Source organism: Crocuta crocuta, unplaced genomic scaffold (assembly GCF_008692635.1).
Source record: "Crocuta crocuta isolate KB4526 unplaced genomic scaffold, BGI_CrCroc_1.0 scaffold338, whole genome shotgun sequence".
NCBI classification, from domain to species: Eukaryota; Metazoa; Chordata; class Mammalia; order Carnivora; family Hyaenidae; genus Crocuta; species Crocuta crocuta.
The window spans coordinates 1,084,132-1,228,310 of record NW_027529183.1 but is presented as its reverse complement, the minus strand read 5'-3'; the positions used below and the strand labels follow the sequence as shown (position 1 = coordinate 1,228,310).

General features: G+C 39.8%; 1 non-coding gene across 1 annotated transcript; it reads right to left on the bottom strand.

Moving 5' to 3' along the window:
* Nucleotides 1-56,065: 56,065 nt before the first annotated feature.
* LOC144226749 (small nucleolar RNA SNORD115) lies at nt 56,066-56,146 on the bottom strand. The gene has a single exon (XR_013333727.1). It is a non-coding gene; the product is annotated as a small nucleolar RNA SNORD115 (small nucleolar RNA).
* Between the last annotated feature and the right edge of the window lie 88,033 nt (nt 56,147-144,179).

Genomic DNA, 144,179 nt, shown 5'->3' with positions numbered 1-144,179 from the left:
AGGGATGCATGTATCTTTTTGAATTAGTGTTTTTGTTTTCTTTGAACAGATATCTAGTAGTGGAATTGCTGGACCACATGGTAGCTCTATTTTTAATTTTTTGAGGAAACTCCATACTATCTTCCATAGTGGCTGCACCAATGTACATTCGTACCATCAATGCACTGGGGTTCCCCTATTGGTGCATCCTCATCAACACTCATTAATTGTCTTTTTGATACTAGCCATTTTGATAGGTGTGAGATGATATCACATTCCAGTTTCATTTGCATTTCCTTGATAGCTAGTGACGTTGGGCATATTTTCCTGTGTTGTTGGCCATCTATATGTCTTCTTCAGAAAAATGTCGGTTCAGATCCTTGCCTATTTTTTATCAGATTGGTTGCTTTTTAAAAAAGAATTTAGTTCTAGGATGGGGCTCCTGGGTGGCTCAGTTGGTTGAGCATCCGACTTCAGCTCAGGTCATGATCTCATCGTTCGTGGGTTCGAGCCCCGCATTGGGCTCTGTGCTGACAGCTAGCTCAGAGCCTAGTGACTGTCTTTGGATTCTGTATCTCCCTCTCTCTCTGACCCTCCCCTGCTCATGCTGTCTCTCTCTCTCTCTCTAAAAAAAAAAAATAATAAAACATTTTTTAAAAAATTTTAAAAAGAATTTAGTTCTAGGTGTTATTTTTATATTTTGGTTATTAATCTCTTATTGGATATATGATTTACAATCATATCTTCTCTTATTCAATAGGTTGCTTTTTTTATTTTGTTGATCTTTTCTTTTTCTTTCTTTTTTTTCTTGATCTATTTTTTTTTTCTGTATAGAAGATGAGATCTCCTTTGTTTATTTTGCACTTATTTCCCTTGTCTTTGGACTCAGATCCAAAACACACCATTGCTAAGATCAATGTCAAGAAGCTTTTTGCCTGTGTATTCTTCTAGAAATTGTATGGTTTCAAGTCTTACCATCTCAACATCAATTATTGAAGAGACTGTCCTTTCCCCAGTGTATATTTTTGCCTCCTTTGTCAAAAACCAATTGACCATGTACACATGAGTGTATTTCTGAGGTCTCTCATCTATTCTATTGACCAGTGTGTCCGTTTGTATGGCAATACCATACTGTCTTGATTGTTAGAACTTTGTGGGGTAGTTTGAAATCAGGATGCATGATACCTCCATCTTTGTTCTTCTTAAGATTGTTTTGGCTATTTGGGGTCTTTTGTGATTCCATACACCTTTTAGAATTATTTGTTCTTGTTCTTTGAAAAATGCCATTAGAGTTTTGATAAGGAATGTATTGAATCTATATATTGCCTTGAGGAGTATGAACATCTTTATGATATTAATTTTATGTAATCCATAGCTATAGAATATCTTCCCATTTATTTGTTTCTACTTCAGATTCTTTCATCAATGTCTAATTGTTTTCAGTGTACAGGTCTCTCACCTCTTTGATTAAATCTCTTAAGTACTTTATTCTTTTTGTTGTGATTGTAAATGAGACTGTTTTCTTGATTTCTCTTTCTTTTATTTTTTAATGTTTATTTATTTTTAAGAGAGAGACAGACAGAGTGTGAGCAGGGGACGAGCAGAGAGAGAGGGAGACAGAGAATCCAAAAGCAGGTTCCAGGCTCTGAGCTGTCAGCACAGAGCCTGATGCAGGGCTTGAAACCACAAATTGCAACATCATGACCTGAGCCGAAGTCAGACACTTAACTGACTGAGCCACCCAGAAGCCCCAATTTCTCTTTCTTATAGTTCATTATTAGCTATAGAAATAAAACACATTTTTTTCTATAAATTTTGTATCCTGCAACTTTAGTGAATTCATTTATTAGTTCTTAGGTTTTTTCGGTGGAGTCTAGAGTTTTTTATATACAATTTCATTATCATCTGCAAATAATGACAGTTTTCCTTCCTTCTTTAGAATTTGTATAATTTTATTTCTTTTTCTTACCTAATTTCTGTAGCTAACCCTTCCAGTACTATGCTGAATAAAAATAGGGACTGTGGCATCCTTATTTTGTTCCTAATCATTCCTTAGAAAAGCCAATTTCTGCTTTTCACTCTTGAGTATATTAGCTGTAGGTTTATCATCTACGGACTTTATTATGTTGAGTTATATTTTCTCTCTACCCAATTTAGTGAGTTTCTATCATAAATGGATATTGAATTTTGTCAAATGCTTTTTCTACATCTGTTGAGATGATCACCTGATTTTTATCCTTCCCTTCATTCATGTATATCACATGGATTGTTTTGTGGACGTTATGTCATCCTTACATCCCTGGAATAAATCCCACTTGATCATGGTGTGTGATCCTTTTAATGTATTGTTGGGTTCAGTTTGCTCATATTTTGCTGAGGATTTTTGCATCTATGTTTATCCACAGATATTGGGCTATAATTTTCTTTCTTTCTTTTCTTTCTTCTCCAGCTTTTGCCTCCCAAGCTGTACTTGGACATGGCAATAGTTCAGGAGTCTTTAGACCATTGAGTGGGTATTCTCACTTTGAAATTGGATGGACACTCGGGAACTTTTGAGCTGGTTTCTGAACTGAAGGCTAGACATTCATTATTATGAAATTGGTAAGAACGTGAGAAGACCACGTAGAACTAGGATTGGTTGTTGGTACATCTTTTGGTAGAGGCTCCTGTTTAAGCCTGATCTTACCTCTGTGCCTTTACATAAATTGTCCAATTGAAACTTAACAGGAGGAAAACCACATTTTCTAGTATAAATAGGTACTGTTATCATTGCATAAATAAGAAACTGAAGTTTGAGTTTGACGGCAGACTGTGGCAGAAGCTGGAATGTTACCACACTCACCGCCGGCTAAAGAGGCACAGGGGACCCGGAAGTCCTGGTGCAGCCAGTGGGAGCTTGGGAAGACATGTACTCCAGGACTAGAGGATTGCATGGCTTACTGTGGAACAAATGTCATAATGGAGCCTGAAGAGCGTGGCTAATAAGTTCTCTCCTAGCTGATACAAAGACGTCTCCAGAAATTCAATGTGATCATTAAACCTCAACAAGAATTAGTGATTAACATAGTGAATAAATAAATAATTTCATAGTGAGACAGGCTGTCTGTTCCGTAATCTAAAGTCTGTCAGGATGAACTACCTGACACGTTGTGCCCCCTTTTGATTATTTACAATACGCTTTTATGATAAAGACTTCCAAGGTACTATGCCAAATACAATCTTAACCTCTTTGAAACCAAGATTTATGAAGCTAGTTTGCCTGGAGGACTTTCTTTAACCTTAGAATTCTTATTAGCTTCTCAAAGGATGAATTCAGGCATAATGGTGTAGGGAGAAGAGCATGAGCATCAGCACTCAGACTTTAAGCTCCTTCCTTCCTTCCTCCCTCCTTTCCTCCCTTCCTTCCTTCCTTTGTTCATTTATTCATTCATTCATTCAGAACAACAGCTTACTGAGTGTCTATAGTGGCTCAGTCATAGCACTTGACCAGCATGAAGAATGACTATGACATAGTCCTTGCCCTCAGGAGACTTACAGTAAGTGGGCAGGATTGTGAAATGGACAGTATGTGTCGATATATTGATGAAAGGAGGTGCTAAATGAGCAGTCGACTCATTTATTTTTTTCAATAAATGATTACCATATGCCTATTCTGTTTTCGTCTGTAGTCTAGCATATGGAAATACACTGAATAAGAGAGGTAATTTTTTCTCATAGCAAAAATTCAAGTAAAGGTGGGAGACACAAATAATTAGCAAGTTAACACATAAAATGCTTTTTTTGATACTATGAAGAAGACTTAAACAAGATGATAGGAGAAAGAATAACCACAATCGATGACTATTTTAGATAAACTCTGTGAAGCTTATCTTGAAACTAGGAGGAGACTTCTAATGTAACTTTTTTTTTCATTGCAAAAACGATATATTGTCATTTAAGAAAATTCACAAAGTGCAACAAATGCTTTTTAAAATTTGTCATCTAAAACCATAAAAATCTTAGAAGAGAGCACAGGCAGTAAGTAATGCCTTTAACATTGCCCATCACAATGCTTTTCTAGATAAGTCTCCTGAAGTAAGGGAAATAAAAGCAAAAATAAACTATTGGGACTACATCAAAAATAAAATGCTTCTGCACAGTAAAGGAAATAATCAACAAACTAAAAGGCAGTCTACTGAATGGGAGAAAAATAACTTTCCCGTAATGGGTTAGTATGTAAGTATGTAAAGTATCACAAAGTATGTAAAGAACTTATACAACTCAACCAAAAACCAAATAACCCAATTAAAAATTAGCCAGAAGGGGCACTTGAGTATCACTGTCAGTTACACATCTGACTCTTGGTTTCAGCTCAGGTCATAATCTCATGGTTTGTGAGACTGAGCCCTAAGATTGAGTCCCACGTCAGGCCCTGTGCTAACAGCATGGAGCCTGCTTGGGATTCTGTCTCACCCCTATGCCCCACCCCTGCTCAGTGCTCTCTCTCTTTCAAAGTAGATACATAGACTTAAAGAAATAGTCAGAAGATATGAATGTTCATTTCTCCAAAGAAGATAGTCACATGGCCAACAGGCACATGAAAAGACTCTCACCATCCATCACTCATCTTCAGGGAAATGTAAATCAAAACTACAATGGGATCGCTTCACATCTGTAAGAAAGACTAAAATCGAAAACACAAGAAACGAGTGTTGGGAAGGCTGTGGATAAAAGGAACAGTCATGCACTGTTGGTGGGAATGCAAACTGGTGAAGCCACTGTGGAAAACAGTGTAGATGTTTCCCAATATTTAAAAATAGCACTACCCTACAATCCAGTAATCAAACTACTGGGCATTTACCCAAAGAGTACAAAAACACTAATTCAAAGGGATACACGCACCCCTATGTTTATCGCAGCATTAATGTACAATAACCAAATTATGGAAGCAGCCCAAGTGTCCATAGATTAATGAATAGAAAAAAAGATGTCACACACACACACACACACACACACACACACACACACACAGTGGAATATTATTCAGCCATAAAAAGAATGAAATCTTGCTATTTGTAACAACATACATAGAGCTAGAGAGTATAATGCGAAGCAAAATAAGCCAGTCAGAGAAAGACAAATACCGTATGATTTGATCATATGTGGAATTTAAGAAACAAAACAAACAAGCCAAGGGGGAAAAAAAGAGAAAGAGAGAGAGAGATAAACCAAGAAACAGACTTAACTATAGAGAACGAACCGATGGTTACCAGAGGGCAGGTGGGTGGGCAGGGGGTGAAATACGTGATGGGGATTAAGATGTGCACTTGTCATGAGCACTGGCTGATGTATGGAAGGGCTGAATCACTATATTGTACTCCTGAAACTAATATTAAGCTGTATGTTAACTATACTGGAATGAAAATTTTTTAAAAAGGTAAAAAAATAATACTTGGCTTCAATGGCTATGTATTTACCTAATCATCCTTTAATGGATCCAAATAGGTTTATGTTTATGAAAGGTTCATTTTTTTTTACATGTATTAACTTTATTTTTTAGGCTCACAGCCAAACTAAGCAGAAAGAACGGAGAGTTCTCTTTACTCCCTCTTTCCTATATGTACAATATTCCCCAATATCGACTTCCCACACCACTGTAGGCATTGGCTACAATTAAGCAAACCTACAATGGCATCACAATGTCCAAAGTCCATAGTTTACGTCAGGGGTCACTCGTGGGGCCATACATTCTATAGGCTTGGACACACATAATGGCATGTATCCACCACTGTAGTATCCCGTAGAATAGTTTCACTGTCCTAAAAATACTCTGTGCTCTGCCTGTTCATTCCTCCCCCCACCTCCTCTTGGCCCACTTCCTGGCAGTTGGGGCTCTTTTTTAACCATCTCTGTCATTTTTCCTTCACCAGAAAGTTATACACTTGGAATCATATGGTATATAGCTGTTTCAGATTGGCTTTTCATTTAGTAATATGCATTTACGTTTCCTCCATGTCGTTTCATGGCTTGATAGCTCATTTCTTTTATGCACTGAATAATATTCCATTGTCTAGACATACCACAGTGAATTACCCATTCACTTAACGAAGGACATCTCGGTGGCTGCCAAGTTTTGGCAATTGCAAATAAAGCTGCTATAAACATCTACGAGCAGGTTTTTGCAGAGACAGAAGTTTTCAAGTCATTTGGGTAAAAACCAAGAGTGCAAACGCCAGAACATATGGTAAGAGTAGGTTTAGTTTTGTCAGAAACTTCCCAACTGTCTTCCAAAGTGACGGTCCCATTTTGCACGCCCTCCAGCAGTGAATGAGCGCTTGCTCGACACCCTCACCAGCATGCACAGTTATCAGTGTTTGGGATTCTAGCCATGGCGATAGGTGCATAGTGGTATCTCATTGTTATTTCCCTGATGACATATGATGCAGAACATATTTTCGTATGCTTATTGCCATCTGTATATATTATTTTGTGCAGTGCCTGTTAAAAGTCTCTGGCCCATTTTTCATCGAGTTATTTTCTTATTGCTGAGTTTTAAGGGTTCTTTGTACATTTGGGTAACAGTCCTTTAAACAGACTTTTAAACAGTCCTTTTAAACAGACTTTAAAAATCTGTGGCTTTTCTTCTCTTTCTCTTGACATTGTCTCTTACAGAGCAGTAATTGCTTAAACTTTAATAAAGTCCAATTTATCAATTTTTTCTTTCAGGGATATTACTGTTCTTACTGTGTCTAAAAAGTCATTGCCATCCCCAAGGTCATCTACATTTTCTTCTATGTTATCTTCTAGGAGTTTTATAGTTTTGCAATTTACATTTAGGTTTGTGGCTTATTTTAAGTTCATTTTTGTGAAGAGGGTGAGGTGTGTGTCTAGATTTTATTATTACTTTTTGCATGTAGGTTCACTTGTTTCAGCATTATTATTGAAGAGACTATCTTTGCTCACTTTGTCTTTGCCTTCGTTCCTTTGTCCAAAATCAGTTGACTAGATATTGGTCTATTTCTGGGCTTTCTAACCTGTTCCATTGATCTATTTCTCTATTGTCTATTCTCACCTTCAATATTTTGTTGACTCTTCTTCTCCATAGTAACTTTAGAAGCAATTGGTTGATATCCACAAAATAACTCGCTGGGATTATGATTGGATTGCATTGAACCTATAGATCAAGAGGGGAAAAGCTAGCAACTTGAAAACACTGAGCTTCTGGTTTGTGGGCGTGACATATCTCTCCATTGATTTAGATCTTCTTTTGTAGTCTTCCTCATACAGATCTTATATGCATTTTGTTAGATTTATATCTAAATATTTCATTTTGGAGGGGACTAATATAAACGTGAACATGTTTTTAATTTCATATTCTACTTGCTGACATATAAGAAAGTGATTGACTTTTATATATTAACTTTGTATCCTGCAGCCTTGTTACAATCACTTACTGGTTTCAGAGTTGTTGTTTTGATTCTTTTAGATTTGCTACATAGACAATTATGTCATCCGTGAAGGAAGACAGTTTTATTTCTCCCTTCCCGGTCTGTGTACCTTTTATTTCCTTCTCTTATCTTTTTGTATTAGCTAGAGCTTCTATATGATGTTGAAAAGTAGCGGTGAGAGGTGAAATCTTTGCCTTGGACCTGTTCTTAGTGGGAAAGTTTCAAGTTTCTCACCATTTTGTAGGATGCTAATTGTAGGGGTTTTTTGTTGATATTCTTTATCAAGTTGAGAAAGTTCCTTTCTACTGCTGCTTTGCTGAACATTTTTATCATGAATGGGTGTGGGATTAACAATATGTGCTTTTTTTTTTTTTTGCATCTGTGATTATGATCATGTAGTTTTTCGTTTTTTAGCCTGTTGATATGATGGATTAAATTAATTGATTTTCAGTGTCCCAGCCTTGCATGCCAGAGATGAATCCCACCTGATCATTACATACAACCAAATATGCTGTTACTATTACTATTTTGAATAAACTGTAATCTGTTAGATCAACTGTGAAAAAGAAAAGTTAAAGCTTTTATTTACCTTTACTTATTCTCTTTCTGATGTCTTCCCTTTCTTCATGTAGATCTGAATTTCTCACTTGTAAATTTATATTCATGTTATATTTTTCTTCTAAATATTTCTTAATGTATTATGTTTTCCTTATAATTTCCTTATTTCTAAAAAACTCTTTAACCTTTCATAAAAAGCAGGTCTACTGGTATCAGACTTTTTCTTTTCTTGTTTTTTCATTTTTTAAAATATTTATTTATTTATAAATGTTTTATTTATTTCTGAGAGAGAGAGAGAGACAGCGTGAGCAGGGGAGGGTCAGAGAGAGAGGGAGACACAGAATCTGAAACAGGCTCCAGGCTCTGAGCTGGCAGTCAGCACAGAGCCCGACGCGGGGCTCGAACCCACGAACAGTGAGATCGTGACCTGAGCTTAAGCTGGATGCTTAACCGACTGAGCCACCCAGGTGCCGCTCAAAAATATTTATTTATTATTGACAGACAGAGAAAGAGAGAGACAGAGACAGAGTGAGAGTAAGGGAGGGACAAAGAGGGAGACACAGAATCAGAAGCAGGTGCCAGGCTCTGAGCTGTCAGCACAGAGCTGGAGGCAAGGTTCACACTCACGACTGTGAGATCATGACCTGAGTCAAGGTCAGATGCTTGACTGACTGAGCCACCCAGGTGCCCCTTAAACTTTTTAAATTTTTACTTTTTCAGAAAGTATTTCTCCTTCACTTTTGTTTTTAAAAACCTTTTTTAACATTTATTTATATTTGAGAGACAGAGAGAAACCGATCATGAGCAGGGAAGGGCAGAGAGAGAGGGAGACACAGAATCGGAAGCAGGCTCCAGGCTCCGAGCTGTCAGCACGGAGCCAACGTGGGGCTTGAACCCACGAACTGTGAGATCATGCATGACCTGAGCCAAAGTTGGATGCCCAACCAACTGAGCCACCTCAGGACGCTCAACTCTCCTTTACTTTTGAAGGGTATTTAGGGTACAGAATTCTATATTGGTAGGTGTTTTCTCTCCATACCTTAAATATTTTGTTCTACCCTTTTCTTGCTTGAATGGTTTCTGGGGAGAAGTTAGAAGTAATACTTCTGCTCCTCTGTAGGTAAAGTGTCTTTTTCCATGGATTTCTTTCAGGATTTTTTCTTTTTCTTTGATTTTCTCAAGTTTGAGTATGGCACGCCTAAGTGCAGTTTGTTCGTTTGCTTGTTTGTTTGTTTGTTTTTGGCACTTATTCTGCTTGGGATTCTATGAGCTTCCTGGACCCACGGTTTGGTGTCTAGCATGAATTTGGGAAACATTCTCAGTCATTATTGCTTCAAATATTTATTCTGCTCTTTCCTCTCTTTCATCTCCTCATATTCCCACTAGAGGTATATCGCCTCTTTTTTGTTGTCTCACAGTTCTTGGATTTTCTGCTTTACATTTTCCAGTCTCTTTTCTCTTTGCTTTTTAGTTTCGAAAGTTTCTGTTGATATATCTTTATGCTTAGTGATTCTTTCCTTAGCTGAGTCTAGTCTACTAATAAGACCATCAAAGCCATTCTTCATTTTTGATACAGTGTTTTGATCTCTAGTACTTTTTTTCTATTCTTCCATAGAATTTCCATTTCTACTTAGGTGATGCATCTGTCCTGCACATTGTCTGCTGTCCGATTAAAGCCCCTAGCACTGTAATCATAGGTTTAAAAACGTTTTCAGTCTGATAATTTCAGCATTCCTGCCATAGCTGACTGGTCCTGAGGCTTTTGAATGTCCTCCAACTATTTCCTGCTTTTTAGTATGCTTTGACAGTTTCTGTTGAAAGGTGCATATGAATTTACTGCTGTAAATTTACTGCCTTTGGTAATGCGGGTGAGGCTTTCTCTCAGATCTTCACTGTACAAACCTGACAGAGCTCTTGGAGGTAAAACTCACAAAAGCGTCAACTTCCCTTTAGCATAACTGGGACCCAGGACTCTCGGCTTGTCCATACTGAGCCTGCAGCAATTCCTCCATGACAGCTGAGGTCTGCCTACCCTGACACGCATTCCCACAGAGGCTTCTCCTTGTAAGTTTCTGCTCTGATGAATTGTGGTTCTCTGCATCTGCCTCTCTGTCTTTCCAATTTCTGGGACAGCAGTCTACCATGTGAACTCACCTCTCTGATGGATCTCATAAGAGTTTGTTTTTCAGTTTGTTTAACCTTTTGCTTATTGCTAAATGGATGACACTTCTAAGCTCTGTGTGTATTGGACCAGAAATCTGAAGCAATTTATGCTTTTTGGGAAGAGTCCCTTGTAACTAAACTTTCTCATATAGTGATAAATGTTAGTGTTAATAGCCATAAGCCCAAAACCTATTACAGATTCTTAATAATTACTGATTAAATTATAGCCCATCAAAATGTTTATGTTCTAAAGATTTAATGACAGATTATTACTGGAAACATATGATATTCACAGCGAATTGGTTTTTTTAATGAAACTGAGCAATCTTTCATCAGTCGCTACTAGTTAGTAATAGATAGCTAACTGGTTTGGGTATATTAACAAAATTTATTTTCATTTATCATTTGCTCACTGAATTGACCAATAAGTGAAAGAAGGATTCACTTGATCTTAAGAATATCAAGCTCTCTATGCTTTAAAAATTGAATCACATCAGGGCCACCTAGGTGGCTCAGTCGGTTAAGCATCCAACTTTGGCTCAGGTCATCATTTCATGGTTCATGGGTTTGAGCCCCGCATTGGGCTCTGTGCTGATAGCTCAGAGTCTGGAGTCTGCTTTGGATTCTGTGTCTTCCTCTTTCTCTGCCCCTCTTCCACTTATTCTCTCTCTCTTTCACTCCCCTCCCCCCAAAAAATAAATAAATAAATAAAATTGAGCTACATCAGAGTTTTTAGTATGTTGTCAAGATTCACTGTCTTTCAACTCTCTTTTCCTAACACTTCAGTTAAACCAACTCTCTTTAGGTTGGGAATTCTAATCAGGAGAGGATTAAACTCTTGGATTGTGCTTTTGGTGGGGAGAGAAAGCCGTAGGAAAGACTCGGGATTTCTTGATATCTGCACAAATATTTTGTAGGAGAGCAAGTTCATCTTGGGGCCAGTGGCACCACATTTCCTTGGATGGTTTTAAAATACTAACTCCAGCAGTATGTTGAGGCAACAAGTTGTAGAAAAGGTAATAAAATTGATAATAATGTTTCATAGGCACAAAGGGTTTTTAAGTGACATGGTAGGGTTTTTCCCCTATTGAACATTTCTGGAAATTAATTTTAGGGATAATTCATGCCCTTTAACAAATAGTTCTTAAAGTAAAGAGTTAAAATAACTTGACAACAAGATACAGCCATCGAGAAAAGTTTATCTAAGAACACTCAAATGTCAAATCCTTTCAGCAATAAAAGCAATACAAGCATGGCAGGGATCTGGGTGAACTGTTGCCATAGGGATGAAGGTAATGTGCTGATACGAGTTTGTTTAGACTTTCTAGAGTTCAGCCCTTGGTCCTTATGTCGTGAGACTTGGGCTCATGCTTTCTCCTTTACGTTTTCTCTCATTTCTTGCACATTCTTAATAAAAAGATTCATTTGGAATCCGCCTGAGTTTAAAATCAAGGAGCACTCCCCGAGGCTTATGGGAACAAACATCATGGGTGTGGGTTGAACAGGGCAGGTATGGCCTCATCCACTTCATCTGTTATGGGCACTTGAATCTCAAAGACATGGCACTGAAAATTTCCAGAAGTGGAGCACAAAGCAAGTGGTACAGCCCTTGCTTATTAATCCAGTATCACCTGGATTACATATGAGGTAATCACATATGAGAACACTCCTGATTCATGGAGAAATCATTCGTAATCTACAGACGTTGTCAAGATAGAGTTGACAGATACACTGAGAGATAGCGTTGAGAACTAATAGTGTCTGTTAATACTTGGCTGTCCCTTCTAGTTTCTTCTCCTTTCTCTACCAAACATGTATTTTTTTCTACCAAACACCTTTTACCTTAGATTCTCTTGCCCCACAGAGGCTGTCTTCATGACTCCAAATCATCGTTTTAAATTAAATCATATTTTTTACTCAGATTAGGCCTATAACACCTGGGAAAATCATCTGCAGAAGAACACTCCCCTGGTGGCCAGAGATCTGCTCCCTGGACATCTTAGATTTTAATGATGAGATGTATTATTTTAGTTCGATTTCCACATAGTTACTGGAGACAGAGTGAGGCACTTTTTAAGCTTATCTCTTTAGCAGCAGAGCTCTTACCCATAGTGAGAAATAGAAGTGAGAGAAAGAATGAACTAAGGCCTGGGTTTGTAACTTTGTCCCATCCTTCTTCTATTGACCAGCAATTAGGGTTCTTCACAGATCATTGGCTTTTTTTTTCCCCAAGTAAACAAATTCCTGCAAACTCCGTACATTGAGGACCCAAACTTATCTTACATTACCAAGTAATACCTGTCCAGAATTCTCTGCATTGTGAAGCCTATTAAATACTGTTTATGGAGTGATGCTTGGGCTTAGAAGTTCAGCAATCGAATGTACAAATGTACTCTTTGAGTAGAGAGATAAAAAACTATTGATAATATGTAAAGGAGTTTACAAGATTCTCAGATTTCAAAGGATTTTCAACAACTAGACCAAAAATTTTGTTCAAATACAGATTACTGGGCCTTAAAACCTGGAATCTGCATTTCTTTAAACAAATGCAATACTTTTTATTTTTTATTTTTTTATTGAAAAATTTTTTAATGTTTATTTTTCAGAGAGAGAGCAAGAGAGACAGAGCATAAGTCAGGGAGGGGCAGACAGAGGGGAAGACACAGAATCCAAAGCAAGCTCCAGGCTATGAGCTGTCAGCGCAGAGCCGGAAGCGGGACTCAAATCTACGAATCATCACATCATGACCTGGAGCCAGTCGGACACCTAAGAACTGAGCCACCCATGTGCCCCTAAACAAATGCAACTCTTACGTACACTTATTCTTGAAATTACTAGGCTTGCCTTTTGAGGTCAACTTTAAATTAGTATATATTCTGCCTTTCTATACCTGTAGCACCTGAAAGTTCTGAAGCAGACATAATCAGAATTCTCCAGTGTTTAAATCTGAGGTTTGTTTTTGTAAATAACCTTTTTCAGAAGATGAGAAAAATTATAATATCACAACTGTTTTTAAAATCTTTAAGTATATGCATATTCAGTATTGTTAATTCAACTCAAAGTTCCCCTGATATATTAATATATATTTTTGCCAATTGGGGATTAATGAAAGCATTAAGAAATTGCTATATTGGATGAACTTAGAAACACTAATCAATCATTAAGTCTTAGGTTTTTGAATTACAGTAAAATGAACTTTAGGAACTAAAATTGATTTAGTAGTCAGTTATCCAAATTCAAGTTTTATTGATCAATAAATAATTATTTATTTTTGAGAGACAGACAGACAGAGCATCAGCAAGGGAGGGGAAGAGAGAGACAGAGACACAGAATCGGAAGCAAGTTCCAGGCTCTGAGCTGTCAGCACAGAGCCCCACACAGGGCTGGAAACAACCAACCATGAGATCATGACCTAAGAGGAAGTTGGATGCTTAACTGACTGAACCACCCAGGTGCCCTGAAGTTAATTTATTTTTTAATGGAAGTACAGTTGTCACACAATGGTAAATTACTTCCAGGCATACAACACAGTGATTCAGTAGGTTTGTATACATAATGCTGTGTTCACAAGTGTAGCTGCTATCTGTCCCCTACACAACACCCTTACGGTACCATTGATGTGTTCCCTGGGCTGTACCTTCCATCATCCTGGCTTACTCATTTCATGACTGAAAGCCTGTACGCCCACTCCCCTTTACCCATTTTGCCCATCCCTGCACCCCGATCCCTCTGGCAACCACCAGTTTTGTTCTCTATATTTGTAAGACTGATCCTGTCGTTTGCCCGCTAGCTTATTTGTTTGATCAGTGACTCTCTGATTAATGAACAAGGTAGTGAGTTCATCTAGAATCTGAAGCAATGGAAATGAAATTGAAGAATCTTACGTGATTAAGACAAATATAATGCCTCCAGCTTTTGTCAAATGTTTCTTTGAATAAGGCATGAGATTTTCTTTTTTGCTTCTCAACCCCAATGCCTAGAGGGAAAGGCATGTTTTGGCTGATGAAGGTTCTTAACCTGAATATAGAGCAGGAAATTCCACATGGTTCTCTTCATTGGGCCCAAACCAGTAGTCTGATATTTTCTACAGAACCAAGATGATTATTATGTAATAACTGAGTTCTCCCCTGGTGCTCAAAGAGCTTTGCAAGTGACCATGGAAGTCGTCCTTATGGAAATCTTTATAGCTCTTATTTAATAGCCTTAAAATTGTGTGGTTTTTATAATATGGACGGTTGCAGGGATCACCGTCACAAATTGTATGAATTGAAATTAAGGGAATATTCACCAGGGTTTTATGAAAAAAAAAATTATAGTGACAAAGAATAACGAGAGCAGTTTCTGTGTTCTTTTTCCCCAGGAGGAAAGATCAATACCATTTAGATAAAAGCAAACCTGTTCATTCCCAACCCATTTTCCCCAGCCCTGTTTGCACAAATGAGAATCTGGGCTTGTGTAAGTTTCTTGTTGATATTTCCCAAGTTAACTAAGGTATAAATGAAATATGAAATCACATATATTCAAACTTTATAACATGGTTATTTGACATACCTTTTTTTTTTTTGCATAAAAAAAATCAGAACTTTCCATCTACCCTGTGCATCTCCAGACCTAGGCTGTTCAATACAACAGCCGCTAGCCACATGTGGCCACTTACATTTAAATTAGTTAGAGTTAAATTAAATTAAAAATTCTGTTTTCCACTGTACTGGCTATAGGTCAAGTGTTCGGTAGCCACCTGGTACAGATAAATATAAACCATTTTTATCACTGCAGAAAGTTCTATCGGGTAGCACTGCTCTAGAGTCATGGTTGATTCTTTGGGCTCAACAAATGGCTTGTATTTGAAAGATCTTGAAGAGGAGAACCTGACCAAGTTGTCTCCCAAGATCCCATTGGCAAATATATGCAGGACTTTTGCAAAGAAGTTGATAAAACATTGGTAGCCTGGAAGTGGCTTTAAAGGAAGCATATAGGGGAGCCTGGGTGGCTCAGTCCGTTAAGCATCCAACTTCAGCTCAGGTCATGATCTCATGGTTCCTGGGTTCGAGCCCTGCGTAGGGCCCTGTGCTGACAGCTAGCTCAGAGCCAGGAGCTTGTTTCAGATTCTGTGTCTCCCTCTCTCTCTGACCCTCTCCTGCCCACGCTCTCTCTCTCAGAAGTAAATAAAAAACATTAAAAATTGAAAAAAAATAAGGGAAGCATATATACCATGAAAAAAAGTCTCAAATCAGGGAGTATTTCTTTGTGGTTGTTTTGTTTTCTTTTGTTTTGTTTCTGAGAGGTAGTTTAGTAGCACACTGCTTCCTGACAATGTGTTAGGCACTTACTAGGAAAAGAAGATGTGGACAGTTGACACCCTTACTAAGGAGCTGCTTGGGTGATGTCATTATCAAAGTCCACACATTTCATTCGGGTGCAATTTACATACCAGAGTAACATAGATCAGTGGAAGGAGTTTGTAAGCTGTCTTAATAGCTTAAGTCCCTCAATTAAAAAAAAAATAGCTTATGTCCCACTTTTAAGCTATTTCATACCACTATGTTAAAATAACACTTTAGAAAGCATTCTCCAATATAAATAGAACCCAAGCCACGTTTGTATTTTAAAATTTTCTAGTTCTTAAACAGGTAAAATTAATTTAATAATATATTTCATTTAACTCAATACATCCAAATGTTCACTTCAACATATGATCATATTAAATACTATTGAGGCCCTTAACACTCACTTTTATACAGAGTGCAAAGTTTTGTACTTATGGTACCTCTTAATTCAGACTAACAACATTTCACGTGCTCATTATCCACACATGGCTCTAAGAAAAAATGATAGAACAGTTTCATAATTGACCAGGTAGGACTGCTAGAACTTTGAGGGCGATTGGATGCAAGAGACTAGCCATTTGGAGTAGAAAGAAGCCTAGGGCAAGGACTTGGGAGAGGTGGTTCAACAGCAGCTTCATTCCTTCCCATGACTTAAGCCCGACCAGTGCACAGAGTTCTCCCATTTTCCAGTCTGACTACCCTTCTGCATTCCGTATGCACAATGGTTTACGTGTGTAACCAGAATCACCTTTTCCTGTAGATCTCTCCCTTACTCCCCCTTACTGCAATCTCGGCAGACACACAGGCTGGAAACCCCAGACACCACGGATTCTCCCCTCCCCCCACATGCAAGAGCAGACCCTTCGAGTATCCCACTCTTTGACCGCCAGCCTGGAGTGGCACCACACCACCACTCCCCCACACCGTGCTAGTATTTTACCAGCTCCCGGCTAGCCAGGCTGTCCTCTGTCCTTGTTCCTTTCCCTGTCACCTTTCATTCTGTGGCAAGATCCCACTCTAAACGCTAGCACTGATCATGTGGCCACGCAGGCGATAGAAAATAAGACCAGACTTCTTCACATGGTTTTTAAGGCTCTCACTTTCCTACCACCTCATCTCTGGGACACGCCACCCTGCTCTCTCCCCCATGACACACTGTCACCCTCTACCCCAGCACCACAGCTTCTCATTTAGCACTCATCCAACTGATTTACATTTTCTCATCTCTGTGCCTTTAATCACCCAGTCACCCAATCCCAATCTTCCCCTCACTACTTCTCAATGTCTGTTTACTTCCTTTGTGGCTCTGCTCAGGATATGCTCCATGCATTTGCCCCTTTCTGTCTTCCCTCCCCTCTGTCTTCCCTCCCCGCAACCCATGACACATTTGTTTTGCACTCAGCTCCAGTATTCCTCTTGGGAAAGCCGTGACTAACTGCCCTTCCCCCTGGAACTAGACAAGGCAAGCCTCGTGTGGCTTAAAAAATCTATCTGCCCATATCTGTATCATTTCCCTTTCCACATGGTACTGTTACTGTTCTTAGGTGTCTCTCCCCTTCACATCGCTCCTGGCACCACACTCAGTCCAGGCACGGTGTAGATAGCCCGTGAATATTTGGTGCATACTTTGGACAATCCATGAATATTGTATGCATCAACGAGCAGAGTTCCATTCTTTGGAAAACTTTGCCAGATGTTCCCAGGCAGATCTGGCTCCTCTTTCGGAGCTCTCCTTTGTTCTTGTAATAATGTGGTATGTCCCTCCCCTTCGGTTTTCACCTATCAAAGTCGGCCCTGCAATATCCATTCTCTTTAGGCTCTGGGTTCCGCACCCTGTGAGGACAGGGACACCTCTTTTAATTTCAGCCTCAGCTTTGCTCTGCAGAGCCGTTTGAAAGTTTTAATAAGAAACATGTTTGAGTTACTTTGGACGTGGATAAACCAGAATCCGTGAAAGGGAATGTTTCATAATCACCAAGATGATTCGGTTGTAGGTCTGCTCATAATGGTCCCGTGTCTGGACACAGCAGGCCACCCCATTAGCTTTTTCACCGGTCTCAGCTCCCTCATCAACAGGGGTGTATTGGAAATCGACCATGTCTAGTCTGCCACTCATTTTTCTCCTTTCGACTCCAAACTACTATTCTTCTCTCAACTCTTACCATTGTGTTTTGCCTTTGAGTTGTTGTGGGAAAAAAAATCCCATATTTTTCAAGCAAAGATAAATTTTGAGGTTATATTCCCCTCCCCCCCCATATATTGAATAGGCTTCTTCATAAGGAAACCAAGAATGAAACATCGAGGAGTCCCCTTTTGGCATGCATGGAGGAGGGATTCTGGAGATCATAAATCCCTTCAGTACAGTCTACACCTCTAGAAATGGTATAAAAAGTGTCCTGAACCCAGCCCACTGAGTCTGCCATGCTGATCACTATTTCCGTGTCTGCATGTCAGACCATAGTCACACAAAGTATTGAAACTAACAAATGACAGAGGAAACTAAATGACACTTAACTCCGTTCTAAAGCTATACATAATACTTATCAGGAGTATAACTTTTGTTTAAGAACCTCAAATTATTGGCTAGAGCCCTAACAATGTATAGGTTGTTGTTTTTTAATGCTAAGAGTTTTAACTAACAGCACATTTAAAGTGTGTATCTACTTTTGTACAAAACCTAGCAAAATGAAGTTAGCTTAGTGACTTGCCTTTCATGGGTTTTATTCACTTTATAATTCATAGAAAATCAAGACATTACTTTCCTCTTCTAGATGTGTACCCTTCCGGGTACTATACCTCTGCATTAGATATATTAATTCTGTTGGATTGGAGATTTTCTGTTTTATTCTGACTTTGTCAAGACTAGGCAAAATTGCCTTTTTCTCATTAGCATTATGCTCTTTTTGGCATTTTGGAAGTATTTTAAGTAATGACTGCATCAAATGTCATAATATTTGGAATTGAGCCCTTTCATTATATCATTCAATATGAAAAAAGCTTATGAAAAGAGCTGCAAGAAGACTTTAAAAATAAATATCTTGGAGACATTTTCCTCCCATCACCTGTGAACCGAAATAATTGCCGGCATCTTGTTTTGCCCTTAGCTCCTCCCCCTCCACCGTTCAGACCTCCTCCCCACAACAGCCACCTCACACAGTGCTCCCATTTAATTGAAAACTTGCTTTGTTTTAAACTCTTGTCTCGACTGGGTTGATTAAAAATCACTTTGTGATTTTTACCAATCTATGATATCCTGAAAAGAGAGGATGGCATGCTGGGAATTAGGTACATGGTCATATAATTCAAAGAGCTTTCTCTTAAGGTACCAGATTATGTGGGAGAAAGACACGCAATAGGCTTGCCACTGTTTTTCTCCCCCTTGATTGTGAACAGCCACTGTTTTCTTTCCTTTCCTTTTTTTTTTTTTTTTTGCAAAATTATACCCAGACAGGAAGAAGACTGAATGTACTGTTCCAGAGCAAGAGAATCACGTCAAGGCAGAGAATGTAACTGTTTTTCCCCCCACCGGCACTCCTCAACCTACTGCCTTTTTCTAGTTCCGAAGACTGTGGCAACTCTGAAGAGAACAAACAAATTGTCCTCAGTAGCATCCACAGCATTAGCTCCTAATTATTATCTTAGATATTAATAAATCAGAAACTTATCAAGATGCAGTTGAGGTAAAACATGGTTCCCGTCTTCCATGGGCTCAATCTTTTTGGAAAGATAAGACATAGACCCCTTTGCTAACACAATATTAAAACGTAAAAAACAGTAGTTTCAAGTAAAAATATCTCCATGTAATTTTGATTTGTGTTTATTATAAGCGAGGCTGAGTATCTTTTCATAAAGAAAAGATTTTCATTTTTACAACTGTATAATTACTTTTCAGCCCATTTACCTCTAACACTGTTGACTGTTTCCCTTTATTTTTAGATAACTCTCTATATTTAAGGGATATCAACATATTTATGAGAAAGTTTTATTTTTCCTTGCTTGCATTTAAAATTCTTAGAATTATTTTTACAACAGTGTGACTACTTAAACTATACTTTACTGTTAATTAAATACTACAAATTTAGTTGTATAACCATGGGACAACATGAATGAACCTTGAGGGGATTATGCTAAGTGAAACACTCGGATAGAGAAATCCTGTGTGGTCTCATTTATATGCAAAAATAAAAAATTCCTGGATTCATAGAAGCAGAAAACAGATTGGTGGTTCTCTGGAATGGAGGTGGAGGTGGGGGGTGGGTGAAGGGAGTCAAAAGGTACAAACTTCCAGTTGTAAGATACACATGTCCTGGGGCTATAATGTGCACCATGGCGACCATAGTTACCAATACTGCATTGTTTATCTGAAAGTTGCTAAGAAGGAGACCTTAAAAGTTTTCATCACAGGGCCACCTGGCTGGCTCAGTCAATGAAGCATGCAGTTCTCAATCTCAGGTCATGAGTTTGAGCCCCACGTTGAATGTAGCGATTGCTTAAATAAACAACAATAATAAAATGCATTTAAAAAAATAGTTCTCATCAGATGAAAAACTCGATAACTATTTGAGGTGGAGGATGTTAATTAAGCTTAATGAGTTAATCATATATATATATACACATAATATCATTATATTGAATACATTCAACTAATACAATGTTATATGCCAATTGTAACCGAATACAACTGGAGGAAAAGAAACAAGTCCTGGCTGGGCTGTTGCTCTATAGATAGGGGTATAATTATTCTTGATCTTAAAACAAAATTCAGAGACATATGCTTCTGAAAATATTAAGACTTGTTATTCCTCTTCCATGCTAATGTTTCTTTTAAATTAAACTTCAAAAAAATGAAAAATAAAACTTGGCCTCAACCAACATGAGGCAAGGTATTCTAAAAACTTAAAATTTGCTGTCAATACTCGAGAGCCCTTGAAGTCATTGCTAAGCGAGGTGACCTGGTGAAGGCAGAGCTTGGGGGTGCAGGGCAGACTGAAAGGAAATGGGATGGACAGGCCAGGTGGGAGCACATCCCATCCCTTGAAGGCTGAGGAAGCTCGTGCCCAGAGCGACTGTCCCATGGCTTGCCATTGGCTTCACCAGAGACTCGCATTTAATGTGCAGCGAGTTCATTTTTCTATTGTCTGAGCAGCAATCATGTTGGATCATTGCTTGACCAGAAAAGAGGCAGCTTAGTAGTTATTCACATGGTTTGGATCAGTTTTTGCGAGACTGAAGGTACCTGGCAAGTTGGGTTGTCTACATGGAGAATGGCGGCTCTTGATAGAGAAAGCTTGGGAGTAGACATTGCAAAGTGACATGCCATCAGGGGCTGGCTTAAAGCACTGTGCCCGGGTACCAGTCATGCTTCTGAAGAGCTGCCTTGCCTTGGGATGTCACCTCACATCACTACATCTGGTTTTCTTTAGCTACAACATGAGATCATCTTTGCCATGTTATTTGGCTGGGCTGCTCCTATGAAGCAAGGTAATGAGTGGAAACTTCCATGCACATTAAAAAGTGGTAGGTAAGCATGCCCTAACCTTGTGGCATAAGTCCTAGGGACCAGGTGCCTGAGCCCCCAGGTAAAATCCACCCTGATCTCAGAGTTCTTCGCTGCAGACTAAGCAAATTAGGGAGCAGTGCTTCCTGTATCTCAGCCCAGCCCATGCTAGTGAGAGAGTGAGGTTGGCTAAGAAATTTCTATCCCACGTACTTGGCAGTGTCACTAGCAAGCATCATTGTGGTGATGGTGAGGGCAGAATGGTGAGGGCAGAAGAGGCTACTGACTTAGGTGTAGTGTGGCTGGGCCAAGTCCTCCAATCCTGCCCTTGCCTCAAAGCCTGGCATAAAATCCATTTGCAGCTGTCCTGCCCTTGAGCTAATGCTCCACTGCCCCTTGAGGGCAGGGAAGCTGAGCCTGAAATTCAAAGTCAACATGGGCATAGACTGCAGCCTAGGACCTTGATTCTTCTTTCTCCTCTTCCTTCCCCTCTCCCCACATTCCTCCAAGGTCTGACATCTTTTCCCTTAGAACTTCATGCTTAAAAAAATTATTTGTTTGTTTGTTTGTTTGTTTAAAATCCAAATTAGTTAACATATAGTGTAATAATGATATCAGTAGTAGAATTTAGTGATTCTTCACTTACGTATCACACGCAATGCTGATCCCAACAAGTGCCCTCCTTAATACTCATCACCCATTTACCTCATCCCCCTACCCAACACCCCTCCAGCAACCTTCAGTTTGTTCTCTTTATTTAAGAGTCTCTTTTTATCTTGTTTTCCCTTCCATTCCATTATGTTCATCTGTTTTGTTTCTTAAATTCCACATATGAGTGAAATCATATGATGTTTATCTTTCTCTGACTGACTCATTGCACTTAGCATAACAAACTCTAGTTCCATCCATAATGTTGCAAATGGCAAGATTTCTTTTTTTTTGATCGAGTAATATTCCATTATGTGTATATAAATGTTATGTGTGTGTGTGTATATCTATCTATCTATCTATCTATCTATCTATCTATCTATCTATCTATCTATTATCTATCTAACCACCGCATCTTCTTTATCCATTTGTCAGTAGAGGGGCATTTGGAGTCTTTCTATAATTTGGTTATTATTGATAATGCTACTATAAACTTTGGGGAGCATATGTCTCTTTCAATCAGCATTTTTTATTCTTTTGTATAAATATCTAGTAGTGCAATTGCTGGGTTGTAAGGTAGTTCTATTTTTAATTTTTTGAGGAGCCTCCATACTGTTTTCCAGAGTGGCTGCACCAGTTTGCATTCCCACCAGCTGTGCAAAAGGGTTCCGCTTTCTCCATATTCTCATTAACATCTGTTGTTTCCTGAGTTGTTCATTTTAACCATTCTGACAAGTGGGAGGTGGTATCTCAGAGTGGTTTTGATTTGTGTTTCTCTGATGATGAATGATGTTGAGTGTCTTCTTATATGTCTGTCAGCCATCTGGATGTCGTCTTTTGAAAAGTGTTTGTTCATATCTTTTGCCCATTTCTTCACTGGATTATTTGTTTTTTGGGCATTGATTTTGATAAGTTCTTTATAGATTTTGGATACCAACCCTTTATCCAATATGTCATTTCCAAATATCTTCTCCCATTCCGTTGGTTGCCTTTTAGTTTTGTTGATTGTGTCCTTCACTGTGTAGAAGCTTTTTATCTTGATGCGGTCCCAGTAGTTTATTTTTGGTTTTGTTTCCCTCACCGCTGGAGACATGTCTAGTAAGAATTTGCTGCAGCCAAGTTAACTATTTTCTCCTCTAGGATTTTGATAGTTTCCTGTCTTACATTTACTTGTTTCATCCATTTGAGTTTATCTTTGTGTATGGTATAAGAAAGTGGTCTAGGTTTAGTCTTCTGCTTACTGCTGTCCAGTTTTCCTAGCACTATTTGCTGAAGAGACTGTCTTTTTTCTATTGGATATTATTTCCTGCCTTGCCAAAGATGACTTAGCCATATATTTGTGGGTCCATTTCTGGGTTCTCTATTCTATTTCATTGATCTATGTGTCTGTTTTTGTGTCAGTACCATACTGTCTTGATGATTACAGCTTTGTAATATAGCTTAAAGTCCAGAATGGTGATACCTCCAGCTTTGGTTTTCTTTTTTAACATCACTTTGCTATTCAGGGTATTTATTGATTCCGTACAAAGTTTAGAATTATTTGTTCAAGCTCTGTTATGAATGCTGGTGTTATTTTGATAGGGATCACATTGAATATGTGGATTGCTTTGGGTACTATTGACATTTTAACAGTATTTGTTCTTCCAGTCCATGATTTTTCCATCTCTTTGTGTCTTCTTCAATTTCTTTCATAAGTTTTCTATAGTTTTCAGAAAATAGATCTTTTACCTCTTGGGTTAAGTTTATTCCTAGGTATTTTATGAGTTTTGATACAATTGTAAATGGGATTGATTCCTTGATTCCTCTTTCTTCTACTTCGTTATTGGTGTATAAAAATGCCAGATTTCTGTACATTGATTTTATATCCTGTGACTTTGCCGAACTCATGTATCAATTCTCAGAAGTTTTTTGGAGGAGTCTTTTGTGTTTTCCGCGTGGAGTGTCATGTTGTCTGCAAAGAGTGAAAGGTAGACTTCTTCCAACTTGAATGCTTTTATTCTTCTTGTTGTCTGATTGTTGAGGCTAGGACTTTCAACATTATGTTGAACAACAGTGGTGAGGGTGGACATCCCTGTCGTGTTCTTGACCTTAGGGTGAAGAAAGCTCTCAGTTTTTCCCCATTGAGGACCATATTAGCTATGGGTCTTTCATATATGGCCTTTATGATCTTGAGGTATGTTCCTTCTATCCCTACTTTCTTGAGGTAGAACACTATGCTTGAAAGGACAATGCCACCTTGTGAGTAATAGTCTGGCTGTTCTTCAGGAGACCATCTGTCATTGGCAACTGGCACTGTTTTACTCAAAATACAAACGAGTTGATTTTTGTGCACTCCTCACATATTATACAATTATTCCTCCCTCTCCCTCCTAAAGAAATGTAACTAAGTATCTTCTGGAAAGGACTTACCCTCTTCCTTCCCTTGTGGAAAACTGGAGCACAGTACAGTCAGTGGATTAGAGGTGAATTTCCTTTGGGACTTATTGAGTTCCCCTCTCAGGGGAATAGGGAAGAAACACATTTAATATCAAAAGAAAATACTCTTTGTCTGTTTCTCTCTTTCTGTCTACATATGTATGTATGTGTGTGCATTCCCTCCCTTTTTTTCTTCTTATGGGAATTTGAAGGTTTTGCTTTCTCCAAGAATAAGCCCTTTGTAAATTTTCTCTTTTATGTGGCTTCAGTTAACTTTGAATAACATGCATTTCCTTCTCTCTCGTCAACCGCTGTCAGTTGCTGGATTAAATGCAGTATTTTAGTATCATTTATGAATACAGTTGACCCTTGAAACATGCAGGCATTGGCGCACTGAGCCCTAGACAACTGAAATTCTATGTATAATTTTTGACTTCCTCATAACTGCTAATAGCTTCCTATTGACCAGAAACCTTACCAATAACATGAACAGTTGATTAACACATATTTTGTATGTTGTAGGCACTATAAACTGTAGTCTTACAATAAAGTAAGCTAGAGAAAAAAAATGTTATCAAGAAATCATAAAGAGGAGAAAATACATTTATAATACTGTGCTGTAAAAAATCCGAGTATAAGTGGACACATGCAAGTTCAAACTTGTCGTTCAAGGAGGAACGGTATTTTTCATTAAACGTCTAAGCTGTAGTTTTTATGTATTTACTTTAGATGTATGCAATGCCACTGTGGAAAAGTCCACCTGGACTTTCTTTTGGCTTAAAAACCCAGAAGACTCACCCTGAAAGAGAGCTCCTGAGCTCAAAGCTAGAATCTTGGGCTGTCTTGTGTTACTACATGAAAATGCTTTACCTGTAAACTCAAGTTTCAGGAGGAAAATGATGAAATCCAGATTTTTTCCTTTTTTTGTTTAAATAAGCCTTAGTTGGGGTGCCTGGGTTGTTCTGTCAGTTAAGTATGTGAATCTTGATTTTTGGCTGAGGTCATGATCAAGCCATGAGGGTTGTGGGATCGAGCCCCACATCAGGCTTTGTGCTAATAACATGGAGCCTGCTTGGGATTCTCCCTTTCTGTCTCTGTCTCTCTCTGTCTCTCTCTCTCTCTCACCCTACTCCCAGCTCGCACGTGTTCTCTATCAAAAATAAATGAGTAAACTTAAAAATATATATTAAATAAGCCTTAGTTAAGGAGCCAGCTAAGCATTTCATGATAGTGAAGTCCTGGGATTCCATAGTCATTTTGGAAACAGGCATGAAATCAGAGCCCAAATATTTTTTTTCAGTTTTATTGAGGTTTATAGTTGACATGTATCCCTATATAAGTTTAAGGTATCCAGCATGATGGTTTCATTTAGATATAGTGTGAAATGAAGACCACCACAGGTTCAGCTAACACCCACCATCTTATAGAGGTACAATACAAACAAAAGAAAGAAGAAAACAAATTCTCCTGTTTGAGAACTCTTACGATTTCCTTAATGACAGTGTTAGCTGCAGTCCCTCTGGGGTGCCTCACATCCCTTTGTACTTATTTCTCTTCTTACTGGAAGTTGGCACCTTTTGACTTCCTTCTTACAATTCCCCCTCCAGTAGCCCTTCACTTCTGGTAACCACAAATCTGATCTCTTTTTCTTTCTTTTTAAAAAAAATTTTTAATGTTTATTTATTTTTGAGAGACAGAGAGACAGTGCGTGAGTAGGGGAGGGGGAGAGAGAGAGGGGAACACAGAATCGGAAGCAGGCTCCAGGCTCTGAGCTGTCAGCACAGAGTCCGACCTGGGCCTCGAACTCACAAACCGCAAGATCATGACCTGAGCCGAAGTCGGCCGCTTAACTGACTGAGCCACCTAGGCGTCCGTCTGATCTCTTTTTCTATGAATCTGTTTTTGTTTTTGTTTTTTAAAAGATTTCATGTGTAAGTGAAATTATTCCATGTTTGTCTTTCTCTGCCCAACTTATTTCACTTAGCATGCCTTCCGTGTCCATCTATGTTGTCCCAAAAGGTAGGATTTCCTCATTTAAAAAAAATCACTGAAAAAAAAAATAAAAAATTACTGAATAGTATTCCATTAGATAGATAGGTAGATAGATAGATAGATAGATAGATAGATAGATAGATAGATAGACAGATAGACATAACAACTTCTTTATCCATCCATTGATAATCCATATTTGTTTCCACATCTAGACTATTATAAATAATGAATATAAGGGTGCAGATATCTTTTCAAGTTAATATTTTCATTTTCTTGGATATATTCCCAGAAGAAGAATTGTTGGGTTTATTTTTATTGTTTTACTTGTAGTTTTATTTTTAATGTTTTAAGGATCCATTTTTTCCCCATAGTGGTTGTACCAATTTATAATCCCTCCAACAGTGCCCAAAGGCTCCATTTTCTCCACATTCTCACCAACATTTTATATCTTTTGTCCTTTTGGTGATGGCCATTCTATCAAGCATGAGGTGATACCTTATTGTGGCTTTAATTTGCATCTGCCTAATGAGTAGTGATGTTAAGCATCTTTTCGCATACCCGTTGGCTTTTCACATCTCTTCTTTGGAGAGATATCTATTCAGAGCCTTTGCCCATTTTTGCAATTGTGTTATTTGATCTTTTGCTATTGAGCTGTATGAGTTCTTCATATATTTTAGATACTAACCACAGATATGGTTTGCAAATATTCTTGTTTCATAAGTTGTCTTTTCACTTTGTGGATCATTTCTTTTGCTGTGCAGAAGATTTTTAGTTTGATGTAGTCCCACTTGTTTATTTTTTATTTGGTTCTTTGTGTTTCAGGTATCATATTCAAAGAATTATTATTAAGACCAATGTTAAGTGGCTTTATTCCTGTTTTCTTTTCACAGTTTCATGATCTCAAGTCTTACATTTAAGTGTGTAATCCACTTCAAGTCAATCTTTGTGAGTAGTATATGATATGGGTTCAGTTTCATACTTTTACATGTGAGTATCTAATTATTCCAGCACTCTCTATTGAAAAGACTGTGTTTTCCCCATTGAGTATTCTTGATTTCCTTGTTAAATATTAGTTGACCATGTAAATGAGTCACAGAATTAATCTGTAAGCAGAGTCCCATGCAGTGCTAACAATTCAGTGGGAAGGTGTTCACACCCCCAGATATGCAGTATTTCCGAGAATCCAGGAATTTAGATTTCCGTAGGGGAATAGAGCCAAGGTGAAGATGAGAGCCCATAAAAACCCTTACACACCACATAAAGAGAGTGGGTCATGATAGGAGACAGTAGATATAATAAACACCAAAATTAACCCTCCTGAAAATGAGCACTCTGATGTTATGAGGTAGTTACACTTGAAGTGATTATAAGATAAAAGAAAGAATAAATACCTCAATGAATAAACTGAACAGTGTTTAGAAATAGGTAGATTTAAACCTAGACCAAACAATTATAACAAATAAAAATGTACTCCTTGAAATTTAGACAGTGTGTCTGGAAGATGGGGCTGAGGAAATCACAAGAATGTGGCACAATGCTGAACACATTCTTACCAAAGTCCAATGAAATCCAAGGAAATCATTCCAGAAACGAATTATGCTAGTCATCCAAAACACTTGTATATCAAAGCAAATTTCCCCATAAGGAATAATGGAAACTCAGATGATGTGTTCCACAGCCCCAAAATATTCTTATTAAAATGATGACGATACTGTAATATAATACAAAATAATAAAGGAAATACAAAGTATAAAGAAAAGTAAACAAGTTAACCTGCACGTACCTTTGAAAAGCTTCATGGCTGGTGTGAGGGAGATGAGAGAGGAGAGTTATTGTATAAGACGACTTTCACTATGACTAACAGAATCACTGCCATTTATTGACTCAATGGAATCTTTTTTGTGTCATGCAATTTTAACAAGAAATCTATCCAATGACACTTGCTTTTGCCTCCTTTTGAGGCTTTTGTGGAAATGTGACACTGCACTGTCGTTAAACAGATTCACCTCTTGCACTGCCTTATTTGGGTGGTGCTTTTCTACAAAATTTTGCACCGTTTCCCACATTTTACACATCTCACTAATCTCATCTGAAGTGAGAGATTCCTCTGCCTTTTTTCTCCTCCCCCACTGCAGACGAGATGCAGACATAGACTTCTTGCAATATCTTGCAATTTCGGCCACTCGCATTTCTCATTCGTACTTCTCAATGATTTCCTTCTTCTGTTGTGATCATCTCCTTCTTCTTATTGTCCTTGTTTTCAACTTTTTCTGCATAGGGGGCCATTGTATACACTCACATGGATATTGACTGTACAGTATTAACAAACTCTCATCATCTAGTGTATTTAACGTACCTGGCAATAAGGCAGCAGAGGAAGGGTCTATATCTGCAGGCAGCCTGACCTAGAATGAATCAAAGCATTCCGAAGCTTACTCTTGTGTGGAAAACCAAGGGACTGTCCATAGGTGCTTTCAAGTGACAAAAAAAATGCCCTAGTGCCAGTTGTAGGCACCTTCCAACATACTGAAAAATCACTGATTCCTGCCAAAGACCGTGACCTGAGACCCAGCATCTGAGCATGGGAGGTGAGCACCCACAATCCTGCAGTGAGAGAGAGAAAGAGAGAGAGAGAGGAACATTGGCTCGGTGGTAATCATATGACATTCGGTATCACGTACTACCCATATTGCAAGACATCGCTTGTTCATCAAGTTAGAATTTATTAGAAAGGTTTGCTCATCTTGTGGGACACTCACAGGACAAGTTACTCACACTCCAAGGTTTTATTGTACTTCTAAAACTCGTGTATGGATATTTAAAAGCATGCATAAATAATTTACAAATCCACAACGTAATGGACATTATCAAGTCTTACGAACTATGCAACAGAAAACCACACTACATATATCAAATCTTTTTAGATACAACAAGGTTTCTTTTGAAGGAAATAAGTGTATATATTCAAGGGGAGAAAGATTAAAAATGAGTGACCTTATCATTCAATTCGAGAAGGTAAAGAAAAAACCCATAAACTTGAAGAAAGGTGGAGAAAGGAAATAATAAAGAAAAAAGCAGAAAATAAGTTTTTAAATCTCAGATGATACATAGCATCAATAAAATCAAAAGCTAGCTCTCTGAAAGAATTAATAAAATAGACATGCTTCTGGGAAGAAAACAAATGGGAGAAACGATATTAATTTATATGAAATGTATGCTTATAAAAGTTTTATATAACCTATATCCAACATATGTATTTATATCTCTAAGTACGTATTAAACATATATAAATTTATATAATCCTGAGACTAAAATCCTAAATTAAATATTTACCAACTGAGTTTTGGAATGGTGCCAATATGTTACAAATAAGTTGGCTCTCTTCCAGGAAACTGGCATGGTTTAACATTAGAGAAACCTGTTGAAGGTATTGTGTGACCAGACGAAAAACCATCCCGACATATCCATAGGACAAGAATGTGCTCATAGGACACACATCACTTTTGTCACATCCCAGCTGATAACTCACCTGTGTCCCACTCATTTCTAAATTTCTCTGTTGAGAAGATGTAGAAAAAAGGAATGGAATTCCTGGTATCCTTTGGAGATTAACTGACAAAGGGAGAATCTGTATTTTAGGACAATCAGTTGGAGGCTCTGCTGACAGGTCATCCTGTAGGGAGAGAGAGAAAGCCGAGAAGGTCCGGGTTCAAGCAGAATACTTATTGTAGCTTCTTGTATTGGGTTTTTGGAGATCTAAAGAATCTATGTCCCATGATGAGCTGGCCATTGTGCTGTAGGAATAAAAGGCAGTGTTGAGAGAATTTAGCATTCTGTCCATAGCATTTAGAACAATCCCGTGTCTCATTTGGTTGACAGTGAGGGCAACTGAGGCTCTCGTGTTACTAGAAGATCAGTGTCAAACAGAGCCTTCTCTTTGCATAAGTGTCTCACAGGTGCTGCAGACATCTGGGTAAAATAACCCCTCACTAATGTTAAAGAAAACAATCTTAGAAAACTAAGAATACTGGGAAGAATTTTCTTAACTTGATAAGGGTATCTACCAAAAATTTATAGTATACAATAATAAGAGAAAAGATTAAAAGAATGTGCATCTGAATAGAATTGTCTTTATTCACAGACAATACAATGGTCCATATAGAAAATCCAAAAGGATTATATATGAACAAGTAAGATTGTAGAATTGTGTTGGGTTTGGGGTGCCTCAGTGGCTCAGTCGGTTGAGCATCTGACTCTTGATTTTGGCTCAGGTTATGATCTCACAGTTGTGAGAATGAGCCGTGCATTGGGCTCTGCACTGGCAGTGTGGAGCCTGCTTGGGATTCTCTCTCTCCCTCCCTCTGCCCCTCCCCCTCCCACATTCTTTCTCTTTCTCTCTCTCTCTCTCCCCTCTCTTCCTCTCTCTGCCCCTCCTCCGCTCACACTCTTTCTCCCTCTTCCTTAGAAAGAAAGAAAGAAAGAAAGAAAGAAAGAAAGAAAGAAAGAAAGAAAGAAAGGGTTTTAGAAATCATGTTGGGTTCAAGATTGATATATAAAGATCAACTCTATTCCTATATGCCAGCAACCAATAATTAGAAAACATAATAAATCAAAAGAAAAACTCAGGCTATGAGGGTAAATCCAACAAAATGTGGAGAAGAAAAGAAAGCCATTGAAAAATAGAAAATTGTGCTTAAATATATGGAGAGCAATACCATACTCATAGGTTAGATAGTAGTTATGTTAATCTAAATAATTCATTTTCATTTTAGTAAAATACCAACAAATCTATGTATCTATCTACCTCTATTTTCTTTTTTCCTTCTCTTTGTTCCTCTCTCCTTTTCTTCTTTCCTTTTTTCCTTCTTTGTTTTCATAGAATTTGGCCAATTCTTGAATTCCCGTGAAATAATAAAAGACCAAGAAAAGCCAGGATAATATCAAATTCCAATGTGCATTATAAAGCTTAGTAATTAAGATCTCATAGTATAGATACAGGTGAAATCACATGGAAAAAAGGCAAAATAAAGGACTCAGAAATAAATCTAGAAATATAACAGAGTACGATCAGAAATATGTGATTGTGGACTAACTTTTAATGAGTGGGATAACTAACTGACAATACTGAAGAAGATAAAGTCTGATCCCTTTCTAACAAAAATAAACTCCAGTTCTGTGAGACATCAAAATGTGAAAAATAAAACTTTCAAAGTATCAGAAGAAAATATAAGTGAATGCTGTTATTTCACAGTAAAGATACCTTAATCAAGATGCAAAGATTTCAAAATTTGACCATATTAATATTTAAAATTTCTATAAAATAAAATTCACTATATTTGAATTAAAATATAAGTCTTGAGGGGCAGTTAAGCTTCCGACTTTGGCTCAAGTCATGATCTCAAGGTTCATGAGGTCGAGTCCTACGTTGGGCTCTGTGCTGACAGCTCAGAGCCTGGAGCCTGCTTTGGATTCTGTATTTCCCTCTCTCTCTGCCCCTCCCCTGTTCATGCTCTCTCTCTCTCTCTCTCTCAAAATAAATAAATAGTTAAAAAAATAAGCTGGGACTTTATATACATATATATATGTGTGTGTGTGTATATATATATATACATACATACATATATATGTCTTCAGAGAGAATGCTTGCAATTCATGCAAATAAAATATTAATATAAAGATTAAATGAATGCAATTCATATAGCAGATGAGGTACTAACCAGATAAGAAAGACAGAAACTCCCATAGATAACAGGCATGACCAGGTAATTCACAAAAAAGGAAAACCAAATGTAGGCACTGAAAAATTATCTTTTAGTTTTGATAATAATTGATGAAACAGGTGGAACAGAGGGGAAAACGAGAGAGGGAAATGTTGATGGAAATGTTCTAGTACCCGCCATTATGAACTAGGTTAGTTAGGGGATGAAGCGAGACCAGCACTTCTGGTTAATGGTTAACTGAAAAAAAAAAAAAAAAAGAGTTTAAGGAGGTTAGTGGTGTCAATGACAGGTGACCTGGGAAGACACGAGTGGCACCTGTATTTGACCTGTAGTGAGAGACCGAAATCTTATGGTTGGCAAATTTCATAGGTTTGAGGACTCAGATGATAACAAAGGTCAGAGTTTGTCCATCAAGGCCATAAGCAGAGGTGCGTGAAGACCGTTGGACTCAAGAAGGTGAAAAGGCAGTGGAGGGAAACGCCCACCACCGAAGTTGCTAGAATGAGAGGTCAGGCATAAAGAAAGTAGTGTTTAAGAATGTACCACCTTATGTAACCCCAAACAGTTCTGTTAGACTAATAGATTAAAAATCAAAAATACTGGAGCATGTGGTGGCTCAGTCGGTTAAGCATTTGACTCTTGATTTTGGCTCAAGTTATGACCTCGCTATTTATGGGTTGGAGCCACTTGTGGAGTCTGACAGAACGGAGCCTGCTTAGGATTCTGTTTCCCTGTCTCTCTGCCCCTCTCTGCTCACCTGCGTGTGCCCTCCCCTCTCTCAAAATAAATAAATAAACATTAAAAAATTAGAAAACATAAAAACAAAAAAATAACATGAATTAGTTATGGAAACCTACAGTGTAAAACTTTTGCAGATTTAACTAAAGTACTTTTTCCCTCATGTATTGACCTCCAAGTTAATATAACTAAGAAATCTAATTGGGGCAAATAATTGTTCTATTTGCCTCAAGAATTAAAAAAAAAAAAAGGAAAAATATCATCCTCTGTATTGGAATGTGATAGAATATTGGTAGAAGTTACACAGCACTGCCCTAAGATGAGACGGTCTTCGCATATTTTATTTGTGTCCTTGACCAACTGCTTGATTACTAATTGGCCTTGCACTGTTTTCCGGCTCTGTTGCTTCTGAAGAAAAATACAGCCAGGAAAAACACGACTTTTCTTCTCCTCTCAGATATCCTTGCTTGTGATAAGATTAAGTAGTTGCCCAAGTTTGGGTTTCCTTCCGTACACGTTTGCATGCTTGTTCTCAGCTACTGAGGCTTAAAATCCATTCTAAATCATTCTCCGTGGCCCTATGAGCTCATGCGACCCGAATGCCGAGTAGAGGCTGTGATAACTGATGGGGCTTCTGGTTCCCCTCGAAGATTCACTGCCCATCTTCCTCCACAAGCGACCATATGTCACCTTACCTCGCTCCGCACGTCCCAACAACTGACAACAATGATATGCTTAGTGGACCTTTCAACGGAGCAGAGAGGCTTCTGAAAACACAGTTTATCACTGGCAGTGGCAGTATTTAAAAGCCCTAAGTACCTCTCCTAGCAGTGGAGGTGAGAGCCCTTGACCCTGACTCTCATCCCTGCTCACCTCCAACAGGTGCTGTACCCATGGGCAGCTCACTTAGACTCCCCACGCCGGAGTTTCTTCATCTACAAAAGATCCTTTTTATTTTCACATATAAAGGATTCTTAAATGCATCCAATAGGGTAGGATGATTTGAACTGTATGGATGTATGTTTGAGAAATTAAGGAAATCAATACGAATTCAATGCACACAAAAATACTCACAAGCTGCAAGAAACTCATTCCTTTTAAACCAATTGGTGTGTTACAGTGTTTTGTCTTTTCTTTAGCATTTCCAGTTTGTTCATTCTTTAATTATATAGGCTGGTGTTTTCAGCATTGGAGCAGTGGAGCCTGGCCGGGTGCGGCAGAGTTTCAAAAAAGGTACAGGGTTTTGAAATGTAACATAATTACCTGTAGGCTGACCACATCGCTGTGTGGTATGTTTAATATATTAGGGATATTTAATGAGGACACACTATTTTAACTTCCCTCATTAACTTTAGATTAATTTCATATCATCCCCCAGCAATAACACATGTGATCATTTTCAAAGCAGAATTTAATGTCTAAATTAATGAGACAAAACGAACATGTTAACATAGAACTGCATTCATTATTATAGTTTAATCCGTAAGTGTCTAATTCTTATTACGATGGTTTTTTAAAGTTTATTTATTCATTTTGAGAGAGAGAGGGAGAAAGAGAAGGAGAATGAGGTAAAGGTAGAGAGAAAAGGAGAAAGAGAATCCCAAGCAGGCTCTGCACTGTCAGTGCAGATCCTGATGGGGGTTGGGGGGATGGGGAGGTTCGACTCACAAACTATGAGATCATGACCTGAGCTGAAACTAAGAGTTAGATGCTGCACCAATTGAGCCACCCAGGTGCCCCCATTATTATGATTTTTAAAGGAAAGCTTAGCCCTCTCTTTGAGAAAACCAAAAACACTAGGTTTACTGATAGTTTTATGTAGTATTATTTAAGCTCATTACAGTAAACCCGTTTCTCAAAGCAAGTGTGTGTGTGTGTGTGTGTGTGTGTGTGTGTGTGTGTTTAGTCCCAAAGAGCTATAGACATTTCAGGGATCATATAAACCAGGAGATTTGGGTTATATCCTTAGTTAGTTGATGACAGATTTCCAAACATGGGAATTCTCAATGGCCTTCCTTATCAGAAATATCAGTGCTCACTGCAGAAAGAATAAAAGCCTTCCTTGGGTGCACTTTTGATTAACAAATCAGGCAGGGAGAAGCATGGAGGAAACAGTTGCAATTTTCAAACTGCTTGTTTTCCTTTCCAGAATTTCACACTTGAGACAGGCTGCACTTTAAATTTTGAGATAGGAAAGAATGAGTTCTTCCTTCCTGCAAAAATATTATTTCCATTTGTTTGGTTTTTTTTTTCAATTTATAAGTGATTTAGATTGCTAAGAGTGGAGTCCAAAATGTAGACTCATTCATGACCTCAACACACACCAGTGCTTGAAGTGCATGACCTCACACATCAGTGCTTGAAAGAATTAATTTTATATTAATGAGCCTCAGGACTCACACCTCTTCTCATCCTTCTTGAATATTATAAAAAATAAGTCAAGATACTTGTGGAACCTCCTTAGTATTTAGAAAAACATTCCAATGTATCTATAATCAGAATCCAACACTGAATTAAATAGCGAATGTTTAAAAAAATAGAAGAGATTAAGAAATCAAGTTGGTTTTCCAAGTTATTGTTTGAAATGTGACATTCTGAAATGGATAAAAATATTGTTTGAATTGTCTAGTTAGGCCCTTAAGGTCAAAATATAATAACAATATTTAAGAAAAACAAAGGAAGGAAAAACTCCAATGGTGATCAGAACACACCCTGAGCAAGGACATATACTTTGTACCCCCATAGTGCCTTAATTCTTCTCACCTCCAAGGAAGTTTGTTGTATGAATGAGTCCTCACCTGCTATTTCATTATGCATGTTAATGTGCATCCAAAGGTGAGGAATTGGGGCGCCTGGGTGGCTCAGCTGGTTAAAGGTCCAACTTTGGCTCAGGTCATGATCTCACGTTTAGTGATTCGGGCCTCGCATCGGGCTCTGTGCTGACAGCTCCGAGCCTGGAACCTGTTTCAGATTCTGTGTCTCCCCCTCCCTCTGCCCCCACCCTGCTTGCACTCTGTCTCCCAAAAATAAATAAATATTAAAAAAAAAATTCAAAGGTGAGGAATAAAGGGGTGGGGGAGAGAATCTCATTTTCCAGAATTCTCTTGCAATCACTTCACATACAAAAGACACACAAAACACTAGTTGGAAGTTTTTGCAGATGGGACATAGGAAGTTCTTTCCTCTTCTAGAACTCTGTATCTTCAGTTCAGAGCTCCTCTGCTTTCATTCAGGTTGCGTATTGAATACCAGTGTAAGAAGGTGATTAGACAAAGTATTGATTCAATAGCTAAAAGGCCTTTGAGTCATTATCATATTAATGCAAAGGTCCAGGAACACGGAAGAGGAAAGGGCCATGTGGATAGATGTTAGCAAAAGATGCTTCCACTGTAATCTAAGCATACCTTTCAAACTGTTCATTCACACCAGAGAATTTTGGGCAGTTTCTGTCTCCTGAGAACGTGGTTTCTTTTCTGTTGAACAACACACAGTAAAGCCTGCTTGTATACATTGGTTACCCTGGGGAGGTGCTCTCCCATGTGAGCCAAACATATCGCTATGAATCCAGGGTAAAATATTGAGGTGATCATGCCCCTCTGCTTTTAGAATCGAACTTTTGATGTTCAAGAACTCTCTGTGAGTCTAGGCTTCAGTGGTATAGTCACGCTCCTAGGGATCACAAACAGTAAGTGTATATCGCAAGCATTTTTCACAAATGTGATTAATTTTGAAACTTGTACATTTATTTTTGCCAGCGAATTTTGACTCATCTAGTTCTTGGCATTCACCTCCAGGATTTCGGCAGATAATGTTATTTTCTATCAAAAGGAGAGAGATTTCCTTTTTTGGCCATGCATATTTTGAAAATCAGAGACCCTATTGTTTACCACCTAATGTAAAGACTCATTTTCCCTATTAGGATTTCCATCAAATGGGTCACTGGATGCCATTGGACTCTATGGTAACCCCATGGACTTTTTAGTGAAACGACCTAAAATCTGGCTTCTGACATGTTTTCATTTTTATAAGTTGTTTCTTTTGTCTGGCTTCTTTGAAATTTGTCATGATGCACATATTTGTGCTATCATACCATCTTATATTAAAAAAACACAAAGACTGGAAGTCATGCTTTTAATCGATAATTGTCCAAATTGTCCTAACTGTCGACATGTGCCCAGTGATGTGGTGCAGAATGGATTTTGACTTAACCAAAAGAGGGGGTTAGTTTTTGCTCGCAAAATATAAGTCCCAAGTCAGGTAGCTTGAGAATTGGGTGGCTCCGTGATGTCATTAGATAGTCAACCCCTTTCTAGTTCTTGGCTCCACCACCTATAGGGTGAGAACCATAGTCTCGTGTCTGGAGAATGATACCGAGGTTAGGTTTCTCCTGCTTCAATCAAGAGGGAGGGAATAGGAAAAGAGGAAAGAGTGGTTTACAGCCACTAATCTGCTTACTGAGTAGCAACACCTTCCTTCCCCTAGTGGCTTGCAATCATATCTCTTTAGCCAGAACTGTGTCCTTTTGACAACCCCCAACTTACAAAGGAGGCCAGAGAATGTAAACATTTAGTCGGGCATATTCTCCCCTAAGCAACATCAGGGACTCTCAGGAGAATTATATAAGGCAACTAGTAGTCTTTGACACACCCAGGAACACTGAATTAATTTAGAACTAGCAATCGATAGAGTAGATCGGTGGATGCATCTTCATACACCTTTTATCTTTTGGAATAAAGATCATGATGACAACTGTCTTGCTGTCATAGACTATTCTTCTTGCTGACTAAGAAATTCAGTGTCAAATGGGAAAGTTAGCCAACAACCCATCTAGCCACTTACCCTCGTCTGGACGGTTGGTGCCCTCCAATCTGCAATACTGCACTTCTCCCTGTATGTGCCCTTGATGTCAAGGCAAACAACTGTAATGCGACTGACCATTGCAGGTTATGCAGACCAAAATCTCTGACAGCTTCACTAAATTAAACTGCCTGAGTTTGTGGCACGGTTGGGTTTCCATTTGTTTTGGTTTGGGGTGGGGGAGGTAAACTTCTTGGAACTATTATTTCCATTAGAATGTTAAAGGTGTACTTTCTGAGGAAGCATCAGGATGTTTCCAGGAAGTAAACATACCTTTTTTTCTTGTGTTCCCACTGGATAATCAGTTCCTGGTGAGATTGGCGTGAAGGAGGGACAAACCTCTACCTTCTCTCATGTATATTTGCCTATAACTGGATCAGCAAGCACTCAAAGAAAGATTTCCTTGAAGTTATAATTCCACTAAAAGTCACATCACTCTTGTTAATTATATCTCAATATTTCTTTGACTTCACTAGAAAAAAATTATAGTTTCCATTAGAGGAGCCAATCTCCAATTATAAATTTACCTAATTGTCCAGGACTACCAAAAGCTTTCGAGACACGTTATATCCAGTGCATACATAAAAAGTTTACGTGATTTTTTTCAAATTCATGAGTTCAGTATTCACACATGTTAATTTAGGCCTGTTTAATCAAGTTGTTTTAGAAAATATTAATTTTATTGTATGCATCATAAAATGCTTCATATCTTCTCCATCCTAATGAACATAAGCTTATTTATACTCAAAATGAAAAACAAATTTCCATGTGGGAGATAATACAGTTTTAGAATTAGTTGTTTCCAGGGGAAACCACCCAGTTGTGTGGCTCAGGCGAGTGGCTCATTCTCTCTGCCTCGATTTCCTTATCTGTCCTGCCTCCTTCACAGGGTGGGGTGAGACAGAACTGAGATGTAGCACACTCAGCAGAAGGACCGTTCCCCAAAAAAGCACCTGATGGCTGTCAACTCCCTTACTCATCCTACATAGACCTTCATAATTCGTCCCATATTTCTGGCCCCACCTATACCTCCTTCCTCACTCAACTCTCCCCTTAAACTCAACCAGCTTCCCCATGCCTCGCTGGCATGCCATGTTCATTGTCACTGCTACTCCCCAAGTCTTTAATGCTGGTGGTCCTCTCTCTGTAGGTAGAATGGATTCATCTCTCAGGACCCTTGCAAGCCTCTCTCTGTGCCACACATGCCCATTTTACCTTTCTCTGAACTCTGCTAATGCAAATGCCTTTACCACTCATTTTGACGCTTAAATATGTTCACAGGGTACACAGTGCTCTGAGCCCAGCAAATGTTATCTGATGCCATCCGGAGAGGACAAACCTTTGCACAACACAATCCCTTTCTGCATCGCCTGCTATAAACATGTGAATAATGATTTTGTCAAATAATGATCCCTGTGATTTTTTCAAAGCTTAGAAGTAAATAGTCATCCTGTGATGAAAAGAAGAGGAACCTAGTAGGACCAATTCTGGCATAGGGGGAGGGTGGCCCCCCCACATCACCAAGCAATTCTTGGACACCTGCAGTTTGTCAGAGAATTCAGCTAAACTCTGACACTATCCATTCAGAGAGAGTATCTGATTCCACGGGTTAAGTGTTGTGTCGCGAAAGACCATCCCCAAACCCCCACTTTGGATGCCTATCTCAAGCCCCAGAATTTGTGCTCCTGATTCTACCGGCTACAGATTGGGGGTACCAATGACCTCCTCTTTAGGTACTTTTAATGTGCTAGAGTGGCTCACAGAACTCAGGGAGATGCTTAAGGTCACCAATGTATTTAAAGATAGGGCCAAGGATACAAATCGATGGCCTGAGGAAGGGATACGTAGGGGGAGGTTTGGGGCAAAGCCACAAAGCTTCCATGCTCTCTCCAGGACTACTATTCTTCCTGCATCATCACTGAATTCACCAACTCTGAAGCTCTGGGAGCCCGGTCCCTCTAGGTTTTTACGGAGCCTTCCTTACATAGTCATGATTGACTAAGTGATTGTCCCTTGGCTGATTCAACCTCCAGTCACTCTCCCCTCCCTGGAGGTCTGGGGACTTCTTCTTCTTCTTCTTCTTCTTCTTCTTCTTCTTCTTCTTCTTCTTCTTCTTCTTCTTCTTCTTCTTCTTCTTCTTCTTCTCCTTCTTCTTCTTCTTCTTTTAAATATAGTTTATTGTCCAGTTGGTTTCCAGTGCTCATCCCAACAAGTGTCTTCCTCCATACCCATCACCTACTTTCCCCTCTCCCCCGACCCCACCATCAGCCCTCAGTTTGTTCTCAGTATTTAAGAGTCTCTTGTGGTTTGTCTCCCTCCCTCTCCTTAACTATTTTCCCCTCCCCCCACCCATGGTCCTCTGTTAAGTTTCTCCTGTTCCACATATGAGTGAAAACATATGGTATCTGTCCTTCTCTGCCTGACTTATCTCGTTCAGCATAACACCCTCAAGGTCCATCCATGTTGCTACACAAGGCCAGATTTCATTCTTTCTCATTGCCATGTAGTATTCCATCGTATAGATAAACCACATCTTGATCCATTTGTCCGTTGATGGACACTTAGGCTCTTTCCATGTTTTGGCTAGTGTTGAGAGTGCTGCTATGAACATTGGGGTACATGTGCTCCTATGCCTCAGCATTTCTGTATCCCTCGGGTAAATTCCTAGCAGTGCTATTGCTGGGTCATAGGGGAGTTCTACTGTTAATTTTTTGAGGAACCTCCGTACTTCTCCAGAGCGGCTGCACCAGTTTACATACCCACCAACAGTGTAGGAGGGGACTTCTAATCAGACTGTTGGATAATCCTCCTGGGAACAAACCCCAGCCCTTGGGAGGGGTCCAGAAGCCATCTCATTAGCATAACAAAAGACAACTTCATTGCCTTCCTCACAGGCAAGTCCAAGATTCTAGGAGTTGTGAGTGAGGAACCAATGAAGATCGAATACATATAAAGTATATATTTTTGGTCATCTGAATAACCAAATATATAGTTTTTATAACTCACAATATCACAGGCCAAGCACTCCAGTTGTCACTGTGTCAGAGTGAGTGAGAATCTGATGCATAGAAAATTAACAATTTGAAAAATCACCCAGGGAATTCCAGCCTCTGGTTCCACACATAGGGAGTTTGGAAGCCACCACTCTGTCCCAGGAAAAAGTTGAACAAACTGAAAAATAAATAATATTTCTTAAACCTGTGAGAGAAGTGAGGTCACAGGGCAAAAGGCTGCCCCCAAATATTAGAGAGACCAACTAATCTCAAAAAACAAAGATTTGCAACTTATTGGAGCAGAAACTCAGGAGCCAAAATCTCCACAGGACATGGAGTAGAGCAAGCAGGAAAAGCTAAAATGTATGTGAGGACTTACCAGAGGCTCAGATTGGACAAGTCTGAGAGTGGAAAACTCCAAGGGGCGTTTAGTTGCGAGGGCAGAAGGGGTGGGACAGGAGGGAGAAATTTCGTGCATTTTGCCTCCAGGAGCTTGACCAGGTTCTCACAGTAGGAATGAGAAAAAAAAAATTTTTCATTTTTCTGTCAGGGAAAAGAAGAACCATTTTTGAAATACACCAGAGCATTCTGTTGTCCCTAACAAGATCAGCCCTAAGGAGAAGGTATTTAACCAGTTCCTGCGTGTTGGTGTTTCATCAGAGCCTAACTGACCTGGTGGAAAGGAAATGAGGGATTCCAGCCAGCTCCGCCATCCTTACCACCCACGAGGAGTAGGGCATGACTGAGAAATACCTGTGACATGTACCCAATTAAAAAATGTGCCAAAGACCTTAACAGACACATCATGAAAGAAGATATACAGATGGCCAATAAGCATATGAAAATATGCTCCACATCATATTCCATTTCATCAGGGAAATGCAAACTGAAATAACTATGAGATACCATTCTACATCTGTGCGAATGGCCCACATCCCAAACCACGAATGCTGGTGAGGACGCGGAGCACCAGGAACTCCCATTCATTGCTGGTGGGAATGCAAAATGATACAGCCACTTAGGAAGACAACTTGGTGGTTTCTTAACAAAACTGAACACTTTTACTTTATTTTATTTTATTTTTTTTATTTTGTTTTGTTTACTTTATTTTGTTTTGTTTTATTTTCTTTTTTCTTTTCTTTTCCTTTATTTTATGAGAGACAACATGAGTTGAGGAGAGGGGAAGAGGGAGAGACAGAGAAAATTTTAAGCAGACTTCATGCTCAGGGTGGAACCCAATACAGGCCTTGATTCCACAATCCTAAGACCATGACCTGAGCCAACTCAAGAGTCTGAGGCTCAACTGACTGAGCTACCCAGGTGCCCTGAGACTGAACGCATTCTTACATATCATAGGATCCAGCAGTTGTGCTGCCTGATACTTAACCAACGGAGTTGAAACTTCTATACACACAAAGCTTACACAGAGATGTTTATAACAGCTTTATTTGTGATTCCCAAAACGTGGAAGCAACTAAGATATCCTTCAGTGGGGGGGTTCGTAAACAAACCGTGGCACATCCAAAGAAATTATTATTCAACACTAAAAAGAAATGAACTATCAAACCATGAAAAGGCATGGAGGAAACGTAAATGTGTGTTAGTTAATGAAAGCCTTATGACTAATCTGAAAGGCGACACCCAGTATGATTCCAACCATTTGACATTCTCAAAAAAGCAAAAGTATAGAAGTAGTGAAATGTGGTTGCCAGGCACTAGAGGGGAGAAAGGGATGAATAGGTGGAGACAGAGGATTTTTGAGGCTGTGAAGCTCCCCTGTGTGATACTATAATGTTGGCTACATGTCATTAGACATTTGTCTGAACTCATAGAATATAAAACACCAAGACCCTAATGTAAACTACGAAATTTGGGTGATAAATATGTTTGATAAGGGTTCATCAACTGCAAAATATACCGTCTAGTGGGAGATTCGACAGTGGGGGAGGCTAGGGATATTTGGGGAGTGAGGGGTATATGAGAAACCTCTGTACTTCCTCTCAAGATTCCCGTGAACCTGTAACTACTCTAAAAATAAATAAATAAATAAATAAATAAAGTCTTTAAAAAGTGACCTGTATTTGGCAGGTTTCCTTTTAAAAACATTCATTTAAACATATGTTAGCTTTTTAAGGAGAATTTGAAAAGTTTGACTGAAGCAGTATAAGAAAGCCTGGCATTCCATCTCTCCCCAAGTTTGTGTGATGTGCTGTTTTAACTCAAGCAGATGAAAAGGCATAATCAAGAGATGTAGAAGGGCACTGGGGTGGCTCTGTCAGGTAAGCATCCAACTCTTGATCTCAGTTTAGGTTCTGATCTCAAGGTCAGGAGCCNAAAAAAAAAAAAAAAAAAAAAAAGGGATGTGGAGGAAAATCTGTGGTCAGAGGAACATTTGGAATGACTTCTCAGACATTTGGGTCTGTAGCAAAACCCAGAATTGTCTAAGAAAATTTATTTTGCAACATTCTGCCAAGTCCCAAATGCCAGAGAATCTTGGCAGACTCCTTGGTAATTCAGTGTATCTTCTCCGAATCATTTTCCAGAGACTGGGCTTTGTGATGTTACACGTAACAGGGTTGAGAGGAAGCAAAGCTGTTCAGATATCATCCTATTTTAGAAAAAATGCCAACAACCAAATATGCTTTGCGTTCTAGTATGGAAAGATTCTTGCTAATATTGCCTTTCTATTCTGTTTGGGTTCTTTGTCATTTTACAGTTGCCTGTCGAAAGCACAGTGCTATGGGTGAAGTTTCTTTTCTATTACATGGCTTACGTTTGGAGAGAGGAATTAAGATACATGAGATACTTTCCATATTGCATATTAAATTGTTACAAGTAAATCAATATATGTAACATATCACTGACAGATCAGAGCTTTTGGATACTAGGTGCATTTACTCTTCTGTGATATATATTTTTTAACTTTATTTATTTTGAAAGAGAGAGTGGGGGAGGGGCAGAGAGAGAGAGAAAGAGAGAATCCCAAGTAGGCTCCATGCCATCAGAGCAGAGCCGGACAAGGAGCTTCATCCCATGAACCTTGAGATCTTGACCTGAGCTGAGATCAAGAGTCGAACACTCAACCCAATGAGCCACCCAGGTGTCCCTATTTTATTTTTTATGGAAATTGAAAGGAAGATAATTTCTCTAGTCAATGTAGTAGATCTTCATGCAGATTTTCATGATTTCATAGGTAGGGGGTTTAAAATCTAAATGATGTAGTAAGCTTCAATTTTTGTATTGAAACCAAATCTTTAAAAATATAACTGTATTTTTAGAGTTAACTTGGAAATTAAAGTCACACTCTTATAAACTTGGATCCTAATATATTTTTTTTCCTGAATAAAAAATATAGTATGGCCTTCTCAAGATAGTGGCCTAATTCCCCGACCAATAACAATATTCGTGCAAAACCACAAATACATACTTTTCCCCAGGACTGACTTTCAGATAAAGGAATTTGGTCTCTGAGAATAACTGATTCCCTTTTGAGCATTTTGAGAAGAATCCAGAAGTGGCAGGAATATCTTATTATTGCTAACAAGCAAAGATACTTTAACAAAATGTCTAGGGTAATGTGGAAAGGACAAAATGCCCCCTGAAACCTGCTGTTTGTGGTCAAGATGTAAATATTTGAGTGACATCATTACTATCATTAATTATAACCAGTTGCATCTGTGTCTAGGAGATGCCATAGGTTCGTAATGTTATTCAAAGAGAGAAGAGTGAAGAGTAAAGTATACAAGAGCGACTTTTAATATAATCGAAGGAAATATCATAGGACATATTTATTCTAAAGAGCTTTAATTGGATATTGGTGTATTAAGGATTTAACTTTTTATCAGATAGATATCTGTTTATAAAGTACTGATATGTAGTTTTCTTTGAAGAGATGGAAGGACATTGGAAAGTTACAGTGGCTGAGTAGTTCTAGAAAAAGATGGGGTTTTCCTAAGAATAAAAAGAACAAGTGACACTTCGTGTCACACTGTAACAGGGTGGAAGAGGTCCCACTGTGAGTGGTGAGCTGATGGATTAGCCACTTGTCCAAATAAAAGAACCATACAAATAAATCTCTGTAAAGATGCTCTCTCCTTCTCTCTTATCTCCTGGGAGATAAGATCTCAGAATAACTTTACGAATTATAACAAAATACCAATTAGCCATACATAGATTTGTAGAATCGTTAACAGATCAGGTCACTATAAGATATTGATGTGGCCGTGGATGGCAAAATCTGAAAGCACATCATTTTGATAAAGGTTGCATTTAACAGAAACTAAAACCTGTGGGAAAGCTTTAAAAGTTCCGTGGCTGTAACAACTTAATCTATGCAATGAGGCTCCAGCTTGAAGACCCGAAAAACAAGGCAGAGAACTTGCAAGTTGGTTAAGATTGCTGAAAGCTGAGGAAGGTACAGAAACATTTGGAATTCGGGAAAACGGGCAAACAGGACTGCTTGTGTCTGGGGGAATTATGACCCATATGTAACAGCTGACCCCCTTCTAGGCTGGCTGCCTATACCCGGTCCAGAAAGGAAAAAGGGAAAGGGCAAAGAGTTTTACAATTACAGGTCCTGAAGGCGCGTGTCATTTCCACCTCTGTAGGCAGCAGCCCGATGTCTTGGAGACTCCTGTCCTCCTTGATGAAATGGGTCTGTTTATACATTTTACAGGATCACTGTAAGATGAGAAGAGAACAGACGTGGAGCTGCCTGACGTTCTAGAAGTGGTGGGAGGGTCTAGACAGAATCCCGGGGCCCTGTCATGGTGTGGTTTAAGAGACGACAATGAGAGTCCACACTGACCTTTCTGTCTTCTGTCTTTCCGCTGGTCCTACGTCCTTTCTATCGTTCCCGCCCCTGCCACCCGGCACCCCCACAGTTGCCATTTCTGGCTTCTCTCTCCCCACCCGTCTTCTTTTTATTAGAAAGCCAGGAATATTGCAGTGACAACACTGCCACTAATAATGATTCCCGTTTGTTTACTGAAGGACCATTCTAGGCCAGGGAGGGTGCTACTTGCCTTGCGTACATTATTTCATTTCATTGCCGTAACCCTCACAAGGTAACTGTAACTATCCCCATTTTACGGATGAAACAAGCCAGAAGAGGAAGCTTCAGACAAGCTCCAGAGTGTCACAAGGCTGCATAGTAACCAAGCCGGGTTCCCAATGCCGGTCTGACTCTGAAGCATTTGGATTTTTGCCTCTACGCTCCTTGTGACCATGGTGTGCGGAACATGATAACGCGATGTTTTTCGAACTTTAGATCAAAGCCACTGTACTGGGATGAAATCATAAACATGTTAGAGCACATCATAGACAGTCTTATTCTGTAAAAACATTTGTTTATGGGGTGTGGGCGTGTGTGAATAGGACCGCAATTTAAAATGGATTCTCATTGTTGTCATAGGAAACAATGTTTGGAAGTCTCCGCCATTGTGTTTTCCAGCATTATCCATCCGTCCCCCAGGAAGGATTTATACAACCAGAGGGTTGTAGCACAATCCAATGTCTTATGGGAAGAAAATATCAGAATCTTGATTTTTTTCTCTTTATCTTTAGTGTAAATGATAAGAAATGTTTAGCATTTGTGTTTCATAAAATATTCAGGGTTAGAAGAAATCAGATGTTTTATGATGTACTTTTAATAAACGAACTTTCACAAAATGGACAGGTACCTAAAAAGAATCCTCCAAAGAGTCCATGGACCAAAGAAACAGTGGGAATGTCAAGCACAATGAGAAATTCTCCTTTACCTGGTGGTTTGTGGCCATGATATAGGTAAGACCAAATGGAAATTTGACAGGAAGTCATGCCAAAAAGCAAAAAAACAAACCCAAAAAAACCCTGCAACCAAAAAAAAAACAAAACCCTGAAAGCCCAAAAAACAAAAACCAAACTACATTATCTGAAAGACTGTTCAGAATGCGGATTTGCACTCACTATCCTTAATGATAAGAAATTTTCTTGAAGGATGTACGGTGTCCTCAGACACCAGTAAAAAGTAGTATGACATCATGCCATCAAAATGGCAAGGTGTTCAGAAACTGAACAAATAGGTAATGAGAGACAAATACCTGTGTATTTTGACCAAGTTCAAATCAGTTCACACACAATCCCTATTTTATACAATTTAGCCAAACTTTACGGTAAAGGTTTCAAGGTTTGAGATATGACTAATTGAGGACAAAGAGCCACATGCTGTTGGAGAAGCATTCTTCTTCCTATCACAGTGATAAAAGTGTCTGGGTCACAACTGGATAAACAATACAAAGGCAAAGTAAAGCATGTTCCTCGTTGAGTAAATAAATACTCGTATTGTTGAGGTAGACAAAGAAAATACTCCCTAAACTTGAAAGAGCAAGCATTAGAATGAATTACGCAGGTTTCGACAAATGCTAACTATAGTTAGTTGGAAGTGTACAAAGGTTTCTGATATGTTATAGCTGTGTTATTTAATAGCCTACGAATCAATTATAAAATGCAAGAAAACCCACTTTTTGTGGGGAATCACTAATGGAAAGAGGTGCCAGAGAAAATATAAGAAGTGAATGATCCTTTTAATAAAAAATTGTATGTTATGGAGAAGATGTAGAAGCATAACCACTAATGAAGCAATGGCTTTGAGTGGAATAAAAAAAAAGATACAGGAGAAAGTTACAGAGCTAAAACCTCTCACAATATTTATTCACTGAATTATTCATAGGCAAGTTATTGTAGCAAAGAAATTATAACCAGGAATGCACAAAGTTCCAGAGGCCAACATCTGTATCTATAGAGTTAAATTTTAAAATAAGACCTTTAAAACATGATGAGATGTTGGTAATATTCTGTAACAAAGCAGAGAATGATCATTAATTGTTTTAAATACACGATTCTTTATCATTTCGTGGCAAAGTAGTTATAAAGAGTTGCTGAACTTAAAATGTTACTTTTCAAACATAGAAAATGGCATTCCAAATTTGTTGACATCTTCTATAATTTGCTTATTAGTATTGTTACAAAGCACCAATTTCTTAAAATATTAAATGCATTCAATCACTGTCTAAAGAATAGAGTGATTTTTTAAATGCATAATATTTTACTACTTTTCAAAAGAAACCCATACCACAGCAAGAAAATTTTCAAAGTGACTCTCTGGAAATATTTCCTCTATTATCATATAAGTTGCTGAAAACAATGTTTGTGCTACTCATAAAAATATTTGTGACTATAGACTTAAAAAATCGGGAACAGTTTTCTGCCTCTATAAAAACTTCAAACAAAAAATTGCAGTGGATAGTCATTTGTTAAAATGTAAATTGAACACCTTCCCTGTTAGTTTTTGAGAACCAGTGATTGACACAATTACCAGCTGAATTTCAACAAAAAACCTTTGCAGTAGGTGAATAGCATTGAAAACTCAGTCTCAAAATCCAGTTAGTACAGACAATGATGCACTTGCTCCCTGTGGATTTATGTATAATTTTGTGAAGTGTCTTTCCCAGCTATGATCGCCATCAAACCCGAGTATCAAAATAAATCCAAATGAAAACCAGCAATTCAAAAAGATGCAAAAATAGGTAAAGAACTACATGTTCAAATAGTCCCAAAATGTTAGTCTTAATAACACAGAGCCCATTTCTCCTGCACTGTCCCAGAACGGGAGTCTAGGGTCAGCGGGTGCCTTTCCTCCCAGACTTCTTCCATTGCTTAGCTCCCCTTCCCCCATGACTTTGCATCTATGTATCCGGTTAGTGGAAACAAAATAGGAAAACCTTGTATCTTACAAGCTTTACCCCAGAGGTGGCACATGCATTGAAGGAAAAGTTGTAGAACAGGATACTCAGGCTTCGTCAAGCGTCATACCACAATGTATGCATTAACTGCTTGCTTTACAGTGGACTGGTCTGATAAAACTCTATGTTAATCAAGTGATCAAGCTTGATATGTCCAATCATATCCTGATATGATACCAATCATAGGACAAATGACGTACGTGACTCTTTGTCGAAAATTCTAACCTGAATCTAATCATTGGGGGCGGGCTGGTGGGGAAGGGGGAAAGGAATCAGATAAATCCAGATTGTCGGACAGACTGTGAAGCTGGACTCCAAAAATCACCAAAGACACAAAATGGTGGAAAGGACCATTTTAGATTAAACAAGACAAAAGCAACCAAATGGTCTCTGACTGGATACTGGATTTTTTAAAAATTTCTTTTCAAACCTTATTTATTTGAGAAAGAGAGAGAGTGAGAGCAAGGGAGGGGCAGAGAGAGAGGGAGAGAGAGAATCCCAAGCTCCTCATTATCAGCACAGAGCCGGATGCAGGGCTCGAACTCATAAAACATGAGATCATGACCTGAGTTGTAATCAAGAGTCAGGTACTTAACTGACTTAACCCAAGTGCCCCACCCCCATTGCAAAAAATTTTTTGATACTGGATTTTTACAAAACAAAGACTTATAAAGGATATTTTGGGATAACTGTGAAATTTTATGTATGCACTGCAAATTAGATAATATTGTACCAATGTCAAATATCTTGAGTATGAAAATGATATTGTGCTTTTGTAAGAAAATGTTAGGAGATATCTCAATACTTAGATATTTAGAGGTAAAGTGTCATGATGTTTACCATTTATATTTAAACTGTTAGCAAAAGACTATGTATTAATTTGTATGGATATATGTAGATATGCATGCGTGTGTGTGTGTGTGTGTGTGTACTTATCCATCTAGAAAATAAGTTAAAGCACATGTTATAAAATGTTATAATTAGTGAATCTTCATAAAAAATACACAGGTATTCTCTGTAGTAGCACTACTACTCTACCAGTCTTTCCATTTGCTACAGATCTGAGAATTTTCAAAGTAAAATGTGAGGGAAAAGTCTATGTCGCTTGATACATTTACATAATTGTTAATTTCATTATTGCCATTGGCCTTTATAAAATGCAAAATCATACTTGCATTTACTTCTAAACCTTCTGTTTACAAATATAAATGAACTTAAAGGCCTTAGGCAAGGAAGCTGTCATATTAGAGACAGAGGAAGAAAAAGAAAGATAAATTTTAGTTAAACCAGTATCCTCCAAATAGATATAAAAATATAGGAAAGTGAACAAAGTGTAACTAATATAAAATAACATTTGTAGGGGGTTTCTAATCTGACTGTCAGCAGATTACCTGTGATTTAAAAACGACTTTGCATTTTTTGACTGATAGTTAAAGGAAGCTGCCCAAAGGCAAGCAGGGTGCACCACCTGAAGCCAGACTACCTAAGAAAATCTAGGCACATGTAATCCAGTGTTTATTTTTAAAAAGCATTTGTTGGGACACCTGGGTGGCTCAGTCACTTAAGCGTCTGACTTCGGCTCAGGTCATGATCTCACATGGGGAGTTCGGGCCCCTCATTGGGCTCTGTGCTGACAGCTCAGAGACTGGAGCCTGCTTCCAATTCTGTGTGTGTGTGTGTGTCTCTCTCTGCCTCTCCACCTCTCACGTTGTCTCTCTCTCTCTCTCTCTCTCTCTCAAAAATAAACATTAAAAAAAGTTTTAGGGACACCCGGGTGGCTCAGTCGGTTAAGCGCCGACTTCGACTCAGGTCATGATCTCACGGTTCATGGGTTCGAGCCCGACGTCTGGCTCTGTGCTGACAGCCAGCCCAGAGCCTGGAGCTTGTTTCAGATTCTGTGTCTCCTTCTCTCTCTGACCCTCCCCTGCTCAGGCTGTCTCTCTCTCTCAGAAATAAATTTTAAAAATTAAAAAAAAAATTTAAGTTATTTTAATCACAAAAAATAGTAAATAAATCATCCAATTTTTATTTCATTTCATTTTATTTTTATGACATTAAAAATGAGTTTGCATATATGTCTTCTTTTTCTTGTAGCTTTGGCTCAAAGTCAAGGACATGATGGAAGAGCAAGCCTTTCTAGACCCCATGTGGGTGGGTGGGAAAATGTGGCAGGTGCTTCCCCAGCCAAGTGTCTCCCTCACTTCTTTCTCCTGTCAGGTACCTCATTGGCTAAGAAAGCCAGCCTTGCAGAAGGTTCTCGAAAACACTTGATTTCAAGCATTCACAGTCCCATCTCGAGTTTGGAGATTAGGGATTTCAATTTTATTTCTGTTTACTATTATAGACCAATAGCATTTATTACTAAACACACTGAATACATCTGTAAGTTTTTTTTTCCACTACAAATGGCTGTCATTTAATGATCATTTTAAAAATCCAACGCCAAAAAGCAGATAAAAAAGAAAAAGAAGGGTTTAGAACAACCTGAGGAAATTTTGACCAAATCACGTGCAGCACTGTAGATGAGACCATCGGTGTCCACACTGGTGTATACACTGTTGACACAAAGAAGGGGTTCCTGTGGCCCGTGGAGGCTATTTCTGTCTGTCCGTTTGGGAGAATGTTGATCAATTAATAGTGCTCAGAGCTGGCTGGTCAACCTGCTTCAGAGCCAGGATATTGGTTACACTGCATAGGGAGGAGCTTCATTCCATTCGATTCTACAATGAGTCTATGTGAGCCTCGTTAAAATATTTCAGACACTCACCTAAGGACCATGTGCTGTCTAACTATACCTTGTCGTCTAGAAAACACCCTACATGCTAATTACTGTCCTGCATGAAAAGTGTTAATGCTTCGTGGTGTGAAAGGTGGAGCCCCTTCCCAGACCGCATTAATCGGAGGTGATAGTGATTACCTCTCTAACCCTCCATACTACCTACTTCTCATTTGGAAAAAAGTAGCAATTCTTGGGGCGCCTGGGTGGCTCAGTTGGTTAAGTGTCGGACTTTGGCTCAGGTCATGATCTCACAGTCTGTGGGTTCGATCCCACAGATCCCCTGTGTTGACAGCTCAGAGCCTGGAGCCTGCTTCAGATTCTCTGTCTCCCTCTCTCTCTGCTCCTCCCCCACTAGCTCTCTGTCTCTGTCTCTCAAAATAAAGACATAAAAATTAAAAAAAAAAAGAAAGAAAGAAAGTAGAAATTCTTCACAGTGAATTTTCTTCTTTATACTCCTAAAGTTCTAGAGCAGGCAATGAATCTACAACTCGCCAAACTGAAGGGGCGTGTCATGTTTTAAACAGAATTCCTGTGCTAGAATATTATATTCTATGTTGGGTCTTTAGAAGCATTGGAAAATGACAGTACATAAAGCCAGAGAAGAACGCTTGATGGGGTAACTCAGTCTATACATCCCCACAATGAAGATATCTGTTGGGGGTTTGGGAGAAAGCAAACATGAGGGGCTCATTGTTACATTTTAAGAAGAATACACTGAACAAAATATTTTCCGATATTAATTCTGGGTTCAGGAAGTAATATGTATCTGTTACTAAGGCTTCTTTCTCAGTGTTTGCATTAATAATAGCATTAAAGTTGTTTCCCACTTAATTTTTTTCACGAAGTTCTTTTTTGACAATGTGCTTTACTTGGCCAGAGTCCATACGGAGGTGTAATCTGCATCTGGAACTGATAGAGGCATCTTCCATTGAGGAACAGGGTCATTCTTCCACATCCTTATAAAATAACGGTATTTCAGCATCAGCATAAGGGCATATTTGGAAAAGAAACTCCAGAAGACAATATTATAAACGCATATTCATACGTCCTAGCCCACTTAGCATGCAATTTCTTTAACAAAAGCAATTAAAAATAATTTACTTAAAACAATAGTTTAATAACTGAAGAAAGGTGATTTAAAAAAAAAAGTCTTCAAAAATATCTTGTTGGTAATATTTAAGTGAAGATTTTTTTTTTTAATTGGTAGGGTTTTCCTTTTTTCATTTCTTTGTTGATGGTTCCTGGATATTGATGTTTGGACTGACATTGCAAGAAAGTGTATGCTGCTTTATTGAAAGCTCAGATCTTAAAAAAAAAATCACAAAATGTATAAAGTACTTATGAAGGCACGGCAATTTCTCTTTTAATAATTAAATCACCAGCTTAAAATAGCAGAGACACTACCTTCACAAGGCAATAAACAATTCACAAAGCAAATAGGTCTGCCGATATAAAGGTAAAGCTAGGAATCCTTTAAAAACATATATAAGAAAAAGAAAAGTTAAATAAAACGATATAGAGACAACTAGTCATATTAAAAAGAAACCCTAAGAAAAAATGTGCAGCTAACACTAAAGTAATACTACAAAAATTTATCCTCTCAATTTTTTAGATTAATTTGCTTCTGGTCTAATAGAAAGGCTCTCAACTGTTTCTTGTTTTTGTCTTTTTTTCAACTACGGACTATTTAATTGGGAATACCTGTATCATAGTCCCCACTTTTTGAGGGAACTATGAGGGAAAATAATTGGTATGAGAGAACAAAGAATTTCTTCAGGAATTATTTATGTATACGCTTTGACAGTAGGGAGAAGTCACTTGAGCTACAGATTATATGTATTTAAGGCTAATTATTGGAAAATCATAGGTTAAAACATTGTTGATGGAAGTCAACGTTGCTTCTATTGGTGAATTTTAAAAAGAACAGTCATCTAGATTGATTAAATTAAAATGACTGACTATATCCTTAAAAAATAAAATCTTGACCAACAGAAGACAGTTTTGCCAATCGCTAGAGTATCCTCCACAAATCTGTTGGGAATCTACTATCTTTACTTGTTCTGATAGACCATCTACAGTTCAGTAAATGTCATTGTGTGTTTCCACCCAAACTAGTACTTCGATTTATGAATAATTACATTTAAGATGTACCTTAGATATGGTCAATGAGTGTGTTCAGTATAACAACATGCAGAAGGAGGGAAAAATGAGAACAACATTTTCATTCTATTGCTTTAGTTTGGGTCCTCTAAGAAGCAGACCCCAAATGGGGCTAGCAGTGCAAGAGAATTTTTTAAAATATTTATTTATTTTTGAGAGAGAGAGTGAGTGGAGGAGGGGCAGAGAGAGAGGGAGACAGAGAATCCCAAGCAGGCTCTGCACTGTCAGCATAGAGCCCTTCACAGGGCCCAAACTCATGAACCTTGAGATCATGACCTGAGCCAAAATCAAAAGTCAGATGCTTAGCCAACTGAGCCATCCAGGTGGCCCAGAGCAAGAGAATTTTTAAGGGAGGAACAGGAGAAAGTGAGGAAAGCCTTCAGACTGCATTGCAGGGAAGAGGTAGGGAGGAAGCATTGCACCCAAAGAGACTTGAAGTGCAGCAGAATCCTAAGAGATTGGACCATGCCAATACTGACCCCTCAAGCTAGTTGCTTCTGGACATCTTCCCACACCTCAGCATGGTGGAACGACGTGGCTCCTGCACCATGCCCAGTCACAGCCAGAGCATCCAGCAGAAGTGTGGCTTCAGAGCTCACTGGTGGGTCCAGCAGCGGGGGCCATCAGGCACCTGTGTCCCCTGTAGCAGGAGTCCTGAGTGTTGCATTTTCATGCCCACCCTAGTTTAAACCTTGCCCCACACAGATCGGTTTCTCCATGTAAGCTTGGGGCTAACTTCTCCATGGTTCTATGGGGGAGGAACTACAGCCCCCATTGCTACTGTTGGCCAGGGGATACACCTAGTTCTCCTCCTTGCCATCCCAATGAACCATCTTGAGTCTTTCTCACCTTCCACCATTGCCTGGACAGGTCTTGGTGGCTTTCCTGGTGATGTCACCAAAAGCTTCCTTCTTCAAGGTTCTGAGCCCTTGGCATCATACACTTTTCAGGCCAAAGTTATTGCCTGTGTTCGTTCATAGTTACCATGGAGCCATCCAAGGGCACTCAAGTGCATGGCCTACTTCCATGTGCAACAGCAGCCTTCCTCCTCCTGCAGATCAAGGTCAATAACTCCTACCACAATGATGACCCCATTTTTTCCCTATTGGACCCTGGGCACCAGGAGTTCAAAGCTCCCTGGCATCAGCCATACTTGCCATTCAATAGAGCCATGCTGTGACCACTTGTAAGAGTATGCGCCTCTGGGGACCAGAACCTCCGGCACAGAGTTGTTGAAACGGGAAGTACAACAACCCCCAGCGGGCCGTTAGGAGAGATGGTGAGTACACCTCCATATTCTTCCTACTGGGAAACAAATATATAGAAGCTTCTGATTTCATGCATATATCCCACTGCGAAGAATGTTGCCTCATCCTTTCAAAGCGTTGCCTTGGAGCTGGCATTTAGCTGTCTTCTAGAAGACTGCTCCAGTTCTCCATGAAGCTCGCTGCTTCCAGGCCGTGCAGTGTGTGATATGACGCTGTGAAGCAGGTGCCTCCGTGAATGCTGTGTCGAGTGGGCATCTGCCTAGTGTCAGCACCAGACAGGGGTGTGACTGAAGATTAACACCAGGCCACCCAAACCTGTTACCTAAATAGGTCTCTGGTTGAGGATAAATTGCTGCCCTTCCAGAACAGGACAAGTGGTTTTTTCAGGTGGGAATTATTTCATATTTATTTCATTAATTCATATTAGGGACTTGGCTTTGGTCTCTGTTGCTCACAATTGGACGTTTAGAGGCAGCAATAGCTAGTTCAGCCTTGGTAAGTGGGAGTCCATGTCTTTGGGTCCATAACCAGCCTCCATCTCTGCCAACACGTAAGCCACCCTGCTTATGTGTTCATTGTGCTACTTACGCTGATTCCAAGGTACCCATGACAAAGTCTGGCTGCAGCCATGTAACCGTATCATTTTGTCTACTTGGTTGTTCAGGGACTCTTCTCTGGTGGCTGTTTTCTGCGGGGTGTTAAAATGTGATATAAAATCTCTACTCTCTGTGCTCCCTCTTGTATGTCTGTCTGTTTGTCTCTATCCTCAGACCTGCCATTCCCTTTCCTTCCCCTTATAGGCCAGGCCACTGGCCACCTCCTAGTTGCCTGGATATGTTTTTACCCTGGACATCTTCTCCTTCCACTCAAGGTGATGACCTGAGTACACTTTGCACCTCTGTCAGTTCATATTATTTCCCTCTCCACTTTCTTTCAAGGCTCCTGTCTGTGGTAGTGATGAAGTCACCACCAGTTTAAGCTTGTCTCCTCATGCATAAGGGACCTATCCATAAGCCAAGCTTGGCCATTTCTTCTTCTGCATTTGTCATGTGGGAACCTGCACTTGTCCATGGCCATCAGTGTGAGCTGGGGGAGAGCACTGATAAACCCATGGTGGGTAACATGGGCATCTGGGCTACCTGCTCAAGAAGCTTATGCATGTTCTATCATCATGCTCAAGGTCAATCCCGGATGAACAGGATCCATAGCCTCCCCGAGCTTCTTATTTCTTCTCTGTCATCTGACAGAGTACCTAAGGCATCTTCCCTTTGCTTGACAATGGACATCACCTTTGCCAGGCTTCTAAAGGCCACTCCAACAGTGATTTTGTTCATTCCCTTGGTCCTTGCCAGGGTGTAAACTCTCATGTCCCAAGAAAATGTCTCCATACCAATAAATTCTTGCTTATCTAGTTCCAGCTTCTTTTATCAAAATTCTCAGAAATTCATATGTCGATGATCAAGGAAATCTACTCACCTAAGATCATTCGTGCTATGGTCTGTGTGACCCTGGATAGAACGTCTCACTGAAAATCACAATGGGAGAAAAGAAAATGACCCTTAAATGTGCTCCATTACTAGGAAATATGGATCATTAAATAAAGCATAAAGTGTGAGCATGGGTTGTTCATTTAGAACTTCATAGGCAGGTTAGGGGCATGTGAGATTCCTGCAAGGGATTGATTATCTCAAGGCTCAGATACCATTATTCTAGGAGAGAAATGAGGAACCCCAGCATCTTGTCCCAGGACTGTCACTGAGATTGGGCCCCAGTGTAATCCTACTAAGCATGAGTTTTAGGTCATTAGCTCTCTTCAAGACAATATAAGTTCTCATCATTTACCCAACCAAGGTACTCCCCACACAACCACACCTTTGGATCTGCATATGCTTTTACCAGGTAAGGATTAGGAAAATTCTGACAACAAGATAGACATGGTTTTCCATGTATTCTTGGAAATCTTGCCGATGTAGATTGTATACAATTACGTTGAGACAGTGGGTAAGCTTGTCCCGTTCTCATCTTATTTGCTAATTTTTTTGACCACTCCCAGTACATCTCCTGTTAGTTTGTCTGCCACAAAGCATGCACAAAGGCAGGATTAAAGCAAGAAATTTATTGAAAGAAGGAGCAGGAAAAAGTGGGATTGTTTTGTGGGATTTGCCCACACTTCAGGTTTGACACCCGTGGAAAGAGAAAGGGAAGGAAGGGGATTGGCTAGGAAACATCTTAGACTGTAGTGTGGTTCCCAGAAATTTTTGGCCTGGCTGATAGAGAGCTCATTGGTCCCCCAGTTGCCCCTTTGAGGAGGTTCTAAGGAACATAGGGACAGATTTCAGTGGGGCAGCAGCAAGGCCATCAAGCAACTATGCAGCTTTTAGAGGATATGTATTCTGCAGGATACATTTTCATGGTTGTCACATCAACTATCCAAATAAGAATTTATGAGAACCATTATTTTGAAGTGGAACAAAACTGTATTTGTATCTTTGCTCTTTAGCCTTGGTCTAGTCCTTGGGGCGCCTGGGTGGCTCAGTTGGTTAAGCGTCCAACTTAGGCTCAGGTCATGATCTCATGGTTAACGAGTTTGCACCCCATATCCGGCTCTGTGCTATCAGCTCAGAGCCTGGAGCCTGCTTTGGATTCTATGTCTCTCTCTCTCTCTATCTCTCTCTCTCTCTGCCCCTCCCCTGCTCATGCTGGGTCTCTCTCTTTCCCACTCCCTCTCTTTCTTTCTTTTTCTCTCTCTCAAAAATAAATAAAAACATTAAAAAATGTTTTTAAATAAAATAAAAAACCCTGGGTTAGTTCTTGAGCTTCTCTAACTCTCAATTTTTTCCAGCTGTAAACATGAAGGTCATAGTTACTATTTCACAGCGTCATAGAAAGTATAAGATAGAAGCTCTTAAGATGGAACCTGGTTTGTAAATGTAAGTTCCTCTGAGCATATGAATACGAGAGACCTTTGCATTGTTTGACTATTTTCTTTTGCTATCGAGTGTGCAAAATTTGGTCAGCCATTAAAAAAAGAACACAGAAAGCCTTCTCTTATAATATGTATGAAGAATATACATAGACTCACTTAATAGTGGTTAGAACAGTATGGAAGGTATTACTGATGCCATAGGAATGAAGGCAATGTTTGCTGGTTAAACATCAGTTTAGTATCTGAAACTTAACAGCAAAAAAAATTAACTATGATAACTTATGACAAGAAATGGGGTATGTTATATTTTCTGGCACTTCTTACTAATGACCTCTTTTAAAAATTTCAACCCACCTCTCCTAACTCTCAAAATAATGTGCAATCAAAACATCGACTTTGCTATAGCAATTAATTCTGGTTTATCAGTTAATTTCAGATATTACAGGGTTTCATGCTTCTTACTGTGAATTTAATACTAGATTTTGGATTTCCTTATTATCTTTGGCCTGATTTTTTTGGATTACTGTGAACAAAAATTCTAATGTTTACTTGAAAATGTTTCATTTAAGTTAGGTTAGCCATTCTAAGACTATTCAGATTTAAAAATCTTATATTACCAGCAATTATAGGATGGAAATCAATCCCTGCATACAGAGAAGTTTAAAAAACTAAGAAGGTAAGCATGATGTATAAAATATCACTTTAATAACAATTGTATAATGGAAAATATGATGAGAATTCACTCAAAACAATGACTGATAGTGTCCACTGGTGTCTAGTGGCTAGGAATTATTAGACCTAAATCTGAGGTTTATGATTGGCTTCTTCTGTATTATGTCATAGGGGGGGGGGAATGAATAGAATTCACATAGGCTAGATTTTTTTCTAAGTCAAGATTAATACAGACTGATTAAAAACAACAACAATAAGTTGTTTTGTATTGGTTTAATAAATGGGAAGAATAACTTTGGCCTAAGCAATGAACAGCAACCCTGCAGAGAGGAATCAGACCATGGCCAAAGACTTCCCTCTCCCCATTCTACATTTCCTTTCTACACACTCTGTGACTAGCAAATTTTCTACTGCGTACATACAGCAGATTGAGTGGGTGGAGAGAACTTGGATTTAGATGCCAAATCTGTCATTGTCCCTCTGGTCCTTGGCACTCCCCAAATAGTGTAGTGGTTGGCATTACAGGGTTGAACTTCCTGCTTCTCCCTTCCACCTGCTCCCTTTTGTGTCACCCACACATTCATCCATGTGTCCACAGCAGAATCAACCCAGGATGAAGAGATTGAGTCTCCATGTCATTTTACAATTACTGCAGAAGAAGTGTATGTAACGTGATCAGGTTTTTCACAGTATTTGTGGAGCCCTTGAATCAGATTCCGCTAATCCTGGAATTGTCACTAAACATCCCACATCTCTCTGTTTTAAAATTCATCTATTTTACTACGTTTGTTATTCTGCATATGTCCCAAATTAGAGAATGCTGTGCTATATTCTTCACCAAATCCAACTTTCTGCTCCTTCAGTGTCTCCGCACTGGAGCAAATTGTTGGACCGAAGAGAGTCACAGGGTGCTGAGATACTGATCTCTTCGGTTTCTAGGAAGCATGGGGTGGAAGTCTTTAGGCTGGTGCTTTCTAGGTATGAGCAGCGTTGTGCTATTGTTCCAATATGCTGCACAAATTCTGACATGATCTCTGTGGGAAAGGTGTGGGACAGCCTGGTCCTAGACTTGTCCTAGACCCTTCTTCTCTGCCTCCCCAGGAGGTGGTCCCATCACCTTGTCCCTCTTTTCATCTCAGATTTTTAGTGTCTGCACCATGTCCCCTGCCTCCAGTCACAGCACAACCAGGATTTCCCAATCTAGGAACCCAGTGCTAAAACGGACACATACAGACATTGCTACCTCTTCCTAATGGCCTAAATTACTAATAACAACAAATAAAAAACCTCCCTATTCAACTGAAATGGAAGATCTCTGTAAGTTCAAACCATAACAGTTAAGCAAGGAAGACCATAAGCAGGAAGGGAGGCCTGCAGAGATAGAGACAGAAGATGTCTGAGCCTGGAGAGTTCAGACAAAATGCCCAGAGCCCAGTTCTCCACTCAGTTTTCCAAAGTGAGTATCATATTTTCAGAGAAATAGCTGAAACAAAATACATTGGTTGTCCAAAGCAGGGAGAACTTGGCACACAAACTAGCTGTGGGGTCTTTCCAAGACTCATTTTGACAAGCAGGATTGAAGAAGAAATGAGGCAGACACCATGTTTGTAGGAAGCAGTGTGTTGCTGGGGTGAGAGAGGAGCATCTCTGTGTGAGGAATAGCTATGGGGCTCCTGGCCTCTGTGGCTGGAACACCTCACCCACTCACGCAAGTCTGTGTCATATGGAACTATGTTGTATACCAGAGAGATTTCCTAAGAGCCTTCAACTTGAAAGCTTTGAAAGCCCTGGCCCCTTCCTCATTGGAACTGCCCATTACCACTGGTCCAAGAAAAATTTTCTTCTTAGAAACTCTACTTTGAATAGAAAGCACCAATAGATTCTTTAAAAAAATTTTTTTAATGTTTATTTATTTTTGAAGGAGATAGAACAGAAGCAAGGGGAGGGGCAGAGAGAGAGGGAGACACAATCTGAAGCAGGCTCCAGGCTCTGAGCTGTCAGCACAGAGCCCAACCTGGGGCTCAAACCCATGACCCGTGAGATCATGATATGAGCCAAAGTCAGGTGCTCAACTGACTGAGCCACCCAGGGGCCCTAGATTCTGTTTTTAAAAGGAAAAGAGAAAAGGGATAGAGAAAACAAACTGAAGATGAAGAACACTTAGAAAAATGTTCGAGAACAACGAAAATTTCACCCCAAATGGATTTTATGAATTCAAAAACTTGATGAAGCAAATGGCAATAAAATGGAATGGAATCCAAAACAAAGATGTGGTACAGTGCATGAAATGGCTTGGAGAAGAGGAGAACTGATCAGGAACCCACTGGCCCCTGAGCCACATTGCCACCTAAAACTAAGTAACCACCCTGAGCGTAGAGCTATTGTTTCCGGGTCCAAACCCAGACCTACGCTGTGCAGAATAAATACCCCGTGTCCTTCTTCACGACATCCGTGGCAACTGGTTATGAGACACTGGGCTGCTGCAGAAATCCATGCGGCACCACCACTTGCCAACGGAAACAGCGGAAGTGAAATTTCCATCTCACCTCTGCCTCCCGGCGGACCTGAGAGGGCACCTGCTTTGTCAAATCTAAATGACATCTGGAGCGGTAACCACATAAAAGTCTGAAAAATGGAGACTTCAGCTTTTCGGTCCACTGCAACGCAGGGAAACAGCTAGAAGGAAAGCAGGTAGGATCAACCGGCCACATCCGTCAGAAAATTACATGAAGAGAATACTAATGCAATCACGTAATCAATGACATTGGGATGGTGTAAAAGAGGAAAGGGGGCTGATATCATGTAAACGTTAATGACTTCGTCTCTGCTCATATTAGGGAAGAGATACCTAACATGGTGTCCTTTCACATCACGAGCCACATAGAAAATGATATTTACATACCAAATGCAGTATAGAGGTGAGACCCTGCGTCCACCCTGTGATTGATGACGCACCTAGAAGCCACCATACAACACGCTGTGCAATACTCACTGAGAAGCTCTGCTCCAAAGAATAAGAGAGTTAAGTGTGAAATGCACTTTGTGAGTTTTTATCAAAATTATAGATTAAAATACTCTGGATACTTATTCTACACACATACCTTCACATGTGTAAAAGGATATGTTTGTACAGATATTCATGGAAGCATTATTTGCAATGGCAAAAGCTTGGAACCAATTTTACTTAGATAGGGGACCAGTAAAGTAAATTGTAATGTATCCATAATATAGATAAAAATATGCAGTAGTTAAAAGTATGAAACATTCCTGGCTATCAATACAGAATGGTCCCTGAGACACACACTGAGTAAAAGCAACAAAATGAAATGAATTTGTGGTAAGAGAGGATACACCAGTGCACCTATGTGTCTGTGTGTGCTTGGGGTCCGTTCTAGCAATCCTATGTCTTCCTCTCCAGGTGTGGTCTCCACCCTTCTCTGCCCTGCTGTGTGTTCTGGAAAGTTGACCTGTACGGGCTGTGTCAGTGTGCTCATCTGAACTCTGGGTTCCTCTTGGCCTCCACAGAGAGGAAACATTGAGAAGAGATTAGGGGAAGGAAGGGCAGGGAACCCGCGGTCTGTGTTACCCCCTCCAACGTGGCTCCCTCTCTGTGGATCACAATGGATTGGTTGTGGAGATTCATGACTATTTATTTAGTTCTCAGACTTAAGTCAGTTTTTGGATTGGAGGCCCAACTGATATAGGACTCTGTATCCGGTGATTCTTCTCAGAAACCTTCTCTGGAGGGACGTTGGCCATTTATCAGGGTGACTGCCCTAAGAGAAAGGAAATACATAGATTTTCTAAGGTTTATTATTACTGGGTTTAAATTGTTGCTAATACCCGGAAACTGGAAATACCCCTGTTGTACACTGGTAAGTGTGGGAGCTTATGGAAGTCACATGATGGACTGTTGGCTTGAGTTCATCCCAGAGGGAGTCCTGTAGGAGTGTGGACCCATCCTGTGGATCCTCCCAACCCCCAAATATATAATGGGAATAGACATGGTTAGCATCAAAATAGTAAACCAAAGGCAATACCATATTCCTAAGGAAACCACAGAATTTTTGCTACCATCAACAAATTGAGAAGCGCCAGAGTAGTTATTCCTACCATATTTTCATTTAATTTACCTTCTTAGACAATATAAAACCAGATGGATCGTGGGGAAAGATTCTGTATTGCTGCAAACCTTGTCAGGTGATGATGCAATCGCATCTGGGATTCCAGATGTTATTTCTTTATTGCAGAAATAAACATAGCCCCTGATACCTATTTACTGTCAACACTGTATTTTCCCCACTAGTATCAGTAGATAATCAGAATGTGGCAAAGATAAAAGGAAGACCTTCATCAGCAACTCTGTTCTTTGTTGTCATATTGCCTAAGGTTGTGCTGGCCAATTTGGTAGCCACGAGCCCCACGTAGCTATTGACCAGTAATAATGTAGCTGGTACAATTATAGATGTGCTGTGACAATTAAATACAGACCAGAATTTCAAGACTGAGTATGAAAAAAAAATTAAATGTTCTATTAATATTTTTTATATTGGTCACATATTGAAATAACATGTGTATGCATTGGGTTAAATAAAATATTAAACTAATGTCATGCTTATGTTTATTCTTTAATGGGGGTACTATAAAATATTAAGTGGCAAATGTAGCCTGTGTTTACTGTTCATTTTGTATGTCTATGGGACAAAGTTGGTTTAGAGGAAATGAGATTGTGTTGATAACCAGCAGAACATCATAAATACCCATTATGTTGATGAAATTAAAATAACCAGACCCAGTAAGAAAGGAGTAGGACATCTCTTTGATGCCTTTATAAGTTTTAGGTAAGTCAAGGGATAAATGATTCAGGGACCTGCCACTCCAGTGAAGATTCTGAGGTTCCAGAGTCTTTGTGAGATCCTCTCCTAAAGTGACAGATACATTAGTACATCTTGCCTTGCACACCATGTATAAAGAAATATGATGGTGGGTCGCCATTTTGGATTTTAGAGGCAACACTTCCTGTATTTGGGCATGCTACTTTGACCTACTTATCTCTGGTAACCAATAAGACTGATAATCTTGAGTGAGGCCAATGGGAAAACCAAGCAAGCAAGCAAAAATGAACATTTAAAAATGCCTCCTGGGCCCTATGTTCCAATAAGCCCCATGATCTGAAAGAGTCTGTTGCAAGACCCAGAAGGGAAACCAGTGCAAGTCTCTTGGGCTTTTGAAGTAAAGTCACTCTCTTTTGAACTGAGAATTATTCTGAGAATTATTCTCCTTCAAGAATCTCATAGATAACTACTGTCGCTGGTAGACAATGCATGCTGAATCGTGCTATATGAAAGAACTGACTGTCATAAAATGGGCATTATAGAATCTATGTATTCATAAAAATGGACATACTCCAAACATTCCATTATAAAACAACACAGGGAAATAGTGCTGGCGAGTAACTCAGACTCCCAGGACACTTGTTCCTAATCATCTGCCATTTCCCCTCTCAGCCCGATTCCCTGGCCTCACGGGATTTCCCGATGACCAATTAACTGAAGAGGAGAAAGTACAGGCCTGTTCTACTTCTGTGTCTGCTGCACTTCTGCTCCGCTCTGGGGTGGCCCTGAAGGTAGCCACAGAGAGCAACCTTCTGGGTGGCTACAACCTCAAACTGAAACTGCCGTGTGAAGTTTCACACAGTGGCATATCATAGTCAATGAGGTTTATCTGAGGCACTATGATTGCTCTTTGAAAGCGTTGCATGAAATGAGAGATGGCTCCGCATACAAATCTACACTGACTCGTGAGCATTGGTTAGTGGGCTGGCATGTTGGACATGGACTAAAGGAAAAAACAGGACTGGATAGTTGTTGAAAAGGTGGTCTGAAGGAGTGGTACACAGATGAAACTTTGCGAGTGGTCCTGGGATGTGGAAATATTCCAATGGCAGATTAGTATACACTACAGCTTCCCTGACAAACCCTCTAGCCAGTAGGCCTATGTGCACAGTGGGCCTGATGGCAAGGATGGAGGACATGGATAGGCTTAACAAAATGGACTTGGTCTTCACCAAAATTATCTGGCTGTTGTGACGGTTGAACACATAATGTGTAAACAAGAACGGCCAACACTGAGACTCAGTGCATGATCGTCCTTTGTAGAGTCTTTTTCTGGATGGTTGACTATATCTAACCTGTTCCTTCAACCAATGATTACCTTCAAAGGCTTCAGGGCAGCTATGGACATGGGCATAATGGCTACGTTTATGTTACCTATGTCTTCTATCTTCTCCTTATCCCACTAACTTACATGAAATACATTAGTGATGGCCGATGTTTTAAGTTTTAGGGAGAAATATGATCAAATTGATATCACTCTGCGATGACAGCGTAGCTCTGTCCCTGCAGCGTGTCTCCTGTGTAGAGTCAACCTCAAACTTTTCACTGGACAGAAAAGTAACTGTGGTGGCTCTTTAGCCTTTAACAGAGGGTTGACGATGCAAGATGCCTGCCATTTGTACCTTCAGATCCACCTTCCACCTCTCCATATTATTCTCTACCTGTAAATCTGGCCTGTACAAACCACATCGATGAACTCTCTCACCTTCTTCAATTGGGTTTAGTTGATGTGGAGCACTAGAAGAATGCATTTTCTTTTAAGTAGGCTTCACATTCAGCATGGAGCCCAATTTGGAGCTTGAACTCATTGCCCTGAGATCAAGACCTGAGCTGAGATCCAAAGCTGGACACCTAATCAACTGAGCCACCAAGGCGCCCTTAGAAGAATGCATTGTTAAAGACTTTTTTGAGGTGAGGAAACTGCATCCTCTTTACTTTATCCATTCATCTATGGAGAATCTTTTCATGTGTCTCCAAGCCATTTGGACGTCTTCTTTGGACAAATATCTGTTCATGTCTTCTGCCTATTTTTAATTGGATTATTTGTATCTTTTTTTTTTTTTTGGCCTTGAGTTGTATGGATGGAGTTTACCTGTTAGCAGGCGAGACACAAAATAAACAAACAAGTGTATAAAATAGCATCAAGTAGTGCAATGGAGAAAAATAAACAGTTAGATGAGGACTTATCAGGAGGCCTATTGCAGACAGGTTAATCAGACAAGACCATGCTGAGGGGATTTGGTTTGAATATGGGTGCTGATAAAATGAAAGGAGGTTCCAGAGAAGATCTGGGGAAGAGCATCCAGGCAGAGGAAAGTACATTTGGGGTATTGCCAGATGGTGGAAAAGAAAATGGAATGACGTAAGAGGTACGTTTTGAGAAGTAGATGGTTTAGATTATGCGGAGCTTTGGAAAACATCACATAAAATTTGGAGTGTGACAGGAAGTCAGTAGGTGGTGAGTGAACTAGGGAGTGGTGTGATCTAATTTATATGTAAAAAGATTACCCTGGTTGCTGCCTAAAGAATTGATGGGAAGGGCCACAAGAGAAGGGCCATAAAATTTGCTACTGTAATCCTCTTGCTGTGAGCTGGTGTCTGCTTAGAACAGTATAGAAACAGGTAAAGTGTTTGAATTGGAGGAAATGCTTTAAAAGTAGGGTTGATAGGCAGGCAGGCTATGCTTTCAGAATGGATATGGGCTTGGATGCAAAGAATTTGATCACTAGGGTATGACCTCGACACCTAGGTCCACAGCATTACCATTAATTAAAACAGAGAAGATGAGAAGGGGGTTTGTGTGTGAGAGGAAATTAAGAATTCTGTTTTGGACCAGTTAAGTTTGAGATTGCCATTTTTCAAGTAGAGAATGTTGGAAAGGCAGTTGAGGATAATATTCAACTTTGATACTCAAGTGAAAGTCAGTATAAAGGTATAAATTTGAAGTACATTAGTGTATAGATAAATTTTAAAACCATATACTGGCTGAAGAGACCTAGGAAATTTGTACAAATAGAAACAGGAAATAGCTGACATTTGAGATATGAGTCATGCCAATATTTAGACTTTAGGAAGATGGAGAGGTGTCAATAAAGAAAAGAAGTGATGTGCAATGAATTCAGGAGGAAGTAGCATGGAATCCTGAAATCCAAGTGAAAAAATTGTCTTTAGTTAGAGGGAATGATCAACTGTGCCAAATAGTCATGAAAAATGGAGTCTGGCAATTAGCCATACAATTTGGCATGATGGAGATCATTGTTGACCTTGACAAGAAATTACAATATAGTGGTGATACCAAAAGTCTAAGTCAGAGTGAAGTAAGAAACAAACAAACAGGAAGTAAAAGGTGCCACATCTGGTAAGAAAAATTCTTTGAGGAATTTTTATTTTAAAGGGAGTTGAACAGGGCACCTGGGTGACTCAGTCAGTTAAGCATCCAACTCTTGGTTTTGGCTCAGGTCATCATCTCTCCATTTCCTGAGTTCAAGCTCCTCATGGAGCTCTGCGCTGGCAGCATGGAGCCTGCTTAGGATTCTCTCTCTCCCTCTTTCTCTACATCTCGCCCATTCACACTGTCTCTGTCTCTCTCAAAATAAATAAACTTTTAAAGAATAATAAAAATAAAGGGGGTGGAGAAATGGGTAGTAACTGGCAGAATCTAAAGGTTCTAGAAATAATTTTTTAAGGGGGACTATTAAACATGTTTGAAAATTAAAATAGAAGGCAGATCAAAAGTGGTTAGACATATTTTATGTGGTAGTAATGAAGTTCAGATTGGAAAGAGAAGGAGGTAACACCAGGAAGTGGGGTTCTGGTAAAAAAAAGAAGGCTTTCGAGCAGGGAAAACAGCGAAAGCTGGAGAGACAAACTAAGTTGATCAGAATTATCTGTGCAAAGTCATCTGCATAACATTGTCCTTCTGCATTCAGACGACAATGAATCCAAACAATGAACCTGGATTGGCTGGAATCCCGGTTCTGGTACCATGAAAGTCTCATTCCTCCCACCGCCTCTGCAGATTCAGTGCAGAAAGCAGTGACTTTGTCCCTTCAGGCTGCGGGCTTCTCCGAGGGCCATGCAGTTAACAGGAGGGCCCTTCACTTTGTGTATGCTGCCCTTGTTCCTTCCCCGCTAGACCGGATATGGATTTACTAACTTTCCATGCCATCCACGTGTAGAAGCCACAGAAAAGAGGCTTCATATGAAGCAGACTTTGCGGAAGCTCGGCAGATGAGAAAGGAGTTCACATCAGAGGACACAAATCACTGAAAATGGACTGTTTAACCGAACCTATTCTGAAAGATCTCTCTCTACCAACTCCGCGTCCAGCCTCCCGCTCTGAAACACAGCGCTCTCCCTGTCTGTCTAGTCTCCCTTGACCTTTCCTCTGGATTCCTGTTTCCTCCATATTACTGAAGGTTTAACTAGTTGAATTTCCTTTTCTCCCACCATCCTGAGGACTTGTCTGCCACTCCCAGATCACTTTTATGAGCATTTTCTTAAACAAAGACAACTCCATCCTTTCTAAAAGTTCTGGCTTCAGTAATTCTGGTCATCCTCCCACTGGGATGCCTGACAGAGGGATACTCAAGTTCACCTTGGAGGTGAAGCGGTTTTGGAGTGGGGTTCTTAACGTGCACCTGGGAGCTATTAGTAACTGTGATGTATTGAAGATTTGTGAAGTTAGAATATTGGTGGTGTGTCCATAGGAGTGTTCAAATTAATCAGTCTGGACCATCAAGTGGGGAAGAAGAGACAAATAGCAGAAAGGGCCAAAGTGTCCAAAAACCTGCAGCCTATGTGATAGCAATGAGCTGTCAGTTATAAGCTGAATTGTGTCTCCTCCAAGTGCCTATGTTGAAGCCCTAACCCCCTGGCACCTCAGAATGTGACTGTTTTTCAAGATAGAGCCTTTAATGAGGCAATTAAGTTAAAATGAAGCCATTTAGAGTGGACCCTAATCCAATAAGCAAACCGGTTTTTCAACTTGCTGTGTTCATGACACACTTTCCAATATGGGAATTCATGGTGGCAGTACTGAAGGATGTGAAAAACAAACACTAGTTTCAGGAAAGAAATTCAAGAAAATGGAAAATAATTATTTTTACAGTTATCGCACTATTCACTTTGTGTTCCAAACCCCACGTGGCTCGGTGTTAATAGAACCTGCTGACAGTCCTGGCTTGGTCCCATTTTAGATATGGTCAGAGGCTTTTCTTACACATCTCACAATTGGCAACCAGCTTTACTCTACTTTACATCATATCCCATGATCCCTCAGCTTTCCATCTCTGACTGGCAAAAGTCACTTGAAATGTGCCGTCATTTTTAGAAAAACGAATTGTATGCATTGGTAAACACTTGAAGGCACATCTGTGAGGGTTTTAGGGCCCATCAGTATGCTCCAGCATACTGATTATAAACCATCACTAATATATATACACTAATTATAAACCATCACTGTTGAAATGTGAGACCAAATGAATGCACTCCTCCACAGGGCTGTAGTTGAAATCTTCACTTAAAAGGACCCCTGCAGGTAGAAAGAAAGATGTGATGCTGCTGACTACCTTGCTGTTTCTGTATTGATTTTTCTACAAATTCTGACAATAACCCCACCCACAAGCTGTTGTATTTGCATATCAGAATTTTACTTTACACTTGAGTACCCTTGTGTTGTTTTCGTGATTTTCTCCTGATTAGTTGATCACCTTTACAATGTGTGCGGTTGACCTGACTTCATGGTGAAGTTAGTGACAGATCAACTGGAAAGGAGGTGAAGCTCTTTGGATGGGTCAATAAAGAGATACTATTGTTCAGTAATAGTCAAGGTGAGCTGTCTTTGGTAAACAGCTGTACAAGGAAGCCACTGGATTGAAAACAGCTTTTTCCCAATGTGTGTGTGTGTGTGTGTGTGTGTGTGTGTGTGTAGAATAGTTTTTTTTTAGAAAATGCTTTGGGTAACATCGTTTCATATACTTAAAATTTTTACTCTTTAAAAAATTAACCACTATAGTAAGATATGCTTGAAGAGCTTGCATAACTATTTTTTATAGATACCCCCAAATTATATATTATTCAGGACTGACATTGTTATTTCAGATGATATATTATTTAAAGAAAAAAGATCTACAGGAACGTTCTTACTCTAAGCAAACTTTTGGGGGCCTCCTGAGACAGAGAATGAGTTATCCAGCACTGGTTCCTCTTACAGTATTACTGGGTGTATCCAATTTGTCTAATGTGCCTGTATATATTCAGTTATATTATAGGTCAGTACAGTTTTTGCTAAAATCGGTCATGCCAAAACATGCTATCTTTTACATTTACTTCATCAGTTGTCTGGTTGGTTGAAATAGGTGTATTCAGTCTTTTGTAGACATTGAGCTTATGGCTCCTTGAATTTATTTCTACTCTTTCCAGTACAAAATGCCACTGAATATAACACCCTAACTATAATGGCTTTCTGCATCATCATTTTTCCAGGAATTCTTGTCCATCTCACTGAATGTGAGGACAGGACCAAAATACAAAATCTGTCTCATTGATAACTGTACCCATTACGGCTAGCCACGGAACATAATAGAGGCAATTATCTGCTAGTATTTGATATTAGAAAAATTTGACAAATCGAAAAATACCAAACATCAATGTAAGTAAACATGCATTTTTTTTTTTACTCATGTGTAATGATATCATATCCACATGCCTTCCCTCTGCTCCAAGCTGCTCTTTTCTATATTCCTGGTATTATTCTTTAAAAAAAAAAGTTTATTTATTTTGAGAGAGAGAGAGCATGAACAGCGGTGGGGCAGAGAGAGAGAATCCCAAGCAGGCTCCATGCTGTCAGCACAGAGCTGGGCATGGGGCTCGAACCCACGAACTGCGAGATCATGACCTGAGCAGAAACCAAGGGTCAGATGCTTAAACACATGAGCCACCCAGGCACCCCAGCACATGATTTTAATTCCTAAACACTCTCTATTTGGTGTTGCTTTTACAAACAGAGTTACTCCAAATATACTTTCAAACCCATTTTTAGGATATATTCAATAATTATAAATTTGCACGTATTTATCAAACAAGACTTGTTCTAATAATTAACAACTTGCATTTTATTCATTTGTTTCCTCTTTGAAGATTTTGGGGAGGTATAGGAAGTTGTACTCACCTGAAACTAACCAACTGATAAAATGCTACTCAGAGACAAGCACAGAGCATTAGATCAATGACTGGCTCCCTGCTATCTCTTACCTGATCCCTTTGATAACCAACTAGGAACTCTGCCTTTCTTGTTCAGAGATGTTCTCTTTACTGTGTTCATCATTAGAGATACCATTTACTTCTCATGGTAACTTCTTCATGCTTCTTGATTACTGTGTGTCTAATCTTTTGAAGACACTATAAGCTCATGATAATATCTTACATCTGCATGAGTCTGCCCTTCATATCATCAAAGCTGGTTGTATCTCCCTTGTGCCTGCTCCACACCATCAGATAAACATTGTCATTCCCAGTAAATCCCACCCTAATTTCAAGTTTCTCAAGCCCATGGTTACCAGAGAGTTGATGATGCTTTTGTGGTCTGTATTCAGGCATTTTTGAAAATGTAAAATTAACCAGTTGGCTATACATCACACTTTGGTCACGCTCTAAAATGTGTGGCAGCTTATGTGTTCTTGATTCTTTATTGACTTCAATGATGACAACAATAAAGTATAATGAAGCCTGGGTAAAATAGGATACACACATTTTAATTTTTTACATCTTGTTTTTTTTGATGTCAGACCTTATCAATGGTGACACATTGCATAAAGTAGGCTTTGGAAAGAATCAGGAAAAAGCATGAAGGCAAACAGGTTGGACCATCATAAAGCTATATCATTTCAAAAGTGAAGAAATGGTTTCTATGTGTCACTATATGGTCTTTCCTTTAAAATATTTGCTAACCAAGAGGCTTATTCCTTTAATACCAGCAATTCTCTCAACGAAAACAACTTTTTATTCACCCACATAAAATACTAGGTTTTTGGAAACAACGGGAGGAAAACCCAAAGCCCCAACAGTAGTTTCAAAGGCATCAATTGTAGTGTTCCCTCAAATTACCTTGTCAAGCTCTTAGACTGATCAGCCTTTGAAATAACAGAAGTTAAACACTTAGTACAGTTTGAGGTGGAAACAAAACCACAATTCTTTACTTCTATGTGTTTGGTGAATGTGTATAGTATTCTCTTGCAAAACACAAGTCAAATGCTTATAATAAAAGATTGTGTTTGTCTCATATAGAGCAGCAAACTAATGATTAGCAGTCCCCGAGATTGGTCAGGCTACTGGAGCTATCATTTGAACAGCCAAGGACACCCTTCCCAGAAAGTCTGGAGTCTAACTCTTCTTGCCTTCTGGGGAGGGAGGATGTGCCAGGCGAAGGTGTCAGAAGATTTGTTTCCCAGCTTTATTGCTTAGCACGTATGTGAGCTTGGGCAAGTCATTTAACCCCATCAAATGTGATATTCTTTACCTGTGACCTATTGTATGTTACCTTACAGGCTTATGTATGTTACTGCAAATAAATCAGTATGACTAGATCATGGGGCAGTTTGGGGACACTGGAGAACAAGGAAGCCAGAACAGAAGGCAGGGTTCAGTTGTTGGAAGGCACACAAAGCCACGGTAGGGACGTAGGGTTGTATTCTGTGAGATTTGTATTGGTTTTCATACCTAATTCTCTTTTTTCTAAAATTCAAATTAGTTAACATACAGTGTAGTCCTGGCTTCAGGAATAGAACCTAGCGATTCATGTCTTACATATAACACCCAGTGCTCATCTCAACAAGTGTCCTCTCTAACACCCATCACCCACCTAGCCCATACCCCCACATAATAGCCCTCCAGCAGCCCTCAGTTTGTTCTCTGTATTTAAGAGTCTCTTGGGGCACCTGGGTGGCTCAGCTGGCTAAGCGACTGACTTCGGCTTAGGTCATGATCTCACAGTTCATGAGTTCGAGCCCTGCATCGGGCTCTGTGCTGACAGGTCAGAACCTAGAACCTGCTTCGGATTCTGTGTCGCCTTCTCTCTCACTCCTCCCCAGCTCGTGCTCTGTCTTTCTCTCTCTCAGAAATAAATAAACATTAAGAAAAATTAAGAGTCTCTTATGGTTTGCTTCCCTCTCCGTTTTTACCTTATTTCCCTTCCCTTATGTTCATCTGTTGTGTTTCTCAAATTCCACAAATGAGTGAAATCATATGATATTTGTCTTCCTCTGACTGACTTATTTTGCTTAGCATAATACTCTCCAGTTCCAATCACAGTGTGGCCAATGGCAAGATTTCATTCTTTTTCATTGCCAAGTAGTATTCCTTTGTATATACCACTTCTTTTTTATCCATTCATCAGTCGATGGACATTTGGGCTTTTTCCACAATTCTTAATTAATCCTTTGATGTGTTTATTATCTCCCCAAGCAAACAGCAATGTTAGGTGTCCTGAAGGAAAGTCACCCGCTTTACTTAAGAGGACCTCTTTCAGTTAGACCCTTTCATGAAGGCTCTGCTTCATAACCTTGCAAACAAGGAAATAAATCACAAGGGAGCAAAAAAAATTAAACAAATGTAGTGAAGAGGCGCCCGGGTGGCTCAGTCAGTTAAGTGTCCGACTTCGGCTCAGGTCATGATCTCACGGTTTGTGAGTTTGAGCCCTGCATCGGACTCTGTGCTGACAGCTCAGAGCCTGGAGCCTGCTTTGGATTCTGTGTCTCTCTCTCTTTACCCCCCCCCNACTTGTACTCTGTGTCTCCTTCAAATATAAATCAATGTTAAAAATTTTTATAAAGAAATGTAATAAAAAATAAAAATGTAACACCGATCTGAGTAATGTACAAAGCACATGTGATCAAATTCATCACAAGTATCACAGGAAGTCCAAAATTTACATTTTGCAATCTAGATCTTCACTTTACAATAAAATAATCACATGTGACTATTAACCACTTAAATGTAGTTGGTTAATGTCAACCTGTGCTATAACTGTAAAATCACAGCTTTCAAACACTTAGAAAGAAAAAAATGTAAAACCGCTCATTAATATGCTTATACTAACTACAAGTTGAATGGTAATATTTTAGAATAGTGTTAAATAAAATGTATTGTTACAATGAATTTCACCTTCTTTTACCTTTGTAATGAAGGGACTGGAAAATTATAAAACTACGTATATGACTCACATTCCATTTCAACCAGAAAGCATTGTTCCAGATCATTCTGGAGCAATACTAGAAACAGAGCATCTCAGCACCATCATTTTCTCTTTATGTATTTTCTAAAGAATGAAACATCTTGAAAACAGATGTTTCGTTTATCTTTATACTTCTTGGAACAAATGCGTATATATATATTTTTTAATTTTTTTAAATTTTTAAAAAAATTTATTTCTAGGAGAGAGAGAGAGAGACAGCATGAGCAGGGGAGGGTCAGAGAGAGAGGGAGCCACAGACTCTGAAACAGGCTCCAGGCTCTGAGCTGGCAGTCAGCACAGAGCCCAATGTGGGTCTCGAACCCACGAACCGCAAGATCATGACCTAAGCAAAAGTCGGACTCTTAACCGACTGAGCCACCCAGGCGCCCCAGCAAATGCGTATATATTGATGGCCATGTGCTTTTAAAAAAAATTAGAAAGTTGGGAAATCACCATGGAAACTCATGATGTGCTTGCCAAACTTGAGCCCTGAGGTGACCTTCGTAGTTTGCTGTGATCAGAGTCTTTGTGAAATGGTGTCAGTCCCAAAAGTCTCTCTTCCGAGAGGACCAGGGATGTGTAGCAGCCGTGCAAATAGATGGAAATAAAGCTGCTATGGCTATAAATAAGATGGGCCTCTACATCTACCTCTGACCTCTACATCAGAATGGGCAATCATCCATTGCCGTCAAGTAAAAAATAAATCGTTTTCATTCTCTTGTTTATGTTTGTGTTTTGCCTCCACTTCTGTATTTTTTTTTGCCCGATCCTTTCCAGCGATAAAGCTCTTTGCATGATTTGACTTGCTCTTTTACAGTTGTGCTAAAGACATGCACAAGGTGGTTAGTTTTAAAATTATTTTTGCTAAGTGTCAGCATTGAAGGCTTTAAAAAAATTTTTTTAACGTTTATTTATTTTTGAGAGACAGAGACAGAGCATGAGTGGGGGAGGGGCAGGGAGAGATGGAGACACAGAATCTGAAGCAGGTTCCAGGCTCTGAGCTGTCAGCACAGAGCCGGACATGGGGCTTGAACCCACAAACCGTGAGATCATAACCTGAGCTGAAGTCAGATGCATAACCAGCTGAGCCACCCAGGTGCCCCGCAGCATTGAAGGTTTTGTATGTGATGGGAAAACATACCACTTGTGCATTATTAGATGATCTGTTAATTGTAAAATTATTCCTGGCTGGAAGAGAGCAAGACAGGCTTTTGTGTGAAAATCAAGCTGAGCGCTGCCCCAGTTCAATGCATTTTTACTTATTGGTGGGCATGCAACTGATTATGACCATAATTCCAAGTTGGCTCCTATATGTTCCAGACTTAGAATCCCAGAGAGGTAATACACTGAGACTCCGGAAATGCCTTTGGGCAAAAATGTCTGTCACATTGGGTGACATGCGAAAAATAAAATGAGTCATCTAAGTGTGTGAGGATGCCGAAGCTAATCCTCTGATCACATCAAAATCGCTGTGCAAGTACTGCAGTCGTAAGCAGATTAGACTCTGATCCATTTGTCCTGGCAATAAAGAAAAAGAGCAAGGGGGAAAAAACCACCCCTTGAAGATTTACAAGCCCGTATCTGAGAATATCTTGTTGTTTTTCTGTGTAAGAATAGAAAGGAAACCTCTTTATCAGTTGTTAAGTTTTGACACTGGTAGGGATAATCAAACAAAGAGCGAGCATTAATCTTCAGGCCCACCTGCCAATTTCAGCTTCATCTTCCCATGAAAGATGCACCTGTTAGGCCAGTTGGTCCATTTAAAAGTGGTTTTAAAGACCACACTCCCTGGCTGGCGAATCTCAAAGGCAGGCACATACTCAGGGCTGGAACTTTGTAATTAACTGCTGGCACAGGACCCTCCGTGCAAGCCAGTGATGATTCAAAGCCATGAAAGAGAGAGAGAGAGAGAGAGAGAGAGAGAGAGCGCCACCGGAGTAATAATAATAATTCAACACCAAAGGTTTTCACAGCTGGCGTGTCAGTTTGGCATGGCTGTTCCCCTGAGCTGTTAAGGATGTCAGATTTTCTCATGACAAACACAGAAGGGTGGGGCTCACTGCACGGAGTGTTCAGGTCTGAAGAGCTTCATGATCATCAGTCTGGGTTCTGTGCGTGCCCTATCGGAGCTATCAGTTAATTGTCCTGAAAGCCCTTTGCAATGAATATACTCAGAGCCAGAATTTCCACACACGGTCTTTAATTTGATGGAACGTCAAGTGTGTTCAATACCAGCCTAATAATACCAGACATAAAATAATGCACATTTATGCTTTAAGTATTTAGGTACGTGATCATCCTTCAGACTCAACTAAAGTTTGTTTTCTCCAGGATTTTTCTCACAAGGGGCCCTTGTCTTCAAAGTGCCACTATCAATATTGTCATTTTCTATAAAAATACAGTTTTTAGTTGCCTTTAATATTTGGATATATACTTGCTGACTTGATGTTCCTCTGAAATGAAAAAGAGAAAGAAAATAGTAAGAGGGGCGCCTGGGTGGCTCAGTGGTTAGGCTTCCGGTTGTGGCTCAGGTCCTGAATTCCTGATCCGTGGGTTCGAGCCCTGCATGGGGTTCTCTCTGTGCTGACAGCTCAGAGCCTGGAGCCTACTTTGGATTCTGTGTCTCCCTCTCTCTCTTCCCCTTCCCTGCTCACACTCTGTCTCTCTCTCTCTCTCTCTCAAAAATAAATAAACATTAACAACAACAACAACAAAAAAAAAAACCAGTAAGATAATCTAGATAGGATCTGGACCACATGGGAGGGAGGCTATGCTGAGGTTCTGTGACGAAATTTCCTGACTCGATTTAGTGTTTATCTCTCCTCTCAATAGAGCCACAGCAAGGATGAGACAAGAACACCTTAACCAAAGGTTAATATCATTGTGCCCACAAAGAGGGCACTATTAAGCCATGGAGTCAGGATGCCAATTGTGCCCTGGCCCAGTACTGACTTGCAGCCCGTCTGGGGAGCCCATCCTCATGGTTTGTGTCGCCCACAGTGGCGTTCCAGACCAGAGGACGTGTTCAGGGTTGCTTCCGGCTTCATCATTTCATTGCCTCCAAAATAGAATCCGCCCATCGGGGAGAACCTGATGTTATGAAGAGCAAAGGAACGAGCACAGAATGATAATAAAGTGCCAGGGTTCTTGCCAGAGGCAGACCAATGCTTCAAGGCTTACCGTTGGCACACTCATAAAGGCAATTTATATCTCAGCCATTTAGCAACTCCTACATTGTCTTTTCCAGCCATGTTCTTTTTGAGGATGAAATTTGTGTCATTGAAACAGTGGGCATTTGACCACAGCCCTGATATGAGTGCTGGATCTTTATCTTAAGGCATTTTCACCCTGTATCTGCATGGGCTTGGGCTCACAGAGTATGAATGATGACAATGGATGTGTGACAGAGGGCGTTGAAAATGAAACTGGGACGCTTGGTCAGGAGCCTCAGAATTCCCATCTGTGTGGCTCCTGTGAGGGGGAGGCAGGCTTTGCGATCTCAGCCTGGATCTGAGATCCATCCTCACAAGCTGTGGGCAAGACGCTTAACCTGCTGGGGCATCTGTCTTCAACATCTGTGAATTAGAATTGTAATAATGCTTATGTCAGACGATCATGGGAGCCAAGAGGTATAAACATGCCATGTAAACAGGCAAATACTCTTCAAATATTAGCTACCACCAATTTCTATTATCTCAAATTCAGGAATCGTGGGACCAATTAATGGGAAGGGCTATTATCTGGTCAACCTCAAAGTTGGAACCAGAGCATGTGTGCGCAGAACTCAGTACCTCTTGATACAGACTCACAAAGTTGATTGTTAAGGACATCTTCAGGTTTCTGGTATAGGATACTAAAGAAAATATTATTTCTCGACCATGTGATTCTCTTCAAGAAAAGCTCTTTCTTGGGGGCATTTAAATGTCTTAAAGGGACAAGGGGTTCGGTCACCGAAATGGAGGCAGTTCGCTCTTGCCTCAATAGGGATTTCAATATTATAGAAGGAGTCTTCATTGGTTTCCAACGTATCCAAAATTTATCTTTGGTTTCCAATACGAGAATGTGTAATGTCTGTAATGTCTGTTTTCATTGTAGAAATCATTTGAAACATAACCTATGTGTTCTTTGAAAATTGTCCCAGTTGCCTACTTGACTAATGTCATGGGCTTATATGACGGCATGTTAGGTGGTTTGTTAGTAGGTCTGCATTTCAGTGTATACAACTCAGAGTCTGGGACACTGAAGGGTCTTAGAAAAGTTACTGAACAGTCGCCTCACATTCACAAGTGTATATTGAACCTCCAGGTTGGACTTTTTTCTTTACTCAGCAGAGTGTTTTTGAGCTTCACCTCTGTTGAAATTACTTGAACTTCAATCACAGTAATGTATCTGAACTTCATTTCCATTTTATAGATACACTACATTTTACTTATCCATTCGTCAGTTGGTTGATACTCGCTCTGATTTATTTATATAAAAGATTTCGTGTGGACAGGTGTTTCCAGTTCTTTTGGGTATATAGCTACGACTTGGCACAGGGTAACAAGTCAAAGGGTAACTATATCAAGCCTTCTGAGGAATGGCCAGACTGTTTTCCACAGTGTCCGCATCAATTCACATTTTCTTTTTTTTTTAATTTTTTAAATGTTTTATTTATTTCTAGGAGAGAGAGAGAGAGAGAGAGAGAGTGAGCAGGGGAGGGTCAGAGAGAGAGGGAGTCACAGACTCTGAAACAGGCTCCAGGCTCCGAGCTGGCAGTCAGCACAGAGCCCAATGCGGGGCTCGAACGCACAAACCACGAGATCACGACCCAAGCGAAAGCCGGACACTTAACCGACTAAGCCACCCAGGCGCCCCTCAATTCACATTTTCTACAAGTGTGCAACAATTCCAATTTCTCCGCATCTTCACCAATACTTATTATCTTTTTTTTATTTTACCCACCCGAGCGAGTATAAAGTGGTACCTCACTGTAGTTTTGAGTTACAATGATGGCTAAAGATGTTGAATATCTTTTTACGCGCATATTGGCCATTTGTATATTTTCTTCAGAGAAATGTCTATTCAACTCCTTTGTCCCTTTTTATCTGGACTTTTTTTATTGACTTGTAAGACTTTTCTGTATATTCTGAATATAAGTCCCTTCTCAGATACATGATCTGCAAATATTTCCTCCTATTCTATAGGTCACCACTTCACATTCAAATGGTTTCATTTACAGCATAAAATCTTTTAATTCTGATGATACTGACTTTATTAATTTTTGCTTTTGTATCTTATGCTTCTGGTTTGTATACAGTAAATAATTATTTAAAAGGCATGAGATTTACATCTTTGTTTTCTTCTTAGAGCTTTTATGGGTTTAGTTCTTACATTTAGGTCTTTTATCTAGTTCAATTAATTTGTATATATGGTGTGAGGTAGAGGTCCGGCCTTATTATTTTGCATTTTGACATCCCATTGTCCCAGCCCATTTGTTGAAAAGACATTTCCCATTGAATTGTCTTGCTCTGTCAATTATCGGATGATTGTAAATGTGAAGATTTATTCCCAGACTCATAATTCTATTCCATCGATTCTTATGTCTATCCTTATTCTGGTTTCACACTGTTTTGATTACTGCAACTTTGTGGTGAGTTTGAATTTGGGAAGTATGAGTCCTCTATCTTTGCTATTCTTCAAGATATATTTGGCTATTCTGGGTCCTTTGAATTTGTATAGGAATTTTAAGATCAGCTTGTCACTTTCTGCAAACCAGCTGGGATTTTGATAGAGATTGTGTTAAATTTTTAAATCATTTTGGGGAGTATTGCCATCTTAACAATATTAAGTTTTCTGATTCATGAACATGGCTGTCCTTCCATTTACCCAACTTGCTTTAATCTTTTCAACAATATTTTGTACTTTTCAAAATATAAGTTTTACACTTCTTTTGTTAGATTTATTCCTAACTATTTAATAATTTTTATACAACAGCAAATATAACTTTTTTTTAATGTTTTATTCATTTCTAGGAGAGAGAGAGAGAGACAACGTGAGCAGGGGAGGGTCAGAGAGAGCGGGAGTCACAGACTCTGAAACAAGCTCCAGGCTCTGAGCTGGCAGTCAGCACAGGGCCCGATGCGGGGCTCGAACCCACGAACCGCGAGATCATGACCTAAGCGAAAGTCGGACGCTTAACCGACTAAGCCACCCAGGCACCCCAACTGTTTTCTTAATTTGATTTTTGGATTGTTCATTATAGGTGGATGTAAATGCAATTAATTTTTTATATTGATCTTGAATCTTGCAACCTTGATGAACTTATTTATTTGTTCTAATAGCTTTTTATCAAGATGAAATTCACATAAGATATTTAAAGTGTACAATTCAATGCATTTAGTACATTCACAAGATTGTGCAACTACTACTTCTAATTCTAAAATATTTCTATTCACCACAAATAAAGACCATGTCTTATAAGGAGTCACATCCCATTCCCATCTACCCTCAGCACCTGGCAACCACCAGTCAGCCTTCCGTTTCTATGGATGTACATATTCTGTATATTTATATTAATGGAATCAACTCGTTTAATATATATATATAATTATGCTCTTTCAATATATGAGAATGTGTAAGGACATATGTCTATTCTACTTATCCCAGGACTATTTACTATTTTGGTTACTAAAGTCTTGCAGTACCGTTTTAAATCAGGAAGTGTGAGTTCTTCAACTGTTCTTTTTAAGACTGTATTGACTATTTAGCTCCCTTACAATTCCATATGGATTTGAGGACTAGTTTTTCCATTTATGCAAAAAAAAAAGTCATTGGAATTTTGATAGAGATAACATTGAATCTGTAGATTTCTTTGGCAAGTATTACTGTTTTCATAATATTAAGTATTCCAGTCCATGAAAACAGAAAGTTTTTCCATTTATTTAGATCTTTTAAATTTTCTTTTGGAAAGGCTTTATAGTTTTCTGTGTGCAAATCTTTCACCTCATTGGCTTTGTTTATTCCTAAGTATTTTACTCTTTTTCATGCTCTTGTAAATGGAATTATTTTCTTAATTTCCTTTTTGGATTGTTCATGCTTAGTATACAGAAATGTAAATGATTTTTTGTGTGTTGATTTTATATCCTGCTACTTTGCTGAATTCATTTATTAGTTTGAGTAATGTTTTTGGTTGTTTTGTTTGTTTGTTTGTTTTGGCATGGATTGGGATTTTTACATAAAGGTACATATCATCTGTGAATAAAAATAGTTTAATTTTTCCTTTCCAATTTGGATGGCTTTTATTTCTTTTTCTGTCTATGACCTCTAGTACAACGTGAATAGCACTGATAATAGTAGGTATCCTTAGAGCACCTGGGTGGCTCAGTTGGTTAAGTGTCCAACCCCCGATTTCAGCTCAGGTTGTGATCTCATGGCTCATGGGATGGAGCCCCACATCGGGCTCTGTGCTGACAATGTTGAACCTGCTTGAGATTCTCTCTCTTCCTCTCTTTGACTCTCCCCTGCTCTCTCTCTCTCTCTCAAAATAAATAAACATTTTTTTAAAAAAATGTAGGTGTCCTTGTCTTATTCCTGATTTTAGTGTGAAAGCTTTCAATCTTTTACCATTGAGCATTATCTTGGCTGTTGGCTATTCATAAATGCCCTTTATTATGTTAAGGAAATTTACTCTATTCCTAGTTTCCTGAGGGTTTTTTTTTTTTTTATGAAAGGGTACTGGATTTTATCAAATGCTTTTGCTCCATCAAATTAAATGATCATTTTTTTCTTCATTCTGTTAATTATGTGGTATATTATATAGATTATATGTTGAATCACCCTTGAATTTCTGGGGAAAATCCCACTTGGTCATGTTGTATAATCATTTTACTATGATATTGGATTCTGCTTATAGCATTTTTTGAGGATTTTTGAATCTCATAAGGCATATTGATCTATAATTTTCTTGTGTTGTCTTTGGCTTTGGTATGAGGGTAATACTGCCTTGTAGCATGAGTTAGAAACTGTTCCCTCCTCTTTTAGTTTTGTTTATTTGTTGGTTTTTGGAAAATTTTAAGAAAGATTGGTGGGTTGGTGTTACTTCTTCTTTAAATGATTGATAGAATTTACCAATAAAGCCATTTGGTCTGGGACATTTTTTCATTGTAAGATTTTTGATTGGTGATCCAATCTCTGTTTTGTAGTTATTTGCTTAGTAGTTACTGTGGGGATTACAACCAACATCCTAATTTCTAGCAATTTAGTTTGAGTTGATATCAGTTTAACTTCAGCAGCATACAAGAACTCTGCTTCTAATTAGTTCCATCCCCTATGCTGTTATTATGTTGTTACTGTCACAAATTACATTTTTTAAAAAATATTTTTATTTATTTCTAGGAGAGAGAGAGACAGCGTGAAGAGGGGAGGGTCAGAGAGAGAGGGAGACACAGACTCCGAAATAGGCTCCAGGCTCTGAGCTGGCAGTCAGCGCAGAGCCCGACGCGGGGCTCGAACCCACTACCGCGAGATCATGACCTAAGAGAAAGTCGGACGCTTAACCGACTAAGCCACCCAGGCGCCCCACAAATTACATTTTTATACATTGTGTATAAGGCAGGGACAGAGTGTGACAAAGACAGGTAAAAATGCCACAAATATTAAAATGCCTTACTGCTTCCTTACTGCTCTAAATGATCTTTTTCTTGATTTATCATTTGCTGGGTTTCTGCGAACTTCTGACAATTTTCCGGAATTATGACAAAGTTGAATCAGACCATTTTTGCTTGATTCTTTGATGTTTCTGTGAAGGGACAGGCCCTTTGTGCTCTCTAGTCTGCCATTTCCCTGACACTTCTCCTTAAACTGAATAGTTCTTTAACTTGGTTCCCTTCAGTTCTACCTCTACATTCGTGTCCTATGCAAACAGGGGTTTTACTACTCCCTTTCGAATTTCCATGACACTAATTTTTTTTTCTTTGTCAAGTAGCACTGACTAAACCCTCAACACAAAATTGACTAGAACTTAAAGGAAAGCTTTGGGTCTCACTACTAGTTATGCTGCTTGCTATGGGTTTTTCATAAATATCTTTTATCAGGTTGAGGAAGTTCCCTTTTATTTATTCGTAGTTTGTTGAGTTGTTTGTGTTTTTTTTTTTTTATGAAGAAAGGGTGTTGCATTTTGTCAAATGCCTTTCTTACGTATACTGAGTTGATAATATGGCTTCCCCCCCCCCGTTTTTTTTCTATTGAAATGGTGCATTTCATTAAGGGACTTTCAAATATTAAACCAAGTGTGCATTCCTGTGATAAATCCCACTTGGTCGGGGCATACAAGTCTATTTATATATTACTAAGTTTGGTTAGACAGTATTCTGTTGATAATTTTACATCTGTAATAATAAAGAAAATTCTGTAGTTTCATTTTCTTGAGGTATCTGTCTCATTTTATTATCAGGGTACTACTGGCCTTCTAGAATGAGTTGGGAAGTAATTCCTTCTCTTTTAATTTTTTGGAAAAGTTTGTGAAATATAGATGTTAATTCTTTAAATATTTAATATGATTAATTAGTAAGGCCATCTGGACCTGGGATTTTCTTTGTGGGTAGTTTTAAACAATCTATTGTAATTCAATCTTTACTTATTAAATATCTGTTTAGATTTTCTATTTCTTGTTGGGTCTTGATAGTTCGTGTCTTTCTAGGAACTCGTCAGTTTCATTAAAACTATCCAATTTGTTGGCAAATAGTTGTTCATAATAATCTCTCATAATCCTTTTTGTTTCTGTAAAATCATCTCTTTCTTATGCCTGGTTTTAATAATTTGAGTGTTCTATCATTGCGGTAATTGTTGTTGTTGTTGCTTGGTATATCTCAAACTTTTTTGTGTGGTTGATCTCAAGCTACTGAAACAAAAACTACAGACCAGATGGCTAGAACAGCAAAAATTTATTTTCTAAGAGTTCTGGAGACTAGGAAGTCCAAGCCCAAGGTGCTGGCTGATTCCGTTCTGGTAAAACTCTCTTCCTGGTTTGTGGATGGTCACCTTCTTGCTGTGTGCTCACATGGGTTTTCCTCACTGCACACATGCAGAGAGAGAGAAGGAACTCTCTGATGTCTCTTCTTACAAGGACATGAATCCTATTGGATCAAGGCCTCACTATTATGACCTCACTTAACCTTAATTATTTCCTAAAAGCCCCATTTTCCAAATATAACTACACTGATGATTAGTGCTTCAAAATATGAATTTTAATATTCAATCTGAAACATCCCCCTCAACCCTCCAAAATTCAAGTCCTTCTCACATGCAAAATACATCCATCCCACTCCAACAGCCCTCAAATCTTAGTTCATTCCAGTATCAACTCTTAAAGTCTCATCTTCACATCATCTAATTCAGATATGGGTGAAATTCTGGGTATGGTCCATCCCGAGGCAGAATTCTTCTCCAGCTGTGAAACTATGAAACCAGACAAGGTATGTGTTTCCAAAATGTAATGGTGGATGGGCACACTGTAGACTTTCTCTTTCCAAAAGGGAGAAACAGGAAGGAGGAAAAGGGTAAGCTTTGTTATCCCTTTGATGACAAGCAAGCAAATCCGAAACCTAGCTAGGCGAATTTCATTAGATTTTAAGGCTTAAAAATAATCCTCTTTGATTCAATGGTCTGCCTTCCAGGTTCCCAAGTGTGGCAGCGTCACCAACAAGATTCAGAGTAGTGCCTTGACCTTTCAGGTCTTCAGGGTGGCCATGCCCCTTTGGGCTTACATGACTTTCTGTGAGGATCCTGCTCTTAGGCCCTTGGCAAGCATACACGTTCTCCCTCAAACCAGAGAGGTGGCCGTACTCTTCAAAATGGAGGAGGAAGCAGTCCTGCCTTCTAGGTTTGTGGTAGAAGTGGCAGTTTCGATGACCCCCGAATCATTGTAAGAATGGGGCCTGAACTCATAGGATTTGTGTCCTTAAATAAGAGACACCAGAGAACTTTTTCTCTGTCCATGTGCAGAAACCAAGGAAAAGCTATTTAAAGACAAAGCAAGAAGATAAACTGTCCATAAGACAGAAAGGGGGCTCTCACCAGAAGCTTAGTTGGCTGGACCCTTGATCTTGGACGTTTAGCCTTCCCAACGACGAGAAATACATGTCCATTGTTTAAGCCAGTCATTTCACCTCTCCAAAACTTTGTGAATCTTGGTTATCTTTTAGAAGAATCTACTTTTGTTTATGTTACTTTTTCTGGATTGTTCTGACTCACTTGCCTTTACATTCCTTTATTTCGCCAGCAGTTTTCAGGTGCTAGCTGCTCTGCTAAGATTCTAGGAATATAGATGAAGAAGTCATTTTTCTTGCACTCATGGAGTTACAATGTCTTCTACATTCGTCTGAAACTTTAGCGTGAGTACATCTCTTCCTGTAAAGCTATTCAGAAATGAAGATCACTAAATCACACATAAATAAATTATGTTTTTTTTGTTGTTGTTGTTTTTGCTGTAGGTTGTTACCTAGCTCAGGTACTAACCCAACCTAACTATCATTAGGTGTTTACGATGCACTCGTTTATGAACCATACATAACTCTAGTGGGTGAATCAGACATGAGAAGACAGACTGAGGATACAGTGAGGAGAAGCTTCAAGAGAAGTATGCAGGGGCAGTTGGGAGTTACAGAAAACAGAACAATAAGGTTTACAGGTAAAGTCAAGGGTGAACAAGGAAAACCATCAGAAGGAAATGACAAACTGAGCTAAATTTTAAAAGCCTAAGTCTTAACCAGTTAAGAAGATTGGAGAAGAGAAGTTTATCCCAACTGGGGAGGAAGCCAGAATAAGCAAATACATAAGTGGGAAATTGCCTCATGCATGCAGAGAACCATACGCAGTCTGATGTGGGTGGAGGGTAAGGTGCCATCTCTGTATGAATGGCTTGCTTAGTTATGCCTTTTTTCGCCCCTCAGACATCACTTTTTAAAATGTTGATCTGGGTTTCGTTGGGTTATCGTTCTTTGAAGAAAAACTGTATGGATTTAGGTTTTAAGTTCTCTTTGATTAGGTTACAATACCATCATCGAGGCATGGCCATTCTGGTACAGTGTACTTACCAAAAGACCCAACTGGTTCATTAGATCAGTAGACTCGGCACATCAGTGAATTCGTTTTCAAGGTATATGAGCAGCTAGGTGGTGGTGATTATATTAAACGTAACATCTATTCCATTCAGTTAATTAATGGCAAAAGCAAACACAGCTGCTTTGAGATGAGGGACAATATATTTTCCGTCCTCTTAACCAGAAGAATATTATACGTACATGTGGATGATAAGTGAGAAGTAGTAGAATTGACAACCTATATAAAACCAAAACTAAAAATAAAATAGACAGTCCATAATTCTTGATGTGTGCATTGGAAACTGAAAATAATTTTCAGTATTGTAAAATATTTCTCTATAAATACTTGTATTCTATACATTTATATTTATAGTAGAAACATTTTTTAAACCAGATCAACTTGCTTTGTCATTCATTTTCTTGACGTTCACTTAAAATTATCCTGCTACTCCAGTCATACAGCTTTCTTCTCTGAAATTTTTGGTAGACCTGTAGAATTAATGTGGAAGAAAGCCAGAATTATTAATTCAATGAAATTTCCTACGGTACCCAGCTCTCCAAGGAGGCTTAAAATTCTTCTCTTCATTGGCTATGAAGGTTGTTCTTAAGAGGAAAAGATGGGCCAGGGGGAAAGTTATTAGGGAAAAAATGGTATTGCAAAGCCAAGTTAAGCCCAGAGCAAGATGTTCTTATCCCTTTGAGCTGTGCCATGACCTGTCCATTAAACAAGATTTTATTTCTGGAATCTCAGTGGTAGATAAAGTCCCTAGATGCCTCATCAACCAGATCGTTTCTTTCTTCATTTGTCTCTGGCTTTAATCTTAAAATAATGTGATGTTTTGAGTATCATGAAACTATTGGTACTTAGGGTAGCATTTAACCAGAGTAACTACTTATAAAAATGATTCTCGGGGCACCTGGGTGGCTCAGTCAGTTAAGCACCTGGTTTTGGCTATGATTTCACAGTTCGTGGGTTCGAGCCCCGTGTCGGGCTCTGTGCTGACAGCTCAGAGCCTGGAGCCTGCTTTGGATTCTGTATCTTCCTCTCTCTCTGCCTCTCCCCTGCTTGCCCTCTCTCCTTCTCTCTATGTCTCAATATAAATAAATAAACTTATAAAAATTTCCTTTAAAAAATTATTCTCTTCCATCTGGCCTGCTCAGGTAGTTCTTGAACATAGAGCAAATCAAGGGAGCCTTTCCAGAAGTTCTTCCCAAATGCAGATGGATACTCAGTGCCTGAGGGTGCCGTTCTTACAGCCAGCCACTTGTCCTCATCACATGGGCCATCCTTTTGAGACCCAATACCGAAAGGTCAAGCCGTGCTTTTGGACGATGATATTTAAAATGACATAAAATAGGCAGCTGTCACTGGATGAGCTTTTATTAGGAATGTACCTGCTACTACTTTCAGTACTTTTTCTTAAACTTGAAATGTAAAATCTATACTTGTGAGGCGTTAGGCTTTTCTAGATCTGTTTCCTTAATGATAATATGAGTGAGTTGGACAAATGGTGTCTACTTTTCTTTTCAGTTCTAAAGGTCTATAATTTATCTTATGACATCCAAAAACTGCCCTAGTGAAGATAACAATTATTTATATTGCATGACTTATAGATCATCTATCGATATAATCTGTCGTGCTGGCAGACACTGTGTCATTCCCAACACAACACAATGTCAACAGCTGAAATGGAGTGCACCACGGAGCAGGTTTTAATTTGCTAAGTACATTTTCATTAAAATAAGAAAAGTGATCCCTAAGAAATTGCCTTAATTATTTCTCTCTAAAAGCTTTGAATAATGCTCTATTAATCTGCTTCTAATTTTAGATTACTTAAAATGGACCACTTAATAAATACTTATCACCCGAACACAAATGATGTAGATATGTCCAAGTGAGTTATAGGAGACCAAAGTCAGGACAGGTGGTCAGTTGACAGAGTTATGGGATCATGGGCAATTTTCTAACTTTTACAGATTTCATATTTCTCATCCTTTTATAAGTGGGCTTCAATATAAAATATTCTATACATGCTTCTCAAATTCCCAATGTTGTGAGACCTTCGTTTGAACGGACATACTGTATTCTCTAATGGAATCATTTTGCTCTTTCAAAGTTTCTCAGTGACTGAAAGGAGCAGAAAGGTCAGAACAAGCAGCTTACAGTTAGGACAGGAGGGGAAAAAACCACTCAGTGCTTCTACCAGAAGTAGAATTGTTATTTTAGTGAAATAAATATTCATCTTAATAAAATTAAGTTTTATTGAGAACTTAAATGCAGTTGGGAATCTGGACTTCACATTCCCTTTAAGTTATGTGTGTGGAGCCTGAGGTCTCAGATGGTGTGAATAATTACAAAATAAATGTGAATGTTTGAACACTTCCTGTGTACTCAACCTCTTGTCAGCACTTTGCTGGTCCTCCTTGCAAACACACCATGAGGTAGACATTATCTCTTTCTTATCTGTGGGGTAACTGAGGTGGAGAGATGTTCCTTACTTCCACAGGGTCAGATTTTATTGACCATCCTTGTTCTACTCAAAAGGACCATTATTCCTTTACTTTACCTTCTTTAACTATATGCGATTCCATCATGGCAGCCCATGGAAAATTCCACATGTGTCACCCCTGGTAGCTGTCCACACATGCACGCACACCCCTGACACCCTCACACACAGGGAGGGGCCCTCCTGGAGGTGTCCCAATCAGATACACAGCTGGAAACTTGGACAATGACATCTTTTCAACCTAGGTAATTTCCATGTACAACATTGGCATGGATATGAGTGCTTTAAGCTTAAGTAAGATTCATTCTCAAAGTTATAGACAAAGAATTTTATGTGTCTTCAAACTGTATGGTAAAATTGATCATGATGGGAAGGTCCTGGATTCACCATAGCTCAGTCTCTCACTGACAGAGGAAATAAACTAGGTCAAGAGGTCACACGAGGGGCATCTGGGTGGCTCAGTCGGTTAAGCATCAGACTTCAGCTCAGGTCATGATCTCACGGTTTGTGGGTTCGAGCCCCACATTGGGCTATGTGCTGACAGCCAGCTCAGAGCCTGGAGACTGTTTCAGATTCTGTGTCTCCCTCTCTCTCTGACCCTCCTCTGCTCACGCTCTCTCTCTCTCTCTCTCAGAAATAAATAAAACACTAAAAACTTTTTTAAAAAAGAGGTCACACGAGATTCAGTGTAGGTATCAATTAACAGTGTGTTTACTTTATGATAATCCTGCATTCTGCTTCAGAGACAGAAGCCATGTTCTAATGGACAAACCCCCAGGATCAGACATCAGAGTCTTCAAATCCCACTGAGAGAAGGCTGTTCAGCAAGAGAAAAAGTGAGTGATACTTTTGCAGATTTCCTGACGTTTTCTTATATTCCCTTCCTTTGGATTGGGGGAGGGGTGTAGCGTGAACACAAAAATGTATTCTTTTATGGAACTTATTTCCTCTAGGAATCAGATCATTTTTCTGCTATTGAAAATTTTCCACTTCCATATTCTGCCTCTTCCAACTTGCTCTCACTATGCTCCCCACAAACCTCTATTTTCTTAGCCTAAGGCATCATTCTTTCTTTCATTCTACCACTTTTTTTTTTTGCCTTCCCCAGATATTTCTCTCATCCTCTTCCTTGCCTTCCCTGCTCACTTACCCAAGGCCAGTCACTGCAGCTCTGTGTCTTGGCTGGGGGCAGTAGCAGCTGTTAGGAACACAGACTACACAAAGAGGTGCCCCAGTTCAATCCTACTTCTGCTACCAAAACATTCTCTGCCACTTTTTTTTTAAACTTATAAAACAAACATGAAAAACCTCCTAGATCTTTTGTACCAACTCCTAGAGCTTTGGGAAAGATAGAACTTATAAAACACCCAGGACCTATAAAACATCCAGCATTGCCCAGAATTTAGTTGGCTGATCATCATTGTCACTTCCCTCAGCCACATCCATACTCAGTGTAAGAGACAGATGCAACCTTGAACAGTAACGCAGAATCATATAAGTTTGGTGGCTCAGTGTTCTCATTCAAAAACTAAAGCTGAGAATTACTATCTACATCAGGAGCTATTTTCAGGGCTTGAGCTGTAACAACTTACGTTTCCCTTGCTTCTGATGGTAGATGAATTCTTCAAAAATGTTGCCATATTCTTTAGGAAATAGTCCAGTGCTCCATTAATTCAAATAGAACTCCACTGGACTGAGACCATGCTCCTTCCAAAGGTAAGTGTCTGCCTCTCTGATTCCTTAGAGAGTATTTGGAAAATGACCTTGGGCTCTTTAGACACATGCAAGTCCCAGAAGGACACTTCTTGAGCTAAGTAGTCACCTTTCCCTAAGGGTCACAGATACTCCTAAATTCAGAAAGGAATTTATCTCTTGAAGATAATACATTGCATTTGAGAGAGATAGTTTGCACGTCTGAGCACCGTTCCTTTCCTGATGTTATAACTGATTAGAATTAGGTGACATTAAGGGCAGCTAGGGAACACACAGTGAATGACAGACAGACCAACTCATGCCAACTTCGCAGATGAAACTGTGTGGGACACAAGTGTTATTTTCTGCTCCTTTTCCTATCTTGACAGACACCTTTGTCCCTTTCCTCAGAAGGACCTCAGTATATTCCAGGAGCCCCAGCCCCTAATCGACCATAGACAGATAATAAATGCAAGTCTACCCCAAACCTTAGGAGGTCAATTCTAAGGACAGCTACAGAACCCAATGGGCACGGTCAGGATAAGGAGTCAGGATAGAAGAGTTTTGACATTCCATGGCTTTCTTCTTTCCTTCCTTCCTTTGTTCCTTCCTCTCCCTCTCTTCCATTCTTTCAGTGTTTATGTGTGTGTACATGGTTAGCTTTGAATTTCTTTAGGCTCTTTGGCTGATATGAAATGAATGCCAGTGTAAGGTGTAAGGCCGTTGACCTTTGACATCTTACCTTTAGAGGCATTAGGATCTCCGGTGGCTGCAGGACCTATGGATGTGTTTCCAAATCCCTGTTCTATCAGACATGGTGGCCTGGTGGGTGGTTGCTAGATGAAAGACATGACTGGGATCTGAAAACAGGTTTTAGTTCAAAGCCTGTTGTACTTCAGAGATAAGGAGCCCAGAAAAATCTTATCTTCCAAGCCCATAAACTTTAAGATTTTTTAAATGTGTATTTATTTGGGGGAGTGAGGGGCAGTGAGAGAGCGGGGACAGAGGATTTGAAGTGGGCTCTGTGCTGACAGCAGAGAATCCAATGCAGGGCTTGAATTCATGAACGGTGAGATCGTGATCTGAGCCGAAGTTGGAGGCTTAACCAATTGAGCCACCCAGGCGCCCCACTCCATAATCTTTAAGTGCCACTGGATGGGTGTACATCGCAGTCTCCTTCTGCTGAACTGGAGCATCCTCACACTTCAGTGGCCCTTCCACAAAAATGGGATGCCTCTGGAAGGTAGAGCTGCCCTCCTGAGTTGGGGCAGGGATGTACCCCAGGCACTCTCCCTAAAGCTCAGGACCAGTAGGCTGGGAGCAGGGGACACACTGCCCAACCACACACTCTTCCTTCTCAGTCATCACGGACACTTGGAAAGAACCATTGCTCCTAAAGAATCCTGACTTGTGTCGTCACATTTCTATTTGACAGAAATACAACTACTTGTATTGAGTTCTTCCTTTGTGCCAGGTGTCCTTTGAGCAGTTTGTATGTCTTAAGCATTTAATCTATAAAACAATGACATGATTCAAGCACTCTTAATATTCTTTTTTTGCAACAAGGGAACTCGGCTATGGTTAAGTTAAATAACTTACTCTAGGTGGTAAAGAATGGATAGAAGGTGAAAAAACTCAAATTCGAACCTCAGTCCTAACCCTAACCCTAACCCACTGTCTCCAGAAACCTCACTCTTAACCACTATGCTCTACTGAACAGTTACCTGCTCATTAACATTATTTGGGGACTAGTGAGAGTTTTCAATATAAAATCAAATGTGCAGGAATTACTAGATAATGAAAAATCAGATAATTTCAGTAAATACATTAATCCAGAGAATGACCAAATATGGTTTTGAGCTAGTGAGATGAAGACAGTATCCAAAAGGCATAATTGTCTCATTTATGCCTAAATTCTACATCATTTTCAAGGAGAAAGATGCTCTAAAGGATTAGAAGAAAAAGCATTTGTGAGAGTAACAAAGATGGGATTTTAATTTTGAAAGTTGCATTGACCATCTTAAAAAAATATTATTTTTCCTTGTAAGGCTTTATCTTGCCTCAAAGATGCTAGCAAATAGCCACTATATTTTACCCCTGAAATAAAGCGCTGTCAAAATATTGCATTAGTTATATAACAACCCAACTACCGAGAACACAAATATCAGGTCCGTTGCACCCCAAAGACCAGCAAGGAGCAAAGGAAATGGAAAACATCAACATTCAAAATGATTTTCCATGAACTGAAAGCTCATTTAGAAAATGATAGATTCCTTCCCCTTGTGAGCTGAACACCAGCTGTAGGTCAATGGATATTAAATTTAACATTCAGTTTTATATTCAAACACAGTAACAATGGAAATCACATCCAGTTTCCACAAGAGGCCAGATAAATAAGGCAAAGAGATAATAGAGGTGTGCGTTTCTGGGATTATGACCATCCCCAGGATTTTGCCCCAACAACGTGTAGAGCAAGCCCCAAGGTGTCACATACATGCTTAATACCTACTTGTTGACTGAAGGAAGAAAGAAGTCATCACAACTGATCTGCATGTTCGAGCAGGTTCAGGGATAGGCTTCGAGATATTAGTGATCCATACCATAGAATTTTAGGGAAGCTGCGTCTTTGAAAAGCATAGGGAGAGGGTAATGTGCTTTTTATGTGTCTGCATTTTTTCCCCTCAACTGACAGAGACATAAATTGCTTCGACTCATTAAAGAATCTAAACATGTTAAAAATCACTCCTTGATAAAAAAAAAATACTCCTCTCCAAAGTGAGTTTTGTTCAGGAATGGTGATTGGACTCTAAATTTACATCGATGTAAATTGACCAGATTACTTAAGATGACAAAATTTCCACTGGAAATGGGGAAAGGGAATGTAACACAGCAAGTTGTAGCTTTTTTTTTAGCGTTTATTCGTTCGTAATAGTAAAGGGTCACAGTGGTACGTGTGATTGCAGTGCTAATTCCATTCCACCAGCATTACTCTCTGTTCTTTCTTCCACATGGATGGAATAATAAACTTTGCTTTGTCTCTAATGTTGGGCTGATTGCTTCATAGAAATAAGTGATAGGAATATAACATCATATCACTCTCTTGCCTAAATCCTTTCTTTGGATTCCTTTGTCTTTAGAAAAAAACTTTAGATTCATGGTAATGACTTCTGAGACCCTCCAGGCATACCCTCCTGACTAATTGTGCTACATTATTTCCTATCAATTTCCTCCTCAATCACTAAGCTTTGGTCAAGATTGGTTTGCACATAATATTTGGTTCTTTTTCTTTTCACTTGTCACGATTTCTAATCATATATCTATTTGCATGTTCTTTCGTTCAGTGTCTTTTCTTCCAGTTCATCAGGGAGATGAGCTTTGAGAGTGTGCTCTTTATTTTTTAAAAATTTTTTTAATGTTTATTTATTTTTGAGAGAGAGACACACACAGAGTGTGAGCAAGGAAGGGGCAGAGCGAGAGGGAGACACAGAATATGAAGCAGGCTTCAAGCCCCGGGCTGACAGCAAAGAGCCTGACGTGGGGCTTGAACTCATGAGCTGTGAGATCATGACTTTAGCGGAAGTTGGACGCTTCACCAACTGAGCCACCCAGGCACCCCTAGAGGGTGTTCTTTAAGTAAAGGTGGGACTGACCCCTGACTTCAAGGACACTTGCAATGCAGTGGGGACACAAAACTATAAACAAGAGCCAGAGAAGTATATAAAAGGAGGTATATCAATTGTATGACACTCTCTGACTACACTGTGAATATGATGGCAGTTAGGGACAATGAGTGATATGAACTAAAGTTTTTGAAACAGGTTTTGAATGGAATGAAGCCTGAATGGATATAACCGAACTGGTGGGGAGAGGTGGTTCAGTGGGGAGGATGCTCGAGGTAGGGATGAGAATTACTGTGAGATTGCCCCACAGGGGTCAGGGGAGGAAGAACTGACTAAAGCAGAGAAACGGTGTTTGACTTGATTGACCTTTTGTTCCCAGAGCACTTATGGTAGATGTTGCTCCTGAGCCCTCACCTTTGCCCAGAATACAGACCACAGCACAGATCTGATGGAGTTTAAGTTGTACACAATTCCCAGAACTCCATTAACTCCCTCTCTGAGGATTTGGATAGATTTGGCAGAAAAGTTTGCAAAGGAGTTCAACACATTGCTCATATTCACCTTACCTCTTCCTCTTCTCTCCCCACACCTGGCCCCCTCAAAACAGAAACTCCATTATCTTAAATTCATGAGGCAGTCAATGAGGTACAGTTGGCTTCACTAATGATGCACAAATTCACATTACAGAAAAAAATAATGGGACTTGAAGATGCTGATTGTTGAGACATCCCCTAGAGTTTGTTTTCATTCTTTATCAAGTCCATTGGCTTCATTCTTCTTGTCCCACATTACTTTCCTCTGGCTGAAGTTAATATGCCTAACTCCTGGACTCAATCTTTTGCATACATAGGACAGTTTAATGTCTATGTGCACATTTTGAGAAACAGCTACAGTGGGAGTTAGCAATTTAGGTCTTAGGATTAAATATTATCTGATTTCTTCATTTATCTATTCAAAAATAAATACTCCTTGATATTCCTTGATGCTGAATTCTACTATATGATAAACACCTTAGTGGAAATCAATTTTTCAGAACTGTTTTATGATAGCTGAGCACTTGGTTCATGTGAGGAAAATGGAGGAGACCCTACTGAGTCCAGAAAGGAAGACAAACATAGGGTCCTCATGTGAACACTGTGTACACTTAGTGCACCACAGAGGCAGCCATTTTAAATGGGATTTTCTGTAAAAAGAGCACCTGGAAGGCAGTGTTTGGAGCAATGGACGTGAGTAAGGCTGGCACCCAATGGCTTGCTCTTCCAGACTTTGTATTCCAGACAGACAGGGGTGCTGCTTCGAGACATGACAGCCTTGACAGCAAGTGACACCTTCTAGGATCTTTTCACACATGCCTTGTTGATAAGCATGGCTCCCCAGCCCCATTCTCTACCTCTGAAACCATTAATTTCTAAGGTCTTGGAGCTGAGCTCCACAAGACATACAGCCTGAATAAACTCTTCCCTACTAGTTGGTGTGGTGTCAGGATGCTACCTTTTGAGCGACAACTGTCCAGATTCTGTCAGCATCCACCAAAGGCACCACACTGGCTTGCGGGGGTCCTTCCTGTGTGCCACGCTCCCAGGGAGCCCAGGGATGAAGAAGGAGCAGACAGAGCCCCCTTCCACGGCCAGAAACACTTACGCCTCTGACTCTGAGCACAGGGTTCCTGTGCAAACCATGTCTGGGGGAAGGAATCTCCCTAGGGAAACAGAGAACTTGTTTGGTCTATTGTTCAAAGTGGCTGGTTTTAAAATTAACCAATCTGCTTTACACGAACAAACAGTTTACGACTCCAGAGTCACGCTGGTACTTTTATGATTTCATACGCTATTTTTTTTTCTTAAAGCTTTACATTTTGTGAGTTCTCTCAAAGTTCAAGTTGTTGCTCATTATTTTGGAAAAGGGAACAAATTCTTATATTGTATTCAGAGGCCTTTTAATAAATGTAACCATTACAAAGGATTGTCACTTGAGCTCTCCTGAAATGGAGTGTCGTATAGAAAGTTGGTCTGTGGCCATGAAATAATATAGTGTTTCCTTTTTCTTTCGGTTATGCCTTTAGGTAAACAAATACACCCTTTTTTTCTCCTTATTATGCATTTTCTGCCCTCAGCCTAAAATGTCTTGAGTCATCACAAGGTGTTTCTCCTGAGTTATTTCCATGTATGTCATATCTACTTGAGAATTACCAAAATAGTCATTCTAGAACATAGTTGTTTATTTATCACACCCCCCCCCCCACGTCCCAAATAGCTGATGATCTTTCATAAAAACAAACTCTAGGACAACATCAATAGAAAATGCAACAAATAACCTCACATATAAATTAAAACCATTGATCACTCTTTCTTATGTCTTAACAAAAAAGGTGAAATGTATTCTCCCCCCCATTAAAAAAAATAATGGCCCAGAAACATTTATTTTGCTTTGCTCTTCAAATTTGTCTTTTAGGAGTTGAGAGCAGATGAAATCTTTTATCACTATATTTAGACGTCAACCAGGCAGGTCGGTGCTATGGCAACCACTGCATGAAGAAATGTTAGCAAGGGAGGCGCAGGCGTGCTCCGAGGAAGTGCTTACTTAGAGCCACTCGACTGAGATGAAAGGTACTGTCTGGCCAAGACTATGTGCCCTGCTGCTCTTGGACCCCTGCAACAGGGGAGGGTGGGCTGTCTGAGCACAGCCGTCCCTCTGGACCGCCCAAGTTCAAGAAATGGCTGAAGGATGGATGCAAATGAGCCTCTGTGCCTTAGTCTCCTCCCCTGAATCTAGGCTCCTCTCATCACCAATGACTCTGTCATGTCCTTAAAATTCTTGCTCACCTTGAGTCCCAAGATTATTCTAGATGCTCACTTTGTACCCAGATACCAACAAAATAAGCTCATTCCCATGCATTTGTGGTTTTCCTGCATGCCTGTCCGAGGGTCAGAATGCCCACAGGCCACGGGGGCTTATCCAGAGCTTGTCTTTTGCCAAATACTGTTTTAGGCATGAGACACAGAGAAGTGATGGGACAGGCAGGTCTTCTTGGAGCTCATGTTCACTGGGAGAGAGATGGATGATGCAATACAACAGTAAGTAAGCATAACACGTGTAGAGTAGACACTTAAAATGTCATAAGTGGAAGTGATGTGAGAACTACTAAGTGAGACAGTTCTCGTACAACGGGGCTGGGCTGGTGGGTGGAGAACCCGGAGAAAGCTGCTCTGAAAGACTGACACTTGAATTCAAACTTGAATGACAGGGAGCATAGCCACCCAAGACCCAGAGAATGGGCTTCCTGGGCAGACAGTGGGGCAAAGGCTCTTGGGAAAGAACAGCCCTGCTGTATTCCAGGAACAAACAGAAGTCCAATGTGGTGGGAGAGCAGCAAGCGCCAGGCAAGTACCAAACGGCACCCAATGCTCTTCAGAACCACTCCCGTCCGTAAGCACCCCTCAGAGAGGTGTGGGAGTCCCCTGGAAAGGGTGTCCCCTGACATCTAAAAGCAGAGAGAGTGTCTACCTCAGTCACAGTAATGACATATGCCAATGCCAGAGTGACGATAGCATAGCCCTCTGTTCATGTGCTCCTTGTGTGGCAGTCTTCTTTCACTAGGACTCAGTTGGAGCATTTGGTAACCACACCTGGAGACACGCTGAAGAAGAGGCAGCAGGCCTGGCTGAAAGGTGTCCTTCCCTCTCAGTGATCCTTAGCTCCTAGCACCTCCATTTCCTCTTCCTCTGAAGTGAATTCTTTCTTTCTTTTCCAAGGAGGCTCTCTAGTTTCTCATGTGATAGTACCCCTATCAGTTTTCTAAGGGTACAGCAAGGCCTACATTTGAACAGTTAGGGTTCAGCTTGGGTCAAGTGGGTTCTTTATTTAAGAGTGCTTACTTACCTGTGACTCTGTCTTGAACACCTCTTCCTCAGCACTATTGAGAAACGTACATCGTATAGGTGATGTGGACACCCGTGGACTGAGCCACAAAGTTCCATGATGCTTCTTGGAAAGGGATGTAGAGTCAGTGGTTTTCCTTGCCTGGGTGTGAGGGCTTTTCTCTTCTTGTTTCATTGCAACAGGATTTATAGTGATCTGGGCAGCTCTGCATTTCCACTGTCTCTAGCTGAACAGGTTTAAGAAAAATAAAGGAGTCTTAGAAAAGGCAAAGGACTATGGGGGATAGTACCTTAGATTAGCCATGCTGCTATATGGAGACATGGGCATGGAGACATGCCCTAGCGAGGGATATGAATTAGAAACCAAAGAATTTATTTTCTTTAAAAAGAAGATAAGGCATGTAGGACATATAAGGAACTATGGTTGTGCAAATATGTTTTTCAGGTTAAAATATAATTTGTTCTGTTTCTGAACTTGCTATTCAGAAGGAGGAAATGAATCTTCCTCTTTGAGATACTGACCCTTCGACTAGTGAGAACATTTATTATTTCTCACATTTAATAGGAACTGTGGAGAGAGTCAGGACATTTTGGCAACTGACTCAAGAAATATTATGAGAAACCTACCAAGCAGAAAACACGATACGAAGGCTTTGTAGTGGCTGAGCCCAAGCAAGGGCAAAGTACCATTGCTGGCTTATTCACTTAATGCACACGTATTGATTACTTCCGATGACTGGTGTTCAGTTCATAGCTGTGTTAATCACACTTTCTCCCAGGGGTTCTTGTGAGAAATAAATGAGATAAAGTTCCTTAACAATACTTGTTAACTGGTAGTGAATTGGTAAATAATTATTTTCTGGTCCCTTTTCCAACCTTTTTCAAGATAACGCGCTTGATGTGGACGGCTCTTAAAACAAAACAAAACAAAACAAAAAAACAGAAACAAAACCTGAAACAAAGAAGCAAACAAAAAACTCACTTCCAACACCCATCTATTCTTTTTTTCTATGAGTTTTACATCCGGAACTCTTATCAAAGCAAGGTATATTAGTCTGTGGAGGCCACCGTGACAAATGACTACACAGTAGGTGGCTTAAACCACAGAAATGGATTGTCTCACGCTTGTACAACTAGGTGTCCCAGAGCAAATGATCAGCAGGCTTGGTCTATTCTAAGAGCTATGGGGGAGTGGTCTGTTCCAGGCCTCTCTCCTTGGTGTGTGGAAAGCTATCTTCAGGTTAACATGGTACCCTCCCTCCATATGTCCAAATTGCCCCTTCTTACAAGGACACCAGTTATACCGGACTGGAGCACACCCCACTGATCTCATCCTAGCTTGAGTCATGATATCTGCAGCAATGCTATTTCCAAATAAGTTCACATCCTGAGGTCCTGGGGTTAGGATTTAAACATATGAAGTGAGAGGAGCAGGGAAGAGGGACCATTCAACTCACAACAAGTGGTATTGTTTTCCTCTGAGTATCTGAACAAACCCTCCTCTGCTCTCTCTTTTGCTCTCTTTACTCTCCTAAAATCTCTCTGCTGAAATCTCTTGCATCTTTCAAGTCTAATTCAATGCTCACCTCTTCCATGTAGCTCTGATTTCTCTAGCTAGAGTGGAATTAAGTTTTTTGAATCCTGTATGTAGTTACTTTATTTTTAAAATAGTTTTGGGGTGTCTGGGTGGCTCAGTCAGTTAAGTGTCCGACTGCTCAAGTTATGATATCACGGTTTGTAAGTTTGAGCCCTTCTTAGGGCTCTGTACTGACAGCTCAGAGCCTGGAGCCTGCTTCGGATTCTGTGTGTGTGTCTCTCTCTCTGCTCCACCCTGGCTCATACTCTCTGTCTCTCTCTCTCTCTCAAAAATAAACATTAAACTATATTAAAATAGTTTTATTTATTCAAGTACTTATTTTCTATTTCATTAACATATAGTACTATTCAATCAATCAATACTTTGAATGAAAGAAGGTATTTGTGAAGATTTCTTCTTCCCCAGAAGGCTATAAACTCTCAAAATAAGGGATCATGTTTATACTTATTTTTATACTAAATATTTTTTATTAAGTTTATTTATTTAAGAAGATTGAGCACAAGCAGGGGAGGGAAAGATAGAGAGGGAGAGAGAGAATCCCAAGCAGGCCCTGTGCTGTCAATGCAGAGTCGATGTGGGATTTGAGAACCCTGAGGTCATGACCTGAACTGAAATCAAGAGACCATGACCTGAGCGGAAAACAAGAGTCGGAGGCTTAACCAACTAAGTCACCCAGGTGCCCCATAATAAATATTTTGTTTTTAATTTTTTAGTGTTTATTTATTTTTGACAGAGAGAGAGAGAGAGAGAAGGGGAGGGGCAGAGAGAGAGAGGGAGACACAGAATCCAAAGCAGGCTCCAGGCTCTGAGCTGTCAGCACAGAGCCCGATGCAGGACTCATCTCACCAGCTGGGAGATCATGAGCTGAGCCAAAGTTGGAGGCTAAGCCGACTGAGCCACCCAGGTGCCCCTATAATAAATGTTTTTTTTTTAACACAGATCCTTGTATATAGGGTGGATGCATGGAGAAAATGTGCAAGCGGGAAAAGAGACAGACGATTTGGGAAAAGAATGCCGATGGATGACATTTCCCTGGTAGACTTTTCATAGTCCAGAGGCTAGTTCTTTGCCTTGTTAGCTTTGAAAACTGATTCCAACATCAAACAGAGAGTGGTCTTGTCTTTAGGATAAAAACATGCATGAGGTCGATGGACAAAATCAGAACATCGATTTATGAATTCACAGTGAGAAATGAACTGTCATAAACACCGCAGGGCAATGTCTCTTGCTTAGTTCTATGTGGGAAGTCAGATACAATCAGAAGTTTGCTGGATGAGCATGGGGTCAGATCAAGGGAAAATCAATAAGTGATTTGAATATTTAATGGCATCCGACTAAGATGGTCTGATGCATTTATCCCCACAGTTGTGATTATCTTGCCTGGGATGTACCAGCCTCGAGCCTATAGGCTCCGCACACAGGTGCTACCAGTGTCTGTGTAAAACTAAGTATCCTGTTTTATAATCTTAATGGATCATATCTCACTTTTATATCCAAACCAATACTTTATGGCTCCCCTATGGTGGCACTATAGAAGAATGCAGTTATTTCTCAAATATTTCTGAGAATTTTTGTCCCAGTTATCATTTACTATCTGTCATTCCAGAGTCTTGCTCTTCAAACCCCCTCCGCGCCCACTTCTTGCTGACTTACTACAATCTCTATGCTGTTTTATCACTCACTCATATTACTGAGTCCCAACACCTGTATATTACCTTCTTTTTCGTTCCCCAAAGAAGTAGAACGCTGAACTGCCCTGGTTAACTAATTTTCTGGAAATATGTGTCATAAGGGAATTTCAAAACATGAAAGGGGTAAAAAAGCTAACCAGACTGACCAGCTAGCACATCTCCCAAATATTACTGGCCGTGGTCCACCACAGACGGTTCCTTAGTGGTAATTTCTGCACTGCCATGTTGTTGCAAAAACTAGCTTACTCTAGTAAGGGGTCTTAGGGCACCTGGGTGGCTCAGTTGGTTAAGTGTCTGACTTCTGCTAAGGTCTTGATCTCACAGTTTATAGGTTCGAGCCCCCATTGGGCTGTCTGCTGTCAGCAGGGAGCCTGTGTCAGATCCTATGTCTCCCTCTCTCTCTCCCCCTCCCTCGCGTATGTGCATGTTCTCTCTCTCTTTCTCAAAAATAAATAAACGTTAAAAAAGAGATCTCTATCTCTATCTTCTCTCATTGCTCCTAAACTTCCAAACTACCTTCTCCAGTGTACATGTAAAACTAACAAAATCTCTTATTTGAAAAAAATCCATGTACAATTATGTATCCTAGTTTTGCACTTAGCTTTGTTCTAAAAATTATTCATATTGTTGCATAATCTGAATGGTTGTTTTACTTTATTTTTTTAATGTTTGTTTTTGAGAGAGAGAGACAGACAGACAGAAGGCAGAGCGTGAGTGGGGGAGGGGCAGAGAGAGAGAAGGAGACACAGAATCTGAAGCAGGCTCTAGGCTCTCCTGCTGTTTAGATACAAGAGAAGCACCATTTATTCTAATAATAAAAGATGGCATATAGAAGTTTTAATAAAATGACTGCTGAAGCATTCTCATTAAAACTAATAAAAATTGGGGCACCTGGGTGGCTCAGTCAGTTGAGCATCTGACTTTGGCTCAGGTCATGATCTCACAGTCCATGGGTTCAAGCTCAGTGTCAAGCTCTCTGCTGACAGCCCAGAGCCTGGAGCTGCTTCAGATTCTGTGTCTCCCTCTCTCTGCCCCTCCTGCGCTCATGCTCTGTCTCTCTCTCTTTCAAAAGTAAATAAACATTAAAAAAAAAAAGTAGGACATTTGTTGAGATGAGCACTGGGGGTTATATGTAGGGGATGAATCACTGGATTCTACTCTTGAAATCATTATTGCACCACATGCTAACTAACTTGGATGTAAATTTTAAAAAATAAGGAAAGAAAGAGAAAGAAAGAAAGAAAGAAAGAAAGAAAGAAAGAAAGAAAGAAAGAAAGAAAGAAAGAAATGTCAAGAGGGTATTTTAGTTTTACTATTAAATCTAATCAAATCAATTTGTAGGTGAGAAGATTTGGCCCGATGTGACTAGCCTAGATTACAGGTCAGGCAAGGCTTCCCCAGACCTAGACTCCATTTTCTCTCCAGAATAGCAAATGGCCTTCAAAGCCACAAATCAACACAAAGGGCCAATATGTTGTCATACCCTGATTCTCATTTCATCTACCTTATATTTACCTAGCAAACTTCTTATAATTTGTTTTTTGAGAGAGAGAGAGAGAGAGAACACACATGGGGAAAGAGGGAGAGAAAGAATCTCAAGCAGGATCCATGCCCAGCATGGAACCTGATCTCAAGAACTGTGAGATCATGACCTGAGGTGAAATCAAGAAGCAGATGCTCAACCAACTAAGTCAACCAGCTGAAGCACCAAGACACCCTAGAATTATTCTTTTTTTTTATAGATAATGTGTGGCTTGTGCATTAAATTGAGCTGTTTGACAGAGCTCAGTGTTTCCATATTTGGTATTTTGATTATGAGTACTTCTGTCAGGAGGTGTTGTGAATTAGTGGCAAGCAATCTGCCTTGAAGTCACCCCGACAGGAAGCCCTGGACCCAGTGGGATAATTATGAGCTCTGGAGTTGGAGCAGCCCTTAAAGTTTTGACTTGGTAGTCCTGTGACATTGGGAAAGGCATCTAACCCTTTCACCGCCTCACTTACTTGTCTGTCACATGAGAAATAACACCTAACTTACAGGGTCATGTAAGGACTGAATGTAGTGCACTAGAAAACAGTATGGCGGTACATTGGTTTTCCACTGTGGAAAACAGTATGGAGATGCCTCAAAAAATTAAAAATAGAACTACATATGATCTAATAATCCCAGTACTGGGTATTTACGCAAAGAAAACAAAAACACTAATTCAAAAAGATGTATGGACTCATTTGTTTATTGCAGCATGAATTACAATAATCAAGATATGGAAGCAACCCAAGTGCCCATAGATAGATGAATGGATAAAGAAGACACAGCATATATATATATGTACATGTATATGTATACACACACACACACACACACACACACACACACACAGTGGAATATTTCTCGGCCCTAAAAAAGAATGACATTTTGCTATTTGTGACAACAGGTTAGACCTAGAGGATAGAAATGCTAAGTAAAATAAGTCAGTCGGAGAAAGACAAATACCACATGATTTCATTCATATGTGGAATTTAAGGGGAAAAAACCCAAACGAGCAAGAATAAAAGAGATGATGGAAAAAAAATACTGTCAAACACGGAGAACAAACTGGTGGTTAGAAGAAGGAAGGTGAATGGGGGGGATGGGTAAACAGAGGGACTGAGAGCACATTTACCTTGATGAGCACTGAGAAATGCACACATTGTTGAACCACGATGGCACATCCGAAACTAATATATCACTGTATATTAATGATTCTTGGATTAAAAAATAAAAATAAAAATAAATGTAGCCTCTTCCACAGTAGTAGATACTTAATAACGAGAAAGGCTTAGAGTAGTTTCTCTGTTTTATGTGCCACTTATCAGATTTGTGAGTCTGGGCAAATCATTTAAGTCTTGGAGTCTATGTGTGCCGACCGGCCAAACAGAGAAAATCAAATCCACCTGACCGGAAGGCTGGGAGAATCCAACGGTAAAAACAGGTAGAGCGGCATTCAATACCTACAAATTTGTTCATTCTTCTCTCCCTCCTTCTCCTGACAATAATTTGTCCTGGTTAATCTGAGCCTGTGAGCTGTTTAGAATAAAATATGGGGTAGAACTTGACAGCAAGGATTTTCGTATCTCAGTGGCAGGAGACCCATCACCTGCCCGGACACTGGAAAAGAGCGAGCAGCTAATGCATCAAGTCGTGGTTTTCTTGGTTTGGCAAACACCCCCTCCAGGGGATTTCTGCTGAGAGGCTCTTGCCTTTAGAACAAGTTTCTTGCATCGTGGAAACCCCAGCTCTGCGCAGAGCTGGTCAAGCACACCTCTCTTGGAAAGGCTTACAGATCCGGGAGAACACAGAACGGTTTTAACCTAAGCTGCCGGGCTTATCTCACAAAGAGAGGAGGCTGGAACTTACGACTCAGCTTTAGCCAGGAGCCGCCTGTGTCTTCGAGAATGAAAGGTTCTTCATGTGCCCCTCCCAGGTTGCGCGCACGTTGAGGATTTCATCGTTGCTAACCGGGATCCAATCTCAGGCAGGTGGACGCGTGCACGGAGGAAGCAGGTGCCTTTATGCCTTTGCAAACGTTGGATGGGTCAAGGGGGCAAAGCCCTGACCAGCATTTGAAACAGCGAACTGTGAGAGAGGCCTCTGTGAACGCAAAGGCACTGTGGCTTCTGGCTCAGACCTGCTCCGAAGAATATGCACTGGTTACCCTAAAAATCACAAATGGTGTGTTTTTCCTTTTTTCTTTTCTTTTTTTTTTTTTCTTAAAAAAGCAATTCCTGGGGCACCTGGGTGGCTCAGTCGGTTAAGCGTCCTACTGTGGCTCAGCTCATGATCTCACGGCTCGTGGGTTGGAGCCCCACGTCGGGCTCTGTGCTGACGGCTCAGAGCCTGGAGCCTGCTTCAGGTTCTGTATCTCCCTCTCTCTCTCTCTCTGCCCCTCCTCCACTCAGGCTCTGTCTCTCTCAAAAATAAATAAACGTTAAAAAATTATTTTTAAAAAGTAATTCCTATCATAATTATCAGTTTGTTAATAATCGTCTGGAATTGTTTTGGAAAAGAAGTGATCTAGCCAAGCGTTTTTGTTGCTGTTACAGAACGTCATAACCGTTTCCATTTTCTAGCTATCAGAAGAGTTTGGACTGGACTCAGCATAACAGGGAAAGCTGGAGTCAGCAGAACTTGATCTTTATTTCCAATTTTGGAGCTTACTCATTGAAGGAACTTGGGGGAAAAAATATAACGCGCTCACCCCGACTACAACAAAACTTAGATTCTCTAAGCTGTGGCCACCGAGAGGGATATGAGGGTAATTAGATGATGCACACATGTAAAGCTTATTACAAGACCGAGCATCATGCACAGAACAGACCATTCCTGCATCTTGTCTTGCTTAATTAGGAAATGCAATTGGAAATTGGAGTCTGGGAATTCATCAGATCCATTGAACACTGTTCTCAAAAGAGTCCCAGTGTGATCCAACTGTAAACAATAATAGACTTACCTCTTATAGATGCTATGATTTATTTATATTGTAAGGCAAAAAAGAAAACATTTTGATACTTACTCTGCATTATATCCATCGGGCAATAATGCGGTCTGCTGGTGTCAGTATGCTCATTGTTATCTAATTTTTAATTTTCTGGCCTTAATTTTATTACTTTTTTTCAAGGAAGTGAATCATTGTCATCTGCTTAGAGCAAATTAAGTTATTAACAAAGTGTTGTTAAAAATCTTGAGTGAGTCTTAACAGTTGAACAAGAAATTCTTAAGAACATTGGATATTATAAATACCATTTATAATACCAAACATTTTGTGAACTATGAAATGCTTGGTATTAGAAATGTGAAGGGCTTTTGCTGACTCAATCATGAAAGCAAAAGAGGAAAAAGTTGCATTTTATTGTACACAGTTGTATCTCATTATGATTTAAGTAATTGGCTTGGTCTTAGAAATATCTGATTAATTCAGACACATCCAAACCAGTGAGAGCAATAATTATGTAAATGAAGCATGAATAATTAAAAATGAAAAATGGGGAGCATCTAGATCTAAAGCTTTTCAAAATATTGTGTGTGTTCTAGACACAGCGCATTATGCAGAGCAGCATCTAGGAGAGTAAAGTTAAGTAGAAAATCACATTGTAGACTCCTCAGTTTAATCTTAATCTAAATGGTACTCAACTGCCTCACCACAAATGAATACATATGCTCATTATCATCTAGATACTATTCTGCCAAAACATTAATTTGGATTTTAATCTCCTTTTCAATTGGAAATCCAGGAAGGCAGAAATGTAAATGCCTTGTGCCAGGTACAGGAAATCAGGTGAGGCACACACCACCACCACCAATATTGGGCCAGGTAGTTTGAAACTAGTCATATGTTGGCTGGTAATACCTATGTGAGAATTGCCTTTTCCAAGGAAGCCTTTTTAAGTTCTCCTGTGCTATTTAAAATGGAGATATGTTTAGAGCCTGTCATCCAGTCAAAATACACATTTTCATTTCTTGTAACTTCTTTTCGTCCCTTAAGTTACCGTCTGGTATAAGTTTAGGCCCAAAAGAAACATAAAAGTTTTCAAAAATAGCTCATTTTTGCTAAATTCCTGCCTTTCTGCTCTAAGGTAGAAGTAATATAAACACTGGAAAGTATACTTTGTTGGCTGCTATGGTGCCCAGATAAAGCCTTGATTGAAATAAAATGAAATGTATTTCCTTTTCCTGATTTATTTTTTGGTCTTCACAGGTTCTATAATGGAAACAATTTTATCTTGCATTTATTATATCCTTCTTCACATAATTTGGTCCGAAAGTATATGGAAAATATGCCTAAAGGTTCAAGAAGAACCAGCAGAAGAATGTGAAAAGTTTGGACTAAATGTATCTTATTTGGGGCAATGTCTGCTTTCAGGGAGACATTTTCTATATTCCTCCCACCGAGTACAACAACCAAAAAAAAAAAAAACCCTATAGAAATTATACATATAACAAACATAAGAAGATTTTGGAAGGTGGAGAGAAGGTAGACTGACTGGAGACATCAGGACCTGAGGAACAACATGAAGATGAATTCTCTGGCTTTTCTTTTGCCTCACATGTCCCAGACAGACTACTGGAGAAGGTAGCAACCTAGAAATGCCAATGGACACAGACTAAAAATAAAAAGAAATAAAATAAGAATCCTGTTTTCTTCAGTCACATGACCAGGAAAAAGGCAGAGTTGAAAGACAGAAAATCTTCTAGGCAATAACCACTTTACTCTAGCCAATACCACAAGGGGAAAAAATGTGTTGCTTCCTTATCCTTCCTACCAAAGATTGAATAGAAAGCCTAGATATTCACCCTCTCCAGACTATAGAAAGATACCTCAATCCTCTCCATGAGTGTGATATCAAAGAATGGGTAGGAAGTCAAAACTTTCATCTGCTGGGTGGTCATGGGACTCCCTTCTTCCACGAGGGGTCAGCGAAGACCATATTAGGATCCTGAACTTCCATCTTATCTGGCAGCATTGAGTTGTTCTTCCATTTCCTCCCTGCAGTGATATGAGAGGGGGATTAGTGGAGAGTTGGGACTTTCACCAGAAATGAAGCACAGGGTAGGTTCTACACCAAAAGTATAATAAGAGTGGATGATGCACAATTCTACACACATTAATTTGACAACTTAGATGCAATGGACTGATTCCACAAAAAACATTTACTACAACTCACCTAAGACGAACTAGGTAATTTGAATAGCTTTGCCACCATTAAGGAGATTGCATGTGTAATTAAAAACATTCCAAAACAAGACATCTCCAGGCCAGATAATTTCACCAGAGAATCGATTTAAAGAATTAAGAAAGATTTAAAGAATTAGCTCCAGTGCTACACAATATCTTCCAGAAAATAGAAATCAAATTTGCCAATTCATGTTACAAAGCTTGCGTTTAGTGTTGTCCTGATACTAAAATCAAAGACAATATGAAAGAAAAATAAAGGCCAGTGGAACTCATGAACATAGACACAAACATCCTTAATAAAACATTAGTAAACATAATTTAGCAATTTGTAGAAAATTTTATATTTTAATGAATGGCATTTATTTGAAGAATGTAAGGCTGGTTTAGTCCTTAAAGATTAATAATGCAGTCTACCATTTTAACATAAAAAAATTGCACGACTCGATCAATTGATTCAGGAAAATCATTTGACAAAATGTAACACCCATTCATGATTAAAATATCAGAAAACCAGGAACAGATGGGAAGTTCTTCTCTGACAAATAAACATCCAAATAAAGGAAACCTGCAACTAACATGATATTTAATGATGCAAAATTAAATACTTTTTCCCTAAATAGGGAGAAACAAGCAACAAGCAAGGATGACCACCAGTGTCATCACTATTATTATTTTTAAAAAGTTCTTATATTTATATTTATTTTTGAGAGAGAGAGCAAGAGAGAGTGTGAGTAGGGAAGGGGCAGAGAGAAAGGGAGACAGAATCCAAAGCAGGCTTGGGGCTCTGAGCTTGACTCAGGGCTCAAAATGACAGACCACGAGATCATGACCTGAGCTGAAGTTGGATGCTTAACTGACTGAGCCACCCAGGTGCCCCAATGTCATCACTATTATTGAATGTAGTATTAGAAATGCTAGCCTCTTCAATAAGGCAAGAGAAAGAAATAAAGGCATACAACTTAGAAAGAAAGGGAGGGAACTTTCCCTATTCACAGATGGCATGATCATATATGTAAAATTTCCCAAGAAATCTACCAAAAGAAAGAAAAAACTTTTAGAATTAATAACTGAACTGAGCAAGGTCACAGAATTCAAGATCCACACAAAAATATCAATTGCATGTCTACATACTAACAGTGGATACGTGGACATTGGAATGTAAAAATACGGTACCACTGGGGCACCTGGGTAACTCAGTCAGCTGGGCATCTGACTCTTGATTTCAGCTCAGGCATGGTCCCAGAGTTGTGGGACCAAGCTCCATGTTGGGTTTTGTGCTGAACATGGAACCTGCTTAAGATTCTCTCTCTCTCTCTCTGTGCCCCTCTCCTTGTTCCCACTCCTCTCTCTCTCTCTAAAAAAATTACAATACCACTTATAATCCCCCCCAATAGTGGAAAACTCTACTTAATATGGGTATCAATTCTCTCTAATTTGATATACTGGTTTAATGCCATTCCTATTGAATTCATAGCAAGTTTTTTTATATAGAAAAGATTATTCCAAAATAATATATGGAAAGGCAAAGAGCTAGAATAACGAGAAGCAATTTTGAAAAAGAATAACCTGTGAGCAGTCAGTCTACCCAATTTTAAGATTTATTATATGGTTTCAGAAATCAAGACAGAGTGGTGATGAAGTGATAGATACCTTGGTCAATGGAACAGATTGTAGAATCCAGAGATAGTCCCCCACACATCTGCCCAACTGATTTTTAACAAGAATGCAAAAGTGATTCAATGGAGGAAGGAAAGCCCTTTCAACAAATGACATTGGAATATTTGACATCCATGAGCAAAAAACAAACAAACAAAAAAAACTCATAAACTTCAGGGGCACTTGGGTAGCTCCGTTGGTTGAGTGCCCAACTTTGGCTCAGGTCATAATCTCCCGGTTCAGGAGTTCGAACCCCACACTGGGGTCACTGCTGTCAGCATGTCAGCGTAGAGGCCGCTTCAGATTCTCAGTTCCCCTCTCTCTGCCCCCGACCCCCGCTTGCACTCTCCCCAAAATAAATACGTTTTTAAAAAACCATAAACTTCAACCTGTATCTAATGCTTTATACCCAAAATAACTCAACATGGACCATGTATTTAGATGTAAAATATAAAACTACAATATTTTTAGAAGCAAACGTAGAAGAAAAACTTCAGGATCTAGGGTTTCACTAAGAGTTCTCAGACATGAAAAACATAATTCATAAATAAAAATAAATGATAAACTTGGCTTCATCAATTCAAAACTTCTGTTCTGCAAAAGACCCTGTTAAGATGATGAAAAGATAACCTACAGATTGTGAAAAAAATATTTGCAAGCCACATGTCTGTTATAAAAATCAAATGTAGACTATATAAAGAACTCTCAAAATGCAACCGTAAAAAACAAAGACTAAACAAATCCAACTAAAAAAATGGGCAAACAGCATGAAGAGACGCTTCGCTGAACAAGATATATGGAGAGAAAGTAAAGGCATAAAAGATGTTCAAATTACTAGTCATTAAGACCACAATGAGACAAGGGAGATTGGGTGGCTCAGTTGGTTAAGTGTCTGACTTAGGCTCAGGTCATGATCTTGCAGTTCAGGAGTTCGAGCCCTGTGTCAAGCTCTGTGCTAACAGCTCAGAGTCTTGAGCCTGCTTTGGATTCTGTGTCTCCCTCTCTCTTTATCCCTCTCCTGCTCATGCTCTTTCTCTCTCTCTCAAAAATAAATATTTAATTTTAAAAAAAGAGACATGTGATTCCATTTGTGTAATATTGTCACAATGACAACATATGGAGATGGAGAAAAAATTAATGGCAGGGAGGAGAGCATGGCTACAAAAGGGAACCATGTGAGAGGACTTAGCCAGAAGGAGCTAGTTGCATATCCTGCTGAGGTATGGTTACACAAGTCTACACACGCAACCATCCACATACTCTGCTGCAGCGTCAGTTTTCTAGTTTTGATTTTGTGCTCTGTGTAACAGGTAACCAACCAGTGCAGAAGGCTGGGTGCTATCTTTGCAATTTCCCATGAACCTGTAGTTATTTTGAAACAAGAACTTTTTTTTTTTTAATCCTAATTTGTCTCTGATGGTGTGTGGACCTCACTGTCTGCATGATACCTGTGTGTCAGAATCAAGGAACCCTTTAAAGTGGATGCGATTTTTTTTTATTGAGAGACTTGTCCATCAGGTGATAATTTGGGTCACTGCCTTCTAGGTTCTGATCTCTTTGACTCAGGAATGATCAAAGAAGTCCTACCTGAAGCTGAAAAGTTTGGGAAGCAGCATCTGCCTAATTTTAAAATGCAGAATAAAGCAACAATGGATACTTTTCCTTGTTCTATAAATAAGACACTTCCTCTTTCTTTAATGGAGACAGATGGGTTGAGTCCCTGCTGAGTGCCCATTAAGGGAAACGCTGTCTGGTTCATATATATCTAGTTGCGTAGAATATGGTAAATGATTCTGAAACTAATGTCTATCATCTAAGACCTTTTTTTACAGTAGTACATGTTTGGTATGGTGAAAAATTCCTGAAAGCCATTTATTAATCCTAGATTTAATTATAATTAAACTGGAATTCATTTAGTTTTTGTTTCAGGATAAAGATGTCTAGAGCAAGTTGATTTTTTACACGCTTTGAGCTTTTCATAGAATGCATAGCTACACGTAATTTGGCAAGCCACTCTAGCTGCACATCTTTCAACATCCATTGGCGTTACTTTCCTGTGCGGGGGTGACCCAAATCATAGAACTAAAAAAGACCTTCCACGTCGTCTGGTCTAGAGGGCTCAGACTGGCAGCGGGCAAGGGTTCTGTCTTGGAGCAGGACTATTATTTAATGGGATTTCAATATGTTTGGATTAGGCCCAAGATATCCCCAATTGGCCACAGCCCAACCAGGCTCTTTGGGTCGCCTCCAGGACTTTCCGACTATGCATTCCTTACTTGGAATTTGGGTGGGAAACTCCTCTTCCTTGTTTAGTGACCCCGTGGATGAAAAAAGCAGAGGTGGTAGGACACTCAGTGATCTATCAAGGTCACAAGGCTACTTCCTTGCAAAGCTGGGTCTATGTCCGGGTCTCAGTCTTCTCCCCGATTTACTCCACTGTCTTATACACCCAGTGTCTTATACACTGTTTTATACACGCAGGCATTAAAAAACAATAATAATAAAATAAAATAAAATAAGTCCTCGGGGAGAGGGGGGTTTCCAGAAACCCCACACGTACAGAATTCCCCCGTGTGTTCAAAAATGCTCACAGGAGCAGCTCAGAGGGAGATCCAGGCCGAGCTCAGCGTGATCTCTTACTGCTTCATGTAGACCAGACTCCACGGCAAGAAACAGCCTGCTTCTCTGTGCCAGTTGCCTCCCCCCCTCCCCCCCAGTGCAAATGGATTTTGTGCTTCCTGTTTTCCTGTGCTTGACAAAGAAAGCAAAAGTAACATGCTGTCAATGGCTAGTTGCCAAAAAGGCAGAGTGGCCTTTAAAAAAACATCCCTTGCTTCAAATTTCCAACCGCAGTTCAAAGTCGCCTTCCAAGTAGACCCTGCATTATGCTAAGCATATGCTAAATCGTTAAGGTCTTCCTATTTGTCTATTGATTGTTTAAGTAGAATGTTATGACAGGGAAGTTTTGGTGCTGGAAGTATCGATCGCCTTCAGCGCGTTCTTAAGCTGGCAGCTCGAGTGTATACATTACACTAACTCTGATAAATTGCACATCATAAGCTGTTTCATCTCGACCTTTGATGTTGCACTAAAGCCATCTTTTGGGGACTTCAACATTCTAGAAACATTGAGAAAACAGGGAATGTATAAAAACAATATTAATAATCATTTATCATTTATTGAGTGGCTTCTCTAAACCACGAACCGTGGTAGGCATTTGACCTGCATCAATTCTAATATACCATTGTGACTTATAAGGAGTACCATCTTCTTTGTACATTTGGTGGAATTGAGACTCAGAAAAGTGAAGCCTGCTAAACTCTCCTGGCTGCCAAGACCTATGATCAGGATCTAAACCTAGATCTATATGAGTTGAAGCCCATGCTCTCCTAAGATTGTCTGCACGTTGCCTAAAGAATAATTCCAATTTACTTGATCTCATTTTGGCCTTGAGCCCTGGAGTTTCAGACAAATAGTTAGACGCTTGGGGTTTCAAACTTTTAGTAAAGTCAGGTCTCCTATTGGTGACAAGGTGGAGGGCATTGGGGTGGAACGAGCACAGCACAGCAGAGGCCCTCTGTGAAGTAGGAGCATCCACAATTAGATACACACCTGGTATACCCAGAACCCAGTGCACACTTACTGGTGGTCAGGGCACACCTACTGCCCATGTGGTGACCGTCTCCAAGAAAGCTGGCAGAGGTGAGGTTTGAGGGGGGAGAGGGAAGTAGGATTTAGAAGGGGTACTTTGACCCCAAGTGGAGTGAATAGAATTTTCCAAAACAAGGATGTTTTGTTAAAAGGCTAACTAAGTTACGGAAAGGTTTTCAAGTGGAGATCCATAGAGATGTCTTAGCACACAGAAGGCTGGAGAGGAGGCACAAGTCGAAGAGGAGGGAGAATGGAAATGGCAGCAGTCAGGGATCCTAAGGCTTGAAGCAGAGCAGGGCTGGGCACCCTTTACACAGAGGAGATAATGTATAAGCTTTGTCCTTCACGGAGAGTGCTCCATGGGGGACGAGACTTCTGAAACCAGAATTAAATTGGCTTGGAATATTTGGAAAGTAATCACAGATCATATAAAAATCAATTCACAGTTGTCTATTTTAACTTCAGAATTTGGGAAAGATTATTTTCTTGACTCCATAGTTCTCTCCCTCTTCTCTTTCTTTCTCTGCCATAGAAAATAGGACCCTTTGACCCTACCATTCATCCCATGAACTTCCTTCCAAATGTTACCTTCTCAGCAGAGCACAGCCTACTATATCCGTTTGCTAATTCTCCATTCACACATTACATGGATTAGCTTTCCGCCAAACAAAAGGGCAGCCATTATATTTCACAAAGTAATTAATAACAACACTCTTTCTGTCAACGGGGACTAATAATTTTCTTGCTGCCTTTCTAGAACACTATGCTTTGAGCCTCGAAAATCCTCTCTCATTTTCATGGTTTTTTTCCCCTCTTTAATACCTTTTTCTTATCCAGGTCTTCATTCATTAATCCTTCTTATGCCTGGCTCATTCTCTCTGAATGTAAGACCGCTTCGTTTCCTGCTTCTACCGCAAACTGTTCTTTTACTAAGCTTTGGGCTCTGTTCAAAGTCCTTCAGAATATGGTTTCCTCTTCGTTCCTGTTTTCCCTTGTAACATTATTTACCTAAAGCGTTTAGAAATGAAATGGCAAGATGTTTTTTTCCCCAGAATTGACTCTCATCAGCTCTTTTCCCTGGAGAACAATGTGCCATCAAAAACTAGATAGGAAAGTGCAGCATGGTTTTTATTTCAGTCCAAGAAACATTTGTTGCATGCCGCCCACTTACTAAGTCATGTGCGGGATACATAGACTCTCACAATACAAATAAACGGTCAGTGCCAGAAACCCTCCTGTCCAGCACCTTTAGGGTCACGCTCCATAGCCTTTCTCCTGGCTCCTGTCCCAGGAAAATAGACTTCCCCCTCTTGTCTTAAAAAACAAACAAACAAACAAACACACACACACACACACCCTGGGCCACCCCCACCCACAGCTACAACTGATGCTCTCTACTTTCAGAGGCAACCTTAACCTTTACAAAACAACACATTCCGTTTCTTACCTCCCTCCTTCCGCTCCTATCTGGTGTCCTAATCCTTTCTGCTCCTACTTTTAAATATATATAAAACCTACCATTAAAAAGCCAATATTTCACACTGTACTTGCACCTGTCTGCTTATAAGTCTGTCTTCCTTCCCAGGCTGAGCCCCATGAGGACAAGGGGCATGTTTTATTTCTGAGGTTAAATCATGTGAAATTGCTGTTTAAATTGCCACTAACCATTTTAACTTAAAAAACAGAAATTCCGGTTCAACCTACTACTCCGTATCCTTAGCACCAAATACAGTGTGAAACTCAAAGTTTAGGTTCAATAAATACTCAGTAAGTATGAATTCATATATTACATTTCACACCCTATGGACTTATTAAATGTTGTCAAATATTTTAACTGATATTCATATTTTGGAATTTATCTCCTTTAAAATGATTTGTCCTTTAGAGCTTCAAGCATCAGACTATATTTTATTGGAAGATAATGTTATCTATATATTTATGGAATCTAAATCTTATATATTCAAACACAGATATCAAAAGTGTATATGAAGCCATATTTAGATCTCTGAAGTAAGCCATATTTAATTTGTTTTAAAAAAATTTTAAATATTTATTTATTTTTGAAGAAGAGAGACAGAGCAAGAGTGGGGGAGGGGCAGAGAGAGAGAGACACAGCATCTGAAGCAGACTTCAGACTCTGAGCTGTCAGCACATAGCCCCACGCGGGGCTCGAACTCATGAGCCATGAGATCATGACCTGAGCCCAAGTCGGATGATTAACCGACTGAGGCCACCAGGCACCCCAAGCCACATTTAATTTGTAACTGTTATCATATTATAATCATTAAAGTTGTAAAAATTTGAAAAAATCATTTTATTACTATGCAACAATTGTTTCCATTTATATTTAGGTATGTTACTTTAGAATGAAAAGATGATGCTTTTATTATGCTTTTTGATGCCTCCTTTTAAAAGCAAATTTCTAAGTTATATTTAGAACAGTAACTTGGACGTTTTTTTCTTATCGGTGGCAGTGTTTAAGTGCCAGTTGACCCTGATCTCTAGCCATTTCCTGATTTGGGGACTTGAGTTCACCTTAAAATTTTCATCTTCAGAACCAATAGAGACTTTCTCTCTAATCAGAAGCATGTCCTAAAAAAAAAAGAGGCAGAAAAGCATTCCATCCTTCATTCTCCCTAGGAGATGTGTTTCTTATTTTCTTTGTCTTTGAATTATTAATGTCCCATTCTCTTTTCAGTGGCTTGATCTTGATCCTGGATGTGTTTGTTGTTGTTATTGTTGTTTAGGGTTTTTTGTTTTTGCTTTGCTTTTTTTCCCTCAGTAAAGCTGGCATCATATTTCTTCATTATCAGCAAATCAAATGCATCCTTTAAATAAGCTAAAAGAGTTGAAAGAAAACAGATCCAACACAGATCTCAGGAGACACGGGCAGCTTTTATGTCAGGAAGGAAAATTATCACTCAGGCATGGATGCCAAAGTGTTCTCCTGGGATTTCACTTCTGCTCATCCCAGAATGCCAGGGAAGTGTGATGAGGGCAAATTTGACTATGTGCATCCCCATGGGGGAGGGGCACACACGGATAGATCTGTTTGTCCATCTTTTGTGAAAGGCCGTGGGAAGCAGTGTCCAGCAGTCCCAGCAAAAAAATTCAAATAAGAGAAAAGGAAAATAATCTTTAGTCATAAACGGTGTCATATGTACCTGTACCTACCCACTATGTACAATGTAGGGTACATTGAGGTAACTCAGATAAGGATCGAAGTTCTGCTTTGGCAAGAAAAGTCCAAAGAAAGATGCTACAATTAAGAAAAAAAATTGTCATTGTGCAAATTTCACATTCACAAAAGGCACAGCTATTCTCTGAGATTTTTCCAAGTGAAGGAAGAACACAACTTTCTCAAGGGTAAAGTGTGTGTGTGTAAAACTGTATACTGGAGAAGATGAAGAGTTTGAAGCCCAATGAGTGGATTAGAGTTGAACACAATGACTCTGGGCAAATGGTGTGGGTGTTGGACTACCTCAAGTAGAAGTGGAAATAAGCTTCCTCAAGTGGAAGTGGAAATAAGAATTCCTGTTTCTCAGGGTTACTGTGAGCGTTGAAAGCATTGGACATTTGGAAATGTTCTGGAAATGTAAAATGTGGAATGGGTGTTAACTATCCTAGCTTGCGCTTCCTGGGGAAGGAGTTTGCATCCTGTGCATAGTCGCCTAGCCCTTAGAACTTTATACCTCTGCCTTTTATCTTCTTGCTGGACCTGGAAAGAAGATGAGGTGAAGCTGATAGCCTGGGGGCTGGAGAGTCAGAAAGACTTTCATTTGAATCCTGGTTCCATTACAGCTAATCCTTGGAAAGTTACTCAGTGGTAGGACACGAGGCAGCATATGTAAGTAAGTGACAAGGTTCTGTAACCTTGAATTTCATCTCTGTCACTTAGTAGTCTTGGAAGTCTTAGGCAAGTTGTCCAATCTCAATAGCTATCTCTGTCAAATGGAGATAATAATACATATTTCTCATAGTATTGAAAGCAGTAATACTAATGATGGATAATATTTTTAGTTCGTGTTTTGAGGGTGTGAAATAATCAGAATATGGACGAGCAGACCCCTGAGTCATGCTGAAGTGGCCTGAGAACGCTGTGTGTTGGCTACAGCCAGCATTCAGAGAAGGAACTTGGGGAAGCTCTTCAAGTCAACGCTACTTTGCTTCCTTTCCTTTCTTTGGCCACAAATTAGGTATTACGACACTACATCTGAAGAAAACTCAGAAGAGAGCTCATTTATGCTTGTGAAGTGAATAAATCAGTCTGATCCTCTAAACTCACCAGACAATCTGGTGTGTAGGGAGCTTGGGAGAAGGCCGTTTAGCAAATATGCAGACTTCTAATCTCCCCCATATGTGAGAAAAGCAAGCTGTCACAGAAAGGGGCTAATGTGTCCACAAGGCTCACCAGACTAATTCCCACGCTACATGGGCTGCCTACAAAATGGGCACAAAAAAAGAGTAAGGCTTTTAAAGATACTCTTCCCTAGACCCCTAAATATGGATTGTTTTCAACGACCCCTCTGGCTACATTCATAGAACACACAGGCTAGACACAAGGCAGAGGTTCCAGGATGGTTAACCCTGTGGATTCTTCTACAGCCCCCAAGAGGAGGGTGGGAGGTGCCGTTTTATTCACGTGAAATGGGATAGAAAGCCAGTTACCATCACGAAGCTCCACAGAGCCTAGTTTACCTTATACAAGAAGGAGAGATGCCCCAGACCCCCAGCCCAGGCAAGAGTTGTCTAGGGACAGGCAGCAATGCCCAACTCTGATCAGGCAGGATAGTGTAGCCCAAGATAAAAACCACAAACCATTCTATAGAAAAATGGAATTGGAACAACAATCCATCCTGTCTATAGATTTACTTCTGTTTTTCCATTCTCTTTGTGACAAAACCCAAGAGATGTGTTGGATACCTCGCTACAACTCATTATGACCAGAAGTCTATGCCACTAAGGTAGCTCTCTCTCTCTCTCTTTCTCTCTCTCTCTACCTTTAACACAAAGAGCCAGCAATCTCCCAATGCATGTGGCTGAACCAATTTCTCTCCTTATAGTAATACTATTGTTTATAATAATAATAATAATAAAATAAGTAGTTATTATTCCATAGAGGATATGATAGGTAGTAGTTCTTCTAGATAGTAGCTCATGTACTTCTCACAGCAATCCCAGGGAATAAATGTTCTCCATTATAAGGGAGAAACATTTGGCTAACCACCCCGAATAAGGAATTCTTAGTTAGATGTCTGTAGTCACCACATATTTTGAAGGTGGTGGCTTCATTAAATTCTCCAGGCAAAGAAAAATCTAACACTATGTGAAGCTTGGGTTCCAAATCCTGTTATGATCTTTCACTGAAGTGAATACAGCAGGACCAAGATGAACATTTAATCTTTCTTATTTTGAACTCCTTTCCCCTGATTTTACCCTTGTTCTCATTTGATCCTGGAAACGTAAAGTCACCTGTTCTCAAGGGTGAAGAGACCACAGATGAATCTAGATAATTGGTTACACTATAAGATATGAAAATATTTCAAAATGGAAATATGGAGTCTAAACAAGATGAACTAAGAAATAGTTAATCCAGGGACACTTGGGTGGCTCAGTCAGTTGAGTGTGTGACTTCGGCTCCGGTCATGATCTCGTGATCCGTGGGTTCGAGCCCTGCGTCAGGCTCTGTGCTGACAGCTTGGAGCCTGGAACCTGCTTCTGATTCTGTGTCTCCCTCTCTCTCTGCCTCTCCCCTGTTTGTGTTCTGTCTCTCTCTGCCTCTCAAAAATAAATAAAAACATAAAAAAAAAGAAATAGATAATCCAATGTCAGCAATCCCACACAAAGTCATGAACTGTGTTCTCTGTCCTGAAGTGCCACCTCTAGCATCTCTAACCAACATTCACTGGCAGAAATCTATCTCAGCAATTTTCCACAGACATGAGATGGAGGATGTTCACCCATGGAAGATCCAAATGATGTCAATGTACCCCCCACCCCCAAACAAAAGATGATCATCAAATGATCAGTAAAGTCTTCTCTGCATCCTTTGGAGGCCAGTTTTCTGAACTTTCCTTTGCCTGTCTGCATTCATGTTGTACCATTTGACATTGCCCCAACTCTTAAAGGTGTGCTTCTGGCTAGGATTTGTAACAAAGATAATAAGACTTTATTCCCTCAGTAGCAACAAGAAGCACCCGGATAAAATTATGAGCATGATTTTTACAGGGCTAATAAGAAATGGTGTATAAAAGTGAGCCCTGATATGCTGAATTACAGAAAGAAATATGCTTTTATTTGCTTAGCCCCATACAATGGCAGCTTCCATAAATGAGGCCAGATACCTAATATTGATGTGGCCAGGTAGAATTGGTTAGCTCTACATAGAGAAGTGTTTCAGAAATGAGGAAAAATGAGCTGAACCTTAGATTACAATAGAGGCTGACAGTGCTAATAGCAACTATGTATGGAGATGGATGTGAACTGGACTTAATGTGGTGATCATTTCACAATATATACAAATGTAGAATCAGTATGTTGTACACCTGAAACTCATATAATGTTGGGTATCAATTATATCTCTATTAAAAAACCCCAATAAGGGGTCAAGTTGAAAACAATGAAAAAAAAGAAAATTTCTAATCTTTGATAAAAATTATAAACCCACAGAACCAAGAAAATAAAAATTACAACAGAGACAGACAGACAGAAAGAACCCTATGCAGTTTGCTCAAATACAAAGATAATTTTAAAAAACACTTTAAAGTGGTAAGAGGAAATGACACATTCATAGAAATAACGATAGGACTTATAGCTGATTTCTAATCAGAAACAATGTAAATCAGGTGATAATGGAATGGTATCTTTAAAATGTTAAAGGAAAAAGTAATTAACAACCAAGAATTTTGTTCTATTATTCAGGGAGAATATTCTTCTAGCATTAAGGTAGCAATAATGACATTTTCAAATAAATGAAAGGTGTGAGAATTTGTCATCAGCACACTTGTACTTTAATATTTCAGATGGAGGGGTACCTGGGTGACTCAGTTGGTTGAGTCCAAAATATACATTTTCTTCAAGGGCACATGGACCAGTCACCAAGATATGCCATACTTTGGGCCATTGAAAGCCTCAATAAATCTAAAAAGAATGAAACAATATGCATTAGAAACCATTAACAATAAGAGGTTTTAAAATTGCCCATGGAATTAGATATTAAGCAATGCCCTCTGAGGAAGAAATCACAGGGAAATCAGAAAACACTTTGACTGTTAATATTAAAAAAATCAAAATTTATATACTACAGGAACATCAGTGTTTAGAAAAAATATATATAGTCTTAATATGTTTATATTAGAAAAGAAGAAACTTTTAATGTCAATGACCGGCATTTCCATGTTAAGAGACTAGGAAATTTAGAGCAAATGAAACCCAAAGTTAGCAGAAGAAAGGAAATGATAAAAATGAAAGCAATAATCAATGACATTAAGAAACCATATAGTAAATCAATACAGGCATTATGGGTTCCCTGAAAACATTATTAAAATTGATAGATCTCTAGCAATGCTATTCAAGAAAAAAAGCCAATTACCGATATTAAGAATGAGATAGAAGACATAGCCATTGATCGATTGTTAAAAGGAAAGTAATTGTAAATACCTTTATGTCACTAAATTTTATGGATTACATAGGATAGACAAATTCCTTGAGAGACAAAATTATCAAAACTGACATACAAAGAAATAGAAAATGTGAGTTGCTCTCCAACTACTAAATAAACTTAATTCATAATTAGAAACCTTTCCATTAAGAAAACTCCAAGCCTAAATAGCTACCTTGAATAATAGAAATTTTAGACAAAATCTCTTAGAAAACAGAGAGGTTATTACTTCCTAATTGATTCAATGATTTTGCCAAAACCCTAAAACAAAAACCTGACAAAGAACATTATAGAAGTGAAACTAAAGACAAACATTCATAATGAGCCTAGGTATACAGAACTTTTAATACATATTAGCTAATTAAATCTCACGATATATAAAAAGGATAATACATCATATGTAAATGGGCTTTACCAAGGAACACAAGGTAGGCTTAACAGTCACATCCGTGTTATTCACTACCTTAACATTTTCTACAGAAGATAAATTACATAATCATCTAAAGAGAAAAGAAACATTTGATAGATTGAAAGTTCCATTCATCATACAAGTTTTCAATAAACTATAAATAAAATAGACTTCATCATTTTGATGATAAGCATAATAAAAGCCTAGAGCTAATATTATATCTAATGATAAAAACTGTATTTCCTCCCCTGTATTAGTGAGGGCTCCACAATAGCTATCTCTATCTCTATTATCTACACACACATATATACACATATGAGTTTTATATTTTTATCACCCTTTCATCACACCTTAATAAAAAGTATATACATATATATGAATTGATTTATGCAATTACGGAGGTCAAATCCTAAGATGTGTAGTGTGCAAGCTAGAGACCCAAAAGACCGGATGGTGAAATTCCAGTCCCATTCCAGAAGTGAGAAAAGTCAATGTCTCAGCTCAAAAGCAGTCAGGCAGATGAAATTCCTCCTTATTCACAGAAGGGTCAACTTTATTTTTCTGCTCAGGCCTTCAACTGATTGGATGAGATCCATCAACATGGTGGAGAGCACTATGCTTTACTCAGTCTATGGATTCAAGTGTTAATCTCAAGAAACACCCTGACCGGTCGAGGTAACAAATAAAATTAACCATCACATCTCCTAATTTCAGGAACAAGTCAAAGATATTCCTCTTTCACCACTTGTATTCAACATGTAGTAGAGTTCCTAGTCTGTCCAATTAGATAAGAAAAAGAAACAAATCGGGCCACCTAGGTGGCTCAGTCAGCTGAGCATTGGACTTGGGCTCAGGTGGTGATCTCACGGTTCGTGGGTTCAAGCCCCGTGTCGGGCTCGTTGTTGTCAGAACAGAACCTCCTTTGGATCTTCTGTACCCCTCTCTCTGCCCCTCTCTGACGTGTGCTCTCTCAAAAAAGAAATACAAACATTTAAAAAAAGAAAAAGAAATAAATGGCAGAAAGACTGAACTGGAAAGAAAAAGGAAAATTGCCTCTACTGGGGATGTAATTGTGTATATAGGAAACTCAAAGAAAGATTCCAGAAAATAAAAACTTATTAAATTTAATAGGCGAATTTATTGAGGTCATGAGATATAAAATTAATATGCAAAACGCATTTTATTTCAATACACCAGTGGGAGACAATGAACAAATGAAATTCAAATAAAACCATTTATGACACCATCAGGGAATGTAAAAGAGGAAAACATCAGATATCTGTAAACTTCACACTGAAAATTACAAAACACTCTGAGAGAAAGTAAAGAAAATACAGGTAAAGGAAAGATACTGTATATTCATTGATTGGAAGTTTCAATATTATTAAGACAACAATTTTCCCCAAACAGACCTGTAGTTTCAATGTAATTTCAATCAAAATAGAAACTGGCCCTTCCTCCATAGAAACTGATAAACTGGTTATGAAATATATATGGAAAAGCAAAAGAACAGGAAAAGCCAACATAAGATGGAAAAAGAATAGTTAGAGGACCAATAATACTTGATTTGAAGATTTGCCATAAAGCTACAGTAAACCATAGGCTGTGTAGTTGGTAAAACATTAGGCAAATACGTGAACAGAATAGATTCTATAAATAGTGTCACTTTTGGTTAGTTTATTTCCATGAAAGCATCAAAGCAATGCAATAGGGAGAGGGATATCTTTTCAAAAAATTAGAACTACTGGTTAACTACATGGAAAAAATAGTGAACTTTGACACTTTCACCACACCTTAATTTAAAAAAATTATTCAATAAAGAAGCATAAACCTAAATATAAAATCAAAAAGTATGGAGATTCTAGAAGTAAATATAGGATGACATATTCGTGACTGTCCAGTAGGTATGGATTTCTTAGAACACTGAAAACAAACCAGAAAAATATACAAAGAAATTGATAAATTAGACTGTATCAAAGTTAAGACTTTTGCTTTTCAAAAGATACTATTAAAAAAATCAAAAGGCAGATAGATGCCAGGCTGGAGAACATATTTGCAATTATTGTATTTGACACAGGATAGGTATCCACAATATATTTAAAAAGTAGAAAAGAAAAATAAAGTAGAAGTAAAAATTAACCTAGAAGTAAAAAACAGCAGTGTATCTAAGTTAAAAAGTACAAGAAAAGAAACTCCATTAAAAAATGGCAGAGGACTAAAATAGAGATCTCTAAATGGCCAATAAGCACATCAAAACGTATTCACTATCATTAGCCATCAGGGAAGGGCAGATTAAAACCACAAGGAGATGCCACGCCTTCCCACCAGAATGACTAATTAAAAAGGCTAAAATCACTAAATGTGGTCATTGGAACTCATATATTGCCGGTGTGAGTGTCCAGTGGTGCGATCATTTTGGAAAGCAATTTGCCAGATTCTTGCAAATTTAAACACAGAACTTTCCTACGACAAAGTGAAACCATGTGCCTGTCTTTTCAAGAAGAGACTTAGGTAATGATGCCCAGAGAGGCTTTACCCACAATTTCCTGAAACTGAAAATAACATAAATGTCCATCAACAGGAGAAGGGAGAAACGTATCACATCATTTTCATTCAATGGAAGACTCCTAGATACTAGAAAGAACCAACAGCAGTTGCATGCATGCACCCCAAAACGTTGTGCTGTGCAGATCAAGAGATCATGCTGCAAGATTGCGTCCAAGTAGAGGTTAAAGAACATATGAAACTTATTTATAGTGATAGAAATAACAACAGCGGTAGCTTCTTGTTGGAGAGATGTTTAATGGAAAGGAGGACAAGGGGACCTTTTATATTGATAGTTAAAATGTAAAACATAGTGTTTTCCTTCCTATGTAGGAAATAATCCAGCCTTCCCTTCTATGTGTTTCTGTCCTATGTGTCTCCTTTATTATTCAGAAAACACTTCTGGTCATGAGACATGCGAAGGATTTCCCCTTGCATGAAGCAATTGTCTGCCACACCAGTTGGGACTTCTACAACTTAATTCATCCTGAACCATCTACCTGGAGGTAGTATAGATCTCAGTGGTTAAGGGCTCAGTCCCACCCCCACCCCTACACACTTCAGATAAAGCCTGTGCTTCTGACCAACTGGGTACAGATCAGAGTTTCCAATGACTGACTCACTCTTTGGGTTCAGTTAATTTGCTAGAGTGGCTCACAGAGCTCAGGGAAACACATTTACCAGTTTATTTAAGGATGTAATAGGGGACACAGGTGAAGAGCCAGATGAAGAGACACGTAGGAAGAGGTCTGAGAGCACCTGCCCCTGGAGAGTTGGGGTGCGTCACCCTCCAGTGCAAATGTGTTCACTCACCCGGAAGCTCTCCAAACCCCGTAGCTTCTCAATTTCTACACAGGCTTCCTCACCCAGGCATGCAAAATTGTCAACTTCATTCCCACTCGTGCTCCCCTCTCTTGTGCACTGGGGGCGAAAATACCAAGCTTCTAATCGTGCCATGGTCTCTCTGGTGGCCAGCCCACACCCAGGAGCCATTCAGGAGTCCACCTGAGAGTCCTGAGAGTCGCCTTATCAGGAGCGAAAGATGTTTCCAGTGCTCTCACCACTTAGGAATTTCCAAGGGTCTTAGGAGCCCTCTGCCAGAAACAGGGGCAGAGACAAGTATGTATACTTTCTATTATCTCATCATGGTCTCTATCTCCCGTCAGAGTGTGGATCACACAGGTGCAAATCTTCATCAGAACTCGTGGAACTGGAAAATTAAGATCTATGCATTTCACCGTGCAGTAAATCATACCAAAAGTCGAGAAAAAGAAATATTTAGATCACATAGTAGGCCAGAAATCCACCCTCATCTCTATTATCTTGGGTTATGCTCAACTGCATCAACCAACAAAGTTTGGATGGAATTGAGGAATGCAGAGTGGATTTTAACCATGTCCATAAGACAGAATAACCGCAATCTAAGTTGCTTACATTTTTCATCATCCAATAACATTTTCATCAGACTGAATCAACTCATCCTTTGACTCCCTCTGATGATTTTGGAGAAGTGGAAGTTACAAGACATACGCAAAGCTTTTCCTCTCTCATATGTTCCTTTTGCTCAGCCCTGGCCAACGGATCCCATTCTAAGCTCTGGTGCGATCCCAGGTCTCTGACTCAGTGGCTGAAGTTTGGGGTCAACTTCAGCTCAAATTTATCCAGTTCCCTTCGTACCTTCAGAGGTAGGATAAGCCAATGATCACACAGTTACATCCCCATCGTTCAAGTTTCAGGAGCTCAGTGAACACTGCTGTGGATGGCAGCCACCACGCCACATCTACAAGATGTCAGAAGTCCAAATCCCAGAGCCTGATGGGACCTCCGCAGTAGCCGACATCCAATGTGCTTAAAAGAACCTTGCATAGTAGTGTCTCCCCAGAAGAGGTCTATTCCCAGAAGCCAAACCACGCTGCCTTCTAGAGCTTTGTGGCACGGTTAGCTGTACAGGAGAACGGGGGCAGTGTTACTAGGAGGAGGTGCGGAGCGAAAAAGCAGGGAGAAAAAGAGAAAGGCGTTTTCCTTTTTGTTTATCTCAGTTACCCAGACTCTCTCACCAGTGAATTTAAAATGCATTGGGGGAGGCTTCCCATAAATAGGTTAGCAGCAAAAATATTCCCACAATGGTGCGGACTGCCTCATCTGAGGAGAGCGGCTTCAGAAACACTGTTTTTCTGACAAACTTTAGAAATTTTAAACGCAGGCAATGCTCACCCTTAGGTCTTCCCCAAGGCCTTCTTATTCTCCTTAGCATCCTTCATAAATATTTAAAGAGCCCTTTTTTAACCTCTTTCTTTAGCTTCTGCATTCCTGATACCTTAATCCAGAGGTGAAGAAGACCTCAGATCTAGGACACTCCTCCTTTCTGTGAGCAGTGGTAGCAGAGAGCTCTCCAAAACATGCCATGCATGGCCCTGCATTTCCTGGGAAAGGAGAGAAAAGGCAAAGATATTCACCAGTGTCCAAAAGGCCCAGTTGGAGCCTCTCCTCAGGATCTCCTATTCTTTGGTTTTTTTAATGTTTATTTAATTTTGAGAGAGAAAGAGAGTGAGTGAACAGGGTAGGAGCAGAGAGAGAGAGAGATCGAATCTCAAGCAGGCGCTGCACTGTCGGCACAGAGACCGATGTGGGGCTCGAACCTACAAACCGTGAAATCAGGACCTGAGCTGAAATCAAGAGTCCGGCACTTAGTGGACTGAGCCACCCAGGCCCTCCAGGATCTCCTAATTTGAGGCAAGCCTGCCTGGCCCCGAGGGGCCCCTCTGTCTCCCGCAACTAGACAGGATATGCTGATCGTGGGGTCCACCAGGCTGCAACTTGAGGTGCCTACAGCGAGGCTGCCTTAGCCAACCTGTGAAAAAGCCTCTCCCCTAAAGCTTTCTTCTCCTGCATAAAACTGTTCCAATTAGTTGTGCAGCTGCCTTTGCAGCTTGGGGGTCCCAAGGGACCCACCCTCCATTGAACACGCTGAACTTCGATTTGCTGAGCAATGCTAGATCTGTCATTCTAAAGAAAAGGGATTTAGGAAGAAGGCAGTATCCCAAATCCTGGCCTGGCTAACAGAACCACAGCACAATACATTCATAGGGAAAATTAACACAATAGGGCAGTGAAGGCAAACGTGTAAGCTGTATTATTAAACCACAGCTGCAGCCTCAGATTTCCACCTGGACGCTTACCCTTGTGAGCCTGGTGGCATCTAACTAGATCAGGGAGGGCAAATTCATGGCCAGTGTGCTCTGCTGTCCCATGAGACCCCCAGTGCCAAGGCAGATAATCCATCATGGCCTCGGAATCCTTCTCCGTGTAACAACGTGGCACAGAAGAGGAAAGCTGTTTACACTCTTGCACTGGATTAAAAGTACATCTAAGAAGCCTGTTCCTTAGGCTCTTTTTCCCAGTCTTTGTTCCTTCTTGTCCTAAGGTGGGGAAGAGTGGTAACGAAAGAGATCTCTTCTTACCAAATGAGAGGCAGGCTAAACCCCTTTATAATCCTAGAAGAGAATTATTAATGTTTTTTTGAAAATTAGAGAGACCAAAGTCTTGGGACCCACCAAGAAGGTTTTCAAGTAGAAATGAGACTTTTTTGTGTTTTATCTCAAACCTTGGCCTCATAGGTCCTGACCCATATCGGACCTCTGACAAGGGATCATGGTGGAAGAGGGGCGGGGGCCCAATCTTCCACTCGTGTGGGAATGTGAAACTAATATATTTGCACTGTCATCACTGTGTTAAAAGTGATTGTTGTCATCTTCAGTTTATAGATTAGGAAACTGAGGCTGGGGAGACACACTTACCATCTTGCGGTCACAGAGCCAATGAGAGTTGGAGCTTAAGTGGAAAGTGCCCGTGACAGCAGTCCCTTGCATTCCCCCATTCCTAGATAATCCCCGTTCTCCAGAGGCCTAGGACTCAACAGGGTGTATGGATCCCAGTGGGGCTGCACTTAATAACAGATCAAGATGGTATGACTTATGGGCACTGGGGAAGCCTACCTCCTCACCACCCCACTGAATCCCAAGAACCAGGTACTTGGGGCTCTACGATAAAAGATTCATTGTTTTGGAAAAATCGTGACTTACAGTAGACCATTTTTGTTTTAATCAAAACACTCCGGAAAGAAACGAGCATCCTCTATCATTCGTGTCTGAGCACTGTACCTGTTTGGCACGTGTCACAAGGGACCCAGCTTTAAGAGAGCACAAGCTACCTACCGGAGAAGGAAGGAGACTGCCTCCTGTAGAAGGGAGTTAGGCAGGAAAAGCTTCTCTCTCACAGCCTTGTACAGAGAGCCTGCCCTTCGCCCAGGTATCAGCATAGGGCAAAGGTGACTCATGGGTTCTACTAAGTCAACAAGACGAGGTTTAAGCTCTCTTCCCCATGGTAGGGGAGTGGTTAGTCCTAGAAACACAGGGGGCTTTCAGTAGGCACATTTTCTGGCATATTATGTGAGTTTAATCTGTTTTTCTGATGCTTCGTAGCTAAAGTGTTAAATCTTATGTTTATATTGATTTATTTGTCAGAAAGTTCATTATGAACCCTGAAATGCCCAAAATGCAAGAAAAAAAAATCTCAGTTTCCTCCATTATTGATAAAAATGTGGAGCTGACTCTGGTACTGAAACCATTCTTAGCTCCCACGAGGCAAAAGACCTGGACCCAGTGTGACCGAGTATGAAATTAAAATGTATACAGGTGGTGCTAAAGGTACAGGAAGTGGTGACTATCTGGGAAAGAGAGTGCATTTGAACCTCTGCACATCCCAGCCTCAGGACCATTCAGACCTTGCAAAAGACCAAAGATGAATGTTGGTTGTGTTTGTTGTGTTAATAAGTTAGCGTTAGGCATACAGACATCATCATTCTCTTCGTTTTAGGATTTAAAGAAAATCTTTGTAATACTGGGTATTTATGTCGGCTACTTTTTTTTTCCCTTTTTTAAAAAACAGGATATTGGGTAATAGCTACCTGAGTCTAGGGAAAAGAGCAGGTAGGGTCAAAGGACAAGGTTGTGACTGGCAAGTTAGGTATTGTGTTCATGGCGAGGATTCACTCTGGTCCTTTCCAGTTAATTGTTCATATCTTTTAACATCTGCTATGGGGACACAAGTCCCGTTTGGTCCTTCATTCCCATGCTATTGCTGTGATAGTCACCCAGGTCTGTGANCCCCCGTCATATTGCTAATCAGTTCCCAAATCCTTCAAGATCTTCCTCCCAAAGAAGCAATGTTGACCTTGACAACCACATAGATTGTGAAAAAGGAAGGCTAGTGCAGGGCTTCTGCTAAAGGTACGTTCAAGTGTCAAAACTCCAGTGGACAAACCACTGGAGAAAGAGGCTGGAAGGAACATAAGGAATATTGTGAGGATTAGATGGAGGCCAGGAAAGACCAAGAGAGTGACCCTTTGCCTGACTTCCTCCAGAATGCATTGTTTTAATTATTATTATTAAGACAGCCTATGGAATCCTGCTTCCTTTTTCTTGTCAATATGTTTATAGTACTCTAGAAGAAAGATCTTAATTCGAAATTCATTGCCATCTTTTACTATCCGATTGTGAGAAGTCATCTCAAATTTCCATGAAAAGGGGAATGAGTTTAAGCAGCCTGACCAAATGGAAAGCACTTATTCCATTGTATCCTTTCTGATCACATGTCTTCCTGTGTTCCCAGGACATTAATACAAGGTAAAATATCTGAGTATGTTGGATATTTTCTTAAACTGCACTTCCAACTATGTGACTTTCTGGCACACAAGCCTTCAAACTCAAATCCAAATCCCTTTATAGAGGGCTCAGCCTTCCCTTTGACTTTTTCTTTTATATCCAGACTGGGCGATTTATGGTTTCCCAAGTTTATTCTTCTCCCCCATGCTATCCCCCATATGCCTCTGACAAAATCCTAATTCTTTGTTTTAAATTTTGTGAGGTTTTATTTATTTTTGAGAGAAAGAGAGGGACAGAGCATGAATAGGGAGGAGCAGAGAGAGAGGGAGACACAGAATCTGAAACAGGCTCCAGGCTCTGAGCTGTCAGCACAGAGCCTGACGCGGGGCTTGAACTCATGAACTGTGAGATCATGACCTGAGCTGAAGCTGGACGCTTAACCGACTGAGTCCCCCAGGCATCCCCAAATCCTGCTAATTCTTTAAGGTCCAACTCCAAGACGCTTGGTGATTCCTTCTCCTGGATGTAAACTCCTCCTCTTTCTGCCCCCTTAGAACACATGCAGGGGTCTGTGTGTGTGTGTGCCCTTAATCTACTCCTCCTCACCGCCTTCTATTATACAGTATTCGTGCACAGGCTATGCCCATGTCTGAGTGTAAATACCTTCCGGGGAGAAAGGCGAGTGTCTTCATTGCCCGGTGCCCTCCGTACACCCTAATACTTGCAGGCTGTACAACTCCAGTGATCCCGAAGGCCTGTTTGTTCACCTCATTTGTCAAACCATGACTGGGTGGGGTCTCCATCCCTCTACACACCCCCTTGGAAGTTAAGATGTGCCCGTTGATAACTTGGAAAGTGCATTCCTCATGTTTAAAGAAGAGAATATTCACTCTGAAACAAGACACAGAACATCCTGGCATCTGTCTATTTGGTGCAGTCACAAACCTGAACCAGTCAAGACCTCAACTTTTAATGCTCTGACTTTGATTTAAAAAAAAAATTCTAGGTTTATTAATTTTGACAGATATGGAGACAGCGTGAGTGGGGGAGGGGGAGAGAAGGAGACTGAGACTCCCAATCAGTGTCAGAGCAGTGTCAACTATGGGGCTCAAACTCATGAAATCATGTGATCGTGACCTGAGCTGAAAGAAACCAAGAGTGGGGCACTTAACGGACTGAGTCACCCAAGCACCCCCTGACTTCTCTATATTTTAATACCCTCACCTTTTCCCCTTTTGAAGGCTGAGATAGTCCACATTAAAACAAAAAAAAATCTGGGACAACTAGAGAGAACTGAGTTTGGGCATAACTGAAAAGGACTTGGTAAGCTCTCCTTAAGGAAAATGGAGCTGAATTGGAGCTCCCCCAGCTATCTATCAGTGTCTTTTATATTCAAAGATACTGCCGCTGACTCCGTTGCTAAATATGTGCACGAGGAAGGCTGAAAAGACCAATGTGAGCAGCTGTCCTTTCTACAGTACATTTGAATTAAGGCTGTTCTTTCCTTAGCAGCTGTAGATGCTGTTTGCTGAGCGTGTTGCTATTTTTGATACTGCTTTCTTCAAAAGAGAAGACAAAGAAAAGAAAGAAATGAAAAGTCACACCATCTCTGGTCAGTCTCATGTCCAGCTGTTCTGTGTCCATCTTCCTAACTCTTACAGTTTCTGTGCCCCATTTTTGGTTCACCTTATGGTGATGCCTATTTACTGAATCCACAGTTGAACATTAGGCTCACATCTGGAGCCTCAGAGAAGTTGCAAATCATGTTTCAGTAGAGCCGGTTCATGAGGTGCTTTCCAGGACTTCAGGGTTTTTTTTGTTTGTTTGTTTGCATCTAGCGATTTATTAATGGGTATCGGTTCCCCAGTGGCCCTGGTTAAGCCACTCAGAATGAGGCGTATGAGATTTGAGGGGAATGCAAGCCCCCGCACCATATGGCTTTAAATCCCCTTGTCTGATCGGCATTTAAACCTCCAGTACCTTGACACCTCACTTAACCCGCCAACCCCTCCACGGGCATGGCCATCACCTTGATTGGTGTCCTAAGATCTGCTTAACGGACACGTTGCCCAACCTGTCCCCTAGGGCAGAGTGTGATGACGGTTTCCGGATGTTAACTGGGAGGAAAAATCTCTGGGTTTATGTAGATGAATATGTAACATCTAATCCCCATGGGCTTTCTCTCCCTCATTATGACAGACCAGTGGAACACAAGGTCTTGCATAATCTCCAGGCTCTAGACATTTATGCCTCTGGCTTACGTTCACTGACATTAAAGACCCCACATTCCTACCACCCAGGTTCTCCTGTGTCACTAGAATACTCTGTTCATTTGAGCCCACTGCCCCTTAGCCAGGCAGCTCAAGTCTTCCCTGCTGTGACCTCCTCTGCACGCAGCTTCCATGATCATTCCATCCACCGGGGATGTCCTAGGAGAAAACAAAGATGATCTGGTATTTCCCTCTATACAGCACTCAATGGAAACCATTCTAAAATATTCATATTCTGCTTACAAGCTGTGATCCTCCACAGTCAACCCTAATCTCCCTCCTCGTGGCGAGAGGCACTGTGGCCTCAGGGTCACTGTCGTGGTGCTAGAACTTTGTGACCTAGACTCATTGTTATGCTCTGTACCTTGGAGCGTGTGACCCTTGAAAGGTGTTTTCTCCTCCAGTTAAGTTATCTGTACAATAAGAATATGATAACATTTACATCATATGGTTCATATGGGAAATGAGTGATTTACTCTATATGCAATTTATACAAATAAATACAAACTAACCAAGCTCTGGAAATTTCTCATTCACATACACAGTTTTGTGTACAATTTATAAAAATCTATAGAATCTACCAAGTCCATTGTTTTCAGGGTGTTTTAACTGGTCAGGATTTTGCCAGAACTGACGAGTTGACAGCTGATTTGCTTTATTTAGCATTTTATTACCCACCCTCCCCTTTTCTGGTTGTGATTTCAAAGAAATCCTTATCTTTCTTCAGCAGCTTAAAGGTCATGGGAAAAATATGTAGAATATGTAGACATCCTTTTCTACTCATGATTTTAAAATATTAGAGCAGACTGTCTAACTTTGGAAACCAGTATCTGTATATATAATAATGTTTACTAAAATATTAGCATATAGAAAGCCATACATTTCAATAAAATTTCACTGAGAGTTTATAAATGCACTTAAATATGCTTGAGTCTACTGTTTTCTTCACGTGTTTTGTCATAAGTCAAATCAATGAATTAGGTTTCAGCATTTCTCCTTGGAAGGCTGGTAGAAGAGTATATTTCTCACATTTTATGAACACAAATCAACTAGCCTGTCATGATCACTTAGGCCAAGAAAACAACCACTCATGTTTATTAAATGCCAGAGTCAGGCTGAAACCTTCATGAAGAATGAGCTGATTCTGTACAAGTGAGAGGAATAAAAAGTATCGTTCTTTGGGATTACGATTAGTACTCGTATTAGCAGAAAGTTAGTTTAGTGAAACTGTGTAAAGTGACCTAACAGCAATCTTATAATTTTGTCAATGAAATAAGTGAATGTCAAAGAGGGTGAACATCACAGAGCCTGGTACCTTTTGACCAAATTCACTGCCTTTCCCACTATACCTGCCTCAGTCAGCAAAGGAGCCCCTGAGAACAGAAAATACAGTTAGTTCAAAGCATTCAGAAAGGAAATCTGGAATTGTTATGTGCTCACCAAAATCTCAAATGTGTTCGATGAGTCAATGCGGCCCCAAGCCCAAAGGTGATGCAGTGAGCTCCCTTTTTTAAGTCAGATCGTCTCCAAAATCTCTGTTTTTCTCAGAAAAAGTCAAATCTCCCATGACTTGCTGTCTCACCTGGCCAGAGCATCAAGATCGACATCATTAGGCTCTAACAGCATTCCTTAACAGCATTTCACAGTGGGAGAAGAAGAAAAAATTGAAGTGTAGAAATTGGTCTTGTGTTGCCTCATGTTGTTAATTTGATGTGATTCGCTAAGCTGCTGTTTGGACTGCACTTTAAATGATATCAAAACTCACCTTCAGAGTTTTGAGATTTGGCCTCATAAACCCCACCATCAACACTAAATAACTTAAATTTTTTTTGTTTAAATGTTTATATATTTTTGAGACAGAGAGACAGGGCATGAGTGGGGGAGGAGCAGAGAGAGAGGGAGACACAGAATCCGAGCTCTCAGCACAGAGCCCAACGCGGGGCTTGAACTTACAAGCTGTGAGACCATGACCTGAGCTGAAGTCAGACGCTTAACCAACAGAGCCACCTAGGCTCCCCACTAAATAACTTTCTAACATGATCTGTAAGCTTTATGTTAGGATTTTTGCTGGGGGGAGTATGGGGTAATAATAAATACCTCTCAAGCAGGATTTCTCTCCAAGCCTCAGGCTACTGGTAAGAATAAATACACAGAGACTCTTTATCTATATCTGAATGTTTAGCATTAAAATATTTTATCACTTGAGTATTTTTCTCTTATAGCTTATGGCTGGTTTGTTTGTTTGTTTGTTGTTTTTTAGGTAGCAATTGCAGAAGTCCAGGGAGAAAACACAGTCCCTTCTGTACAATAGGTCTGTACACAAATTTGTGTTTTGTCTTGGAGTGGAAACATCTTATAATTGTACATTCTTTTTTGATTAAGTTTTTAATTTTAATTCCAGCATAGTTAGCATTATATTAGTAATATTAGTTTCAGGGGTACAATATAGTGATTCAACAATTCAACACATCACAACAAGTGCCCTCCTTAATCCCCATCAACTATTTCAATGATCCCTCCCTTTCCCGACCTCCCCCCTGGCAACCATAAGTTTGTTCTCTATAGTTAAGAGTCTGTTTGGCATCTCTCTCTCTCTCTCTCTCTCCCTTTTACTTCTTTGTTTTGTTTCTTAAATTCCACATGTGAATGACATCATATGATATTTGTCTTTCTCTGACTTACTTTGCTTAGCATTATACTCTCTAGCTCCATCCATGCCCTTGCGAATGTCAATATTTCCTTCTTTTGATGGCTGAATAAATATTCCTGTGTGTGTGTGTGTGTGTGTGTGTGTGTGTGTGTGTGTGTGTGTATACCACATCTTTATCCACTCACCTGTTGATGGACACTTGGTCTGCTTTGATAATTTGTATATTCTTAATCTATTGATATATTCCATCTTTACCTCTAGACTTTCTAACTTTCTTCACTCTGTTAAGTTACCCAGGTCAAGATTCTTCTGATTGCAAGAGATAGACCCTCAATGCAAATTAACAGAACCCTAGAAAATGAAATTTGTTGGTTTGGGTTCCTCAGAAGCCTAGAGGTAGATTTGGCCTCAGGCAAGACTGACTCTAGAAACACAAATGATATTGTCAGCTTTGCTCTCTTTCTGTCTCTTTCCTCTTTCCCATAATTTCTTCTGATTCTCTCTTACAGAAGACATGCTTGCTCCATTTTGGCAGGGGGAAAGGCAAGCCAACCTCAGATTTACAACTCTTCAACATCGCTCAGTATCTTTTATATAAAGAGACTTCATCTCTCCCCAGTCCAAACGTTCTAGGAAATGGACTCTGATTGGTCAGGCCCCCAATCATGGGTTAGTAAGTGTTGCCAAGGGGAGAGGTTCCTGGTACAGATCGAGCCTGGGTCACATGGGCACACCGCAGGTGGAGGTTGAGATTGGGTTGCTGTAAGTGATAGCTCCATTAGGACCTTGAGAAATGGGAAGGAATTCTGCAAACAGAAAGAGATGCTATAATCAAAAGAAAAGGTATTGGAAAATGTGCTAAAGAGACCAAAACTGACAGTTACCATAGTTTGGCACACTTGACTTCAGCTTTCTCAGCAGGGATAACTTAACGACAAGACACGTGGTTCCAAGAGACAGGCTGTGGGGCCAGTACTAATGATTCCCCCCTCCCTGTCTGAGGACACACCACCACTTCTTCAGAACAGAGATGTTCTTTAGTCATTGTCCTTTATGTGAAACTCCCACTCTCCTCTCTGCATGAATAAGGGTGGGTGCAGCTTTGCTGCCAAAGGACAGAAGTAGATCTCAGAAGTGCAGCTGGGAGAAAATGGAATCGCTGTCAGGGAACAGGTTCCATAGTTATTAGAACACTGGCTTTGTGTCAGGTTCAAATCTCAGATTGACAACACATTGGCTTTGTGACCCAACGTTTCTGAGACTCGCTTCTACATTATTGGGTTCTCGTGAAGATTTATTAAAATAATATACATAAAATATAGGGTAGAACATGTGGTGACAAGCTCTTCAAAAGCAGTATCCACTATTATTATCCAGGATATTATGATTATTATTACTACTGTTTTATTATTATTATTATTACTTCTTATGCTTCTCAAACTGGAAACGAAGGGCAGCAATTTGGGATGGTGGAACCCATTAAGGGCCTGATGGGATAATGAAACACACATTGTTATGTAAGTGCACAAACACTCTCACACAAGAACCCTGTAGTCTCACCTTAGTCTTCAAAGCTCCCACTGAGTTAGATGTCATTAATATCCAGTTTTCAGAGGAGAAAGATGAAGCTTGGTGGGATTGTGATTTTATCAGGTCACAAAACTGGTGAAGTCACAGAGACAGGATTCAAACATAGGTTTTCTGTTCTCTCTTAATTAGACCACACGGTAGAGAACTATTTTTCTGAGAGCCCAGCATGTGCCAGAGAATGGCCCTGCTAATCAGATGGCATGATGGGTATGGACAGTGGCCTGAGAACACCCGAGAATTCTCGTTTTTGCCAAAGATCATCTCCGAAGGTGATAATAGCTGGCAAGCTGTGACTCGCTTGAGAGAAAGGAGGTAAGAAAAGTTCAGAAGGAGAGAAGCAGAATGAAAGAAAGAATAGGCTGGAGATGGGGATGAGGAAAATCAAACTGCCTGATTACGACTTGCAGGAAATCAATGTTATTTTTTTAAATTTCTTGCCCTTTTTGGTAAAAGAAACCAATGTATCCTTGCCCAAAGGCAATGCTTATTAGACAGTTTAAGAAAGGGGAAAAAGAAATAATATTATCCATTTTAAGAATAAATTGAATTAACTTTTCTCCTTGACCTTGAAGACTTTTAACCTTTGCGAAGTGATGCCCTAAGGGATTTCTGTAAATGCAAACTCATTTTTGCTCATTGAATTTGTTATTTATTTTATTCCCCTTCCCGTTCAAAATCCCTAAATTTTAACTTACACATCCTATTACTCAAAATATCACCCTGTAAAAACACTTTATCCAATAGCGACACAGGGATTTAATTTTTAACTATTATTATAAACCCAATTTTCAGCTTGTAGTTTTCTCAGCTATTCTCACATTCTTTTAGGGACAAGTTTTGGAAGTCTCTGGAAGAGAGCAGCAAATAGATATACAGCAAGCCTACAATCCACACTGGAGCTTTGAAAAATGTCAAAGAGGGCAGCCATGAGATGAAATCACAAACCTGTCCTCTGGGCCCTTTATCTGTATTTATTTAAGTTTTACCTTTTGATTCTCTTCCATTGTCTTTCCTGCATACACAAACAAAAGCCAGAATATAAATATATGAACAAAAGAAATGTTATATAGACTTCAGTTATTCACTGCACCCAAAAATATTGTGCTCCGAAGAGGCAAACGTGGTTGATATATATGATCTCCAATGTGAGATAACTTCACTCTTATCTGGAAGGGAGATTGGATACACAGTTTTAAAACATATATAAACATAAAAGTGAATGTCTGATTTTGTTGTCGGGGTAATACTGACCCCAAAGAGATTGTTTTGGAAGAGTTTGAGAAACATTCTTTAAGTGTTTGATAGAATTCATCTGTAAAGCCATCAAGCTCTGGGCACTTTTTTTCGTTTTTAACATTTTTGGATTACTGATTCAATCTGTTGACTTTTTATAAGCCTATTTAGATATTCTATTTCTTTTTGAGTCAGCTTTGGTACCTTGTGTCTTTCTAGAAATTTTCCATTTCATCTCTTTCCCATCCATAGAAGAAAAAGAGCTGAAGAAACTGGAAATCAACTACTTTTATTTGATCCACCAGAGACCTGAGGTCATGGGGCTCCCTGCTACCCCGTGCCCCTGGAGACAGACTAGCAATATGGAGATGTACAATTTAGTGGAGCAGAAACCTCCAGGAACCAATAAGTGCCAGAGTAGGAAATCTAAGCTCTAACTGAGAGGTTGCTGAGGGCTCTGAGTGAGAGCTGAGAATTCTGGGAAGCCCTAGTCATAAGGGACCCCCCCCTCATACTTTTGAGTTTTATCTCCGGGAGCCCTACCAGCCCTACCAGTCAAGATTGGAGGAAAAACTCCCCAGTGCTCCTAGCAAGTAGAGGAATAAAGGAAATGTGAAATATGCCAGAACCTTCTATCCTTGAAAAAAAAGCCTGTCCTCAGGACAAACCTTCTCCAGAGTCTAAACCATTGGGGTTTTATCAGAGTCTAACTCCCCACAAAATGGGAAACACCCAACTCCAGTCCCATCTAGACTTGTTTCTTTGTGCAAGGGGGGAGGGCGGGAACAAAACAAACCAGAGAAACATGTGTGAAGATCGTACCAGAGGGACACAAGGTCACAAAAAGACTGAGACCAAATCTTAGGACAATAGAAATGGAAAAATGCTGAAAGAGATATGGTTCCGTAAAAATCTCTTTTGTTTCAAGAATCCAAACTCCACTCAAGTCTGCTCAATTAAAACAAGAAAGTCTCCTTTTGAAAGAAGCAAACAGGTCTTACCCGTTCCCAGAGTCAGAGGGAAAAGCTAAGACAGACTCTGAGGGCCCAGGAAGACTCCATCAGACCCCACATGGCCTCTCATCTCTCTCTCCTCTCTGACTCCAGCCCCCCCACCCAGTCCCATCCTCATCATCCTCTGGCTGTGAGGCCAAAATGCTAAGAGCCCTCCGGCCTCAAGTCATTGAAGCAAGGGAATGTTCCCTCCCAGATATCACAGTTTACTGCTTCCACATTCAGGCTTTTGTTCAGTGTCACTCATCATAGATGCCTTTCTTAAAGCCTTCTATATAGTAACACTCACCCTGTTCCTTGTTCCTCGCTGCCTCACCCTGCTTTATCTCTGTTCATAGCACTTACCAGCACCTCAGCTTGTATATGCCTTCATATTCATTTATTTGCTCTTTCCCCTCTAGACTTGTCCATGGTAGGCTCTTGGTACATATTTGTAGAATAATTGGATAAAAAAAAATGGATGAGTGAAGAACAGATACCAAGTTGGCTTCAAGGACCAGACTCTCTACGTCTCCTATCTCTTGGTTTCTCAGCTTCTCTTAATGTGTTTGCTTCATTCTCTTTGTTCTGCCAATCAGCTTCTGACTCTCTGGCCCCTTATTACATTGGGGACACATGACCTAGTCACAGACACCCTGCCCTGTTCTGCTGATACCTTTACTCAGGTGTTTGCGTCCAACCTTTATTGACTTTCCTTTCTGTCTCTTAGTTCAGCAACAATATTTTTCCAGCAGAATTGCTTAGTTTGTCTTGTTTTTCTATTTTTGGGTTGGGTTGGGTTGGGTTGGTTTTTTTGGCAGGTGGTGGTGAGAATGGAGAAAGGGGAGTTAAGTAGATAGTATGCTGCTATCTACCCTTTGTACATTAACATTCTTCTAAGGAGGGGTTTAGGAAGTGGAAAGCAAGCACTTGAACTATGTATTTTCAAGGTAAGGCTTCAGGGGGAAAACAACAAAGAAAAGAATAATATATATTTCCTGCGCCCCTGTTGATTGTCAAATGCTTTGATCGACACAGGGAATGCACATCATTCAACCTTTTCCAAGCTAGATAAGCTTTTTTTTTTTCTTTTCACAGAAAGATTAACCGATCATCATGGAACATTAGACTAGAATAGGTGGAATGGAGATGCAAACCCCAAATGATTGACTCCAAAAAATCAATGTTCGTTCCCTTCTTACATTTTACCTTTGGGTGGGGTCTACTTTATTGTGGAAAAGGGTATAAGGAAGGGCTTTAGAAAGGAAGGAGCTTTTGCAAGGAGGTAGGCTTGTCATTGCCAGATATGAGAGAAGGGCATTGGTGATGGAGAACAGAGGAGCAAGGTGGACTCCCAAAAAGGAGCAGCTTGGTTCACCTGCAACACAGAGGGCAGGGAGGGAGAAATAGTCATTCGGGATCCAGTCAGGTGAGGCTAAAGACTTTGGATATAATCCACCTTGAACAAGGGGTGGTTATGCATTTCTAAGAAACAGAACAGTTCAAATGTTGTAGCGTATCTTTTAGAAAGAGAGATTTTCTATTAGTATAGCTCTCAAAGTAGGTAGGCTCTATTAGTTTTCCTGAGCTGCTATAACAAAATACCACAGACTGATGACTTCAACAAGAGAAATTTATTTTTCACAGTTCTGGAGGCTGGGAAGTCCAAGATCAAAGTGCCAGGCGGTTCAGTTTCTGGTGAGGGCTCTTTGGGCTTATAGACAGCTGCCTTCTCGCTGTGCCTTTCATGGCTTTTCCTCAGTGCATGTGCATGAGAAAGAGAGAGAAGGAAGGGAGGGTGAAGAAAAGGGGTGGGAGGGAGAGGGAATGAATACTCTCTGGAATCTCTTTTTATAAGGATACTAATCCCATCAAATCAGGACCCCACTCTCATGACCATCCCTAACTACCTCCAAGACTATCTCCAAATATCATCTCACTGAGGGCTTGGCATTCAACCCAATGCATTTTGAGGGAACACATGTAGTCCATAACCTTGGCCAATCCAAATAATATATACAATTAATATATAAGATAGTTTTAGCCTTCCTGATGAGTATCTGTTTCCTGCATGCATCAAAGTGCCCTTTGGTGGGACCTGGAACCAGATGAGGCAGGCTTGGGAATTGACACTAAGAATCCAACACTGAATTCTTTACAGTGTTGATCAGTTTAAACTTTTCTGGTAGTGCTTCCTGCCCTCACACAATGTGAGCCACCACTCCAATCTGAAATGTTCCTCTTCAGCTGTCCTTGCCTCCAAATCCTTGCTGATCACCTCTTCTGACTGTCATCCAAGAGGTTTACGATCCAGGAAGGATGCCTATAGCCCAAGAACTCTCTCATTTATAGGAAACATAAAGCAGAGATTCTTGTCCTCATATATCCCAATAAGCCATCTGAAAAAAGAATGAAATAATAAATGTCTCCCCCAGGCTCTTTGCTCTGCTTTATCTTCCGCTTTACTCCTCAATCATCTCATCCTAGCACAACTGGCTCAAAATCAGAAAATAATCTGGGTTTGAATGAAATACAGGAGGAAAGGGAGGAGAATGAGCATTTTCCAAACAACCCTGCACTAGATATCCTGCCAGATGCTTTATGTGCATTTCATTTAAGGGCCGGACACCCCTACAGACAGTGTATTGATATCCTTCCCATACAGACAGAAAAGCTGAGGCTCGGAAGGATTTAATTGTGGAACTCATTCACTGGCCAGTCAAGGAGCCAGCCAAGAAGCAAGGGTCTCATGGGCTGGCATTGACATTACATGTCCTGCTGCCCATAAAACTGTAATATTGACATCTGCAGGATTTTAGTCACTTGAAACAGGGTGAAGTCTCTTAGCAAGCCTTAGCAAAGCTTTAAATCCCTCCTGGGTCAGAAGACCAAAAACCCTCCTTCGTAGATTTCCCTCATCTAGAGGGGAAACAGGAACGTGGGGCTTTACCAGGTCCACTACTCATCACTCGTTATCACTGAGGCGTACTTAACGCTCATGAGCATATTTTGGCCCCTCCAGGGATCCTAAGGTTCTCCAACCAGGGGCCATGTGCCCTTTCTCTGACATAAGGCTTCTGTGTGTTCTTTTGCATTCTGCCGCCATGCAGTTCAAGCCTTTCTCTGTTTCCTGAACCACATGTTCAAAGGAAGGTGCACATTGTCCCTGGAATTTAAACAGCAATGTCCATAGCCTTCAATCAATACGTCCCATTCTCTTCCAAAACGACACCAACTAATACCTTCAAGGAGCCAGATATTTATTTCTGCTGTAGAATTTTACCCCAGACATAGAATATTTGTAAAAAATAAAATAAAGCTCTTCACATATTCAGCTCTTTTTCTTGGACTGTCTCACAGCACCGAATAAAACTGGGAGCAAAAGGTGGGTTTTCAACAGGCATCTATTTCATGCATGGTCTGGATGAAGTCTTCAACAGCAACTGGTTATTTTTTCCAGTGTGATGAAAAATAGCAATTTCATTCTTCTTCAGAGCACGGGTAGGTTGATTGGGCTTCAGATAAAGTGGGGATTAGTCCTTACAATTAGTGTGCGTGTTTGCTAAACTGCCTAGTGGATTTAGGTTGGGCTCTACCTGAGGCAAGCATGTTTTCTCTCTCCCCCACGTGGGTGATTGACGGAGTGTGATGGTAATGAGCTCCTTGTTAGGAGGCTTTGCCAGTGAGTCCACTGTTGTGTTTCCCCAGCATTTATTCTCCATGTACTTCTCTTTTTTCCCCAAGTAAATGCTAATTTTATTCCCCAGATTTCCTCACATGGAACGATGAGGGTCCTCTAATTATTTCAAAACAATATGTGAATAACATTTGTAAGTTTAAATCTCTTTAATATGTCATCCATTCACGTGCAATACGAAGTACTTTGTTAGGAGACGTGTAAATAAAGACTTGTGATGTGAGTTTGTGGTCTGTGTGTATTTTTGATACACCCGAGTTAGCTCCTATTCAATTATTTGAACTAAGACCCTGTCCTTCCACCCAACAGCTCATAGTCCAGGTGACTTTTAATAAGATGATGTGAGATGGTCATGATTAGATGTCTCTGTTTTTTTTCTCCAGAAAATCTTTCACTTGATCTGTATGGAGAAACAAAATAATGCATTAAATGAATAGTGTTGATAGCTGAACTGGACACTGATTGGCAAGGCCTTTTTTTCTTCTCTTTCTGGAAATTCCTAGCTGTTCCTTTGGGTGGGATTGCCTTCATGCCTCACTGAAGGAGTGAGCCTTGACTTAGCCCCATGGCTGGGTTCCATCCCCCTGGGATGTGTTATGGATGAATATGTGTTAATGACATGAAGACCACTGGATGGAGAGCTCTCTTGAAGCTGGGTCTGCTATGGTTTAGTTACATTAGCCAATAGATGAACCAGTTTGCTCAAATCAGTTCGCATCATGCCTTCTGTTTCTGGAAGCTGAAGCATGCTAATGGATGAAAACTTCTAGTTACCTATGAAAGATTGTACATCTACTTCATTTTAGTGATAATTTCCCCAAATTTCCCTTCTCTTTCTCCTTGGATATTCTAGATCATAAAGGCCTTAACTCTTTATTCAAATTTTCAAAAATAATTTAGCCAAGATACTCCATGGAGCTCCTCACTTGCCTCCTAAAGGAGTTTGAGAGTCAATCGTTCAAGAAGTACCAATGGAACACGTACTATGTGACAGCTGTTGTCTCTTCAAAGAGTGCTTCCATTTTTACGCTTTTCCTATGTGATGTCCACATATTTATTGTGAATAAACTATGTACCATATGCAGTCAAATATGTGACCTACTGGTTTAGTCTAAACTCCTCATCTTAAAATTGAACCTAAAAGAAGTTAAATGATTTGTCCAAGATCTCATGGCAAATTTCACTCTTAGAAGGAAATTGCTCACTTCTTAATCCACCACCCAGTGGTCTTTCATTACACTGTGCTGTCTCCTCACATTGATTAGCGTTACCTTTGCTAATAATTATGATATTATTTTATTCCAGGCCTTAATTGCCCAGATCACTTTGGCCTGCAAAAACTGAATCAGAAAGCTAGCAAGAACTGACTTCCTTATGAAATTTCTAGCACTTCCTATTTTCAGACAGGCTAGAAATACCCTGTGAACAGCCTTTCTTATAAGATTTGGCATCTGCTATGATCAGAAATAAGAAGTATAGAGGTTGGAGAAAATTAACTAGAAAAATGAACCTGAAAAGTCTTAGTTCTACATACACATGGAAGCTTTTTTTTTTTAAACTTATTTCTGAGAGAGAGAGAGCAGGGGAGGGTCAGAGAGAGAGGGAGACAGAATCTGAAGCAGGCTCTGGGCTCTGAGCTAGCTGTCAGCACAGAGCCCAACGCAGGGCTCAAACCCACAAACCATGAGATGGTGGTCTGAGCTGAAGTTGGACGCCCAACCGACTGGGTCACCCAGGCGTCCCCACATGGGAGCTTTCAAAGGTCAGATCAGACCCTGATGTTGCCAGAGCTCTCCTGATGTCTCATTATAGAGCAAATGTGTGTCCTGACAGCAGTTATTTGCTTAACACAAAGGTTGTATGCTATAAGGCACTAATTTCAGAATTGAAATAAAAACTTTTTGTTTTCAAAAATCAGATTCAGTAGTGATTATTGACTGACCATGTTCCCTAGGCTCTACCATATTTCCCAACAGAAAACCATACAGTCCTCTCAGAAGTTTATCTTTATTTCCCTGTGTCCCAAAAAGTAATGATTCCAGTGATTCCTGAGAGAATCCAAGTAGGCAAATAAGGACATCATATTAATTCTTCAGACATATAATTTCCTATGTACTGTTACAATAGCGCCTGGAACAGATTTTAACTCCAATCCTGTGAGTATAGTCTGGTTATTTGGTATCAATATTCATCATCCTAAACCACTTCATTGTGACTAGCTATGTGCTCTGTTTCATTACCATGTCTTTCCATTAATTGTGTACCATATTAATCCTCTTCAATACTGTAGTTGATTTTCATGCATAAATATGCCAAAATTATTCTACTTGTTTTCTACTGAGGATAAAGAATGCTTTCTTTTTGTGGCCAAATTACTTCTGGAGGCAGGGAACTAGCCTTTCCCACACCTGTCTGTCTGATCAGGGTGTTCATCCAATGTGGATTGACACCATGCGGAATGTATTTTGACCATTAAACTCATTCAAATACCTTGTTTTTATTTTGATCCAGTAGTGATGGTGGCAACTTGATCTAAAATCTAAATTTTGATCTAAAATCTCTAATTTTAGAGGTTGTGCTTGGGAATTATAGTTCTAGGCTTCTCAAGAGGAGAGTAATTCCCAAGTTGCTGTGTAAATGGAGCAGTGAGCAGAACAATCAAATGAATAAACTAGAAAAGATTTATTTGAAAAGGGAACAGAAGGCCCAAATTGAAGAATGGGGGTATCCAATTTTAACAACGAAAAAGGGCATTTCTCTTTCTGCTTTCTAAAATGTCTAACGCTTCAGGGGCACCTGGATGGCACAGTCAGTTAAGCATCCAACTCTCGATTTTTGGCTCAGGTCATGATCTCACGGTTGGTGAGATGGAGCCCTCTGTGGGGCTCTGCGCTGACAGTGTGGACCCTGCTTGGGATTCTCTCTTACCTTCTTTCGTGGCCCCTCCCCTGCTCATTATTCTTTCTCTCTCTCTCTCAAAATAAATATTTAAAAATGTCTAAAACTTCATACAGATATTTAATACAGGAGATCCTGGATAGGTAGGTAGATAGGTACATAGTCACATATGTGTACACATATCTAACTGAGGATTTTTAGTAAATAAATCACTCCAAAAAATCCATGGACACCAAGAAACAACTAGGATATTTTAAAATTCATTGGGGTAAAAAGATCTACAGAGGAATAAGAAAGCATTTTTATACTGACACATATTTATTGAGTTAACTCTGATGACCCTGTTCCTATATACTTTGGCTATCATTATTCTAGAAGAAAGTTGTTACCTCTGTTGCCTGTAACATTTAGAAGATGGGTAGGATGCCACAGGTATTGAGTTTTGTTCAACTGAGGGCCTTCTAA